The sequence below is a fragment of the Ixodes scapularis genome, unplaced genomic scaffold, assembly GCF_016920785.2.
Source record: "Ixodes scapularis isolate PalLabHiFi unplaced genomic scaffold, ASM1692078v2 PGA_scaffold5__190_contigs__length_132052651, whole genome shotgun sequence".
In the NCBI taxonomy this organism is placed as follows: domain Eukaryota; kingdom Metazoa; phylum Arthropoda; class Arachnida; order Ixodida; family Ixodidae; genus Ixodes; species Ixodes scapularis.
Genome location: NW_024609880.1, coordinates 118356261 through 118478156, shown reverse-complemented (window position 1 = coordinate 118478156; position 121896 = coordinate 118356261). Strand labels below are relative to the sequence as shown.

Sequence of the window (121896 nt, the reverse complement as noted above, 5' to 3'; positions counted from 1 at the left end):
ATTGAAGATCCCTGCGCTTGAATGGACCCCGAAGCGATAGGATCTACCTTTCGCTTTGGGGTTGAAGTGGTTTGTGCCACTCCAGATGAGGTTGAGGGGGACTCGGGGCGGGGGGACGCAGGTCGTCCGTTGACGTCTGCGCTCCCGTTGACGCCGTCGACCGCGCCGGTCCCCTGCGCGCGGCCTCGGCATAAGAGCCTTGAGAAATAAAAGAATGTTTTTTCCGTGCTTCTGAGTAAGAAATATTTTCTTTGTCCTTTAGTGAGAGAATTTCCTTCTCTCTCTTCCACAGGGGACAGCTGCGAGAATACGCTGGGTGTGTTCCTCGGCAGTTGACGCAAAGATGGGTATTGTTGCCATAGTTGTCGGAAGGGTGGTCAGTGCTTGCACATTTTGCACAGGTGGCTTTTCCTCTGCAGGTTAGTGACCCATGTCCAAAGCGCTGGCAGCGGAAGCAACGCCTTGGATTGGGGACGTAGGGGCGGACTTTGCAGTTGAGATACCCGGCTTTAACAGTGGAGGGTAGCGTTGTCGAGTTGAACGTTAGCACAATGTGCTTTGTGTCCCGTTCTTCACCGTCGCGACGGATAGTGATACGTCGCACAGCGACTACCTCTTGATCTTGAAGTCCCCCGAGTATCTCGTCGGTAGATATTCCAAGGAGATCATCTTCAGAGATGACACCCTGCGTGCTGTTCAGTGAGCGATGTGGAGTCACTGACACTTTGTAATCTCTTACGTGGTTGAGTGCAAGAAGTGCTTTGCTTTGCTCAGCATTTGTGACCTCCACAAGCAGGTCGCCAGATGGAAGTTTTTTGGCTTTAAAGGATTTTCCTATCACAGTTTCTAGGGTCTTTGCGACCAAGAAGGGGGAAAGCTTTGCAAGTGGTTGATCTTCGTTCTCCGAGTGCATCACTATAAATTTGGGAAAATTCATGACTGGCAAGGTAAGGCTTGTTGATGTTGTCTCTTCGGTCCGGACCCTTTTCGGGGCCCGATCAAGGAAAGATTTAGCTTTAGTACCCATATGAATGGGAAAAGGACTTCGGCACCTGCGGTGTGCCGCCCACCATCGAGCCCAACTTAGGGAGTAGTCAGCAGCCCATAACAAAATGGGCTTTGCTGGAACCGCTGATCTACTAGCACTTGCCCAGGTGCTATACCCAAGTGTGGTTAGGATAAGGGTATCTGCCACCACACAAGGTTGGCCCTTGCCGCCAAAGAAGGTGAAACAAAGGGAGAGGGAAGGGGAGAAAAGAGAAAGAGGGGATAGTAGAAGAAAAGGCGACTAGACTGAATCATCCTGGCCGGGCCTTACCAGGACTCCCGTCTACGAGAAGCGGGGGCCGAAGTGGTGTATTGCATCACCCGGGGGGCCCCGAAGGGTCCAAACCTACCCCGGGCTCGGCTCAACCACCAGGATGCCCTTTTCCCCGGACACGGGCTCGCCGCGCACAGCCAGACGTGGGTGGGTTTTAGCCACTTTTTACTCAGGGTCTGTGTGTCGCTAATGTGGCTGGGGTCCGTGGTGACGCTACTCACCAAGCACCTAGCACGTAAGGTGCAGGCGCCCCCTGCGGGGCTCGGGGTCCGTGGAGACGCTACTCTCCAAACACCTGCTTTCACAGGTGCCCCCTGCGGGGTGTAAACAAAGAAACATCATTATTTTATTCACTTGAACATACACAACCACATGAAAGAAAAGAAGAAAAATATTGCATTCTTTAATCTAATTATGTGTTTCTTTCAATCTTCAGGATTGCTTTGAATCGACAGGAAATATCGCCGCTTACCCGCAGCGACCTTAAAATCTAGTCAAAGATGTACGGTCGTGACACGTGACCTTGTGAAAGTTTGAGGCATAGATTCCTTTGTGCAAGATATTTGACAGCGACCTTTGTCTTCAAAATTATGTAATGAATGAAATGCGGCGTTTGAGACGCAATCTTTTAAATTTTGTAGAACACATTAAGCAGTCATTTCGGCGGGTCATTTTGACCCGCCAAATTTAGCGGGTTAAATGAATTGGTGTACAGGTGACGTAACGTCAATTTTCCGGCTAAATTTCGCGGGGAAACTGAATTAGTGTTTAGTCAACGTTACTGAAGTTTGCCCGCTATATTTAGAGGGAAATGCCCGGGCGAACGGACGGACAGTCAGAAAATTTGAGAATTGGGGAATTTGTTTAAAACCATTTCGTGCTATAAAATGATACTCCAATATCTTTAATCTCCAACGTTGGGCGACGACTCAAACAATCGTGTGAGTGGGAGTTCTGTCTATAGACACGTCAATCAGAAGACGCCATCATCCGCATTCCACTGCTGCACCTAAATTACGTCAAACCCAACAATGCTAAAATACGTCAAAAATTTTGATCCACGCAGAATCAGTTGACGTGTGTGTTTACGCACGGCACTCGTAAACAGCAGACGCGTTAGCATGTACCAGGCGCCGTGCCTTCGATCTCCAGCTGCCGTGCGCTAGTGAATATTGGACACGGCTGCACTGGGTTCAATACCCGCACGTGCCGGCGGATCGGCGTGCCGTCGCGTACCACTACAGCGTGAGGCATCTTAAAAACACGTCTATACTCTATTTCACCTTACGGTGCACCGATGAGCTCGCGCTTCTAGCCTTTGCTGCGGAGTATAGCACGGGCACCGCACTAGGTAGATTTTCATCTCCAACAGGGACACCTGCGGGGCCGGCTTGCGATACTGCGTTCCAGCTTAAATCCAGATGCAGCCGATGAGACAAAGGCGACCGTGTGGTCCTGAGCAGCGCTTGCACTGCACGAGCGCGAGTGCTTGGCAGAGACGCTGAAAGCCCGGAGCTCGCTCTTGTAGCATCCGCTGCGCTCACACTAAAGGAGACATTGAAATGAATAAAGAAAAAAAAAATTTTTCTTTAGAGGGCGAAGATAAAACACGTATAAATTTTTCTGTATTTTTTTTTTTCACCAAAAAGAAAAAAAGACGAAACCCTGCAATATTTACGTTAGAAGATATTTCGGTGCAGGACAGGGCACGACATGTGCGCACAGATCACTGGCCCCGCCCATTACTACTTGACAGAGTGTCGAACCGAAATTTTTATCGGTTCGGTTTCGGTTAGGGGTTCACGACTTTCGGTTCGGTTCCGGTTCAGGTTTTGGGAGCGAAAATGAGGTTCGAACCGGTTTAACTGGTTCGTACCGGTTCGAATCGCTAAATTGAGAATATATATTTTGCGTACTTTTGGCAATAGGCACGATTTCTAAAGTGAAACGGTAACTATATTGCTTTTTATTGTTCGTAGAATCCACTTTTAATTCCAAGGACCAAAATTAAATTGCGGTATTTAATATCAATGAAACGGTGAAATAAAATCTAGATTACCCGATATGGCTCAACATCTTTTTTTTATTTTCGTTGCCTCAGTCGTATATATTTTACCTGATCCGAAAAATTATCAGTTTAATAGGTCGCCTAAAATACCCATGATTGTTACACCTTTACGTCGCACTATTAAAAGTCGAATCCTGTTGTGCACTTGAACTTAGGAATTAATTACAGTGCACAAGGTCATGAAATGGGCACGTCCTCGCCTCTTATATTCTGAAATCTAGTTTGCAAAATACGTTTCACAATATATATGATGACGACGCGACTGAGCTAGAAGCTATAATATTTTCGAAGTGTTAGGAAAGCTATAGAACAAACCCTTTCAGTGTACTTTCTAGAGAAACACTGAGCGGCAATAACAACGCTTGCTTTTCTGGCCAATATTGGTTGCAATCAGCACCGTGATGTAGGCGAATACTTCTGCAGAAAAGAGTGACCTTCGTACTCAGATCGGATCTGACCTAAAATGGCGCGTATCGAAATGAACATTTTCGACATAGCTTGGCGTTTGAGGTTTGTTCTTGACAAGGTGCCGGGTCAGTTCAATTAGCAAATAAGCATCACCCTAGTTTTTTTGTTAAATCGAGCAATACTCGACATTGCAGCTACTTAACTGCTCACTCTCTGACGGCCGGCGTCCGCAATCGTCGAATTTTTGCCACGCGCCACTGTGTACTTTGTTTTCGTCCAGCCCACAGACACTAAAAGTTGTTTTCTATCACATAATAGAGGCCACATACTTCTTTATGTTTCGGAAGTTGAATATGCCTCAGGAACTCTCAGATCACTTATAGACCTGCCTATCGAGGATAAAAACGTCGGTAAAGATTCGGAGGTCCATTTACGTACGATCTAAATCTTTAGGATGATCGGTCCTTTATTTAGGTTGTCAAGTCTTCAGGCAGTATTAAAATATTTTTTTCTTGACATTAATAAATTTGACTGTACGAAGTACAGATCCTCCCGCATCGCTTATTGTCCTCCCGTGTTGCTTGAGACCGACACGGGAAGACGACACTCGAAAATACGCCATCTGTTGGGTGGGCGCAAATGTGTTTTTTTTTTTTTTTTCGCTGTTTGAAAGTGTTAAAACACCGGGTCGCCGGGTGTGCCAGGAAGGACTGTGCGCTCACTTTATAAACCTGAAAGAAAGTACACAAAATCGGCAGGAAAAGAGATAAGAAATGTTATTCTTCTAAAAAATGATCTGATACACGAAGCCTTACTGTAAAAAATATATATATATATATTTGAGATGCATGTTCTAAACGTAAGTACGTTTGACGGAACTCCGCCTGGTTGGGTCAAAAATTCAAGAAACACAGACCTTCACCAACCATGTCCTAAACATTTAGGAGCCCCCCCCCCCCCCCCCTCTCAGGGTCTACAAGATGTCGATTCATTACTAGCTCGCCCTCACTCCATACCTGCTTACGGCTCATTTTAATAGGTACAACTAAATAAGTCGACCGGCACTTAACCACCGGCGTATGTCAACGGACTAGCTAGGGCACTTGAAGAAGAGAAAGTGAGTGAAGCAGACGACACACCGTAGATGGAAAAGAAGCTGCTGCTCTCCACGTGAAAAGAGTTGACCCTGATAAAAAAAAACAAAAAAACGAATCGATTTTGCAATGTCGAGCTCCTAACTCTTTAGGACATGGCTGGTTATGGTCCGTATTTCTCTAATAGAGATGCGTGCATTGATGTTCCTAATTAGACATAAATAGCGCGAAGGAGAGACAATATATTTCTAATTTTTATTACTTTAGGACATCGGCTCGAAACTTCGCAGAATACTGTCTCGGGTGGCTAAAGTCATATTCAATTTTACGTGCGCTTGTTCTAGGGCGTCAATTTACAACTCTGTGCTTCATCAGTCATGCGCGCTCCAACAATTTACTGGGCTGCCGCATATCATCGCGAGACTGCTATATACACTGCACAACTGTACAATTTGGAAATCCCATTTGGCTCTACTTCGTTTCAGCTTAAAGGGGCGGTGCAGCGATATTCATTTGGAATGTTTTTCACTTTACACGAGCTTACTGGCACTAGTGGGAGACAAGGATACTCTCACAAAACGCCAATGGGCAAGAAACTCCTTTGTTGCGGTGTAATTACAAGGACCAAAGCAGGCGGTCTCATTCAATATCTCCTTCCCAAAAATTGATGACGTAGCTGGCCGGTCGCAGTACCACCCAGTGACATTACTTGAATGCAGCTCACAGATTGGACCCGGGCAATGCGTGGGCACTCGATTTGGGCTCGTGATAGTCGATAACTCGAGAACACTGAGAATGAAAACGGTCAAGAGTTCTTTTTTAGAAAGGGTCTTTGCTTGTTTCCACGGTTTACAAAAATCACAGTCCACACGTGCTTAACTACAGTCCAGCCAGCCCTCGCTCGCGAATAGACTGATCTCACCAGCCAGATTGATTACGCCGCCGCTGCCGCAATGCGTCGAGGGAACTTTTGTCTTTCTGCACGTCGACAACCTTGCTGGAGCTCTGCGCAAGCAGAGCATGAGACGGCACGTGCCTTTTCGTGCACCGCTGCCTGTCGCAAAGTTGTGCTTGCATAACACTAAAACACAGCAGGGAACGCACCCTCACACATTTTTATGGAAAGGTTTATACTAGCAGAACGCACGCAGACGAAATCCGTTGGCAGCAAAAGCACCGCCGCTATGCAAGCGTTTTTTTGTTTTGTTTTTTGCTATGTTTTGCTTTTACTGTCAGCGCGTATTTTCCAATTGAAGGTGCATTACAGAAAGATTATATTCATTTTAATAAACCATGGTTGTCGCGAGAAGTCTCGATTCTGGTCTCAATTGCCTTGATAAGGAGGTAGGGCCATCTACCAATACGAACGCCAAACACGCCCCGGAACACAATGTGGCCGTCTGCGTCGCCGCCCGCCGTTGACTTTGGCAAGTTTCTTGGCTTTTCAGTTTTACAAGAAAAAACGACATGGTGAAATAAACTTTAGATTACTATGTGCAGCCGTCGATTTTTACGCTCCGTTTTAAACTGAGCCTGGTGACTTGAGACACCCTACATATAGTCACTGACGGCTTAAGAAACACCGGGCGTCACTGATAACATTCACTCTTCTCGCTTTGTGATGCATCCTTGGGCTCTGTTTTCAGCAAATTCCGAGATCTAATTGGTTTCGAAGCAATAATAAAACTATTGGGTCCTGTCACGCGCTGCGTTGTTTAGGACGTCAGTGTCCACAGTTAACCACGTCGTATCTCCTTTCCTTGTTTCTGAAAATAATCATTTCACGACAGTGCGAGCTAGGCTGTGATAAAGAGTATATGATTGGCTTGACCTAAAGTACGTCCACGGCATAGTTAACTGCTTTTTCATTCTTAATATTCTCCGGTTAATTTTGAGTTTATTCGAAGGACGGTGTACGGCGAAGTGGAAGTTTGTCGTCTCTGTTGCTTAAAAGCTGTTTCAAGCGTTTGTGCCAGGTGCAACCACAAAAACCAAAGCGACGAGGGCATCGGAACAACAATTTATTTTCGAGCTCTTCGAGAATTTTAACTCCGTTGTGTATTACGAACACTTCCCTGCCATGTAAACGCAGCCCCTGTGAACAATGCTTTTCCCTTAAGAGAGTCTTGTCAAAAACGTCAGCTATGATCCGGTACAGCTGTATTGTAAAATAACAACAAAACAATAGAAACCTATTTTATCACTTGCGCAGTGTTCAGTCAGTCTCAGAAGAGAAGTGAATGCGCATAGAATACGTTGCAATGGGACTCCAGTACGCATTTTTGTTCGCATGTCTCGCCACGGCTGAGGTCGGGGCACTGTACGAGGAATGGACGCCGAGCTTTCACTGGACGGAGAAAATGACCATGAAAAACCCGGAAAACAACCCTACCTTCAACCACCCAGAACTTGGGTCTCTGCAAGATGCATGGCAGGTATGTGATTAAGATAAGAGGGTGTGGAGAGTGAAATTCGGTGTGTTTCTTTAAGGCTTTACAGATTTGTTTTAAAAATACACGAAAGCTATACTTATGCGGAGTGTGCAGGTGAGTTACACGGTCAGAGAGACATATTAAGAATAAATAAACATCAAGACTAAAGAGGTAATTAACTAAAATGTGTTAATGAACTTCTTAATGATTGAACGTAAAAAATATGAGTCCAATCAGAAATTTGCTGAGTGTCATTGAAAACTTCTGAATCAGTAAATACGCTTGGAGCGGGTAGGAAGCTCGATATCGAGCTAAAGTTACAATCATATCTTCTGCAGATTTTCTCCAGGTGACATGAGGCCATAAGAGGTGAAGCCGGGGGAGACTTCCGGCATAGAGGGACACGCCCCCAACGATGACCAAAGCCAAAAGACGCTATTGGACGAAAAGCACACCTGATTCGGCGTCAGCAGCGGCTTCGGTGTGGCTTTGGTCACCCTTAGGGGCGTTCCACCGACCACGTCCTCCACTTCCGGCTTCACACGGGATTTTCTCATTTGGTTGGCTTGTGTCCCTATGTCGCCTCTTCTTCTTCCTACCTTCATGCTTGCAATAGAAATACAGTGTTTTCTAGAAGACGGGGTAGTGTTGGGACCGGAGACGCTCGTGTGAGGCGCGTGGTGTAGATCGTGACAGGTGTCGACACCGGTGCATTGGTAGTAAGGTCAAGAGGGTGGTGGTTTGACACTTGCTCCTCGATAGCGTCTTTTATACTGACAAAGCCTGGCAGATCGCGACGATAAGCTGCCGTCAAAATGGAAAAGGTAGTGCGGCAGACAACAGATGAGAGGAGAGCCACGTGACTTGCGCCCCGCTGCGGCGAGAAGCCCAAACACACTTCTCCCGAGTGACAAAAAGAGTGTTTCGGGTCCTCCCCGCTACAAAAGCTGTGCGCTGACATTCGGGTTCCCCGAGAAACGGTTCTTCGATGCTCAATGCTACGAGATCCCCCCGCTCCAAATCGGCGACCGGGCACTTCATGGCTCCGTCGTCGAACCTCCAGGCTTTGTGTGTATTACCGACGAGATGCTTGGGTGGCGCCCTCCCTGGTTACCTCTCGTGACGTCGTTACCTACTGAACCACAAGTTTGATGGTGTTTGTATTTAGCATGGTGGAAGCTAGAAATCAATACGCTTTTAACAACACTCACAACACCTTCAAAATCGAACTTCTTCCATTACTCTTATTTCTGTCGACAAGAAATCCTTTGCTGACGTCGAAGACAGCACTCGGCCAATCGTGGAAGGCCGACCACTGCGACGCTTTCGATCGGTCTCGTCGCCAATAGGGAAGGCTATTCTACATGCTCACGCGCAGGTGCAGCGGCCTGTGCGGGCTTCAGCGACTTTCTGCTGTCGACTCCAGCGCTGCGTTCTTTGTCTATACGTGCAGCCTCACGAGCTGCCACTGCCTAGCCGCGCCGGTCCAAACACTACCCCGCATTCTAGTACACTGTAGTAAAATGACCTCATTAAGCGTTCCACGCGTGCGTGACCTCGCGATAACTGTAGTTCACAGGAGGCAGGCGCCAGTTGACGAGACAGCTCGTGCCGCCTCGTGCTCTGCTCGCGCAGACCCTAGGCGCGGTTGTTGCGCGTGCAGAAAGACACTAGGCGCATTCGATTTACTTGAACCTCTCGCACCTGTGCAGAAAAGTATAGCGCGGTGTACTTCCGGTATGTGTATTGGGATACGACCGGAAGCACACCACCCTACACTTTCCTGCGCCAGTGGAGGAGGAAAAGTGTCGAACCGGAAGCAAACCGAACCGAAAACGGGAACCGAACCGAACCGTTACTTTTAGCCGAACCGGAACTGAACCGAACCGAAATTTCCGCCGCCATCTTGGAACTAAACCGCAACCAAACCGGAATTGAACCGAAAAAATATAATAGTAATCGATACAAAACAGTTCACTGTAATTTTTTTTTGTATTCCAAAATGAATGTTTTTTTTTTTTTTTAATTGAAATTGGCAGCTGAATTTCTACAGTGTGATTCAAGGTGACGCCAGGCTCTTTAAATCGACCGGAAAATTTGGTTTCTTAACCTATCGCGCTTCGCGTCTGTGCAGCGTTGCCCACAGATGGCGCATCTTTTTTTTGTTAAGTTTGCAAAGAACGAACTTACCTGAGGAAAAAGTAAAGAAAGAAAAAGGCTTAGCTCCTATGAAAACGCAGCGACGCAACCGGTCTCCCAACAACACGGCGCCGTTTCGCACGGGAGACAAGAGATGGCGCAACGAACGCCGCCAACGAACAAGCATTCGCCGCTGAGAGCCGGCGTCTTTAGCAGACGAACTTTTTGACTCAAAAGCGGCGCGCGTTCCGCAGGCGGCGACAGTCGCAGAAACAAAAAAAGGCGCGGTAACAACAAGGAACTGCAGTTCCTTGTCTGCTAAATTCACCGGCTCTCGGCGTCGTATGCTCGTTCGTTGGCGGCAGCTGGCGTCGCGACTACTTGCGCCATCTCTCGTCTCCCGTGCGAAACGGTGCCGTGTTGTTTGAAGATCGGTGACGTCGCTGGATTTCCATAGGAGCTAAGCCTGTTTCTTTCTTTACTTTTTCCTCGGGTAAATTAGCTCTTTGAAAATTTCACAAAAAAAATGCACCATCTGTGGGCAACCCTGCACAAAGTCGTAGCGCGATAGGTTAAGAAACCGAATTTTGTGGTGGATTTAAAGAGCCTATCGTCTCCGTGAATAGCCCTGTACGTGGTGATCGGATTGTCATATACCGAATCGCAATGTATGAGAAATGTGGGTTTTTATGGCGCTCTTTTATCGTCACAATGATTAATCATGTGTCAGATGGTCATGTTACGGCATGGTGTCAAGACATGCGGTGTTTTACACTGCCAAACAGCGAACAAAAAAGTCCGTTGGCGCAGACTCAACAGATGACGTAATTTCGAGTATCTTCTTCTCATGTCGGTCTCAAGTGGTTATGTGAACTTCATGCAGTCGAATTTATTAATAATAATACAAATATGTTTACTGACTTAAGATTTGGCAACATAAATAAATGCCAATCGCCTTAAAGATATACATCATTAGTAAATGCACCCACAAATTGTCTGAAATATCTCCTGCGAGTATTTTCTGGCGTTTTTATCCTCGATAAGCACGTGTATAGGTGATTTGAGAGAGCCTTAAACAAATTTCTGAGTTTGTAGATGATTTAAATAACTACGTGTTTCCGACTCATAAATGTGTTTCTGAAACATACATGTGTTCCCGACTTATGTGTTCCTGACACAAACTATAATGAGTGCGCACGCAGACGTCAAGAAGAGACTAATTAAGTAGCTGCAATGTCGAGTAGAGTTGGGAATACTACTTTCGTTCTATTTAACTAGAAATCAAAAATTTTCAGTGGTGAAGCTTATTTGCTAATTGCATTGATCGGCATCTTGTCAACAACAAACATAAACGCCAGGATATGGGGAAAATTTTCGCTTGTGTGGGCGCTATTGAAGGGCATATTGGATCTGGGTGCGAAGGTGGGTATATATTAGAGTGAGGAACTTTGATCACTCTTTTCTGGACGATTTTTCGCCTGCCTCACGGTTCTGAAAGCAAACAATGTTGGTCACAAAAAAAAAACAAAAAAAAAACGTTGTGATTGCCACTGAATATCTTTAAAAACGTAGAATGAAATGGATTGTCCTAAAACTTTCGTGGCATTTTGAAAATAGTGTTGCTTCTAGCTTAGTTGCGCCGTCATCCTATATATTATCAAACGTATTTCCTACACTAGATTTCACGATATGTATGGCGAGGAGGTGCCAATTCTATGATTTTATGCACTGTAATTAATTTATGAGTTCAAGAGAACAACTAATATTCAACTTTTAATACTGGGACGCAAATTCGTACCAATCACGGGGATTTTAGGCGACCTACCAGACTGATGACCTTTCGATTTAAGTAAAATATATGCGACTGAGGTAAATAAATAGATGTTGAATCATATAAACACGACGTTTTTAATGGTAATTTAGCTTTTCTTTGACTGTTTTGTTGATACTAAATAACGTTTTTTTTTCTTATTTTTAATGCCTGATAAGTAAAGTGGATTGTACGAATAATAAAAAAAATGTATAGTTACTCGTTTCACAGTTTGAATAGTGCCTATTGCGAAACAGCGCAGAAAATATATTCACATTTAGTGGCTCAAACCGGTTTGAACCGGTTTGAACCGTTATTTTCGCTCCCTGGAACTGAACCAGAATTGAAAATAAAAGGACTATGCACTAAGTGCGCACGGTAAACCCTTTGCAGACTATCTAAACGAAATATCTTATTTGGACCCCAAAGTAACCGTTGTGGGATATACACCGAAAAGTACGGTAAATTATCACCCAATATCTTTAGAAACCATACTACTTTATTACAAAAAACGAAGAAAACAGAAATACTTAAACTATACTTAAATATTATTTAGGGAGCGCTAGAGGATCATCAACTGTCGTTTTCTAAAAGCATGGGATGACCGTACGCAAATTATTTTTTTTTAGTATACTTTTCAGTCCTAAAGAAATATCAAACCTACACATTCGAGTGCTAGAGGTGTTTATAATCCGCTGCGTCGTTTGCAGGTGTTACTTCTATGTGACCATATACTTGTTCTGAACGGTTACACAAATACGCGCTCGCCAGTAATATATTGGCACGTGCACATTTATGTTGTAGTCGTGTTGAAACCAATGTTAGTGATACAGGCGTTCGATTTGTTCTTTGTGTATGAGTGTTGATTGAAGGGTATACAGTCTAGACGAACACCGTTACTTTGCTGTGATTTAAAGTGCCTGATGCAATCCCTGATTTTTACTGTCGACAGGATACGAATTCTTAAATGTAAGTAATACCTGTGCCGCAGGGTTGGGCAGTATCGCGATACAAATGTATCGCGATAGCAATTCAGACATACATTTCGTATCTGTATTTCTGTATCGCGATACATTTTTCTTACCTGTATCTCTATTCCTGTATCGAAATACATTTGGAATGTTTCTTTGTATCGCGATACAATCAGGATGAAATGTATTTCGTTACATTTCTTGACAAATACTCCCCCCCCCAAAAAAAAAAAAAAAAAAAAAAAACAAGGCTGAACGCGTTTTTTTTTTTTTTTTTTTTACTTCTGAGGGCACCAGAGTCAAGGAGATGCTGGGGTATTGTTACTATGCTGACCAAGGTTTCTTTTTATTCTGCAAACTATTTTTCTATACGTCATCTTCTCTCTTCTGAGAAGTGTTGCGTAATCGGGGACTCGAACCCGGTGGCGTGCCAGGAGTGGAGTCAGAGCATCTTCTGCCGCAGGTCCTTAGGTGGGAATGCCCGCTGCTAACCGTCTCTCTCACCTTAGCGTACAGAGTACACCCAGCCGGCAAAGCTGAGTCACATTCCGGTGCAGCACGAGCCAGGTGGTGGTTGACTTGAAATAGTAGGAAGACTCACGCTGTGAAGTTCAACACATACTCGAATGAATCTGCGGCTGCGCCCGTAACATTGCACGGCTCAAGGGTACGTCATGAGCCGACGTGAACGTGACCCGCTGCTCTGGTGATCCGAAACCCAGAAGGAGGCCAGAAGTGGCCTTGCTGTGCCATCCCAGACTATGTACTTTCGCGACTAGACTCGAGACCGCTGTTTCTTGGAGAGCTCGCACCTGTGCCGGCAATATCAGCTCGCAATCCACGAGGTCTCTGTTTGGATAATGATAGGCAAAACTTGAGGACTGCAATCCGCGCGTCGGTGGCGGAGGGTCGGTAGTAAGGACCTTCAGAACAGGGATGCTACCGTATCGTTTTTTCAACTGTAAAACAGAAGATAAGACATGTATTCCAAGATGCTTCAGGTGGTCTACTATTCTCAAAAATTACAAATGACACTGCATGCATGATCTTCAGCTAGGTAGCCTAAAACGAAAGTACGCAGTGTCCTTTCATACAGCAGCGTGGTAGAGTTTCATGTTCAAGGCCACACCTACAGATAAAGAATTCTAGTTCATTCCACCGTGACATAATGTGATCAATGTTGACAGAATTCCCTCGTCAGACAGACAGGGTGTCATGGAAGGGACCGCGGTCAACAATTGTTGGAACTTTTTTTTTGGGCCCATTGAAGACTCCTTGTCCGAAACCACCACCTTCAAGGCAAAGTGCCAAGCCTAGAGGAAAGTAATTTCAGGATCGAAAACATCCACTTCAGACTTCAAGCTTCATCTCAGTTGGCGTCTCAAAAAAATTTGGAAAATGTATTGCAGTATCAGTATTTCTGTATTTGTATTTCTGCCCTCCCTAAAATGTATTCCTGTATTTGTATTTCCAAATACTTTTTGCCTCTTTTTAAGATGTATTTCCGATACGTACCGCGATATATTTTTACAGATGTATCTTAGTATCAGTATTTTAGCTGCTATTTCAATGTATCCCAGTATTTGTATTTCCAAATACATTTTTGAGCATTTCTGCCCAACCCTGCTGTGCCGCATGGTCAACTCGAATGCCATTTATAACGAATGACATTTTAACGATCGGCCAATCAGCGCGCGACACCCCGAGCGTGGAACGTTCCACGCGCGACAGATCGCGAGCCCATTCGTCGATCACGCGAATGGCATTCGTTGTAAATGCTACTCGAGTTGCCCGTGTGGCACTGGTATAAGTGGCCTATTTAGTTGGCCCTGCCGTGCGTCTTCTCCTAGTATTGAGGAAATAAATAAGAAATGTTTTGTTTTGATGATTGCAGGTCCTAGAAGAAACGTCAACTGATACGTATTTTCTGTTGTTTCGCGCGGCTGTTCCCGTTGAAAAGAAATGTGTCTTCGCAACAGCTAATATCACAGACAAAACCAACAAAACCGCCACTCACACAATAACGATTTACGATACGAAAAAAAGGAAATAGTAAGTACGTTACTACTCAGCTGAATAATAATCAATCAATCAATCAATCAATCAATGTTTTTATTGAAGTGCCCAGGAACAACCTTGCGGTCTTAGTACAGGTGCACTCAGGAAACATGGAAATCAACACTACACACAACAAAGAAACAGTAAACAATAAAACACTTAAAAAAGATCACATATGTCACATAAACTCGCTAGGCTATACCACCACGATAGCGAAAGGAAAGGAAAGCGAGAGTATAAAAATTGGTTCTGAGGAACTTAATCAGGTGCAAAAAAAAAAAAAAAATGGGAAGTCAAATTTAGGTGAGGAACTTCAGCGCTCTGATGAACTCCGGTGTGTTATTGTTAAATATATCAATAGAGTCTGTAAAAGAGGAATTGTAGGTGTGCCCAATTCTCGACACGGGGTCGTGAAGATTAGTTACGGGAGCATTGTAGAAGGATGCATTTTGCCTTGTAGTTCTTACGGGAATTTTCAAACGCACATTTGATATCAATGATGTGCAGTCAGTGATGCCATGAATAAGTTTGTACAGAAATAGGATGTCGGCATGTTCTCTCCTACGCCGCAGGGTGGGCAATGCCAAGCTATGTTGGACTGGGACTGCTGGATCATCGTTTGAGGTGGACGCATTGCGCGACGGGAAACGATGTCTGTAGATACATAAGAACTTATTCTGAACACGTTCGATTCTAGCCGAGGTTGTCGCGCAGATTCCATTCCATACAACAGAGGCATACTCGACGTGTGGTCGACATAAAGCACTGTACAGTGTGACAAATAATAATAATAATAATAATAATAATAATAATAATAATAATAATAATAATAATAATAATATTATTATTATTATTATTATTATTATTATTATTATTATTATTATTATTATTATTATTATTATTATTATTATTATTCTAAAATACTTCTGAAGCGATACTTTTAAGATACCTCGTGTCTTATGTAGACCTCTTCGGCGTGTTGAGCGGTTTGAAGTGCCTTTCGTAGAAACAAAGTACCGAAAAATAGTGCGAAATTTTTACGTTCCATTTATTTTCAACAATTTACCAGATGATATCTATGCTGTGGACTCTTTAAAAAATTGAAAAAATCACTTCAAGGTATTAGGGAGAAGTTGTGACTGCAAGTTTCTGTTTGCATATGTTGGAATGACCATCATCACCTACATTGTTCTGCATCTGTAGTTGAATGTGAACTTCTTGTTTCTGGGGACTCTTTCAAGCATGAATTGTAGGGTGCTGTCCCACAAGCCGCTTCTGGCTCTGACTGGCCCGTGTATCTGCCTCGTTAAATGCGTGTTCCAATAAAAATTTATTATTATTATTATTATTATTATTATTATTATTATTATTATTATTATTATTATTATTATTATTATTGATCGTTTATTCATAAATGCCGCTGTCTCCAAGTGTGTTATTGGGGCCGATCAAAACCAGCAGGGGTTTGTGGGACCGGACCCCGATTTAAAAATAAAACAAGTCGAAACTCGCACAGTCCCTCGTGCACAAAAAAACAAACAAAAAAGCTTTACAGAAGTCAAGTTTTGCACACAAAACGTTTACATAAAAAATTGATACAAGTCGGGCTTTGCGGGCTTACGTGCACAAAAAAAGACCCTGCAAAGAAAGACCACAAACGTCGGAAATTGATCTTTGAAGTTCGCTTTTTAGTTTCAAAACGAACAAGGCGTCTGGTATCGATGGCAGCAGTGCAAATGATCTGCGCCGAAATTATGATTCTATAAAACTTCTGCTCCTTCACATGTTAAATGGTTTCATTCTCTTCTGAATGATCGCGGATGCTTGAAGGGCGCACTAGTGAAGCCACTATTTCAAAGGGGAGAGCATAAAAAACTTCACAATTATCGACGGATTTCCATTTTGCCTTGTATTAAACAAATCTTAGAAAAACACATTTTCCAAAATATGGCAGCCTTTCTTGATCGCTTTAGCATTATGTCGCCCAATCAATATGGATTTGTCAATGGGTGTGGGAGCCAGCGACTTCGGAAAAATTTTGCAGACGAATTGCATCCAGTCTCCTTCTCTTTCTCAGTTTCTCGGCGCATACGTTTTAAAATTAATTTGCTCGTAAATTATATATTTACAGCGAGAATGCCACAATACAAGTGAGAGCTCTGAATCAAGCTGACTACCCGCTTGAAAACGTTATAAGGGCCAACTTCAAAGGTATGTAAAAACTTTAACCACGCTTTAAGGTTGAGGGGGGGGGGGGGGCGGTGGGGAGTATAGCCTGGTAGCATAAACCTTTGACCCTTCATTCAAATTTATTTAAATTTTCAGGACGAATTAAGCCCTATTGGGAATTATAAATTCCATAGTTTCAGCCTCTTACATCAATTATACAGCATCTTAGGCTTCTCAAGCTCCAGAAAAGAAGTGACTTCATTAGGAAACGTGTTAAAGAAAAATTGTAATTTCAATTCAAAGAATTATATTTAATCTGAAGTAAAGTGCACATAGTACTAGTTAAGGTAACTACAAATTGCAGAAAAAAAAGTTAATTTTAGAAAAAGAACACGATAAAATAAAAAATAAAAATTCACAAAATGTTTATTGTGAAAGAGCTTTTTCTCTTAGATTGAGTACTTTATGATGATAATGCAATTAAATGCAAAGGTGCAAGCGGTACCCGGACCAGGCGGATTTTTTCGGTCGCGCACCAGTCACCTAGCTGTGTTCGGAGATGTGTGTTTGTCCTTTGTCCCTCTTTTTCCCCTTCTCCAGGGATTTTTTTCGTCATCGAGTACTTTAATTTGTTCTTCAGAAAATGTTAGTTCAGAATACACCTAAATTAAGGTTTTACGCTATCAGAACATCAAATGATAACACATCCTGCTAAAAAGTGAAACTGAGAAAAATGCATTTGAAGTTTCAACAACAGGTTTCTCTAGTGTTTTGAGTGTGAGGCTTACAGAATTCACATGAAGCATGGGAGCACCTTCTTTTCTGAAACCTCGTTGTCCTTATAAACGAAGCAAGCCATCTTTGATAGCAGGCATTCGTCTACAAATAAACTGCCGAGAACAAAGAGGCAAATGATACTAAAGAGCCGCAAAGTAGCAATCTGAATGGAATTTGAAGATAATGTAAACAGGTCACTTTTAAAGATAACACACTATCACGTCACCGGGCAGGACCAATTGTAAGCCCTGTTTCGGATCTCCACCAGTAAAATTGCTCACACAATTTTTTTTTACATTTAGTCTGTTTGTATTTATGGGGTTGTCCTGGGCATTAATCATTTAAAACTTGAAAAACGGCGACAGGCTAAATCTAGAGAACGAGGTGCTTCCAAGGAGGGTTAGATGTTCGGGCTATGTTACACGAGAACGAAATAGCCCTAATTAAGAAAGTGCAAATTTCCTCCCTGATGCTTTGGAGGGCTGCCGACGTGCCGAAAAAAAAATATAGAGAGAGAGAGAGAAGCGAACAAAACAAGCAGATCTTCTGAAAAACAAAATGCTGTTTTTATTTTTAGTTTTTTTTTTTTTTACTTTGGTGACTTTTGAATTTGTGCTAGTTTTCTGTCTAATCTTTTTCTCAATAAAGAATATTTTCAAATCACACTTGAAATAAACAGAACGAGGACCTACATTCATATGGTGAGGCTATCGTTTAAATATCACTTTTTAACTATGGAAATTCGTGCACCTTAGCCCGATTCTTTATATATATGCATATATATATATAGAGAGAGAGAGAGACAGACAGATTCCTTTAATTTACCCAAGGTGAAACACGGTGTTGGGTAAATATTGGTTTATATCTAAAATGTTCGGTTGGATGACGGACCGGACTTTCCAAGATAAACCAGTATGAGTAAATAGTGAAACCTGCTTGCTTTGACTGGGCCATTATTACAAATATTGCCCCACCATCGTGCTCATGTTCGTCCATCGTCGGTTTGTGTAGGCCACATCTAACCATAATGCTACGTTCAGGCAATGTCTTAAGGCAATGTCTTAAGGCAATGTCTTAAGGCAATGTCTTAAGGCAATGTCTTAAGGCAATGTCTTAAACCAAACCGAGTCCTGATTAACTCCCGCGTCAGAGATGATCTCCCGAGGTTTTCAGGCGAACTCTAAAGGCCCGTTGACACTCTTGCGACCGAGTACGACCGAGAGAGACCAGACCGTTTTTTATGCCTCTTGCGATCTCTTAGGACCAGCTCCGCTGCAACGCATCCGGTCCTAAGAAGTCGTAAAAGGCTTAAAAACAGGTCTGGTCTCTCCCGGTCGTACTCGGTCGCAAGAGTGTGAACGGGTCTTAAGATACTGAAGGTCCCACTACCATGAGAAGAAAGCTAGGGCTTGGTGTTTAGGGGATACGTTCAGTGTGGGTCATACGGAAACAAATTTTACAACGTAATAAATTTAAAAACAAAACACGAAAACTCTCTTTCCTAATACAAGCGTGGAAAACTTTGACCTCAACATTGGTGGCAGTAGAGTTAAAACTTAACCGATTGACGATTTCTACTAAAAATAAGAGCGCTCCGAATATTAGGTAGGTTGTTTTAGCAAAGGTGGATTATACAAAAGCAATCAATGCGGGTTTGCAGTCGGTCTCCACGGGCAAGCACGGTTGTGGCTTTGAAGCGGCCAGATATGTATCCGGTTGCAGTGGCCTGGCCAGAAAGGTTTATCTGGGGGGTGCAGAGTTGGCTCGGATGTTGATGACTTGGGATGTGAGGGCAAGGGGAGGCGGAGGGGGTGTAATAATATCTGTGTATATTATAGGTCGGCTGAATGTTGAGGTGGGGGAGGGGAGGCTGAAGCCCCTTAAGTTCCTCCCCTGGCAACGTCACAGCCTGGTTGCACCTGCTAATATTAGCCCATTTTGGTGCCACTATCGTCGGAACTAGCTTCACTACAGAGCTGTAAAAGTTACTCATGACAGCTAATTAGGTTACAGTTGCAGTTACCTGAGTTTAAATGGAGTTGTCACACTTACATACTTACAATTGTAACTCGTTAAAGTTAGTTTAAAAAAAAATGAAACTAAGTTATACATCCCAGTTACTTCACTCTAATCTATTAATTTAGTTCTAAAAAAACTATCTGCTCTGAACTGACATTTTGAACCCTGGAGAGTGGAGAAACAAAGTGGGGAAGCCATTGATTGCACTCTGAGCTAAGTTTTCATTCTAAAATTGTAGAGCGGGGAGTTGTTAAGTTTGTGCTAATGAACTCAACAAAGTTTTCTAGTGCTCACCGTTTGGGCACCGGTTTGGTAAAGCAGCTTGTAGATTGTCCTTGGCGAAATACAGCAGGGCGTTCGTGTTTACGGTCATCCATCATTTCCTAAAAATTCAAACTTACGGAAAGGCGTCGGTGTAGAGAAAAGTTCCGTAAGATCCCCAGAGATGACCCACCTTTGAAAAATAATGCACGCTTATTTTTGGACGATTTGCTATTTTTATAAATCGCCGAAGGATAGCCTACTTAGTAATTGCAGGGTCTTGGCCTATCATGACCTCGGCTGAAATATGGTGTTACCTAGACATGGCGAGAGATAAGCGAACGTTGCTGACTGGGAAGGAGAGTTGTCTTTTGTTCCTCGCCCCTCATTGCGATTACAGGTTTCGTAGATCCCGAAATCTAAAAATAACATTTTTTTATCAACATTTTTTTGATCGCACACCCAAAGTTAGACCACCCATTATTTCACCCTATTTGCTTTTGACTTTAGGTGGGCTAACTCTCGGGATATTCCGTTCGTTTTTTTTTTGTTTTTTTTTGCTTGTCGCATTTTTGTGGTGTTTCCAATAATCTCAAAGCGCTAGTGAAAACGTTTGGTGCGACAGCTGTTTTTCAACTCGATTTTCGGATCGACCGGCTTACACCTCTTTCGTCACAGAAGGCTGATTCTAACAAAAGTCAAAAACCCTCTTCTGAATTGCGATCTGGGTGTAGTTGGGAAACGTTCTCTGAATTTCGGTTCTTGCTATGTGAGTCAGACAGCTAGATGTCTTAATGACAGGTTAACTGAATACAAACGAGCGCACAAAGACGAATCCGTACGTTCAGAATTAGAAAATCATCTCTCTTCATGTAGCAATTGTGTCGTTGTTCGGAAAGATAGTGAAGTGCCCCACTGGGAAAGGGATTGTTACAAATATTTAGTGAAAGTGTTGTTGATGATGGGCAGGCACGCTATTTGTTTTAGCAACATGTTTGTTTCTCTAAACATTTGCATGAAAGCGTTTCTTAATCTAAGGCCTTTTCTTTTTTTGTGGCTGTGTTAGAATTCGGTTAACCTCATTCCTTTTTGTTGTTTAGTGATCGTTCGGTGTTTGCCTTTTACTTGGTCCTCAGTTTTTTGTGTTGTTATGAGGATGTGATCTATCATTTCCTTTCTGCGGGATCTCGCTTGGGCGTTCAAATGCACTCTGGATACGAGTATCCTGCTTGGGTACGCGTGACATTATCGCTGTCATCCGTATGTTCTTTTCATCTGTTCGTTTTTTTTTCTTTTTGTTTTGGTTGCCTATTTAAGGTTTTGTTTCGTCAAATAAACGTCAGTTGTGTGTATAGATTCGTGTTGTCCTGTCCCTACGTTTCCCGCTTAACCTTAAACAGCTCGTCTGCACCCTTGGATTTAAATTTGTTCAAACCCGTTCGATATGGATCATGATACCCTGTCATTTTCTTATGCACTTGAGAACAGATGCAGCAAAAAAGCTTTAGCGGGTTGCATTCGCGATCATCGTACTCGTTGCATTTACTAAACTGCGGTTTTATATGTTAGCCTGTTTCAGACGATCGTCTAATGAATTTAATTACCGATAGTGTTAACCGTTTCTTCCAGTTCCAAACGTGCTGCTCACTCCAAAATGTTGATATCTTAGCATTTTCAATCAAGTCAAGCTGTATATTTATCACTCAAAATTAACAAATTCTAGTGTCATGTGAAGTCAACCCAGTAATTATTCAAATAATCTCACCGACAGGGCCCTCCGCAGATTTGAAGTGCTCGACGATAATGCTCAGAAGTGAAAATTCGGAAAGTAATTGTAACTAAACCAAGTTACAAGTAACACAAAAATTACTAAGTTCCATTTATAACGCATGTAAGCCAACGCTTTTAAGGCACATTAGACGTCCCCAAAAAATCTGTTTCTCAATGTATCGCACTGCGATTTACTCCAAAGGTGCAAGCATGCAGTGGAAGGCTACATTGAAAAAATCCAGGAACGAACTTACCTTGTTCAAAAGAAAATAAAATAAAATGAACGACGTTTACAAATCTCTATTGCGAACTTAGAGCGCGGCTCTTGTAGGGGAGCAGGAGAGGGTACGAAGCAGAGTGTATGCCCCCCATACCCTCCCCTCCCCCCCTCCTTCTCATCTCCCGTCCTCCTTTAATCCTTCTTCACTCCCCTCTTCCACTATGTACCCTCCCATCCTTCTCCTCCCACAGTTTTCCCGCTGGATTTAGCCGGAAAAATGACGCCACTTGACTTCAACACCAATTCAGGTCCCACGCTAAATTTAGCGGGGAAAATGACGACACATGACTTCGTGTCACATCAACCATAAACAAATTGAGTTTTTCTGCCAGATTTAGCAGGAAACCTGACGTCACGTGACCAGAATACCAATTCAATTTCTCGCTAAATTTAGCGGGGTGGTTAAACCGACGGCGACACCGACGGCTACGCCCAATGCGGGGAAACAGGCGCCTAAGAGCTGCGCTTAGTGCGAATGCATTAACTCTCCCATGGAGCGAGCCTACGTCCTCGGCTTCGAAGCCGTGCCAAACGGCATCTTAAATTTTTTCTCCAAGTGAAGCCAGCTCCCAGCTATGAAACCACTCGAAAAGCCTAGCCCGAACGACACCTAGTTTCCCCTAAACCAAAGGAGCGGAGTAAAGCTGGTGGGTTTTGGCTCTTTCTTTTCCTTTTAAACCACGTAACATCATTTGTTGATTTTTTTTTTTCGTTGTAAAATTTCATTACCTGCTTATACCTCTGTAGAAGGTCGCAGCGCGATACGTTGCGAAACTGATTTTTGTAGGCGGTCTATATTTTTTTTCAAAGCGTTTGTTTACATGATGTTGTTGCAAACGTTTTATTGTAACTTGAAAAAGTATTTAGTAAGAAAAAATTTAACTAACTACAGTAACTCCAAATAGATGTAATTAGTTTCTTTACTGCTTCGCTTCAATGTCAGGTCAGGATTACCGCGCAGCCAGGGAGGATTTCAGATGCCCAATCGTCTAAACTATATTAAAAGTGCGTTAATTTGCTTTTGTACCCCAAAATTAGGAACACTCCCAAACGCTACTCCAGTTCCCCCAGGAAGCTACACGTACGCTGAGTATGATAACTCTACCTGCTATTCCAGAAGTACTCCGTTCCCTGATAGGGGTAAGTTAAGGTTTAATGTTCGACAAGCGTTGACCATGTTTTTGTTAGTGGTGCATTCAATTTGAATTCCGAAAATGAATTTCTCACTCAGGTAATGCTGTAGATTATCGGCAGAGTGCACGAAACTATGGTAAATCTAAGAAGAATGTTCTAGATGAATTGTTCCCCTCTCCGGAAAGTGCTGACTATGCATGTATGTCGTATACAACGAGCCGCAATGTTATATCCTTAGGAGTCCCGCAGCCAAAGGAAGTAAGTTCATTAATACCTTAGCGAGACAAATGTCACATCGTCTTGTTTTTCGCTAATTTAAATGATCAGATTAGCAGATACTTTTTGCTTTATAACAGAAGAACAAACAGCGAAATTAAGGTTGCTTAATACGGGAATCTTGAATAAAACGATCTGTCAATGGAGACGTATTACGAAGGATTTACTTTGCGATGCTTTTTTAAGGTTTCGCGCTTAGAAGGCTTCCGACATGTGTAGGATAAACCCTACGTTCCGCGGTATGTTCATTGCACAGAGGTCGTGTCTAAACCCGTTGGTAATTTTCGATGCCTCGAAGGTTCTGATCCATGGGTATAGGTTAACCGAAACAGAGATACCATTTGTACCAACGTTTTGTTTCAACTAAAAACGAGTGCTCCCTACATTGCCCAGTATCACGCACAATTAACGATTGTTCAATTACGATTGCAGAAGGTGACTTCGCAGGACTGTAGTGAAATGTATTACACTGCAGGTGTCGTGTGCGATTTCAAATACATTCGGAATGCTAGTGCAACTTAATTTCACGGTAATTTCGTGATAAGTGGGAAACTTGCAAAATAATTGAGGATGAGAGGTGGGTCCTAGTACGAAACAACAAAACATAATAGATGTTTTATGCATCGCTTGAGCAACAAATACCTAAAAGTGAATAGCCCACTTCAGCGATAACATGAAGATTTAATTTATGAGGAGAACACCATCCGCCATCTTAGCATCCCGGCGATCAAAAAATATGCGTCTATTCTTGTGTCACCATAGCTTGGCAAACGGCGAAGGCTACTGCCCGAGTGAACCAATCAAAGCGTCGGAACAAGAAACGTAACAACACTTTATTTCACTAGTTATACGTCTTGAAAAAATCCCGCTTGGTCCAATTGTCGCATTACGGCCAAGAGTGCATTAGTGCCCAGAGGGGCGGAAAGGCCGGGAGTGTCTGTGAAGCCGAGTAGGGCGTAAGGGCCGCGAACTGCATTAAGGCCGATAGTCTTGAATGGACTGGTGCGGAAGCCTTTTCGGGGCTCGCGTTGTGGTTGACGAGTTTAATTGCCATCAAATAAGATAGATGGCGCCACACTGAGCAAGACGGATGCAACGCCATACCCAGTGTCACAACTCAGACTTCACTTTTAGGCTTAACGTATTTTCAATCTCGTCATACGCCGAGGTCTCTTCGCAGATTTCAATATTGGCGCTTCAAGTAGGATGCGGGAAACTAGATGTATTGGCATTTTTAAGAGTATCTCTCGGTGACTGCAAATACTGCGGTTTTGGGTTTGTTTCACCATTCACCGCCAGCACCAGTCGGCACGGCGACATTGCCTAGCCGAATTTTTTATTTATTGATTTGCTTTTCTGCTCATTATCATTTATTATTCCATTGAGCAGTAGCTCCTTTGTCTACATATTTGGATTATTACACGCACACACACACATGCACGCACGCACGCACACACGCACGCGCAAACGAATTTTCAAATGAATGGTATTAATTTAGGGCGCCTTTTTCGTATAACATTCCTATATTTTAAAAACCGACTTTATTAGCTATTATAATATAATATTATAATATTTGAGATAGAATTATAATTATAATTATAAATAATAATACAATAAATAAAAATATTAATATTAACATTATTAATAAAAGCTCAGTAAAAACGTTATTGGGTCTTTTTAATTTTTAGCACTTTGAATAAATTAATTATTTGTGCTTGTTCTACCTGGCGGCCGCGAAAACGATGAGTGAGGTTTATTTTAGAAATTTCATTTTCAATCTCTTTACAGCGAAACGCTGAAGGAAACACATGCATGCAGGCTAGGAAATATAACAAAAAAAAAACAAAAAAACACATGGACAATGCTAAAAAGAAAACCTGGCCTCCAAATCCTTTCTCACCTAGCTGTTTAGCAACAGCAGCCAGGACACTTAATCAAGGAAGGCGTTCATGTTGTCTGCGAACTCGTGCAGTAGTTTTGACATGGCTGCCACTCCCATTCCTGCTGCGGCGCGGATGCCGCTCCACTCTCGCGCCAGGTTCGTCTTTTGGCTGCAGATGGAGACGATTGCCACGTATCTTGACCTGCTCGTGTAAGGCACTTCTCCGTTGCGGAGACATGCCAAACACGTTTCCGTAAAAAATGAAGCAATAAATAAAAAAAACGCAGTATTTGCCGTCACCGAGAGGTCCAATGTGCGCTAAAAAATAAAATAAACATGTGGCGCCATCTTTCCAATATGGTGGCAAATACGGTCGTCAACCACAACGCAACCCCCAGGTGGCGGCCACACCAGCCCATTCAGAGACTATCGACCTTAATGTTGTCGGCAGTTATGCCCTATTAGGCCTCAAAGCCATTCCCGGCCCTTCCGGCCCTCTAGGCCGTAATGCACGCTCAGCCGTACTGCAACAATCGGCCGAAATGATAGTGACCCGTACGTGGTGCTGTCAAAGCCGTGAGCGGCGTAGAGGAGAAAGCCGCTTTTGTAAAAATTTTTTCATACGGGCGAATCTCCGAAGGGGAAAACAGCGACGTCTGGGCCCCACAAAAGTAGGGTTCGGATTAAAAGGGAAGTTCCTTCTTCCTCTCCTCTCCAACTGCTCGGGTTGCGTTCACGCCCGTCTGACTTTGTTAATGTCTGTCACGTGCTTCAACGTCGTCAATCTGGTTGGCTCGAAGGTGCCGCAGTTCTTGCTCTTTGCCGAGCCAAAGTGAAACGATGTATACTAAAGTGTGTTCCTGGGCTTAGCGGACGATAGTCATCCACGTTTCGCACCGCCAGCCTGTTTTGCAGTTGTACCTTTAGCTCACCTCCGCACTTTTCATGTCCATTAAGTCCTAAAATTATATAATTGAGTGGTCTTTAATGACCTACAGCAAGTTTCTAATTTCACTAACTAAAAGTTACCTAACAAGTTTTAGTTAATTGTCCGACTTATTGTGACGGTTATTCCACAAAAATATGACCCCCTGATTTTATTCCTCATGCGCACACAAAACAGTTGTGCAATTTTCACGTCTTTTGGCATCCGTTCAAATTAAAATGAAGCCCCGTCTGTATTTAGTTTACCACATTCTCAAATCAGTCTGAGAGCGTGGTAGAAGTGCAGCTTTCTAGTTACTCCAAATAAATATTCGATTAATCGCAACAAGGTTTCGTTAAGTCGGAATTAAAGTGCTGAAATTAACTTAGCAGTCTATTTGAGTGACGTTGGCTCCAATGGATGCCTACTATGGGCAGGTCGACGCCATATATTTTCACTTAACCAAAGCATTTGGTCTTGTGCTCCGTGACAAGCTAACGGAATATGAGGTGCGTTTGCCGGTATGTTCGTGGTTTCATCATATCTTTCCTGGCGCATCAACAACGCTCATGTTAACGGTGTGTTATGTAGATCATAGATATCATCTTGCGTTCCTCAAGGTTGTATTCTAGGACCCTTGCCGTTTAACATTTTTCCTATAATGTCTCTTTTAGTATTTCCTTCGATTCGTTGATTATATTAAGATGTTAGATGGACCAAGTCACAGGTTGATTGTGACAAATCTCCTATCTCATCGTGATGAGCAACAAAAAATTACGTCGAAACAATAAAATACCCTTTTTGTTTTTGTCACTGAAGAAATATGCTCTTAATTTCTTTCTATAAACAAGACAATCAACCATGGCGACGTGAATATTTCATACATGACTTAGGAGTTTATATTGATCCATCCTTTAGTTCTATCATCTGTCGAATTCGGTTAGTTCTTGATTGGGGCTTTTAGGTTTGTGTTCACGTAAACCCGTTATTTTAAAGAGATTTCATGCCACGTCAGGCTTTATAAATATATTGTTCATTCGAAACTAGAGTTTGGCTCTGTACTTTGGAACTGTCTGGGATCATCCAACCCTGCTAGCCCAGAACGTGTGAGAGAAAGTTGGCACAAATAGAGTACGATTCTTATCACGGCACTCGGTTCTTTTGTAGGTACGCGTCAAGGTTAATTCGGCTAAGCTTGCCAATACTGACGCCGGAATTTTCGAGAGTATGCATTTTTGTCTAAACTGCACATAACAGAATACATTGCCTTAGACTTGTTTCTTTGCTTTCACTCTATGGCTCTTCCGTGAATTGTCGTTTCCACAGCACTTTCTACGTGCAAGACATGTGTTAACTTCCCATATTTTATTAATTCAAAGTAATTTTATTACACTGGGTGCGGTGGTTGGCATTTTTGGGAGTGAGTTGGATTTGAAAAGTATCCTAATCATCTATATTTGCAAACATCAGTGCTCAGCTTTTCTGCGTGCTTCGTTATTTTGTGTTTCGTTTTTCTTATGAGGGTGTATGTGTGTGTGTGAATGTGTTCCAAAACTAAAAAGGACTCGGTTGTTTCAGGACGCAATAGAAAGAAATATCTAAAAAAAACCTAAAAAACATATTGCTTAAAAAATATCACAGGGATGGTTACGGAGCGCTGTGTCAGAATAGTCAGCTTAGCTCTGACTATAAAACAAAATTATTCATTGCCTAATCTTGCCACTCTCTTTCAAGAAAAATTGATGCCCATTCAATGAGATATTCGTATCTTATTTAACTTTTTTGGCGTGTGGTGAAATGGCTTGAGTCTGGCGGTTTAAACATATAACAAAAAAACACTATGCTTATCACAATTTTGTTTACCTTAGTAACGATTAGTGTTACGACATGATTAACGAAAGCAAAAAGAACGCGCAAAAAATAGAAACAAAAACAGACACTGCACGCGACAAGCGCTGGCCGACAACATACATTTTTATTTTATATTATTACTTCCACCTGCTGTCCCCGCTGCCACTGCTTTTTGTTTTGATTTGGAGTCCCTTGCTTTCGCAGGTTTGAGTACCTCCACAGTCTCCCAAAACTGTCTGTACCATTTTCGCAATTGATTGGTATTTTGTCGATTTTATAGGATGTGACTTGTGGCTGAGAAAAACCGAGTTGAAAAAAATAGTGGATGACCTGGAAGATGAAATTATAAGAAAAAAAGAGCAACTCTATAAGGAGGGTAAGGAAGAATGGGGAATCTATGAAAACTGCACTGCGACAGCTGCTCTAAAAAGAAGAGTAGAAATTTACGTAGCTGATGGCCTTCAAAGATGGTGGAACGATGTCGTATGGGAACGGATTTCCCTCGACTGCGTTCTCGCCTTCATGATAAACTGTGGAAAGCCATTCTATAAAGTTTCCGATCCGATAACCTGTAATACCACACTAACAGGGCAATACGTGTCAATTCATTAGAATTGACACGCGTGATTCTCAATTGCATGTCGGATGGTGAGGAAAAGCCGTGTGTACGCAACTTGACATTAAAAAAAAAATCTGTCACCGTGTAGTGTCTTGCATCCTTGGAAATAAAATGAGTTGGAAAAACCAATGATTTCATTTCGTTCTCAGTGTAAACAAAACAAAAACAGGGTCTTCGAGCTAACTTGCGCCAAGACTTAAAAAAAACATGGTGCGCGCGACGCGTTTTAAGCGAACGCAGTATTGTTCAATTGAGCAAGTCAGGTCACTTTTTTTAATAGGCCAAGCTCGCTAGTGAACATAAATGAAGTAGCCGAGTTTTTAAATATTATTTTGTGCGCATCCTTTCAACGAAATTGTTCTAGAGCCTGTGGAAAACCATCCGATCGTTTAGTTTTCCCTCCATTCGTGCCTAATGTTTTCAAGAGTTAAAGAATGCATGGGAATTTTTTTTTTTTATTATTATTCTAGACAACTAAGGGCGTTCACATTGCAGTTCGCCAGTCGCTAGTTAAGTACGCCATTTTAAATCTCGTGCGAGATCTTTAAGCTTTTTTAAGGCTAAAAAAATTAGACACACAACAGGACTATGAACAATACTGCATTGGTTGAACAAGCGCGCACCAGCTTTTTTTAAGTCTCGGCCCAAGTAGAACACCCCGCATACAGGGTTGCTTATCCGTCCATACCGCCGGACGCCTTCCTCCCGCGACCGGTAGAGGAAGCCAAAGAACCTTGTGGTGTCCCGGACTACGACCCTAAATCGGTTTGAGAACCGGGCTTGACTCTAGCTCCTTTGCTCACCGGCCTCCGTTACTGGCACAAAACCTTTTTTTCTGATAAAAAGAAGACGTTTACAACTCTCTGTAACAAAGAATTAGAGCCCAGCTCTTGAGCTGGAGGAGGGTATGCCCCTCCTTCTCCGGACCCTCTCCCCTCCTCCCCTCCTCTCCTTCACCACCTTCTCCCCTCATCCTCCCTCTCCCGTCCTCTATCCTGCTTCCTCTTCTTCCCCTTATCCTCCTCCCCCTCCTCCTTTCCTCCTTCCCCTCCCTTCTTCCTTGTGACGTCACTCGTGACCCTAGTGACCCTCGAGACGTCACTGGTGAAGGTCGTGACCTTCGCGTGACCTTCATTGTGGAGGTCGTGAGCTTTGTCTTGACATTCATGAGGGGATCCGGACATTTCGGTGTCGGACGTTTCGGCGTAGGGCGTTTCGGTGCGGTCTTTTCGGTGCACGGACTTTTCTGTCCACGAACTGTTGGGTGCACGTACTTTTCGGTGCACGGACTTTTCGGTGGGCGGACTTACGGTGCACGGCCTTTCCGGTGTAAGAAGGTTCGGTGTATAGACGTTTCGTGCACGGATTTTCCTGTGCATGGACATTTCGGTGTAAATATGTGCCTTAATTTATTTTTAGAATTACAATTGAATTTTTATATCTGAAACTGCATTTCACTTTTTTTTAACAGCTTGCAACCTCTCCAATGAGAACAACTCTCAATTCTAAAGCAACGTTCTCGGCTCATTGTTTTCTTTTCCTGGTTGTGGCCAGAGAACTCTAAGAACTACAAAGTAGCACTAGAACGTATATTGTTTTATTATTATTAAAAGTGCAAACCTGAAACCATGTCTGGCTTGAGAACAGGACAATGATCAAGCTTCTACAATAAAAAAGCGGAGTTGCTCACCAAACATACAATAAAAAAGCGGAGTTGCACACCAAACATTTGGCGCCAGCAGCTCGATGGTCCATATTGCTAATATGGTTCCCAAGAATTCTCTGAAACGCAACACCTGCCAAAGTCACACAAACTATTGTCGCTATATAAACCATATATAAAACTAATTTTGCATGTCCTTGTGTGTGACCTTGTCAACTCGCCGAAAGTCAATCCATCGAAGAATACTCGAAGGCCAATTTTTTAAATAAGCCATATGGTCATTGGACAATTTGCGGAGCGAGAAACTCGTCGGAAAGGCACACTTGCCCCAGGACAATTTGTTGGGCTCCTGGGGTAGAGTTCGACATGAAGTCGCTTTTTCATTATCGGCCTTGCTTATCATTTTCCCGTCAAGTTCTTTTTTTTTTTTTTCAACTTGTCTGGAGAGTCCGACGGAGTCGATACTGCATACATATCTGCAAACGAAATATTTAATATTCAGACTTATTTATATGAATGTTGGTTCCTTGGACGATTTGTAACCAAACCGATACTCTGCCAATATTAAAAAAAAAGTGAGGGCTAATTTAGTTTGGATTTTGTTTGCTGGCCATGAAGTGCACGAGTACGGTAACTTGAGCACTCAAACTCTTCTCTTCGCCGTAAAACATGAGGGATATAATGTGGAGCTGTATGTGCAATCTAGGTTACCTGGAGAATTTTCATCGCCCAAATTTAGAAGATGTTGCGGATCTCATGGCTGATTGCTGGGGCTTTCTTTCGTTCATCAAGGATCCAATAAAGCTTTGGTTGGGGTTAGTTGGTACATATCAAATAAACGGTGATGAGCGATAAATGAGCGACAAGAATTTTTATTAGTTGTATGTATTTAGGTGATTGGGATCGGGTTTGAGGATGATTCGTGTTTCAATACATCAGTTGGAAGTTGGCGCCTGTCCGTGTCGTAAGTGTGTCGTTTTTCGTCCTGTTTGCTCGCCCCTTTTAACCTTTTAGTCCATCAAGGGACTGCAAGAAGGATGAGTTTCAACGGCAGCCGAGTTAGAAGAATGGATATTACACCTTTCGGCAAGATATCTAGTGAAATAGTTGATTCTGTGCAGTAAAAGTTTGAAACATCAACATGTGCTTTTATTTCGTCGAAAGAGTTACAGAAATCTGTCCTTTAAAGCAAAACATGCTTGTCAGTGGGGCCACGCTCACATGTTTCATAGATCTCTCCGACATATATTACAACCTCGTCTATTCACGAAAACTTGTCAAAAGATACCTAAAAACCTACATTACGGACAACGCCCCTGAGGAATCGCCCGTCCTGCTTGCGGTCGTAGTCCCTTTAAAGCGTCTGCAAGCGCTCCGCAGCCTTGTCATATTTTTGGGTTGCTTGAACCGGGGGCCCACTTCCATTTGCACAGGCCGCTGCAGCTGCAGGGAGTCCTCCCTCTGCAGCACCTCCAGAAACCTCCATAGGGTTAGGTGGGCGCACCGCAGGTGGGCCTGAAATCCCCGGTGCCAAGCCTCTACTGAGTTCGTGGTCTTGGGGTCGCCCTGTACAGCGGTCTCGTGGCGGTTTCATAGTTCCACAAGAATTGGGCGTCTCGCCGTCCTCGAGCTGCCGGCCGGCCGATAAAAGCATCTCGAAGTACTCCAGTACCGGGAGCAACTACGTGCGGATGGTGGTCGCCAGTTCGGCGAACACGACCACCACGTCTTCCCGGTGGACAATTGATAGAGCTGGGACCATCCTAGCCTATAATTTAATCTGGGAATCAAACGCATACAAGTCCTGTAGTCCGTCCGAATGAACACTACACTCTTAGAAAAAAGGGTATGGATAGTCCTCCCTTAGGGGAGGAACGGTCTTGTAACCTATGTTCCTTTAGAAAGGGAGACTTTCGTCCCTAAAGCAGGGGAGCAATGTTCCTCCTTCGCTTGCATCTCAATATGGCGGCCCCGAATCGAGCAAATCGTGCCCAATAAGGCTTGACGACGAGGACGAGGACGAGGAGAATAAAAAAAAAAGCGTAACACGAGCTTTCCGGAAACTGTGTTTATTTCCGAAGCCAGATTCCCCCCACAGGTACAGAAACTTGCGTTTCGAAAGCAGTTACTCAGTCTTCTCGTCGACAGCACTGCGATTTTACACAGAGAGAACCGATACCCAGTTACTTCGCGCACTTTGCGTCTTACCTTTGGTGTTCCTCAAGTCACAATTCCTTCGTCAACCGCACATCACGGAAAAGTGCAAACTTTATCCGCAAAACCAAAAGCCGCCCTCGAAAGAACAAACTCGAAGCCGCTGTTTATCGCGTAGCGTGAAAGAAGGTTTAATCGCTAGCCACCAGATGGCGGGGTCAAGCAGAGTAATCGCAAGTAGCTAGGCTAGGTGGTGCTAGGTACCGCCCAAATGATGTTCTACAAAAAATAATTTGCTTTTCTCAGGCCACTACTACTCCGCTTGGGGATCCCCTCTACTATACGCACATCACGCTTATTACAAGCATCAGTTGAACATACATTGAGCACATGCACGGCACACACAATGTCAACACAACGGAACACCACACCAACCCGAACACTACACCCGTGCTCTGCGTTTCCGTCTTTTATACTGATCTTTTTGAACGTACGGAGCTTTTCGGTGACTCCCTAAGCAATAAAAAATATTCCCAGCATGTTGATTTTTTTCCCAGCAATGTCATACCTCTGAGAGTATTTTGAATGGCTCAGGTGATGAATCTCTTATTAAAAAGTAAACGCTTGATCATGCCGCAATTATTTGAAAGCCCATAAATCAAGCCGCTCCAATGCGGTTCGGGGCCATGAGTTTGTTTCCCCACACGACACGTCGTAGCCTGTATTTCTATTGGTTTGCTGTTCTCGCAATGCTGCAATTGCCATCTTGAATTAATTTCTGTAGAGCGGATATTCACTCAGCTGGAAGTGATGCTTCACGGGCTGCGAAATCGCTTTTCGATCAACTTGAATGCAGTCAAAGCCGAGACTTGCGGCAGGTGTTAAGTGTACGGAGCTACGCCGTGGCGAGCCCGAAAACTTCTAGCGCTCATCCCAGCGCGCCACTTGGAGAGCAGTTTCTCCAGGAACCGTAGTATATTTAAACAGCAAAATAAAGGGTAGCTTTTTTTTTCTCGATTTTATCTACAATTTCTTTTTAATGCCGAAATACCATACTGTAAATATACGTACTTTTCGTCACGATTTCATACTGTTCAGTCCTTGCCCCACAGCGCAATCGCTCTCGGGGACGAGACAATTCCGACAGTCACATTGGCCACTGTACGATAGGAGCTTCTACTGTTCACAACCCACAACACTGCCATCACGATGTTGCAGCTATGCTGCTGACACGCACAAACACAGAACCACGTTGAACGCCGGTTGCACTCGGCATCGGAAAACAGAACCGAACTCTGCAGGGAAGGCACCCAGGCGGCCGGCAGCAAAACCTGCCTGTCTTGGACGAAGTTCCTGCGGTTTCCATAACGTCGAAAACGTCGACACAGTTCCGCGTGGTTTCTCGACTGTAGTGACTGTAGTTCCGTGTCGCGCGAGTCCCGCAATCCGGAGACGGCCATCCCCAAGTGTACGTGGCGCTGCTGGCACTGCTCCGGAACTTTGCTGTTTCTAGCCGCTTCGTGTGCTCGTTTGAGAAAATTAGTGATAAAAACGTCATTGCAAGCGAAATGCTCTGCACGTTTAGACTAGAAGACGGAATTACAGGCGGCCTTCGCTACCGCTGAAGCTCAATCAACTCAACAACTATTTATTAAACAACGTGCGCGACCTGCTCGAAAAACGAAACCGAGAGCTTTCTCCCGTCTGAGTGGAGAAGAAGAAAAACGTTTCGTTCCTCCCCTTCTCTCGTGAACGCTTGGGGGCGCGTCAGTAGAAGGGAGGAAGACGCGCCGTTGCTACTTTTTTCCTCCATTTTTTATTAGAGTGTACGGTACACGCACTGCAATAGGTGAAAAAAGCACCCACGGACTTTACAGTTCGGAAACACCGTCCCGAACGCATTGATTGCCGCAAGTTCATATTCTGTAATTATTGTCGTGGGGTCGCGAACACCACCGCACTCGCCGTTGTGGGCGGTAAGTGCTCGGGTGTACGTAGTGCGATATTTTCGCGTAAGCTGCATCTACGCCGCGGGCAGGACAGATCTACCATCCTCACAGTGCACGCTGTACACCTGAAGAAATAACTCCGGCGCCACCTTAAAGGCCGGTTCTCACATGCAGCGAAGCGCTGATGTAGCGCTCCTCACGTGCCGTCAGCTACTTATCGTCTGCCATGAGCAACAGTTTTGACGGTGCGATACAAAGCTCGTGAACGCTTCCGTCAGCACGCGCTTAGCGCGAGGTAAGCGCTATGCTTGTAGCGCTCCGCTGCATGTGTGAACAGGCCTTTAAGGTGCATTCACCCGGCCGACAAATTCCGGGAACGATGTCCGCAGACCTGTGAAATATGCGCATCACGTGACTTCGACGTCACAACGGACAAGTCCGCGGACTTGTGCAAGTCCGAGGACATGCGAATTAATACTGAATGGTTGCCGTGAAACAAGGCGAGGACTGCGAGTCCGAGCTCGTACCTTTCTCGCTGCCTTCGCTGCACGAGCTATACTCTTCAGGATTGGTATTTCTCAGCGCACTTTTCAGTGCTTTATGCCCTTTGCAATGTACCAGCTGGCCCATCTAAGCATATTATCAAACAATTTTTTTTTCGCAGTCTTGGGGATCGAAAAAATATTGATGTCCACCAGCTCGCCTGCACCCGACTGGGCCCCATACAATAAACACTCAAATAAGTAACAAAAAAGTTAATAAGATCCTGTTCTTCGTAAAGTTATTGGTTTTACGCTTTTTTCAGTTTTCCCCTTAGAAAAAAAAGTATACTTCACAAGAAAAAAAAAAGGAACAGTTTCTTTCTTTTTGTCGTGTTTTCTGTGAAACCGCAACGAGTTCTCGTTCCAGTTATACCAATGCAACATGGAACGGTGGCGTTCCTTCGTTCCTCCTAAAAGTAACGGGTTCCAGGAATATCCTCCCCTGATACACCGTTCTGTAGAACGCTGCACTCAATTACTTCAGCTTCAGTGCTCCTGGGGCGTACTGAATACATGCAAAAGAGCATAGATACTGAGCTTACAATATTAAGCGCGCCCAGGCTGACGTCCTCTACCTGAACTATGTAGGAGTGGGATTGCGGTGCCGTCGCACAATGTACAGTGCCGTCGGGCGGGGGCCGCACTTCAGGGTCCTACAATCTCGAAGAGAAGAACAAACCTTTCAAGGCAGTTAGCTCATATATGCGTGTACTTCAATATCATCCAAATCTACCATTTTCGTTTTCGCCTCTTTCACTGGTGCCCTAAGCAATGTGTCGGCTAGCACCAAGTTCTTTTCAGCTAGATAGCGCAGGTCAAACTCGAACTTCATCAGGCGAATAAAAAATCGCTGCAACCGAAATGGCATGTTTCCAATGCTTTTCTTTGCTATTGAGAATAATGGTCGATGATAGGTTTTCAGTGTAAGTTTGCGACCATTAATAAAGTCATAGAACTTATCACAGGCGGACTTGAAGGAGAGCGTCTCTTTTTCAATTTGTGCATAATGCACTTCACAGTCGGTCACCACTCGTGGCTCATGTGCTGCTGGACGCCACTCTGTGTCATTCAGCTGTAGGAGTGCCGCTCGAAATCCATACTGTGATGCATATCCCTGTCACTTTTGTCTTTCACTCTTAGCCCTTCAAGTCACTCAAAAACCTCGGTCCTGATCTGTTGAACTGAGACTTCCAGTGAACATGAGATAGCAAATGGCAGTCTCAGTAATCGGTAACGTTCAAATGGCGTACCAAACGTGCACACTGGAGAGGCCTTCTTATCTAGTAGTATCTGTTGGTACCCGCTACTGGCATCCAGCCTTCAGAAGAACTTGACATTTGCCAGTTCTGCTTCAATGTGTTCACGGCGTGGCATTTGGTAGTGCTGCCGGGTGATGCATTCATTCACTTGCCTCTGATGTTAGATCAATGCAGGTTCTAAGAGCACCTACTTTCCTCTTGACTATCGTAATTGGGCTTGCCCAATCAGTAGGTACATCGACACGGGTAATGACTCCAGTCTCGTCCATTCTCTGGAGTGCTCGTTTGAGTGGTTCTTTCGGAGTTTGTGGCACTTTTCTCGTCGGCTGAACCACTGGCTCTCCTCCTTCTTTAAGGACAATCTTACACTCCCGTCCCACGCACCGTAGTCTTTTATACAGCTCAGGAAACATCTCTTCCACTTCTTGGGCCATAGTTTCTTTCACCGTATGCACTCGCTGGACTTGCCCCAGGAGTTCACTACTTCCACCTCCTAGAAACGTTTGGTGTGCACCTCGCTTCTGGAGTGATGTTTTTCTGAAACCTCACCAAGGCCTGTCAATCAGGCGTCAAACTTCACGTCTAAAAAGGCCCATTTTGCGAAATCTCGGTTTTCTCTAAACCGTGGCGCGATGAAAAGATGCATCGTGCAATTAAGCTTTTAGTCTCATGGAGCAGACGGTTCTTGTTCGCCCAGAAATATCTTCCTCGTCATTCGCCGAGCGCCTCTCTAGAATGCGGCAAGTGGCATTCCCAAGTGCTTTGAGGGAAAGTACACGCATTGGATTTTGTGGAGTGTATGACAGATATAGTGTTAATCTGGCTCGTCTAAAACGCGGGAGGGTGAGGTTTTCTCGCACCGCTGCAATACTGGCGGCATTCGCGCTAACCAATATAGTTACGTGGGGCGTCCTGCAAGCGCTTTGGGCTAGCGTTGAAAGCCGGGAGCTGCTCCCACGCTCTTTTAAAACGCCAAAAATGTATAGTGATTGAAAGTAAAAATAAAAACAATCATTACGAAAAAACAAGAATAAATTACGCCGAAATTGTTGCTGATTTTCGACAACATGACTTAGCATCTTGCTCGAGGGTTTCGACTTAGAGAAGGATGGGAATTCCAACCTCGCAACAGTCAGGACACGGCTGTGTTCAGAGAGCCAGTCTGTTCTTCCGGGCGTTGGCGGTTTCGGATGCAGCCACCAGAGCTTCTGTCGATCGCCGCCTACGGTTCGCATGCTCATGTCTTCCAAGAGCCAATCTTTCCTCCCGGGTGCAGGCAGTTTGGAGCAAACGGCGTCGTCGCTGCCCCTGGCTCTTACGTTGTCGCGTACGTAGTGTCTACCGGGGAAACGAAACTATGTGACGTCCCGGTGCCCTAGTAGGATGAGTGCATGCCAACAGTGGCGCCTAATTGGAAACCTGCGCGAAGACTCTTTCCATGGGCGTATCATCCCAGGGGGCGGGGGGCAACGCCCCCCCCCCCCCCCCCCGTTTTCAGAACGGGAAGGTCAAGGCATGTGTGTTGACAGCCCTCCCCTTTCTTAACCAGCCGCCGCGGGGCAGGGCAAACACTGGCCGGCGGCGCCCAACGGCTACAAAGGGCACCACCCCCGCACTCAAAGCCAAGTTGGTACGGCACTGACTCTTTCCTAATTACGTAAGAGGGAAAGGGGGCATAACAAGTGAAAGAACGGAGTGAAAGAGCACGACGGTAACCGCGCGTCAGCCTCAAGAGCCAGTCCAGTCCGGTCCAAACCACTCCGCCCAAGCCAAAGACGTCCCCATGCATAAGTTCAATATATGGTGACGCAATTAAGATACAGAGAGACCCAGGAAAAAGAAAAAGCGAGTGGTTCTTCGCATCGCGGATGTGCGGACCAGAGCAGGAGCGACACGTGCGAGCAGTTTCCTGCGTTCGGCAGACCGTTCCATGTCGCCCCAGAGACAAGATTATTTGCTGCAAGTGCCACCAGCTTAGCGGTCACCAGAGGAAGCCACACTCCCTTCCCCCCCCCCCCCCCCCCCCCCCCCGTTATATGCAAGACCGATAACCATTTCTTGTACACAGGATCGCCCATTTAATTGATATAGACAGCCGTAATAGACGCAAAATACAAGAACAGGAAATAAAAAAAAAGAAACTTCCATTATCGCCTGAGCATTTCTTCAACTACCATATTACTTTCTTACCCAAAAACAAGAAACAAACAACAAAAGTCTAGGCTAGGAGTAAGCGTAATCAAAGGAGCGCTAGACACTCATTAACTGTCATCGCCTAGAAACATGGGATGGCCAAACGCAAATTAAATTTTGGGTTATGCATTTTAGTACTACGGAAAAATCGTACCTTTTTTGTGCGTCCTGGAGATGTTTAAAATTCGCTGCGTCCGTGCAGAATATTTTTTATATCATATGTTTATGTTGTACGTCTACACAAGTACGCGTTTGTCAGTAATGCAATGACCCGTCCACATTTACGTCGTAATCTTGTTGAAACCAATGTAAGATATACAGGTCTTCAATTAGCTCCTTACTTCGTGCATGAGCGTTACTTGGCTGTAATATAAAGTGGAGCATTGCCTGATTTTTACTGTCGACAGAGTACGAATGCTTAAATCTGAGTGAGTTCCCTTTTTATTTGGCCCTACCATCCGCCTTCTCTTAACAATGGGAGAAATAATGACATGTTTTGTTTGATGTTTGCAGGTCCTGGAAGAAACATCGAAAGATATGTACTTCCTGATGTTTCGCACGCAAATTGTTTATTTTAAGAGATGTTTCCACGTAACACCAAATATCACAGACAAAACGAACAAAACCGCCTATTACAGAATCACAGTCCACAATCAAAACAAACATAGTAAATACTTTACTAATCTTATTAACACTACTAATAATAATAAAAATAATAACAATAATCAGGAATCAGCTTTATTTGGTGCCTAGAAACGACCCTTCGGTTTTAGGACTAGCACACCCAAACATAACCTCATGGGACACATCCCGCCTACCTCCCCGTCGTACATTCGTCACACGACTCACTTTGTGAAGAAAATTTCTGAAATTAAAATAGCCACAGACGCTTCTGTAGTGACAATGGATGTAACTGCTCTGTACACCGATATTCCTCATAAAGACGGTATAGAGGCGCTTGTAAGGGCATATGAAGCCCACTGGAGGGATGACTTCCAGGAGAGCCACATTCTGGCTGCCCTTTCGAGCCTGGTACTTGAGCTAGATAGTTTTGAATTTTTAGACATTAACTCCTGCCGTCCGATAGCATTAACAAGTTGCATAGGCAAAGCAATGGAGCGAATGCTGCTTACTCGTATCGAATGGGATCTAGAAAGTAGAGATCTATATCCTTCGTCCATGAATGGATTTCGACGCGGAAGAAGCAGAATTGACAGCGTTATTGACTTAGTAACTAGCATTGAACAAATGAAGGTACTAAATAAGAAAAGCAGCCGTATTTGTGGACATAAAATCGGGATTTGATTGTCTAGAACACAACGCTATTCTTTAAGATATGAAGGCCATTGGATATGGAGGACGTGTATACAAATGGATAGCCACTTACCTAAAAGAAAAAAGAAGTCTACATATCGACACACGACGGCAACACCGGTCTTCATCATATTAATGGGGGAGTACCACAGGAAGGTGTCCCTCAGCTCCATGCTTTTTAGCATTTCTCTCATAGGTCTCCTGAAAATTCTCCCAAAATCCGTTCACGTGTCAATATACGCGGATTATATCTGCTTCTGGACTTGCAGTAGATCTCTGTACATCAACAAGGCAAGACTGGAGAACGCCATTAAAATTACCGCACGATACCTACACCTCCGAGGTCTGCACATATCGCCGGACAAGTCAGCGGCAATAGCATTCACAAAAAAAAAACAAAAAAAAAAACACACGGACAAATGTTTAATTGAAATAGACGGAAAGGAAATTCTATATATCACAAAACATACTTTCCTGGGTGCCACTCTCGATAGGCAGCTGACCTGGAGCCCCCATGTAAAACGCCGTAAAAAGAAGCTCTCCTCTTTCATCAATATAATCAAATGGGTATGCTCTGTCTCCGCACTCCTTTTCCTTTATAATGCCTTATTTCTCGAACTTCTGCGCTACATCCTTCCTGGTATGCATAACATCTCATGTAGTCTTCTAAAAGAACTCGAGAATATTAAAGCACAAGCTCTTCGCACATGTTTAGGGCTGTGGAAAGGGACTTCACATTTGCGATCACTTGCGGAAGCACGAGCGATTTCACCAGCCGTTTTAAGAACGCAAGAAACGATAAGAGCTCATCTTCGTCACACATCTTGCACATATAGGCATCAGCTCACAAATATTGTAACAGAGGGATCATCATCTGGCTTTGCACAAGTTATCACACTCTTAGGGATTACATCCCCAGTTCTTTTGAAGCAGTGGTAATTACAAGCTATTCACCGTGGAGGTACCCTGACTTAGAAATCAGGAGTATTCCGGGAATCGCTTCGAAGAAAACAGTGACCAGCCCCGTGATTATGCAGACAGTATTGGAATAGATAAACCGAACTTATGCCTCAGACATGTCTTCACCGACGGACCTTCAATGTCCGCATCGTCAACCCTGGGAGCCTGCATTCCGTCTCTGGACGCATGCACACGAGCAAGGTTGAGTCACGTTCCCAGCAATTTTAGCAGCTGTTGCACACGTGGGAGTCGAGAGTTCTAGTTTTCGGGCGATGTTTTCGGACTCTAAATCTGCTGTACACACCCTCCCTGCGAATAAGCAATGTGGCCCAAACTTGAAACTCGCACAGGATATTCTGGAAGCAGCTCGCCAAGCTTCATGCAAAGGGCACCACTTTATGATACATTTTCACTTTGGTATTACCAGAAATGTTATCGTTGACAGAGCTGCTCGAAACGCTTATGTGAGCGCTATTACTGTGTCAATTATTTTATCTATGTCAAATGCAAATACTTGATAAGAGATATCGGCCAAGAAATAGCGTCTTCGCTTCGGAGAAATCCTGGATATCATTACCCCTATCTTTCAAATATCAATCCCAAACTTGAACTTCGGGAGCCGAGACGGTCCTACATCACTTGAGACTGAATGTGGCATACACCACAGCTACCTTCATAAAATCGGTAGAGCTGAGTGTCTGAATGTGCTTCGTGCGGAGTCACACATACATCGAACATGTATTGTGTGAATGCAAGGACTACAGCCGTGAAAGGGAGCTTATGAAGACAGACCGGAGGCTACAAAATGAATAAGACGTAAACATTCGTACTCTGCTTGGTCCATGGATTTCTGCTGCTGAGGGGTATAGAGCCACAAAAGCTCTGCTGAAATTTCTAACAGCTACTCGCTTACAGAAGAAAAAGTAGGGGAGTAGAAAAACAGCAATGGCGAATGAGAATTCCCATTGAAACATTTTTGTTAGTTTTTTCTTTTAATTAATTCCTCAATTAATACTTTGGTGTTGTGTGTTTTCTCCCTCTATCTTTTTCTGTTTACCTTTCTCTCTCCTATTTTTATGATTTTCGCTTCCGTTCACTTCACAATGTAGCAAACCAGCACCAGGCGCTGGTTGACATCACTGTTTTATAAACGCGTACCTTTCTCTCCAGTTTTAAATTCCACAGCAAATTTTTCCTTCAAACTAGAGTTAATGTAATTGGCACGAAAATAGCCCCGAACTTTGGAAATATATTTATGGGTGACCTAGAATCGACTTTTCTCGCATCCTGTCTGCTCCAACCGATGTTCTACAGAAGGTATATTGATGACGTATTTTTTATCTGGTCACACGCAGAAAATAAGCTTCTCAAGTTTATCGCAGATTTTAACTCCTCGCACCATTCCAGTCGCTTCACACAGTTACTCGAAAGCTGGCTTTCATTTCTTAGACGTTAGAATAATAATTAAGGACACAACTATGGTCACTCAACTGCATCGACAGCCCACGGACAGCCGGACATATTTGCACTTTGGCAGTTTTCATCCTCGACCTTGCCGAACCAGTATTCCGTACAGCCAGGCTCACGGGTTTAAGCGTGCATGTTTTAGTAACGATGATTTTGACTCCAACACTAATGAACTACGCGAGGTTCTAAAAGAACAAAAGTACCCAAAAAATATCCTAAATGACGCAATTAGCATGGCGCGGCACTCGATCGCGACCTCTTGTTAGGTGACAGCGGTGTCCAAGCGGAAACAAGCCGAAAGGCCGGCCTCGTGCTGACCTTCAGCTATAAGTCTCCGAATGTCACCTGCATATTAAGGAAACATTCGAATATTTTACATCAAAGTGAACGCTTCGCAAAAGTTATTAATACCGTCCCCCGTGTGGGACGATAGTAATAACTTTTGAATTCCTTAGTTCGGTCCAAGACAACTGCCACTGAGAGCACTGGGTGTCGGCCATGCGGAAAGTCGGGAAGTGGAGTCTGCCCACACTCCATGGAAAGTCCAACTTCACCTACAAAATTTATGGCAGCTTAAATTGCGACACCAGTATTTCAGTATACGTTTTACAATGTAGCACTTGCGGCGCGCAGTACACGGGCCAGAGAGGGAACCCTTTCCCCGATTGCGGTTTAATAATCACAGATCGCATGCAAAATCAAGGCCCACACTCCCCGTTTGAAACTATGAAAACATATTAGGGGGGGGGGGGGGGGGGCGATCCAGAACATTCATTCGATAAGCTTCAAGTTACATTTTTACAGTCTGGATTCAAAAGCAACCCAGAACGCGAACAAAAAGAATCGTACCTTATTCACAAATTTAACACTATCAAAACAGGGACAAATAAACATCCCGGCAATATGTCGTTCATTCACGCGGTAACCATACACGCTCCTTCTGTATTTGCGTGAGCGTAAACGATTTATTTTATATAGGGGTCATTCTAATATTTTAATGGAAAATGCATCAAATTACGTGTTTTCAACTTTTTTTTTTTTTTTTTGCCGTGGATTTGGCGTCTGCAGTTTTGTGGCTGCCTTTCCGTTTTCGTTCAGTCAAATTTTGCAATGTTGTACAATTTTCTTTTTCTGGCCAGGTTTACGCCGGGGGCTTATCCTTCGGGCTAGGCCCCAAATAATCGGCTTTTGTTGCGATAGCTCTGTCGAGTCTATCGTGCTGCTGGTGCAGGAGCGAGGTGTATTGAATTAGCATAATCTCTTGAACTCATGGGCCACGTGTGTAACCAAGGTGTGTCAATGTTTCGTCAAATGTAACCAGTCTTGAAAAAGGTCTGTCTCAGGCCGGAACGTCGACGAACTTTTCGAATAATATGGTTTAAAAACTACAACAACCGTCTGAAGGGTGTTTTATTGCCATATAAATATATGGACCGGTGGCCAGTCGAACTCTTCTGTAGTGGCCCGTAGGGGTCGATACCGACTCGTTCGAAAGGCGTCTCGGAACAAGGCAGGGGCATCAACTATTCATCTGATGCGTGTCGCGGAGGTCTGTGGTGTTGGCAAGGAACGCACGAGTGCACATACTTCTTGGTCGTCCGATACCTGCCGGGCCAGAAGTAACGGGACCGGAGGCGGGCGTACGTCTTGTAAGTGCCCAGGTGACCCACTGCGGGACAAAGTTGCATATTTTTCGGCAAAACTTAGTGTCTTGAACTGGGCTAGGGAGGCTACGAATTATCTTAGCGCTCCAAGGATTTTCTGTTTGGGCAGAGATGATATTTGTGTGTGTTACGGAACTGACGCTAGGCAAATCGTCGTCGATGTCGGCGGTGCGGGTACTCAGTGGCAGAGGGCAACAAGACATTCCATCGGCATCCTGGTGTTTCTTGACACTTTTGTGAACGATATTGACTCATAACTTGCAACAAACTTTAAAAAAAAAAAAAGAACGGAGCATTTTGCGACGGTGCAAACCACTATATGTCGTTACCAAGCGTTTCGGAACATACGTAATATTTTTGTTTTATGCGCCAAGTTATTTAGTTAATTAAGACTAATTTGCTTCTTTTTCGTTTAAGAGCCGATGTGTAAATTCGAGAATTGTAGAGCGAATTGAGAAACACCTAATTGAAATGTTTCCTACATAATACGTTTTGCGCGCTTCTTTTTATTAACCTAAAAAAATGCCTAGGAAATATAAAAAAAAAACACGTGACAGCGCGTTAGCGCGTGGCGATTGCAGAGAGCTCTGATGGGGTGAAGTCCGCTGCTGCGCTGTCCGATGCAGGGCTTTGCTGCAGTAGGTTCTCGCGCCCGTGCTCCACGAGTGGTAACTTTAGCGCACTACTACACTTCTCATGCGCTAAACGTCGTCCTGAAAATCACTAATTGAGTGGTTTTCGATGAGGTTCAGCAAGTCTCTAATTGAAACCATATGTCTATTTTCAATCACTAAAAAGTGAATTAGTCATGCTTCTGGTAATTAACAAACTAATAATAAGTATTGCGCCTTTTTTGACGTCCGCCACCACAAGTAATGCGGTGCCGAGGGAATTATCTTTTTACCTCGAATACTCTAATTTCGGGAACTTTTTTCAGCCTTCGCTTAAGCATTCTGTATATATGTATATACTCATTGTTTTTGCTTTTAAATGCGTTCCTTTAACGAAAATATTAAAACCTGCTGACAGGCTAGTTGGTTACACATAACGGAAATCAATACAGTGTAAGAAAGTGCTCTACAAGTCCTTCCAAGACAGGAACGAATGTTCTTTTCTCGTTCCTTCTCAATCTTGGAACGAGTTCCCGTTACAAGTTACAATGGTTCGAAAGGAATTCGATCCCGTTACATCAGTAAGATGGAACGTGCCGTTCAATTAATTGTGCAATTGCGTATTTACTAAAGTACTGAGCTAGATAATGCGTAAATAGAATAAAGCGAACAAGGGAAAATATATGCACGTCGAACTACGTATCGAATTGTCACAAGCAAAACTGTTCAGGCTTGTTGGTTAGGAAAGATCGCAACGTCAGGTCACATTTGTTCCAGTTATTTGTATTCGAATACCTTACCTACGCTGCCCAATACCTTGAAATCTGATATTGAAGTTGACGATAATAATTAAAAAAATGATTATAGTCAGTGACAAGTTAAGAGTGAAATAGGAGCGAGTCTCATCTCTGTCCACTTTACAAGAGCGAATGCTGGAGAGAAAGTAACCACCCCTCAAGCGTTCGCTCTGCTAACGTGGAAAAAGAAGGGAGGAGCTCCCACGTAACTCTTAACCTACCACCGACAACAAATCTCCAGTATAGGTACAAATAAATGTTCAAATATATATAAAAAAATATTCGTTCCTTCTGCAGTTTTTTCGAAATGTAATGAGTTCCCGTTCCACGGATGCAAGATGGAACGGCGGCGTCCCTCCCTTCCTCGTAAAAGGAATGCGCTCCAGGAGCGCCGTTTCGTCAACACTGGTGCAGAACAGAAGCGCTCGTGGGAGAAGACAGGACAATAAAGCTTTCCTCTCTGGGATGAATGAACTGCACATAGAAAGTCTTTTCCGATTCAAGCTCAACAAATATCAATATCTCATTAAATTCGCCATTTCGTTGAACACCAAATAATGTATTGTGTGCCGCGATCGTATCGAAAGCGAGCAGTAACAACGGGCGGACGAAACAGCTCAGAGGCGCGGAGCAGACGTAGTCGAAGCCTCACGTAGCCAATCGAGCCGAATGAGTGGCGAGCAGAAGATAAGAGCAGCGTCGGTTCGCAAGGCAATCTGGGAATGAGTTATTTTTTAGGCGTTGCTGCTGTGCATGATGTCATGCCGGGTCCTAGGGTATTGAACCTCCTGGCAAGCGCGGGATTCATTGCCTGACAAAATGAAAAGAGGCACACCCACCAAATTCGAAAAAAAAAAGGTGGGAGAGCAGTGACTTTTTTAAGTGTACACAAGTGAGTCTTTCTTCTAACAACACAAAACGAAAAGAAATTTCGATTCTTCCAAGAATTACGTAATCGGGGAAACTATATAAAGCGAACACGTCTGCCCATATTGCCACTGCGTCTGAGAGGTCGTCAACGATGCTGTCCCTGAAACATTTGGTGTTCTGTCTAAGCGTTTCTGCGACATGCGCCGACGTAGAGTTTGAAAGTTGGAAGAAACCGGCAGACAACAATCCTGACCTGAACAGAGAAAACTTTGGCGCGATGCAGGATGCCTGGAAGGTAGGATTTATTTTCACCGGGAATATAAGTTATTGTAACGATATTATAGCCTTCCGCCTGCTCATAAAGCGATTGCTGTTTCAGTCGAGATCCTCTTTTTATTAGTGAGGAGATGGCAGCCGGATTACTTTGTGAATACATGTACCCGAATAATACCCCTGCTGAAAACAAAACCCACTGCGTAGTGCAAGAATTGCTGATTGCCTTGAAATGTTTTAACCAGAACCGTTAGTTACAATTTGTTTTTAATTTTTATTTTTCACTAACGTCTTGCGTTATATTTGGGCGAAGTCTGAGCCTTCGAGGATGCGTAGATGTTTTTAACCTTTGTAAAGAAAGCAGTTTTATTTTATCGGCAGCGGCTTAATATACTCGTTTCCCAGGTGGCACACATTTAAAAGGATGATGCCATAAAATGTAATGCCTATAATCAAAATCAGCTAAATGAAGGTAAACAAACGCTGCTATTTTTGTTACTTAATATCAATATTGCCTGTTTGTTCCTTTCTTCGAACAGTTTTGTCTATCGATCAAATTTTTAAGCACGAATATTGTCTGTAAAGGGGCATTCACAGGGTATTTATGCTCGCCGAGGTTTTCAGTTGTACGTGACATATGAGAGCGCTACAACCCAGAACGAAATTCGCGGCTCGAAATTCAGTTTCTTTCCACCCGTAAACCGCCGATCGAGAACTAGCCGGTTTGAGTCGCGCTCACTCTCTTTTCCGTGGTCACGGGCCGTTTTCTAAGGTTTCGACGCGACCACCAAATTTAATCAAAGTCGAGGGTCATGGAAGGCACAGAGTCAATATCAAAAATAGAAAAAAACATGAAACCCATTTTTTGCTGCTTCTGAGAAGCTGCAAATATGTTAATTAAAAAAAAAGAAAAGGTAGCACAGACAACCGGAAGCCTTCTGTGCGTTCACTGCGTTATTCTCAACAGGCCGTCGTTTTGCGTATCGTGGGACTAGTGGATGGCAGCGGATGACGGGTGTTGGACCTCTACTTCAAAACTGTCGTTCGCGGTACTGGCGAATTCTGTCTTCCTTCGAAAGAGAAATCTTGAACTGATCAAAAAAACTGAAATTCATCCTGTACGACACGCCCGACCAGCAAGCCGATTGCACGAAGACGTCGCCGAGCCGTTGTAACTTCTCGTGGCTGAAAACATCCCTCGCTCAAACGTCAAGCACGATGTGCGTACTTGGAGTTGAATATGCACGCGTACGGCTTCCTTACGAGGTGCGAATGTGGCATATGCGTTGTGCTGCCGGACTTCAAGCCGGAATTGCGTGTACTGAAGGGAAAATGGGCATCAAAGTTTTGACATACAGTCTACCCGTTGCCTTACTACGCATGATTGAGTTCCTTCAGTAGCTCAGCGGAAAGATGTCTTCTTCACACGCGGCGGGCCCGGGTTCAATCCCTGGTGTGGTGTACCGGTTTTTCCCTTTTTTTTGTCAAGCATTTTCGGATGTTTACATTTCTTGTTTTACAATTATCACTGAAAAAAACAATTGTTGTGGACGACACGTTGCTGAACTAAATGGTATGGGATTCCATTTTTGACATTTGCGAACTCAATGTTGTAACTTTCCACAAAATGCAAGGAGCATATAAATCAGGTGCGTCCGCTTTCCGAGCTTCGCGTAACTGTTCTACTGGAATTGCAGCCAGCCATTGAATCTCGACCCGTTGATTTTTCGGAAAATTTTGCAGTCTGCCGCACAATGACACTTTCTAAAGCAGGACATGTGAGGCAACTCTTCACGCAACATCTTGGGAGTATTCTTCTCGGAGCGGATCACGCGAATTCACACGGCCCTCGGGCACTCACTACTGATTGCCAACGCTTAAATGTACATCTGAAGTGAAGAACAGCGAGCGGAACAAACAAATCTGCAAAGGAATCGCACGGGCAACGAACGCATTTCGTCTGCTACGTGCGGAAAAAAGATATCTCACGGTCGGGTGTATCCACGTGACTTCCGCCACTCACTCTATCCTCTCCACTTTGTGCGGTGCGGGAGCTTCGGTTTGGGTTTCGAGCAATTGCTTTTTTGGCTTTATTAATAATATACGTGACTCTGTAGCAAAATATTAATTGGGTAGTGTTCCGACAGCATTATGAATCGCCTGACAAAAAAAAAATAAAAAAATGGGGTGTGTCAGTGTCCTTTTAAAGCCTTTTAAGTGTTTGTTTTTTACGTCCAGTCTACATTTGTCATTTTTATTCTTCTGGAGAATCAATGACGTGTTTTCACACGGAGACTGCATGGATGAGAGTGGAGTCTGCATTTTTAATCTTCATCCCAATTTAATATGAATGCAAAAAAAAAATCGATAGTCCCCTTACGTTTAGTTTAGCTTTGAGTAGAAATGTCTTCACATTTTTTTATTTATCATGTAATTTGTGTCAAAATAATTACAAGAAACATTAATACATTTTCAGACAATCAAGTGGATGGAGAGTCAGAGCTATTATCTAGTTTATAGTAGCGGGTTGGGGACAAAAGAACATTACAAAGGTATTAGCTGTCTTCACGTGCAAACAAGTGACCTCAATGACACATTGAAGAGCGCCAACTACACATCAAAATGGTACGACGAAAAATCTAAAACAATGTAAGTATGTCCATTGCTTCACAATGTCCCTACCATAAACGTTTTAATTAAAATATCCAACCAGTCCATTGAAGGGGTTAGTGGCCTTTTCAAAAACCAATAAGTATCCAGGAGCTTCACTGAAGCAGGATCACGGGCTTGGATTACTTTATTTTTACGCCAATAATTTTGTATATATACTATTTCGAACTGTATATACTAAGGCTTAAAAATAGGATGCATACAGAAGTACCGATAGCCCTCTCATAAATAAGATAGGATCACTATTATAGCAGAATAGTTACATCGTCTGAGCACCGCATGTGCGCTGGCGCGCACCATATTTAAATGTGCCATTGAAAGTATACACGGCAAAAAATACATTTCAACAATATTGTGTAGGCTGCGAGAACAAGCAAACCTTTATTTTACGCGGAAAGATTAAAGAAACATGCAGCAGACATTGCTTATACAAAAAGATGAGGCTGCTCGCAACTCCAAAACAATATGGAAGCTTCGCAAATTGAGCCAACTAAGGCTGACAAGATATGATTTATCAAAATCTGCATCAGATACCATCTTCGGGAAATTTTCAAAAGCTCGCGTGGTCTCTCAAGAAGAAAGAATAAAAAGTATGCTGATGAAATTGAATCGTACAAAATCATTTATCAGTAAGTTTATTACATTGGCCTGTTTTCGATTATTTCCTCTTTATACGGACCATGCACAGAGATGAAAATGGTCATTGATATCTTCAAGCGTGGCTTTTGAGTCCCGCAAAAGTTGATACTGTACTTTGTAAAGCTTCTAAACAAGAAATCATGCATGCATGTAGACGTGGCGGGACAAACAGTGAGAAAAACTCTGGAGCCCCACAAGCGCGTGCCACGTTCCAGCAATTTTCTTACCCCGTTCTCGACGGTGGCATGTGTTTCCAGAACACCTCTGTTTATCTACAATTCCGTTCCGTGCACTCATAGAACAAATAGGTAACGTCGAAAAAACAAGGCGGTGTGGTGGAGTAGCACACTTGAAAGGGTAATTATGAGAGTCAACCCTCGAAGCACGACGCCGTCAGAGATCTTGTCTTTTGGGCGGCTATCTAGCGATTCTCTCATCCGCTGAGTACGGTTAATTTTATCTACATATTTTCGAGATGATCTTCGCATGCTCTTCAATAACACAATACGTACATGACACTGGTCACTCTATTGTAACACCATAGTAAGTATGTGTCTCGATTCTGTATCGGCGTATGCAACGTGGAAGTTCGTCTGTTTCTTGCATACCTCGTACGTTTGCTCACTCCCGAAACGCGCACAAGTGCTTTCGCTTCTCCTCGACCTAAGGCAATGTTGCCTTTTGATTGGCATGCTCCTCCATTGTTCCGATGTGCCAGCGACGGAATTTGGAACACAATTGCTCGCCGTATTACGTCGATATGTCTGACTTGGCACAAACGAAAGAAAACGCGTCCCCTTCCCCTCAAATATTGCGATTCCGCTGTTTAAACGCAAAAACAAAAACAACGACGCGTTATTTGCCGATCTGTAGCCGGGTGTGGCAGATATGGGAGTGACGGTGTCCCGTCATTGGGAGCACACATAAGTCAACTAAACCAGCCCCCATCCGCCGCTAAAATCTGCGTAAGCCCCTTGGTGAACAGGGTCTTGTGTCGATCGCACGCCACAATCTTCGGCGATACTATACCTTCAACATTGGGCAATGGCAGAGGGTGCGCTGGGTTCCCAACCCAATGGGAGACAAGGTGGTACTACAAGTGACGTCACTCAAAATACGGGTTCGAGAGTTGAGGAATACGGCGACCTTCAATCTTTTTATTTTTTTATAAAATAAAAATCAGTGCGCACAAGGTAAAAGCGTTTCGTGTTCTTCGAAACGCGTCTACGACTAATTCTCGCAGTTAACTGGCCAAATCCCGAATATCGTTGCGCCCCCTCTTTAAGGTACATAATCCGCACATACTGAAAGCTTGAATGTGACCATAATGATCAGGCAGCGGAACAAAAAGAATAATTTATTTCACTAAGGCAAGATTAAGATACCGAAAAACGACACCCACCCTTGTGTGCAAAAACCAAAAAGGGCCATTTACTGAAAAGTTAGAAAAGTCTTAAGTTGCCAGCTCCCACTGGCAGCTGGCAAGAATTTAGAAAAACGATCTCACAAATTAATCATCGATATGCGAACCAGTCTTATTTGTCCTTTCTCAAATATAACGCTTTCGCATACCTAGCACATCCATAGTAGCAAGCATATAAAAACTTTTTAGGGCTAAGCATTTTATGTTTGTAGCATAGTTTCGCAAATAGTTCATTCGCTCAGATTCTCGTGTCTGTGTCTAGTTTCTTTTGGATGGTATTGAAGAAGAAGAATTGGGGTTGTGTGGATATTTATACCGCGTGTAGCTGGTCAGCCATTTCAAAGTTGCGACGAGTCACTCTCTGTAGATCAGCAATTTAGCCACTGTTGTACAGGCGCTAGCCTGGGGTCTTTAACGTTCACCACGCAGTGGTGATACACGACCGCATGCCAGTACGATGCTCATCCAGACCGAAACTGGCACGGGTGGGGATAGAACCCAGGATACTGGGTTCTGCAGTGCGAGCTTTCGATCCACGTTCTCCAAGCTGGTGTGCGCTAGACCACTTTTGTTGTATTTATTACTTAGAAAATGTCGGTAGAAGCAATCAATACACCATCTAACATAGTTATCGCTTATTTACATTGAAGGTGCCTTGTGGTGGTCACAGGGAAATACGAAGAAAGAGGGCCATGGTAACATATTTCGAAGAGGGTCACATCTCTAAAAGTCGGGAAGTCATTTGTCAAGAAGTGTATGCCATTCTGGGCGTTTCTTAAGGTGGTCATACACATTACGTACATGCGACATAGTTTCTATGATATTGGACTTTGTGGACCGTGGAGGATCAGCATTTCTATGAATAATCCCTGTTTTCTGAAGGCTATGTAGACTCATCATTGTGAGCAGGTCATAAGGAAAAGTATCATGATGCTTTAAAGGCAAAAAAACGTATGATATATGCACAGATATTCAGATCTTTCTTCAATGTTTTCTGTAGGACATCCCAAAAGAAATTCGCGCACCGATCCCCCTTCGATGGTATTGTTTCGTTAAAAGACAGAGTTCTTTTGTTTTTTAATGAAGAACGATTTTGTGGTCAGGTTTAGTTCAATTTCCCTACGGAAAGATAAAAAAAAATTAAACTTGAGAATCCTTTCTTTTTCCCATGCCGGTATTGACACACAGAAGGAATGAAGTTTAAGCCTTTTGATAGGTTCAGTTCATATAATTCAAAAATAAGCAAAGTGTTAAATATATATATTTTTTTTAATGTCAAGCTAGGCGTTTGTAAGAGAACGAGAGAAGTCTACCGAATATTGGCGAAATAATTCTGGCTAATCTGAAGGTACGAAAGCAGCTAAATGATAACTTGACGTTTACTTCTGGTTACTATTTATATTTCCGATTTATGAATTTGAGATAGGCTAAATGAACAATGGCTAAAACTTATGTTACCAGGGCCTTAAAAAAAGCGGGAACGATAATGCCTAGTTAATATATACCAAGCCGGCGTACACTTCGCGCTTTACACTTTTGCACGCCTCCTCCATTCCTATATGCTCTCCACTTTCTACCTTGCCCGAACTTGGCCCCCTCGCAGCTTAGGAGAATGGTACGCTAAGAGGAATATCATTCCTGCAGAAAATCGAGGTTGTACGTCCGGCTTTAAGTGTAAACAAGGTGTCTACACATAGTTTTTTTCCCCCCATCTTGTGCTACAGGAAATCAAAAACACAATTTGTTCAAGCTGTAAAACAAAAGGATTATAGTATTGAAAATAATATGCAACTGGGTACGTACCTTACAATTTCTTGCAGTAATAGTTAACACTTACATCATCACCGCACGATTTCTGGCAAGCGTTGTGAGCGAACCAGTTGTCGCCGGGAGGCGCACCATGAATGCAGCAACTGGTAATGGATTTATTAAGCGCAGTTTAATTGTCAGGTTGTCAACGCGACATCTGTCGACTAACAATACTAGTCTAAAATTTTTAGGTGGTCTTCATTGTTTTATTTAACCCCTCACATATGTTTCATGCTAAACCTGCGTGCAAGTAACTTTTTTTATATATATTTGTGTACCGAGTGCGACTACGGTTTTGGTGAGGTTTACTAGTGTCATGTTTGTTTGAATAACCTCTGTGGACGTACAGGGGTTAATATTAGCTTAAATAGGCTCCACTAGGCTATTTTGTATCCAACATTTGGGAGCGCACATAAACCGGTGTAAACTTACCAGAAATACGAGGTCACTGCAGTTTGGTAATGTTAGGCAAGTGCCTCACATTACCAAAATGTTGACATTCAAACTACAATTCTGGTTTGCTCTGCAACATCTTGTACCTCATGTGTGCGAGTAAATTAAAATTATTGAACGTATTTTTACTATATATGTTCTTGTTTTCTTTTTCAAAATATGCGCACGAGTTCTATCCAACCCTTGAAAGAGTTACCCTTCTTTTCTTTTTTTTTTTTTAGATCGTATTTCCATATAATATGCAATTCTTATTCGAGGTTTTATAATACAGAATCGACAAAATAACACTGTCTAATGTACCTTTGACACTTATCTCGAATTAACCTGAAGCAACTAAATGTTCTCAGATTACCTAAACCATAGCCTGCTTTATACTCACAAAGCCAGGCAGTTCGACGGGGGAGCCATAGCGTGCCCGTTCGCAGATTCGAAGCGCGAGGATCTGGTAGCACACAGCATTTCTCGTGGAGTCTGGTATTCAGCGCACAGCTTTTGCAGCGGCGAGGACCCGAAACATGGTTTTCAACTCGAAGAGAAAAGAAGGGCAGCCCGAGGAACGCGAGAAGCACGAGCGGATATGCCATCGCTCGGGACAAATGTGTTTCGGCGTCTCGCCGCAGCGGGGCGCCCGTTAAACGACACTTTTGACTTTCGGCGGCCGCGTCGCGTGACAATCTACCAGGTTTTGTCAGTATAAAGGAGGCTACGCCTAAACCTACAGGCTTTTTTTTTTTTTTTTTGCAGTTTTTTTTAATCTTTTTAGGCGGTCGCAAGACTTACGTATTGTGCCCAGTTTCTCTCTCCTGCTTTAAGAGCCCCGATTCAAAGCCAAAGCCTAGTGCATGGGTAAAATTTGACAAACGCGGGCAAGCTGGCGCTCCTCCCTTAATTTCAGACGTATTATGCTTGACGTGCGTGCTTGTTCAGCGAGAGCATGTTTCGAAACCGCGATCTCGTGTTACCCTGTAAGTTGAAGAGTAAGCGGATTATAGACTACTGTTTATTGCTTGAATACTTCTTGTAATTATTTGAATTGTTACGTAGTTTTTGTGTAGGGTATGGGAAGCAGAAAGTATATATTATTAAAACCTACAGTTTTATAATAAGCTATTTCTAATAGCGTACAATATTAAAACTATAATATTTAACTAATTATAAGCTATTTCTAATAGCTTATAAGCGATTAGAAATACGTGGGAGAAAGAAGAAAAACGAGTGGCAGTTGCTTGCAATGGTATCAACTTCCAATGCCGGGGCATGAGGAAAATGACCAAACAAGAAGTTACGCCATTCAAGACGGACAGAAGGCTACATAGAAAACGTTTTCCTTTCTCTTTTATTCGGGAATTGAACGTGGAAGACTTCCGCCACCAACTTCCACTGACCAGAAAGCTCAATGGCGTCTTCACCTGGGTACATTCTGGGCATTCGACGGCCTTAGTCGAAAGGCTTTGTTATACTCCAGCGTTGGGCGGAGCGAAAGCGGCGTAGCGCAGGACTCAGTATCTGCGACTAATAACGATTTGAGTGCGCTGCACTTCGCCGCGCTTGCTAAACTCGACGTCAGATCATACCAGGGCCTTAAAGGATCACCGCAATACAGTATTTTCAAAATTTCACCACAGCTGGCCGTCGCCATTTTTTGGGCACGACGCGAGGGATTTAATCCGAGTCTTTCCCAACCGCTGATGCAGCACTCGTCTCTAAGATGAGCTCAGTGCACGTGCTCAAACAACGGCGTACTCAGAAAGTTGACCCAGCAGCTATTGGCGTGGGCACTTTTAAATGGGTTCTATTATCCGTGGCTACACACTTATTTTCTGTCTTCTTTACTTGTTTTGTATAATTTCTGACACCGTTTATTGTTGACTGCAATTATAGCTGTTTGCGGCATTTTTTCTAATTATTTTTCACTGTGTAATTTTCGGCGTTAACGCCACACGCCAATTCCTGACTCAAATCCGATCCATGCGTATAGTGTCGAGCTCACAACGTAGCACTTCATTAAAAAAAATTCTCTTCCATTTTTCTTTTCAAGGCCAGCCTAAGCGTAAAGCCACATCACCAAATGGAAGCTGCTACGATCTCAATTTCAACTTCCTCTGCGATAACAGAGGCTGCACCATATATCATCCGGAGTGTTGGGGAACACCCTACATTCAATATTCAGAAAACTACGTGCTATTCAGCAATTCCTTTTGTCATATACTGAGATCACTACAAAATCGACTGGACTCTGCATGTGGGTATAATGAAGTGATTTCTACTACAGTGGCAACTTATTTAGAACATTTTCTAGGCGCAAAATGAAAGACATTGAATTGAAATATATGCAAGATATTCAATATCTTGGTTTAAAACAGCCCGACCAAAAGCAAGGTAAAATTATAGACGAGACAGAAAACACCGCTGTCGTCTCTGTCGTTTCTTTTTTTTTTTTTTTTGTCCTTGTTTTGTCGGGCTACTTTAAACCAAGATGCTCGTCGACCAACTAGCCCAAACATACCTTTTAGCAAGATACTCAAAGTCGTTTCGATCTTAATACCAACTCAAACACTTTTACAGTCACGTGCCGTCCAGAAACTGACAACTAAGCGTTGAATGACTGCGAAAATCACCCAAAGGGCGAGACAAAATCATTCTAACAAAGGGCGATATGTGTAAAAAGTTTACTGCGACTTAACACAAACATAGACATAACAAGAAGATAGACACGTGGGTTGCACTGACGTCACATCGCATACCTTAGACCATCATGTAAGAGGAGGAGAGGTGAGCTGCTTTTGTAAGAATTTTGAGTGACGGGTTAATCTATAAGCGTCTCGGAGAAGATTACCAACGTCTCTGCAAATCCGGGAGGCAAAAAAGAGGATCCTGATAAGAGGGGAGCTCGCTCTTCCCCTCTTCTCTGGTGGTCATCGGCGCGCTCTTTGAATGACGTCACGTGCAACCCATGTATGCAAGAGGCCTCTTCAGAATAAACAGACACGAATGAGGCGAGAGTCCACTTCCATACAAGCTCAAGGCAATAATCCTTTCCAGCGCTTATCACCCAGACTAAAAAGGCCGAGTCAGTGGGATGTGGACGCTTGCGCACAGCCTGATGTTCCGCATGAGAAAGCAACTGCGCAGGCTCAGAACGTGTTCCCCAGAGCAGAAGCCAAGAATGGCAGCACGCATACGGTGACTGTTTGAAGGATCTATAGACGTTTGCAAGCACGGTCTCTGAGTGCCGCCATCTTGCTGCATGTGTGCGTATACTCTATGAAAGTCAAGCGTTTCTGAGGCGTACGCACGGATTCGAGACTGGCGGAAAAAAAAGTGTGTTTCATCCACGGTGGCCAGACCAGCCCTTGAAGCGCTGCTCCTTACAAACGTCTATAGGATGCGTCGATGTCAGCGTAGCAGGCAGAACTGCACACTACCGTGGTGCTGACCCCATGCGGAAACTTATATGACTCGTTTTATACTCATGCCAAAGTCGGGAACGGTCCTCGTGAGATCAATGGTTTGTGAACATACTCAAGAATTCCACCAGGTCAGGTGAAGCGCAAACAAGTGTCGGGAGCTGAAATTGCATAGATGCAAGGGCAACGCCCACTCAGCCACGAACCTGGCGAAGAATTGCAGTCCTAACGCGTGTGTAGCTACCATGTTCGCCCGATGCTAATTTTAAAAGATAATCTACTTATTTTTTTTTCCACTAAAGTATAAATAAAAAGACGAAAATCAAGACCGAAATCAGTGTTGCAATCGGCCGGAGAACACTGCAGTTTATTAAATATGCACATACGTCTCGAGGTACGAATTTCACTGTTCATAAAGGTTGGAGATCGGAATTTGGCGCCACCCGACGGCAGCTAATATTCGAAGCTTCAGTCAAAAAGTAGAACATGAAAAATAAAACAGCCGATTGAAATAATGCAGTGAAACACCCCTAATACAAGGGTACAAACAGTTTTGCTTGCAGAGACCGGCGGTCGAGTCGTGTGTCCTATCGCGCATTCTGATTCTAGTATATTATTACTACTTAGACAAAAGACCTCGGATGAAAAATTAGACTTTGTTTTTCCTGACGTTACATCTAACTTCTTATCTTCATTCTACTTGTAGAAAACCTATTCAAGTGTCGAAGTTAAAACCCCTTACTGCATGCTAGTGGGGGACAGACGGCAGCTATTTTGCTCAATCTTTGTCTTAATTCTCATAGACATGCCCATATTGAAAGTGCTCCTTAATAAACTTGTTCGGATCCTAAAAACCCGGAGACCGGTGATATGGTGCCGCATTACAGATCACAAAGGCTCACAGCGATAGCCACACTGGTGAACATAAACCTTAAAATCGCAGAAAAATCTATTGGAGTGCTTAGTGTAATACCTTTGAGAGCATATTAAAACCATTATACTCGGTCTTTGAAACTTGAATGTTATTTTACTTTTGTTTTTCTGCAATGTTAAAAAAAAATTCTCCCTCGTGTTTTTGTTGTTTTTTTGTTGTTTTTTTTCTTTATTCAACTTTTTCGTTTGGACAAGCTTATATTTATATCTTTGCGATGAAACCGCTTGTTTTTTGTTTGTTATATCATACGCGAACTGTTAGAAACTGAAATGCGTGTTTTTCCTTTTGCCTCAAAATATCGTTCTTTTTCTTTCCAGCTTGTGAATTCTGGTTGAGGGAAGATTTGTTAAAAAATGTGACGATTCCCCAAGTCACTACAAGAGCACGAAGCGAAGAAAGTGAGGAAAAAGAGAAGGAATTTGACAGTTCGAGTAAAACTACGTATACGTATAATTCCTTATTTAAGGAACTTCCGTCCAGCTGTCGATACGCATTTCTTCTCAACTGTGGATATCCGACATACCGAATATATGACAAGGAAGATTGCGACAAGAGAGATAAAACACAGAACGCCGCGTCGGGTGACGTAAACGCAAGTCATTAGCACAATAATTTCAGCAAATACACTTCCCGTCTCTGTATCGGACATCGTGCTCAAGCCATCTTTCGAGTGTCCATTGACGTTGTCTTTTGTTGCTCCGTAAATGGGAACCAGTCTAGTACCTAAGACAGTCATCTAAACACTGGGGGTGACTTCGGACAAGTGCAGAGAGCAGCAGGACTTTGTCCCATGTGATATCTCGAGAAGAAATCTTGCAGTCTGCAGTGTGGAAAAAAATGCTAGTGGTAAAAAGTCAACTTTAGCGAGGAGTACCTAAGATATACTTGGTGTGGGTATTATATGAATAAAAATGGCAATAAAATAAGCAATTCTTTCAATAAACATTTGTTATTCAAAATGGTTTCTTTGTAATAAAACCTAGGGGCCTGCGTTTCTGTAGTGCTTGGCTACACACTGCGTCGAATTGTGATAGCATTGCTTGTCTTCTTTGAAGGCAACATGCCGCTGATTAAAGGGACGATGCAACGATTTTTGTCATTTGCGCGAATACAGCTCAGAACGGATTTCTGACGTTAAACCCACGAAACACGCGTTTGTTTTACACTCCCCAACTCGCTGCCGGAACAATAGGCCAATTCGTCTGCAACCGACTGTACGCCGCTAATGTTGATCATAGCCACGCGCTAGGGTTGACAAGGCGCGGGACACACGCTGAGTTCCAGACACCGCTATGGTTCGGCTATTGTCGTCATTGAAGCGATTGGGCATGGGCCACTACCCAGATGCTTCTCGAGCTATCGATTATCACGAGCCCAAATCGAGTGCTCACGCAATGCTCGGGTCAAATCTGTGAGCTGCATTCAAATCTCGTCACTGGAGGGGGTACTGCAATCTCGCAGTTACGACACCAAGTTTCGCGAAGGAGAGATTCAATGAAAGCGTTCGCTTTTTTCCTTGAAATTAAATTGCAACAAAGAATGTTCTTGGCTAGTGGCGTTGCGTGCGAGTATCCCTGAGACCCACCAGCGCCACTAAGCTCCTGGAAAACATTACAACTGAATATTGTTGAACCGCCTCCCTAAGTTGCGACGAAACTCATGAAGGGTAACCGAGCGTCAAATGGTCGGCGATTTTCATCCCACATAAGTGGTCATACTCAGCAGATCCGCACTTCTGTTTACCCATATCCTCGTTAGACCACATGTTCCTCTTGCATGGCGTTGTGAAGACTCTGGTAAATCGAGGAGCGCCTTGTACCGCGGCCTGCCACGCACGCGATAGGGGGATAAAAGGTAACTTAATAAATATCGCTTCAAAATCTTCCCCTTGGCTCGTGCAATTAATAAAAATTTTTGCCCTCTTGTCCGTTCCTTGAACGTAAGGCTCACAATTCATAGTGTCCTAGGTTTGATCTCACTTGGAAGACACCCAGATTTTTTTTAGTTTATTTACTCCCTAATTAGCTTCTCGTGTGCAAGCGTATTGTGTTGCATATCAAAATGGTTACGATGAAGCAACCCAAATATAGCTATCGCATTAAGTACTAAGAAAGCCAGTACCTATTTAGAAAAACAACAACACGTTGTCTTTATGATTAGATGTAATTAAATGCAAAGGTGCAAGCGAGCTGAACAAGAATAACGAAAATAATCCCTGGAGAAGGGGAACAAGAGGGACAAAATACAAACACAAATATCCAAACACAGCTAGGTGACTGGTGCGCGACCAAAGAAATCCGCCTGGTCCCGGGTTCCATACGCGGACCAGGCGAATGTTCTCGGCCCATCACCAGTCACCTACCTGTGTTTGGAGATTTCTATTTCTCCCTTGTCCCTCTTGTTCCCATACTCCAGGGATTATTTTCGCCAAACGTGTCTTTATATTTTCTACTAGCTCCAGGGCCGGAAATAACTAAGTGCAAATTTTTTCTACGCGCAACAAACGCGAGTTTTTACCTGCTGTCTGGACAGTCACAAAATTTCCACCGTACTTGTTTTGACGCCCATTTTTTGTTCTTTTTTTGTGATCACTGATTGACCACGCGAAAGCCAGCTTTCGCTGGCTTTCATGTTTGAAAGAATATGCTCCCTGTTTTAGAAGTAAGTCCTTAGAATGCAAGAATGTGATTTTAGCGTAACCTGTGATTGTGTGAAGCTCTCTCAAGACGTCGACAGCATGCCCTGCCGCACCATGAACCCATGGCCAGTTACCACAATGGCTGTCGCAGCGGTGCACCATCTTGACAACTCCCTGATTGATTCGGGCGAGAGTTTCAAATATTTCTCCTCCAATACACCGTTCCCAAGATTCACATTTTTAAAATGACCCCTGGGAATCATACGGACATGCCCTTGCTTATAATTGTTCAACAACAGACTGGGACTCCGGATGAAAGGAAAAAACGTATGCGATTAATATGTAGCTTATCAATACGAACTTCAAATGGCACATTCAGACTTCTCCCGTACTCGAAAAGGTTGCCACGGGCAAGTCGCACAACCTGCCAGAAATCATCTCGTACAAAAAAGGGGTATATTTTAGCTTAAATTCGGCAGCCAAAATGTTTCTTTTTTTCTTTGTATCTGGCAAACTTAAGAATGACAGGCCTGTTTTTCTCTGGCTGATATCTGCCTAGGCGATGCGATCGTTCAAGATTTTACGTGTCTAACTGAATACCCAACTTCTGCGTGCAATACTACTCGACCTTTACTTTGAATTGACCTCAAGTCTCGGTTGAATTATCTGGGCACCCAAAAAAACGACAAGTTTGATCTCCTAAGCCTATTTTCATTGTACCCACACTGCCTCTAAATAGTTGCCAGCTCAGAGAAATATCTTGTAAATATCTGAACAACTTCAGGGTGATGTAGCTAATTAAAATGAACAATCCTGGTCAAGCACAACAGAATGAACATAATGCGTTTTGCTGCAGCAGCTGCAGCAAAAAACAAATTGACAACATTTCCACATTGCACAAGGTGAATGTATTGCTCACGTCACTCAACGCCCACCAAGGAAGCAAGAATAAATAACAATATATTTCAAAGACATCGTGCACATTTATGACGATGTATAGGAATTGTTAAATTGTAGCCGAGAGTGGCCGCATAGATCCTGGAGCAATGCACTTGCTTGCTTAGTAATTGTTAAGTTGCTTTCGGCAGGAAAAAGGAATTGAATATATAAAACATGGCGGCGCAAAGATTTTTGTCCTTTCAGCGTAAACCGCTTAGATACAAACATTCACGCTTTTAACCCACGCATCACGCGTTAGTTTAGACTTAGTTACTGAAAGCCACAGGCACAGAGTCTCAGAGCTCTGTTTTTTTTTTATCCTCTTCTTGTTCTTTTGTTTTTTCTAAAGTTGCCATAGGAACCAAAACTTCGAGACATGAGTACTGGAAGTTGCAAGTGCTGTCAGACGACTAGATACCGGTACTTCAAGACACAACTACGTGCGAAACGTGTAGATAACGTCCGCACGGTATGGCAGCACACCTGCAATCAGCAGTAACAGATAACTCCGAAGTAAATTTAACACACCAAATTGTGATTAAAAAAGGGACATATTTTTGTGAACAGATATACTCTAACCAAAAGAGAGTCAATGTGGAGTAGCAGGTGAGCTGGCGTTAGTGAATCATTTTGTGTAACAGCCAAGAATGAGGTGAGAAAAAAAAAAGGCCTTGTAAACAAAGAAAATGGCTCAAAGGGAACTTCTCAATCGAGGAGAAAGAAACAGGAGGGGTTATTGGTTACACTGGTAACCAAAAAGCGTCTCTGTGATCGGCATTGGTGATTGGGAAAACGCTCACTATGATGTCTTCAGTAACTTTAACGGCGTTGTTTTAAGAACCCGATGATTCCAAGCTTCTATCGTGGTTTTTACACAAACCATCGAGCTTAGTTTGCAACCGATAATAAGTAGCCATGAATACCACTCGTGACGTCACGGTAAAGAAAATCCTTCACGTTACGAACGAAAATCATTAGAGGGCGCAACCGAAACTGCTTTGCGCTAAGTGTCTGTCGAAGGAAAAAGAAAGCTTTCGTTTGAGTGTGGTTTTATTCATTTATAGTGTTTATGGACTAATACAATCAATCGATTGCATTACTTTGCCATTCGTGCCTCTTCTAAGTTTAGCAGTTCTCTTTTTGCTAACTTGGCAAACCTGAGAATAAAAATGTCTTCTTATTTGGAAGCGAAAGCTTGCCTGTCATGTTTGTGTGCGATATATAACAGTTTGTTGGTTTAATACGAGTCCCTCCTCTCGCACACCTCTTTTGTGCAGTGCAACATATGTACTAGAAAATATTTGCTGAATAGAATAAGCCCGGTTTTTGGAAAAGGATCTGGACACCCTTGACATCAGTATGTCTGACGAAGATGCGCCTTGACAAAACTGTTTATTTTTTCAAAGGAAACTGATTAAAGACCGAATAAACCTATCTACTTGCTTTCAAGTTTATTGTGCAGGGAAACTCGGGGAAGTTCCATTCAAGAGCCACCAGAGATTTCATCATCTGGCCCCCCTTAGAGCGGAGCGTCTTGTTCAAAGGATCGCATGAAGGTTATGCAGCTGAAGGCGTCAGCTGTCGCTCTGAATCGAGGTCGTATAGGCGTTGGCGAAGTTCGAAGCTCTCTGTGCAAAGAGCATCAGATTTCTCCCATGACTCAGTCAGGTCGTCTCTCCTCGCACCCGGATTACTGCCGTGAGCGGGAACCCAATACCAAGGTGTCGTTACATGCTAGCCTCCCTTTTTTTATTTTTGTTTCGTTTTCTTGGGGTTTTACCGTTGGGTGGTGTGTAAACTCGGAGCTTTGACCGTGCCGCTAAAGTGAGTTGTCACTGCAGAAACAAAAAGAATGAATAAATCGTGAATTTATTTTTGAAGAGCCACTGAAGTCAAGACTGGGGCCGGTCCGTCCAGGACCTAGCCTTGTGATGGAAGGTTGAGCCGTTTGGGGGGCATCTCGCGCCGGTCCCAAGATGTTGACTACAACAGGTGTTTCTTTACAGCACTCAGTCATCGGGTCGTCGTGACATCTTAATCGGAGAGGTTTCTTGTTGCCAGCCCAACTGCTGACATGTGCCACAGGCCGCAAGTTCTGGCTACAGAATGTCTACCAACGGGTAAAGCCTGGAATTGTCGCGGATTTCTAATGCATCCGGTGAAGTGAGGGAATTGTCAGAAGAATCGTCCAAACGTTTTCAAGTTATTTCAAGTAAGGGAAAATATGCGATGTGGGCGGCACAGTGGCATGCAACGAAGCAGGTGGGTGTGGCGTAATTACCCTCTTTACTGAGTAACAGTTGCCCGAATCATAACTGGGCAGCGCAAGCCGATACCCGATTCGCCCGATTAAACAAAAACAGTCCGAACAGGTGCTGCAACCCCATCCTCCGCATTTTCTTATTTTGTGATGATCAAGGAATTTAATAAAATTATTAAAGAAAAACCTTGGGAAAATCAGTGAATTTGAAGTATGTAACTTTATAGACGCCCTCTCTTATCATGCAGGCATATTTTGGCTAAAATCTAGGGTTACCTTAGCTCTCAAAGTTTTCAACAGCCTTCCGTCTTTCTACCCCGAGAAGTTCTTTACTCAGTATGCGTTGCGTGCCGCACCTTATGTTAGTTATAAAAGTCTCAAAAATCTTTTTCTTCGTCAATGCCGTATATAATACCCAGAGTCTGATTATCTGCACGTTTTCATGAGCCTCAAGTACTGAAATAGCATGGTTGCAGTTGAAGTATTCATTTCCCCCATAATTCGAAAAATTCAGGGACAAGTGGCGGGACCCAAACGTTTGTCGAGACGATGTTCGCGGGAGGTTCAATTCTAATTCGGTAGTTCTGTCAGCGAGATGATTTCCCACTCGGCCATTTATGGGGCGGTAAATGTCTTTGGGCGTTAAATCTGAAATTTTGAAACGGCCGGCAAGGCTCCGTATCAAAGCGCGACGCGTTAACGTAGCTGAGTCAGGCAGATGAACGGCACAATGCTCCGGCGCTTGTGGCTTCTACGAAATACCGCCCAGCCCATCCAACGTGGGCGTGCATCAGATCCGCGGGCGTCACGTCACCGTCAGTGTAGTTGCCTTTGCTTTCCTCAGTTAAAGGGTTCAATTGAACGTGGGCTTTGTTTCTCGTTCGTTTACCCGAGTGAAGGGTGTAGGTGCAGTTTGTTTTTCACTAATCTTCGAACACGATTTTGTCGAGGCGAGAACACTGAAGGGGTTACAGACCCTAACAGTCGACTTATCGGTGCATCTGGAAGGCTGCTCGCTGCCGTAGGTATTGGGCTTCGAGAGGTCTATTTTCTTGGCTTGAAGCGAAGCTCACCGACCGGGTGTCGTTGGGCGCAGATAAAATTTTAAATCCCGAACGTTCGGTCCTGCATAGTCAAATTTGGTGCACCGGTAGACCTCCGTGTTTTGAAAAAAGTAACAGTAATGATTTTAACGAGGCGAATGACTGTTTAATGGAAAACAATGTCCGAGATAAGAAATGGCGACTCTACCATTTCAAAACATTTTCCGTTCATATTTTTTTTTACAAAACTATTTTACCGCAGTTATTGCGAAACTTGCATTTGTCTCATCAACTGGAAGTCTTGGTTGCGTACGTTCTCTAACTCAGAACTCTAACGATTGCGCAAAGGTTTCTGCACCATAAACAATACAGCATGTATGAGCCTAAACTGTATACTCAAACCCCGACACACGGGCCAAATCCGGCCCGCGGACGTCTTCCGACTGGCCCGTAGCTGGCTGCAGTACTCCCAATGAAACTCTGCCTGCGGGCCGCGTAGAGCCGGCCCGCTGGTACCGGCACAAACATAAGCGCTCGTAAAGGAACTGCGCCCGAGGACGCATTAGCTGCGTAAACGAAATTACAAGAAAAACGAGATGAAACTTCCTACCATAAGGCCATGAGGGGGGAGGAAGAGGGAAGGGTATTGAGAAGAGGGAAAGCTCCTCTTCCCTCTCCTTCTCCTCCTCCTCCCCTCATTCTTCAATATCCTCCGAGGGGGGGGGGGGGTCACGTGACCCTGTGGTGAGGGGTCACGCGACCAAGGGGTTCACGCGACCTGGGGGGTCACGCGACCTGGGGGGTCACGTGACCTGGGTGGTCACGCGACCTGGGGGGGTCACGCGACCTGGGGGGGGTCACGCGATCTGGGGGGGTCACTCGACCTGGGGGGGTCACGCGACCTGGGGGTCACGCGACCTGGGGGGTCACGCGACCTGGGGGGGTCACGCGACCTGGGGGGGTCACGCGACCTGGGGGGGGTCACGCGACCTGGGGGGGTCACGCGACCTGGGGGGTCACGCGACCTGGGAGGGTCATGGGATCTGGGGGTCACGTGACCTCGGGGGGGGGGAGGGGTCACGTGACCTCGGAGGTCACGTGGTCTGGGGGTCACGTGACCTAGGTGGGTCACGTGACATCGGGGGTCACGTGACTTAGTTGGGTCACGTGACATCGGGGGGTCACGTGACCTTGGGGGTCGCGTAACCTTACGGTTACATTAAAACTTGGGTTTGGGCTAGTTGGTCCATTACTGAATAAAAGGTTAAAAAGCGCGAACAAACGAGGACAAAAAAGAAACACGGACGACAGGACAGGCGCTTCACTCTCAACTGGTTTTTATTAACACCATTGTCACCTATATATACACATTGCACAAACCACATCGGATTCAATCGCGACAATCAGAGCCAACCTTCCAGAAACACCATCTCACTCTGGAGCAAATACAAAGACGGAGCGCTGACGCAATTATTTTCTTTCTTTTTTATGTAGAATGCCTCTATAATCTCTCTTTCCGTGTTTTCCTTTGCCTTTCTTAAAAGCTTTGTGCCAGTCAGGTCAGGTTTACATCCACATCGCCTACAATGGTAAGCGAGATGGCCCCCGCGTTGTTGTGCACACACAAATTATGTTCACGTGCTCTATCATTGAAGCAGCGCCCACTCTGCCCAATGTAGACTCTGCCACAACTAAACGAAATCTCGTACACCACATTGGTGACGCACGCAGTATATTGCACCGCGTGTTTCTTGGAGCACGGTGCCTTCTTCTGCCTTGTCAACATCGGACAACTCCTGGCAAGTTTACACGGTGCAGAAAAAAACCACGTTAATGTCGTATCTACCAGCTACCTTTTTTAGATTATGAGATACGGTATGCATGTACGGAATGACTTGCACTCGTTTCCTTTCTTTACGTGCCTCGCTGCCTTTTTTACTTCTTTTTAGCTTTTGAAGAAGGCTCTCACAACAACTAGAGATTAGATTAGGGGGGTACCCCGCGTCTGTTAACCTTTTTGATTGTCGTTCAAAACTGATTTTCATCTGGTGGTTGCAACTTTTTTCCAGAGCCGCACTTAAAATTAAAAAATGGAAAAATTGGAAAATTGGAAAAAAGTTGCAACCACCAGATGAAAATCAGTCTTTTTGCCTGAAGAGGAAGCTTGTGCCAAGAGAAGTGCAAGGCCTGTTCGGAGTCGTGGAACCATCCTGGGGGCACACTAGACGGTTGTGCAAGATCCTGAAATCAGAATACTGGAGACAGATACGACTGTATTTGGACTGGCTCCGTATCATCGTACTGGGAGTACAGGAGGACTACCATGCCAAGCGCCGCTTTGAAGACTACAAAAGATTGGCGTCGCAAACAACGGAGTTCATCTGGCAATAGACGCGAATGCAGCTTCCGCCAAAAAAGAAGAGCGATGCCATTTGCATGGACAGCGTTACCGTCTTGGGGGGAGCGGCGCATCCAGAGAAGATGAAGGATGTCCTGAACAAAGGACCAAAGTACAGCTTCGAACCGACAACATCTCGACCAGAACTGCTGGCCATGGTACGAAGAGTAGCGAACAGCGCTGGGGAACAGAACAGGGAGCGTGCTATTGGTGATGGTGTGGACTGCCTGAAAGAATCCGCGAGTCGACACCCTAAGGCAAAACCACCTTTTAAGAAGGTTGTAGATTTTTTCAGGCTCAACAAACTCTCGCTTGTGGAGGCCGATAAGGAAGGGGGATTGGTTGTAATGTCGAAGGTCCAATTGCAGGAAAAAGCATTGAGAGCAATAGATAAGAACTTCAAAGAAGTTAAGTTTCGACAAAAGTCTCAATAATCTGCGGCTGTTGAGTTGCTAAAGGGTCTGAACCTAGACATGTTAGGGAAAGCTGTAGACAAAGCAGAAAGTGGAATTTTGGAAATTTTTTTCGCGGGAAAAACACACAAGGCTGAGTGTCCTTTCCGAGCCATTGTGTCAGAAAAGAACACTTGGCAGGTTCAGATCAGTCGGTTCTTACAGCGCCATTTGGACACTCTTGCGCTAAAAGACCCTTTTTTGGTGCAAAGCTCGCTAGAAATAGTCAATGAACTTAGAGAAGGTTTTCAGAATGCTGTCACTGCAATATCTGTAGATGTTGAGGACTTATATTATTCCGTTCCTCGCGATGGACTTCTCAAGGCCGTTCGGGATAAGATCAACGAGTCTGGAGAAATTAGATTTCAAAGTTCCGCGGGCGTTAGCAGCGATCATTTTTTGGAGCTGCTAGTCTTTTATCTTCAGTCGACTGCCGTCAGTTTTGACGAGAGATATTTTGTACAAAAGTCTGGTGTGTGCATTGGGTCGACAGTTGCCCCTGTTTTGTGTAACATTTTTTTTGGCGTCACTGGACCGGCAAATTTCAGATAGACTTGCAGATTTCCATGTTTTAAAGACGTACAGATACGTAGATGACTATTCTTTAATTTTAGATACAGATTCGGGTTTGGATAAAACGGTTGAGAAGATTGTCGGACTCTTTATGGAGGTGTCAGGCGGACTTAATTTTACCTGGGAATTGCCTGTGAATAACTGCATTCAGTTTTTAGACATTTTGATCCTTTTTTCTGAAGAACATGTCTGTTGGCAGTATTGTCCGCGCACTAAGAAAAGCCTTGTGTTGTTTGAAAGTGCTCACTCTAAACTGGTAAAGAGGGGTATAGCCTTGACATGTCTAAGTGCGGCTCTGGAAAAAAGTTGCAACCATTAGATAAAAATCAGTTTTCAACGACAATCAAAAATGTTAATAGACGCGGGGTACCCCCCTAATCTAATCTCTAGTTGTTGTGAGAGCCTTCTTCAAAAGCTAAAAAGAAGTAAAAAAGGCAGCGAGGCACGTAAAGAAAGGAAACGAGTGCAAGTCATTCCGTACATGCATACCGTATCTCATAATCTAAAAAAGGTAGCTGGTAGATACGACATTAACGTGGTTTTTTCTGCACCGTGTAAACTTGCCAGGATATGTCCGATGTTGACAATGCAGAAGAAGGCACCGTGCTCCAAGAAACACGCGGTGCAATATACTGCGTGCGTCACCAATGTGGTGTACGAGATTACGTTTAGTTGTGGCAGAGTCTACATTGGCAGACTTGGCGCTGCTTCAATGATAGAGCACGTGAACACAATTTGTGTGTGCACAACAACGCGGGGGGCCATCTCGCTGACCATTGTAGGCGATGGGGATGTAAACCTGATCTGACTGGCACAAAGTTTTTAAGAAAGGCAAAGGAAAAAACGGAAAGAGAGATTATAGAGGCATTCTACATAAAAAAGAAAGAAAATAATTGCGTCAGCGCTCCGTCTTTGTATTTGCTCCAGAGTGAGATGGTGTTTCTGGAAGGTTGGCTCTGATTGTCGCGATTGAATCCGATGTGGTTTGGGCAATGTGTATATATAGGTGACAATGGTGTTAATAAAAACCAGTTGAGAGTGACGCGCCTGTCCTGTCGTCCGTGTTTCTTTTTTGTCCTCGTTTGTTCGCGCTTTTTAACCTTTTATTCACTTGCGGTTACGCCGACGGCGACGCCGCTCAAGCCGGAAACGGGCCCCTAAGAGCTGCGCTCTAAAACGAGATAAAACTTCCTACGATAAGGCACGTCCTTTCGTCATAATATTAAGGGTGAATGGTACCCCGACATATGACTTCAAGATGTTCTCACATTACCTACTTCTCCGGTGTAACAACGGTTCAAACTTTCTAGGCATACTATGTTGTGCTTCTAGTCATACCAAGCAAAAAATGATGTAAAAATAGTGAGGCATCTTTAATTTATACAAATATAAAATTTATAGTTTTCTTACCTTATTTAAAGAACATTTAGATTATAGGTAGTGCTAATAAAGCAATGAAACTTCTCACACCTTCTATACAATATGGCATTTGACGTAACTAAAATAATAAAATTTAACTTTTTGTTCCTGCCTCGCGCAGATCCTCATCGAGATTTATCTCTTTTTTGTGGATCGCGCGGTGAAGGAGCATCTTGCTCGCTCGGGTAATGAATGTAAGATCTTCCGGTACGTTGACGACTATCTCGTTCTTTATCCTCTCTGAAACTCAGATGTTTCCATCCTTCAGGCATTCAAAACTAACGCCAGTGGCCTCACCTTCAAAAGGGAAAACCCTACTCAGGAGGGCCTTCAACTCCTTGATCTTTGACTGGCCCATTCGCCTCACGGTCTATGCTGGTTTTTTCAACAGCGGTCCCAGAAACCTGTCCTCCCCTTCTCTAGCCATCATTCAAAAACCGTTAAGTCCGGAATTGTTCAGTCTCTACTTTCCTCCTTTTGCAAAAAGTCTTACGATCAAAAGATCAGAGGGAGCCTGTCGCTGCAGCCCACCAGGCTCCGGAGGCCGGGCTACCCGATTGACCTTTTAGATAACATCAGCAAAAAACTCATCCTGCAGTCTAGGAGCCGCCCAAAGGAGGCCCCCTCTGGGATCCGGTCTGCCCGCCCTGCGTGCGTCTCTTACTCCCAAAACACGGCACACCAACTCTGCGCGCTTACACATCGATTCGCCGCCAGAGTTCTTTTCACATGCAAATTTTAATTGGGAGGCATGTGCAAGCAAGTCACAAGCCCAGAATCCCCCCCCACATGCACAAAAAAAAAAAGAGGAAAAACGCACGAAGTGCTTCCGGCCTTGCACAAGGGAGAAATTGTAGAGTATTCCTCTTGTGTGCGGAGCGGAGCCCAAAACTCCCCCTCGTGCACCCCCGAGTTCTCGAAAACCGAAATTCACGGCTGGCACAAATCTCGATTCGGCAAGGAAATCCTTGAGTCTCTACATATCAAATCCTCAGTCTCAAACCTGTCGACCCCATCCCTTTCTCTTTCCGATCGAGAGATTCGCTCCCTGCGAAGCGAGAGGGTTCCTCGAAAGACATAAAACCTCCTCCTTTTCTCAGCGCCTTTCTGCTGAGTCGCATGAGCCACCGCGTGCGCGCGAAGAAAACCGAGGAACAGATGGTGGCAGCGTATCAACGTCTTTATTCGGTTGTGTTCCGCAATATATAGTTTTCTGAGCGGGACGAGGATACTGATAGGGTGAGGGAAAGGGGGAGGAGGAACGACGGGGTACCGACTATCTCTGGTGTCGGCAAACGGAACAAACGAAGCCAGCATTTGCGGGAGTCACAATGCAGAAATAAAAAGCTAGTGACAATACAACACTTTCTCCCCTCCTCCCTTCCTTCCCCAAGAGGGAAACGTCGGTATCGGGGCTGCGTGTAACGGCGACGTGTCGATTGACACACAGCAGACAATCCCCCCCCCCCCCCCCTTCCACCGTGCACGCTTAGCTGCAGCCAGGGCCACAAGGCTCACGCTTCTCTCACCCGAAATCCTCCCTCTTTACCTCCCCGACGCCCGCCCTCGAGCTTCAGGAGGCGAAGTCGAGCCAGTAAAGGTTTTGTTGAAAATCGAGAGCCCTGCATTGTCTGTTTGTCTTAAATGTCCCTCTTTCCTTATCGTAAAATTAATTGTATATTTGTTGATATTTTGTAATTTTTCGGAATTTGAAAAAAAAAAAAACTCAGGAAGGTATAAAAACATTGTGAAAGAACGGTCGCTTAGTACACAAACTTAGGTTGGTGCCTAATTACTTAATAATTTTACACTAAGATACAAACACTAAAGGAGACCAATTTAAGTCCAAATAGGAGCTCCAAAAAGAGGGCACATTACGTACGGTATTATTTATTTTTTATTAATCTTGAAGCTCCGGTTTCAGCCACAGCACTTTTGTCCTTTGTTCTCATATAAGTAATAAATAAATTGCATGTGTTAAATTTTCAAAGCATTATTTTGTTGCGTTTATTTGAATTACAATATCTTCAGTTTATACAGAAGCGGCCTTATTGAGAGCCAGAAAAAGCAATGTGGGCAACGGTGCCCGCAACTTTCGAAATAGCCAAATGTTCAATCCACTTCATATGCTGAACTAATATAAGAAATAGAAAAGTAACTTGTGTTGTTAATAGGAAATTGTTTTTTTTTTTTTTTTTTTTAATGTTTAGTTTTATGATGCTTCATGGCGCTCGCCTCGTGGGCGACACACGCCGGCGTTCGTCAACGAGGCATCAACGGTGTGAGACGCCTCCGCAAGGTCCTTCAACGGTCTCCTGAAAACACGCTCAATTCAGTTGAAGTGGACGTTATCCTCACTTCTATGCATTCTCTTTACGTTAGGTATTCATACTGGTGTCTTTATTTTAAAGGGTTAGTGAACCAACCAATTTAGTGTCCATAATAAGTTGCGCGCGTTCCTTCCAAGAGCAGAAGCCGCCGGTGTGCGCGAGCACACGCAACAGAATTGACGTCATAGTCCCCCATTCGTGCTGAAGACGACAGTGACATGTATGGGCTTTTGGCCAAATGAGAATAGAAACCGGCTTTTCATCTCCACAAGTGAAAGCTACGTGCTCGTTAGACCAATTGATCGATTACTTTTTACACCAGGCCCTACTGTGGGGATGAAAAGCTTCTCATCATTCTCGTTTTCCTTGAAGCCCACACATTTCAGTTTCATCTTAAGCGTGAAGGAGAAACTCTGATGTCAATTTTGTTGCGTGTGCTCGCGCACAACTGCGGCTGCTGGCTAGTCAAATGATCGTGCGCCAATTATTATAGATACTGAAATTGCGACGGCGTAGGACCGGATGTTCTGCTATGGAAAGGGTCCTACGCCATCGCACGAGGCTTAAAAACTGGTCTTGTTTCATCCGGTCCTATTCCGCAGCAACTCTGTCAACGGGCCATCACTCTACTTCTGCCCAGGCAACTGTCGACGAACGCAGGCCGGCATTGTCTGCTTCCCGAGTCTGGAAACGAATACAGCGCGTCGGCCTTCTCTGTCGTATGTCGAGATAAAAAAAACTATTAAGACTGAATAGGTGTTTACCGGTGGAAAACGATAACAGTGACTGGCAACATAAGACAGTTGCCATCGGGTTCGTTTAAGTTTACAGGCACAAATTTGCCCCCCTTCAAACTTTAAGTTTTCTCAGTTGTTTATCGTCTGCCATTTTTCATCCGTGACAATATAAATTCGCTGTTCTGTACTGCGTTAGAAGTTGAACTGTAAAATTACACGATATCATGTTTTCACGAATATGACAACAGGGGTGTAAAATCTGTATTTCGTATAAGCGAATATGCCAAATCTAAGCTAAATAAAAATCATTTTATTCAAAATGAATCTACAAAAAGATGGCACTGCGTAATTAGGGTTTGTAAACAAAGAAACATCATTATTTGATTCACTTGAACATGCACAACAACATGAAAGGGAAGAAGAAAAATATTCCATTTTTTAATCTAATTATGTGTTTCAATCTTCAGGATTGCTTTGAATCGACAGGAAATATCGCCGCTTACCCGCAGCGACCTTAAAATCTAGTCAAAGATGTATGGTCGTGACACGTGACCTTGTGAAAGTTTGAGGCATAGATTCCTTTGTGCAAGATATTTGACAGCGACCTTTGTCTTCAAAATTATGTAATGAATGAAATGCGGCGTTCGAGAAGCAATCTTTTAAATTTTGTAGAACACATTAAACAGTCATTTCGGGGGGTCATTTTAACCCGCCAAATTTAGCGGGTCAAATTAATTGGTGTACAGGTGACGTAACGTCAATTTTCCCGCTAAATTTCGCGGGGAACTGAATTAGTGTTTAGTCAACGTTACTGAAGTTTGCCCGCTATATTTAGAGGGAAATGCCCGGGCGAACGCACGGACAGTCAGAAAATTTGAGAATTGCGGATTTCGTTAAAAACCATTTCGTGCTATAAAATGATACTCCAATATCTTTAATCTCCAACGTTGGGCGACGACTCAAACAATCGTGTGAGTGGGAGTTCTGTCTATAGACACGTCAATCAGAAGACGCCATCATCCGCATTCCACTGCGGCTCATAAATTACGTCAAACACAACAATGCTAAAATACGTCAAAAATTTTGATCCACGCAGAATCAGCTGACGTGTGTGTTTACGCACGGTACTCGTAAACAGCAGAAGCGTTAGCATGTACCAGGCGCCGTGCCTTCGATCTCCAGCTGCCGTGCGCTAGTGAATATTGGACACGGCTGCACTGGGTTCAATACCCGCACGTGTCGGCGTATCGGCGTGCCGTCGCGTACCACGACAGCGTGAGGCATCTTAAAAACATGTCTATACTCTATTTCACCTTACGGTGCACCGATGAGCTCGCGCTTCTAGCCTTTGCTGCGGAGTATATCACGGGTACCGCACTGGGTAGATTTTCATCTCCAGCGGGGACACCTGCGGGGCCGGCTTGCGATACTGCGTTTCAGCTTAAATCAAGATGCAGCCGATGAGACAAAGGCGAGCGTGTGGTCCTGAGCAGCGCTTGCACTGCACGAGCGCGAGTGCTTGGCAGAGACGCTGAAAGCCCGGAGCTCGCTCTTGTAGCATCCGCTGCGCTCACACTGAAGGAGACATTGAAATGAATAAAGAAAAAAAATTTTCTTTAGGGGGCATAGATAAAACAATTATACATTCTTCTGCATTAAAAAAAAAAAAAACAGCAAAAGACGATACCCTGCAATATTTACGTTGTTAGACGATATTTCGGTGCAGGACAGGACACGACACGTGCGCACAGATCACTGGCCCCGCCCATTACTACTTGACAGAGTGTCGAACCGAAATTTTTATCGGTTCGGTTTCGGTTAGGGGTTCACGGCTTTCGGTTCGGTTCCGGTTCAGTTTTTGGGAGCGAAAATGAGGTTCGAACCGGTTTAACTGGTTCGTACCGGTTCGAATCGCTAAATTGAGAATATATATTTTGCGTACTTTTGGCAATAGGCACAATTTCTAAAGTGAAACGGTAACTATATTGCTTTTTATTGTTCGTAGAATCCACTTTTAATTCCAAGGACCAAAAATAAATTGCGGTATTTAATATCAATGAAACGGTGAAATAAAATCTAGATTACCTGATATGGCTCAACATCTTCTTTTATTTTCGTTGCCTCAGTCGTATATATTTTATTTGATCCGAAAAATTATCAGTTTAATAGGTCGCCTAATATACCCATGATTGTTACACCTTCACGTCACACAATTAAAAGTCGAATCCTGTTGTGCACTTGAACTTAGGAATTAATTACAGTGCATAAGGTCATGAAATGGACACGTCCTCGCCACTTATATTCTGAAATCTAGTTTGCAAAATACGTTTCACAATATATATGATGACGACGCGACTGAGCTAGAAGCTATAATATTTTCGAAGTGTTAGGAAAGCTATAGAACAAACCCTTTCAGTGTACTTTCTACAGAAACACTGAGCGGCAATAACAACGCTTGCTTTTCTGGTCAATATTGGTTGCAATCAGCACCGTGATGTAGGCGAATACTTCTGCAGAAAAGAGTGACCTTCGTACTCAGATCGGATCTGACCTAAAATGGCGCGTATCGAAATGAACATTTTCGACATAGCTTGGCGTTTGAGGTTTGTTCTTGACAAGGTGTCGGGTCAGTTCAATTTGCAAATAAGCATGACAATTATTTTTTTGTTAAATCGAGCAATACTTGACATTGCAGCTACTTAACTGCTCACTCTTTGACGACCTGCGTCCGCAATCGTCGTATTTTTGCCACGCGCCACTGTGTACTTTGTTTTCGTCCAGCCCACAGACACTAAAAGTTGTTTTCTATCACATAATAGAGGCAACGTACTTCTTTATGTTTCGGAAGTTCAATATGCCTCAGGAACTCTCAGATCACTTATAGACGTGCCTATCGAGGATAAAAACGTCGGTAAAGATTCGGGGGTGCATTTACGTACGATCTAAATCTTTAGGGTGATCGGTCCCTTATTTAGGTTGTCAAGTATTCAGGCAGTATTAAAATATTTTTTCTTGACATTAATAAATTTGACTGTACGAAGTTCAGATCCTCCCGTATCGCGTATTGTTCTCCCGTGTCGCTTGAGACCGACACGGGAAGACGACACTCGAAAATACGCCATCTGTTGGGTGGGCGGAAACGTGTTTTTTTTCGCTGTTTGACAGTATTAAAACACCGGGTCGCCGGGTGTGCCAGGAAGGACTGTGTGCTCACTTTATAAACCTGAAAGAAAATACACAAAATCGGCAGGAAAAGAGATAAGAAATGGTATTCTTCTAAAAACTTATCCGATACACGAAGCCTTACTGTAAAAAAAAAAAATATATATATATATATATATATTTGAGATGCATGTTCTAAACGTAAGTACGTTTGACGGAACTCCGCCTGGTTGGGTCAAAAATTCAAGAAACACAGACCTTCACCAACCATGTCCTAAACATTTAGGAGCCCCCCAGCCCCCCCCCCCCCCCCCCCCCCCCCCCCATCTCATGGTCTACAAGATGTCGATTCATTACTAGCTCGCCCGCACTCCATCACTGCTTACATGTCATTTCAATAGGTCCAGCTCAAGAAGTCGACAGGCACTGAAACACCGGTGTATGTCAACGGACTAGGGCACTTGAAGAAGAGAAAATGAGTGAAGCAAACCACACACCGTAGATGGAAAAACAACCTGCTGCTCTCCACGTGAAAAGAGTTGACCCTGATGAAAAAAAAAACGAATCGATTTTGCAATGTCGAGCTCCTAACTCTTTAGGACATGGCTGGTTATGGTCCGTATTTCTCTAATAGAGATGCGTTCATTGATGTTCCTAATTAGACATAAATAGCGCGAAGGAGAGACAATATACTTCTAATTTTTATTACTTTAGGACATGGGCTTGCACGAGCTCGAAACTTTGCAGAATACTGTCTCGGGTGGCTAAAGTCATATTCAATTTTACGTGCGCTTGTTCTAGGGCCTCAATTTACAACTCTGTGCTTCATCAGTCATGCGCGCTCTAACAATTTATTGGGCTGCCGCATATCACCGCGAGACAGCTATATATACTGCACAACTGTAGAATTTGAAAATCCAATTTGTCTCTGCTTCATTTCAGCTTAAAGGCGCAGTGCAGCGATATTCAATTGGAATGTTTTTCACTTTACACGAGCTTACTGGCACTAGTGGGAGACAAGGATACACTCACGAAACGCCAATGGGCAAGAAACTCCTTTGTTGCGGTGTAATTACAAGGACCAAAGCAGGCGGTCTCATTCAATATCTCCTTCCCAAAAATTGATGACGTAGCTGGGCGGTCGCAGTACCACCCATTGACATTACTTGAATGCAGCTCACAGATTGGACCCGGGCAATGCGTGGGCCCTCGATTTGGGCTCGTGATAGTCGATACCTCGAGAACACTGAGAATGAAAACGGTCAGGAGCCCTTTTTAGAAAGGGTCTTTGCTAGTTTCCACGGTGTACAAAAATCACAGTCCACACGTGCTTAACTACAGCTCAGCCAGCCCTCGCTCGCGAATAGACTGATCTCACCAGCCAGACTGATTACGCCGCCGCTGCCGCAATGCGTGAGGGAAATTTTGTCTTTCTGCACGTCGACAACCTTGCTGGAGCTCTGCGCAAGTAGAGCATGAGACGGCACGTGCGTTTTCGTGCACTGCTGCCTGTCGCACAGTTGTGCGTGCATAACACTCAAACACAGCAGGGAACGCGCCCTCACACATTTTTATGGAAAGGTTTATATTAGCAGACCGCACGCAGACGAAATCCGTTGGCAGCAAAAGCGCCGTCGCCATGCAAGCGTTTTTTTTTTTTTTTTTGCTATGTTTTGCTTTTACTGGCAGCGCGTATTTTACAATTGAAGGTGCATTACAGAAAGATTATGTTCATTTTAATAAACCATGGTTGTCGCGAGAAGTCTCGATTCTGGTCTCAATTGACTTGATAAGGAGGTAGGGCCATCTACCAATACGAACGCCAAACACGCCCCGGAACACAATGTGGTCGTCTGCGTCGCCGCCCGCCGTTGGCTTTGGCAAGTTTCTTGGCTTTTCAGTTTTACAAGAAAAAACGACATGGTGAAATAAACTTTAGATTACTATGTGCAGGCGTCGATTTTTACGCTCCGTTTTAAACTGAGCCTGGTGACTTGAGGTACCCTACATATAGTCACTGACGGCTTAAGAAACACCGGGCGTCACTGATAACATTCACTCTTCTCGCTTTGTGATGCATTATTGGGCTCTGTTTTCAGCAAATTCCGAGATCTAATTGGTTTCGGAGCAATAATAAAACTGTTGGGTCCTGTCACGCGCTGCGTTGTTTAGGACGTCAGTGTCCACAGTTAACCATGTCGTATCTGCTTTCCTTGTTTCTGATAATAATCGCCCCACGATAGTGCAAGGTAGGCTGTGATAAAAAGTAGATAATTGGCTTGACCTGGGGTACGTCCACGGCATAGGTAACTGTTTTTTCTTAATTAATATCCTCCGGTTAATTTTGAGTTTATTCGAAGGACGGTGTACGGCAAAGTGGAACTTTGTCGTTTCTGTTGCTTCAAGGCTGTTTCAAGCGTTTGTGTCGTGTGCAACCACAAAAACCAAAGCGACGAGGACATCGGAACAACCATTTCATTCCGAGCTCTTCTGGAATTTTCACTTCGTTGCGTATTATTGCCACTTGTCTCCCATGTAAACGCAGCCTCTGTGAACAATGCTTTTCCCTTAAGAGAGTCTTGTCAAAAACGTCAGCTATGATTCGGTACAGCTGTATTGTAAAATAACAGCTAAAAATAGAAACCTATTTTATCACTTGCGCAGTGTTCAGTCAGTCTCAGAAGAGGAGTGAACGCGGATAGAATACGTTGCAATGGGCCTCCAGTACGCATTGTTGTTCGCATGTCTCACCACGGCTGAGGTCTGGGCACTGTACGAGGAATGGACACCGAGCTTTCACTGGACGGAGAAAATGACCATGAAAAACCCGGAAAACAACCCTACCTTCAACCACCCTGAACTTGGGTCTCTGCAAGATGCGTGGCAGGTATGTGATTAAGATAAGAGGGGGTGGGAGAATGAAATTCAGTGTGTTTCTTTAAGGCTTTACAGATCTGTTTTAAAAATACACGAAAGCTATACTTATGCGGACTGTGCAGGTGAGTTACACGGTCAGAGAGACATATTATGAATAAATAAACATCAAGACTAAAGAGGTAATTAACTAAAATGTGTTAATGAACTTTTTAATGATTGAAGGTAGAAATATGAGTCCAATCAGAAATTTGCTGAGTGTCATTGAAAACTTCTGAATCAGTAAATACGCTTGGAGCGCGTAGGAAGCTCGATATCGAGCTAAAGTTACAATCATATCATCTGCAGCTTTTCTCCAGGTGACATACGCCATAAGAGATGGCGCCGGGGTGACTTCCCGTATAGAGGGACACGCCCCCAACGATTACAAAAACCAAAAGACGCTATTGTACGAAAAGTACACCTGATTCGGCGTCAGCAGCGGCTTCGGTGTGGCTTTGGTCACCCTTAGGGCAGTTCCACCGACCACATCCTCCACTTCCGGCTTCACACGGGATTTTCTCATTTGGCTGGCTTGTGTCCCTATGTCGCCTCTTCTTCTTCCTACCTCCATGTTGGGACCGGAGCCGCTCGTGTGAGGCGCGTGGTGTAGATCGTGGCAGGTGTCGACACCGGTGCATCGGTAGTAAGGTCAAGAGGGTGGTGGTTGCGCGCTTGCTCCTCAATAGGCTCTTATATACTAGAGAGTTTTAGTAGATCGTTCCGATACCTCCGATAGCCCCGATAACGATACTATGTATGCGCAAGGGAGGCGGTGGCTGAGTATCGGGATATCGTTATCGGAGTCATGGGAACGATCTACTAAAACTCTCTACTGACAAAGCCTGGCAGATCGCCACGATAAGCGGCCGCCGAAATGTAAAGGGTAGAGCGGCAGACAACGAATGAGAGGAGAGCCACGTGACTTGCGCCCCGCTGCGGCGAGAAGCCCAAACACACTTCTCCCGAGTGAAAAAAAGAGTGTTTCTGTTATATTCATCACGTTCTTTATTGCTACGGAACGGACAGGACCGGTATGGCGCTCAGATCAGTTCCCAGTAGCTCGCTGCCTCGCGCATGCCCTTGCTCGAGAGCATGGCTCGCGCTGCCCGGTTTGTGTGGGCTTCAGCTTGGTTGCTAGGTCCGCAACACATCTTCCCCCTTAGATAGAGTGTCCATATCTTGAAGGTGGGCACCTAGCCCGAGAGCTGGTGCGCCGATCAACTTGGACGGGAACATCCGGTGCAGCTCCTTCTGGAGACTGTACTGGTAGAAACGGAGGCAGCTCTTCAGCAGCAACGGTTGGATTCTGTGCCGGTAGTCTTGCAGGCGGCTCCTCAGCAGCAACAGTCGGAGTGGCAGGACTGGCCTCAGCTGCTGCTGCTGTGAACCACGGTGCTGGCGGCATCGTTTCGCATAAGCCTCTTGCCAAGAGACTATGGGGCCCGGATGTTGGGGGCGTAACTCCAGATAGTCGTCTTCGAATGTGGTCGACGTGTCTGCGGATTTCTCCAAACGGCGTTTGGAGAAGCCAAGATCGAAGACCGAGCTGCTTGAGTAGTGTTCCTTCTAGCCACCTCGGTTTTCCGCGAAAATTGATAGCAAACACAGGTTGCCCTTCAACAAAGCGGCGTGAAGCGGTCGTCACCTCTCTTCCTTCCTCGCCTTCTCTTTTGTTGCATGTTTCTGGTTCTGGTGTAACTCGGCTTATGTTTGATGCCAGTTCACGGCCGAACATTAGCAACTCGGGTGTTTTCCCGGTGGAGGATGTGACAGTGGTGTGCTGCTTGTAGAGGAATCTTGCCAGTCTCACTAACAAGCTGCCGACTTTGTCTTTTTGAAGTGCTTGCTTCAATTCAAAGACCATCCGCTCCGCCTGGCCGTTGGTAGCCGGATGATATGGTGCGCTTGTCACAGGCTCCACACTGTTTCGTTGGTAGAGATCGAGTACTTCCCTTGACACAAACACGCTCCCATTGTCCGACACCACCTTCCGTGGCAATTCGAATGTCGCGAAGATAGCACGCAGTTCTCTAATAACAGCTGTGGACGTGGCTGAGATCATCGCTCTCACCTCCAGCCATTTTGTGTATGAGTCCACAACTACGAGGAACATGTGTCCTTCCATCGGGCCGGCAAGATCAAGGTGTATGGTGTGCCATGGTTGAGATGCATGTTCCCAGTTTGGCAGAGCGGCTCTCATCGGAATACGCCTGGATTCCTGGCAGATTCGGCATGCTTCGACTGCATGTTCAATGTCCCTATCGATAGCTGGCCACCATAAGTAGCTCCTGGCTGACGTCTTCATCGAAACGATGCCCTTGTGTCCAGCATGGAGCAAATCCATTGCTTCGGTACGTGCCTGTCTGGGAATGACCACCCTCGAGCCCCAAATAACGCATCCTCGTTGAGTGGACAGCTCTGTCACTTTCTTCTTGTAGGGAGCAAACTCTTCACCCCTGAGGCGGTCAAGCGTTCCTTGTTGCAACGCCTTGAAGATATGAGACAAGGTGGGGTCTTGAAGTGTCATTTTTGCGATTCTTTTCGCCGTGAGCGGCGAGACCGGCAGCGCCTCGATCATCAGCACGTCTCCGGGCGGGCAGGGTTCGTCCTCCCTATCGTGTAAGGGAAGGCGACTTAACGCGTCGGTGTTCTGGTGTCTCCTTCCCGGCCGATACACTAGCTCATAGTCGTAGGCAGCCAGCTTGACACACCATCGCATCATGCGTGGAGACAGCACTTGAGGTACTGGCTTCTGTGGTCCCAGGATGCCGAGGAGTGGTTGATGATCCGTGGCGATGATTATGTGTCGTCCGGCAATGTACTGATGAAAATGAATCGCCCCGTATATAATGGCGAGGCCCTCCTTATCCAGCTGCGAGTAGTTCCTCTCAGCGTCTCCCAAAGTCCTTGAAGCAAACGCTATTGGAGCTTCTCGCCCTGCGCTATCAACCTGTGCCAACACGGCACCAACACCGTACGGTGAGGCATTACAGGAGAGTAGAAGAGGTCTAGACTCATCTTGCAGCGGACCACCTTGGTCCATTATGATGAGTCTAGACCTCTTCTACTCTCCTGTGATGCCTCACCGTACGGTGTTGGTGCCGTTTTGGCACACGTTGATAGCGCAGGGCGAGAAGCTCCAATAGCGTTTGCTTCAAGGACTTTGGGAGACGCTGAGAGGAACTACTCGCAGCTGGATAAGGAGGGCCTCGCCATTATATACGGGGCGATCCATTTTCATCAGTACATTGCCGGACGACACATAATCATCGCCACGGATCATCAACCACTCCTCGGCATCCTGGGACCACAGAAGCCAGTACCTCAAGTACTGTCTCCACGCATGATGCGATGGTGTGTCAAGCTGGCTGCCTACGACTATGAGCTAGTGTATCGGCCGGGAAGGAGACACCAGAACGCCGACGCGTTAAGTCGCCTTCCCTTACATGATAGGGAGGACGAACCCTGCCCGCCCGGAGATGTGCTGATGATCGAGGCGCTGCCGGTCTCGCCGCTCATGGCGAAAAGAATCGCAAAAATGACACTTCAAGACCCCACCTTGTCTCATATCTTCAAGGCGTTGCAACAAGGAACGCTTGACCGCCTCAGGGGTGAAGAGTTTGCTCCCTACAAGAAGAAAGTGACAGAGCTGTCCACTCAACGAGGATGCGTTATTTGGGGCTCGAGGGTGGTCATTCCCACACAGGCACGTACCGAAGCAATGGATTTGCTCCATGCTGGACACAAGGGCATCGTTTCGATGAAGACGTCAGCCAGGAGCTACTTATGGTGGCCAGCTATCGATAGGGATATTGAACATGCAGTCGAAGCATGCTGAATCTTCCAGGAATCCAGGCGTATTCCGATGAGAGCCGCTCTGCCAAACTGGGAACATGCTTCTCAACCATGGCACACCATACACCTTGATTTTGCCGGCCCGATGGAAGGACACATGTTCCTCGTAGTTGTGGACTCACACAACATGGCTGGAGGTGAGAGCGATGACCTCAGCCACGTCCACAGCTGTTATTAGAGAACTGCGTGCTATCTTCGCGACATTCGGATTGCCACGGAAGGTGGTGTCGGACAATGGCAGCGTGTTTGTGTCAAGGGAGGTACTCGATTTCTACCAACGAAACAGTGTGGAGCCAGTGACAAGCGCACCATATCATCCGGCTACCAACGGCCAGGCGGAGCGGATGGTCTTTGAATTGAAGCAAGCACTTCAAAAAGACAAAGTCGGCAGCTTGTTAGTGAGACTGGCAAGATTCCTCTACAAGCAGCACACCACTGTCACATCCTCCACCAGGAAAACACCCGCGTTTCTAATGTTCGGCCGTGAACTGGCATCAAACATAAGCCGAGTTACACCAGAACCAGAAACATGCAACAAAAGAGAAGGCGAGGAAGGAAGAGAGGTGACGACCCCTTCACGCCGCTTTGTTGAAGGGCAACCTGTGTTTGCTATCAATTTTCACGGAAAACCGAGGTGGCTAGAAGGAACCCTACTCAAGCAGCTCGGTCTTCGATCTTGGCTTCTCCAAACGCCGTTTGGAGAAATCCGCAGACACGTCGACCACATTCGAAGACGCCTATCTGGAGTTACGCCTCCAACATCCGGGCCCCATAGTCTCTTGGCATGAGGCTTATGCGAAACGATGCCGCCAGCACCGTGGTTCACAGCAGCTCGCTGCCTCGCGCATTAGCCTTGCTCGAGAGCATGGCTCGCGCTGCCCGGTTTGTGTGGGCGACAGCTTGGTTGCTAGGTACGCAACACTTTCGGGTCCTCCCCGCTACAAAAGCTGTGCGCTGACATTCGGGTTCCCCGAGAAACGGTTCTTCGATGCTCTCTGCTACGAGGTCCCCCGGCTCCAAATCGGCGACCGGGAACTCCGTGGCTCCGTCGTCGAACCGCCAGGCTTTGTGAGTATTACCGGCGAGATGCTTGGGTGGCGCCCTCCTGTGGTTACCTCTCGTGACGCCATCACTTTCTGAACCACAAGTTTGATGGTGCTTGTATTTAGGATGGTGGAAGCTGGATATCAATGCGCTTTTAAACCAACACTGACATTACCGTCAAAATCGAAGTTCTTCCATTACTTCTATTTCTGTCGACGAGAAATCCTTTGCTGACGTCGAAGACAGCATTCGGCCAATCGTGGAAGGCCGACCACTGCGACGCTTTCGATCGGTCTCGTCGCCAATAGGGGAGGCTATTCTACATGCTCACGCGCACGTGCAGCGGCATGTGCGGGCTTCAGCGACTTTCTGCTGTCGACTCCAGCGCTGCGTTCGTTGTCTATACGTGCAGCCTCACGAACTGCCACCGCCTATACTATTACTCTGTTTCATACTTAGCGTGCAACGCTGTCAAAGCTACTGGCGCGAGCATGGGGCTTGATCTCGTTGATCATTTGCACGAGTTCTCGCGCAAACAGAACCATATAGATGAAGTCACGCGCTCGCGCCAGTAGCTTTGACAGCGTTGCACGCTAAGTATGAAACAGAGTATAGACGCGCCGGTGTAAACACTACCCCGCATTCTAGTACACTGCAATAAAACGACCTGATTAAGCGTTCCAAGCGTGCGTGACGTCGATATAAGTGTAGTTCATTGAAGGCGGGCACCGGTTCTCGAGACAGCTCGTGCGACTTCGTCCTCCGCTCGCGCAGACCCTCGGCGCGGTTGTTGCGTGTGCAGAAAGACACTAGGCGCGTTCGATTTACCTGAACCTCTCGCACCTGTGCAGAAAAGTATAGCGCGGTGTACTTCCGGTATGTGTATTGGGATACGACCGCAAGCACACCGCCCTACACTTTTCTACAGCAGTGTAGGAGGCAAAGTGTCGAACCGGAACCGAACCGAACCGAAAACCGGAACCCAACCGTTATTTTTTCCTAAACCGGAACTGAACCGAACCGAAATTTCCGCCGCCATCTTGGAACTAAACCGGAACCGAACCGGAACTGAACCGAAAAAATATAATGGTAACCGATTCAAAACTGTTCACGGTAATTTTTTTTTTGTATTAGAAAATGAATGTTTTAAAAATAGAAATCGGCAGCTGTATTTCTACAGGGTGATTCAAGAAGACGCCAGGCTCTTTAAATCGACCGCAAAATTCGGTTTCTTAACGTGTCGCGCTACGACTTTGTGCCGCGTTGCCCACAGAGGGTGTATTTTTTATTTTTATTTTTTTGTAAAGTTTGCAAAGAGTGAACTTACCTGAGGAAAAAATAAAGAAAGAAAAAGGCTTAGCTCCTATGGAAAAGCAGCGACGCCACCGGTCTTCAAACAACACGGCACCGTTTCGCACGGGAGAAAAGAGATGGCGCAACGAACGCCGCCAACGAACAAGCATACGGCGCCGAGAGCCGGCGTCTTTAGCAGACGAACTTTTCGACTCAAAAGCGGCGCGCGTTCCGCAGGCGGCGAAAGTCGCAGAAACAAAAACAGGCGCCGTAACAACAAGGCCACTGATCTCTATGTCTATTTGCTGGATCGCGTTTGACCAGCTCCTCCTATGGACCGAAATGCGGTCACTGGCGGCCATCTTTAGGTAGAGTTATATCATCTCTAGCCATCATAGTAATATGGCGGACAGCGCAATGGCGGCCGGGTGCCATAAAATAGCCGTGGATCTAGTGCACTGTACCGTGGGAGATATTTCGTGCTCTATTCAAGTTGTTCGACGACGCAGATTCTTGAAACCCGGCGTGAACGGTAGCCTCATCTTTGAGGACCCGGAGAAAGTTCTACGAAAGCGCGGCACCGGGGGAAAGCAGCGCGGCTCGCATCGAAAGCAGACTCCGTACCGGCGTCTGCTTTTGATGGTAATTTTGATGCGACTTTCGATGCGAGCTGTGCTGCTTTTCCCCCAGTGCTGCGATTTAGTGAAACTTTCACCGGGTCCTCAAAGATCGCGCTACCGTTCAAGCTGGGTTTCAAAAACATGTTTCGTCATACAATTTCAATCAAGCACGAAATATCATCAACCCTATCTTGACGGCAGCCTGCCACCACACCTGCCAAAAAGCTGTTTGCCATGGATGGATTACAGTGGCTGCAGGAGCTGTACCTTGGCTAGAGGTAATATGACTCTACCTAAAGATGGCCGCCAGTGACCGCATTCGCAGAGCGGGCAAACGCGATCCAGCAATTGTCATTGAGGTCAGTGAACAAGGCACTGCAGTTCCTTGTCTGCTAAATACACCGGCTCTCGGCGTCGTATGTTCGTTCGTTGGCGGCAGCTGGCGTCGCGGCTGCTTGCGCCGTCTCTCGTCTCCCGTGCGAAACGGTGCCGTGTTGTTTGAAGATCGGTGACGTCGCTGGATTTCCATAGGAGCTAAGCCTGTTTATTTCTTTACTTTTTCCTCGGGCAAATTAGCTCTTTGAAAATTTCACCAAAAAAAAACGTAGAATGAAATGGATTGTCCTAAAACTTTCGTGGCATTTTGAAAATAGTGTTGCTTCTAGCTTAGTTGCGCCGTCATCCTATATATTATGAAACATATTTCCTAAACCTAGATTTCACGATATGTATGGCGAGGAGGTGCCAATTCTATGATTTTATGCAAGTAATTAATTTCTGAGTTCAAGAGAACAACTAATATTCAACTTTTAATACTGTGACTCAAATTCGTACCCATCACGGGGATTTTAGGCGACCTACCAAACTGATGACCTTTCAATTTAAGTAAAATATATGCGACTGAGGTAAATAAATAGATGTTGAATCATATAAACACGACGTTCTTAATGGTAATTTAGCTTTTCTTTGACTGTTTCGTTGACATTAAATAACGGTTTTTTCTTATTTTTAGTGCCTGATAAGTAAAGTGGATTGTACGAATAATAAAAAAAAATGTATAGTTACTCGTTTCACGGTTTAAATAGTGCCTATTGCCGAAACAGCGCAGAAAATATATTCACATTTAGTGGCTCAAACCGGTTTCAACCGGTTTGAACCGTTATTTTCGCTCCCTGGAACTGAACCAGAATTGAAAATAAAAGGACTATGCACTAAGTGCGCACGGTAAACCCGTAGCAGACTATCTAAACGAAATGTCTTATTTGGACCCCAAAGTAACCGTTGTGGCATATAAACCGAAAAGTAAGGTAAATTATCACCCAATATCTTTAGAAACCATACCACTTTATTACAAAAAACGAAGAAAACAGAAATACCTAAACTATAATTAAATATAATTTAGGGAGCGCTAGAGGATCATCAACTGTCGTTTCCTAAAAGCATGGGATGACCGTACGCAAATTATTTTTTTGAGTATACTTTTCAGTTCTAAAGAAATATCAAACCTACACATGCGAGTGCTAGAGGTGTTTAAAATCCGCTGCGTCGTTTGCAGGTGTTACTTCTATGTAACCATATACTTGTTCTGAACGGTTACACAAATACGCGCTCGCCAGTAATATACTGGCACGTGCACATTTATGTTGTAGTGGTGCTGATACCAATGTTAACGATACAGGCGTTCGATTTGTTCTTTGTGTATGTGTGTTGATTGAAGGGTATACAGTCTAGTCGAGCACCGTTACTTTGCTGTGATTTAAATTTGGGCACTGCCTGATTTTTACTGTCGAAAAGGATACACATGCTTAAATCTGAGTAATACCCGTGCCACACGGGTAACTCGAAAGCCGTTTACAACGAATGACATATGAACGATCGGCCAATCAGCGCGCGACCTGCCGAGCGTGGGGCGTTGCACGCGCGACAGATCGCGAGCCCATTCGTCGATCACGCGAATGTCATTCGTTGTAAATGCTATTCGAGTTGCCCGTGTGGCACTGGTATAAGTGGCCTATTTAGCTGGCCCTACCATGCGTCTTCTCCTAGTATTGAGGAAATAAATAAGAAATGTTTTGTTTTGATGATTGCAGGTCCTAGAAGAAACGTCAACTGATACGTATTTTCTGTTGTTTCGCGCGGCTGTGCCCGTTGAAAAGAAATGTGTCTCCGCAACAGCTAATATCACAGACAAAACCAACAAAACCGCCACTCACACAATAATGATTTACGATACGAGACAAAGGAAATAGTAAGTACGTTACTACTCAGCTGAATAATAATAAAATAGTAATAGTAATAATAATAGTAATAGTAATCTTTAATAACTAATTCTTAGAGTCAGGATCAAGTTCCAGGTCTTGTCAAAGCCTCAAGGGCTTGTGGGACTAGACCCAGCAGTTGGAGCAAGCTTATTCAAAATGTTCACATTGTCACGTACACACACTCACACACGCACACGTACAAACACGAATCACACACCGATGACATCTTCTGCTCCAGGCGCAAGTTCACATTTCTGTCGGTCTTGAAAAAGTGCAGGAAAACACGTAGACTCATCAGAAAATAAACGCACACATACGCAAATACAGTAGCCCGAGAATACAATAAAGACCGTAGTCGTATCGGAAGCTGGAGCGAACTGCCAAAGCCCAACTTACTTCCTCAAAAAAAAAAAAAAAAAGGACGCGCGCGTTTTTTTGCAGTATTGCTTTTCTTAAGGAAAAAAGAAGCTTTTTATACTTTCCAAAAAGAAAAGAATGAAAGATATGCGCCAGTCACAGTTACTTTGAAAACTTACTGACACGATTACTTTCATAAAAAAAAAAGTTTTTCGTGTATTTTTATATTTTTTATCAAGAAAAAAAGAAAAAAAATCCTAGTGAGGTACAAAATATTTCTTACAACCACGTTTTTAATGATAGCTCAAAACGTGTAAACAAAAAAGCGAACTGAAAAGATTACCTTATAAAACTAAGGAAGAAAAAAAGAAGATGGATGGTCACTGTTTTCGCACATCCGAGAACATGCTTCTCAGACATTTTTTCAACATTTTGTTTGAGTTAATGGAAAGCAGAGATTCTGGAAGACCATTAAAAATTTTCGGGACATAAAATGTGCGCAGACTTTCACCATAGTGAGTTCTCACCCTAGGAGTGACGAAACGTGGAACAGATCGGAGTTCACGAGATGGAGTAGACGCGAGTTTGAAATCACTTTCCCAGAAATGCCGCCAAACGACAGTTTGAAGGAAAAGCGAGTAAAAAGACGGCAACTCAATTGAAATGAAGAGGTTAGCATTGGATGAAAAGCCGCTGTTGTATGCGACACTTTTTATTGTCGCATACAACAGCATACAACAGCATACAACAATTAATAACAAATTAATAATAATAATAATAATAATAATAATAATAATAATAATAATAATAATATTAATATTATTGATCGTTTATTCATAAATGCCGCTGTCTCTAAGTGTGTTATTGGGGCCGATCAAAACCAGCAGGGATTTGTGGGACCGGACCCCGATTTAAAAATAAAACAAGTCGAAACTCGCACAGTCTCTCGTGCACAAAAAAACAAACAAAAAAACTTTACAAAAGTCAAGCTTTGCACACAAAAAGTTTACATAAAAAATTTATACAGGTCGGGCTTTGCGGGCTTACGTGCACAAAAAAAGACCCTGCAAAGAAAGACCCCAAACGTCGGAAATTGATCTTTGAAGTTCGCTTTTTAGTTTCAAAACGAACAAGGCGTCTGGTATCGATGTCATCAGTGCAAATGATCTGCGCCGAAATTATGATTCTATAAAACTTCTGCTCCTTCACATGTTAAATGGTTTCATTCTCTTCTGAATGATCGCGGATGCTTTGAAGGGCGCACTAGTGAAGCCACTATTTCAAAGGGGAGAGCATAAGAAACTTGACAATTATCGACGGATTTCCATTTTGCCTTGTATTAAACAAATCTTAGAAAAACACATTTTCCAAACCATGACAGCCTTTCTTGATCGCTTTAGCAATATGTCGCCCGATCAATATGTATTTGTCAATGGGTGTGGGAGCCAGCCACTTCTGGAAAATTTTGTAGACGAATTGCATCCAGCCTTCGAGGTTCATCAGGTTGCTTGAGCGCTTCTTATTGATGAGGCAAAGGCATTTTATACAGTGAGTCACAAGATTTTACTGACAAAATTGCAAATCGTTGGATTCCCCGGCCCTTTCCTTTTTCTCCCTGGACATTTCAACTGGGAGGAAACAACTAGTTTCTTTAGGTAATAGTCGAAGCTCCCGAGTTACCTTAAAGGCTGGAGTTCTGCTTTTTATCACGTCTTCTATTTAACATTTTAGAAAACGATATGTTCAACTCAGTTTTAAGACGCAAATTGTTCCCATACCCGGATGACACATTGTTACTTTCGAAACATCCTAATTTTTCTGTAGAAATCACTTTCCTCCAAGAGGACACTTGCAAACTTCATGACTGGTTAAGATAAAATGTCTTAGGATAAATACATCTCAAACTCAGCTTGTCTGTTTTCGTAATTTCCTTAAAAGTTTAACGTCCGATCATCCTCTCTATTTGCATGCTTCGATTTGTATATCGTGCAATTGTTGTCCTATATCTTATGGGGATCATGTTAAATACTTAGAAAATCAATTCGACAACGTGATTTGTTGTGGAATTCCAATATGTCAAAACTTTGTAATCGATTAAGAAACGTACCTTGTTTACTGTACAATACCAGCTCTCTAATAGCTAATTCAACGAAAAATACAATAGCTCACGCTTTAGCATTCTGTGTTTTGGGCTACGGAATAACTATTTTTAGGCACAGGACCGGACGATGGGCAAACACAAGTTGACTCAATCGACAGAGCGTTGGAAGGAAGCAACTTCCGCAGTCAACTGCGTCAGACAAAGGCAGCTTTGGATCTACCCCCTAATCCTTCCAATCAGAACTCAGCGTTTTGAAGTCCCCGCACGCTTTCGTCTCCTTCTCTTTCTCAGTTTCTCGGCGCATATGTTTTAAAATTAATTTGCTCGTAAATTATATTATTTACAGCGAGAATGCCACAATACAAGTGAGAGCTCTGAATCAAGCTGACTACCCGCTTGAAAACGTTATAAGGGCCAACTTCAAAGGTATGTAAAAACTTTAACCACGCTTTAAGGGGGAGGGGGGGGGGGGGACGGTGGGGAGTATAGCCTGGTAGCATAAACCTTTGACCCTTCATTCCAGTTTATTCAAATTTTCAGGACGAATTAAGCCCTATTAGGAATTATAAATTCCATAGTTTCAGCCTCTTACACCAATTATACAGCATCTTAGGCTTCTCAAGCTCCAGAAAAGAAGTGACTTCATTAGGAAATGTGTTAAAGAAAAATTGTAATTTCAATCCAAAGAATTATATTTAATCTGAAGTAAAGTGTACATAGTACTAGTTAAGGTAACTACAAATTGTAGAAAAAAAGTTAACTTTAGAAAAAAAGAACAAGATAAAATAAAAAATAAAAATTCCCAAAATGTTTATTGTGAAAGAGCTTTTTCTCTTAGATTGATATCTTTATGATGATAATGCAGTTAAATGCAAAGGTGCAAGCGGTACCCGGACCAGGCGGATTTTTTCGGTCGCGCAACAGTCACATAGCTGTGTTGGGAGATTTGTGTTTGTCCTTTGTCCCTCTTTTTCCCCTTCTCCAGGGATTATTTTCGTCAGTGAGTACTTTAATTTGTTATTCAGAAAATTTTATTTCAGAATACACCTAAATTAAGGTTTTACGCTATCAGAACCTCAAATGATAACACATCCTGCTAAAAAGTGAAACTGAGAAAAATGCATTTGAAGTTTCAACGACAGGTTTCTCTAGTCTTTTGAGTGTGAGGCTTACAGAATTCACATGAAGCATGGGAGCACATTCTTTTCTGAAACCTCGTTGTCCTTATAAACGAAGCAAGCCATCTTTGATAGCAGGCATTCGTCTACAGATAAACTGCCGAGAACAAAGAGGCAAATGATACTAAAGAGCCGCAAAGTATCAATCTGAATGGAATTTGAAGATAATGTAAACAGGTCACTTTTAAAGATAACACACTATCACGTCACCGGGCAGGACCAATTGTAAGCCCTGTTTCGGATCTCCACCAGTAAAACTGCTCATACAATTTTTTTTTTACATTTAGTCTGTTTGTATTTATGGGGTTGTCCTGGGCATTAATCATTTAAAACTTGAAAAACGGCGACAGGCTAAATCAAGAGAACGAGGTGCTTCCAAGGAGGGTTAGATGTTCGGGCTATGTTACACGAGAACGAAATAGCCCTCATTAAGAAAGTGCAAATTTCCTCTCTGATGCTTTGGAGGGCTGCCGACGTGCCGAAAAAAAAAATATATGGAGAGAGAGAAGCGAACAAAACAAGCAGATCTTCTAAAAAACAAAATGCTGTTTTTATTTTTAGTTTTTTTTTTTTTTACTTTGGTGACTTTTGAATTTGTGCTAGTTTTCTGTCTAATCTTTTTCTCAATAAAGAATATTTTCAAATCACACTTGAAATAAACAGAACGAGGACCTACATTCGTATGGTGAGGCTATCTGTCGTTTAAATATCACTTTTTAACTATGGAAATTCGTGCACCTTAGCCCGATTCTTTATATATATGCATATATATATATAGAGAGAAACAGAGAGACAGACAGATTCCTTTAATTTACCCAAGGTGAAACACAGTGTTGAGTAAATATTGGTTTATATCTAAAATGTTGGGTTGGATGACGGACCGGACTTCCCAAAATAAACCAGTATGAGTAAATAGTGAAACCTTCCTGCTTTGACTGGGCCATTATTACAAATATTGCCCCACCATCGTGCTCATGTTCGTCCATCGTCGGTTTGTGTAGGCCACATTTAACCATAATGCTACGTTCAGGCAATGTCTTAAGGCAATGTCTTATGGCAATGTCTTAAACCAAACCGAGTCCTGATTAACTCCCGCGTCAGAGATGATCTCCCGAGGTTTTCAGGTGAACTCTAAAGGCCCTTTGACACTCTTGCGACCGAGTACGACCGAGAGAGACCAGACCGGTTTTTAAGCCTCTTGCGATCTCTTAGGACCAGCTCCGCTGCAACGCATCCGGTCCTAAGAAGTCGTAAAAGGCTTAAAAACGGGTCTGGTCTCTCCCGGTGGTACTCGGTCGCAAGAGTGTGAACGGGCCTTAAGATACTGAAGGTCCTTCTACCATGAGAAGAAAGCTAGGGCTTGGTGTTTCGGGGATACGTTCAGTGTGGGTGATACGGAAACAAATTTTACAACGTAATGAATTTAAAAAACAAACACGAAAACTCTCTTTCCTAATACAAGCATGGAAAACTTTGACCTCAACATTGGTGGCAGCAGAGTCAAAAACTTAACCGATTGAGGATTTCTACTAAAAATAAGAGCGCTCCGAATATTAGGTAGGTTGTTTTAGCAAAGGTGGATTATATAAAAGCAATCAATGCGGGTTTGCAGTCGGTCTCCACGGGCAGGCACGGTTGTGGCTTTGAAGCGGCCAGATATGTATCCGGTTGCAGTGGCCTGGCCAGAAAGGTTTATCTGGGGGGTGCAGAGATGGCTCGGATGTTGATGACTTGGGATGTGAGGGCAAGGGGAGGCGGAGGGGGTGTAATAATATCTGTGTATATTATAGGTCGGCTGAATGTTGAGGTGGGGGAGGGGAGGCTGAAGCTCTTAAGTTCCTCCCCTGGCAACGTCAGAGCCTGGTTGCACCTGCTAATATTAGCCCATTTTGGTGCCACTATCGTCAGAACTAGCTTCACTACAGAGCTGTAAAAGTTACTCATGACAGCTAATTAGGTTACAGTTGCAGTTACCTGAGATTAAATGGAGTTAAATCACAATTACACACTTACAATTGTAACTCGTTAAAGTTAGTTTTCAAAAAAATGAAACTAAGTTATACATCCCAGTTACTTCACTCTAATCTATTAATTTAGTTCTAAAAAAACTATCTGCTCTGAACTGACATTTTGAACCCTGGAGAGTGGGGAAACAAAGTGGGGAAGCCATTGATTGCACTCTGAGCTAAGTTTTCATTCTAAAATTGTAGAGCGGGGAGTTGTTAAGTTTGTGCTAATGAACTCAACAAAGTTTTCTAGTGCTCACCGTTTGGGCACCGGTTTGGTAAAGCAGCTTCGCAGATTGTTCTTCGCGAAATACAGCAGGGCGTTCGTCTTTACGGTCATCCATCATTTCCTAAAAATTCTAACTTACGGAAAGGCGTCGGAGTAGAGAAGTTCCGTAAGATCCCCAGAAATGACCCACCTTTGAAAAATAATGCACGCTTATTTTTGGACGATTTGCTATTTTTATAAATCGCCGAAGGATAGCCTACTTAGTAATTGCAGGGTCTTGGCCTATCATGACCTCGGCTGAAATATGGTGTTACCTAGACACGGCGAGAGATAAGCGAACATTGCTGACTGGGAAGGAGAGTTGTCTTGTGTTCCTCGCCCCTCATTGTGATTACAGGTTTCGTAGATCCCGAAATCTAAAAATAACATTTTTTTTTTTCAACATTTTTTTGATCGCACACCCAAAGTTAGACCACCCAATATTTCACCCTATTTGCTTTTGACTCTAGGTGGGCTAACTCTCGAAATGTTACGGTCGTTTTTTTTTTTGTTTTTTTTTTTTTTGCTTGCCGCATCTCCGTGGTGTTTCCAAGAACCTCAAAACGCTAGTAAAACGTTTGGTGCGACAGCTGTTTTTCAACTCGATTTTCGGATCGACCGGCTTACACCTCTTTCGTCACAGAAGGCTGCTTCTAACAAAAGTTAAAAACCCCCTTCTGAATTGCGATCTGGGTGTAGTTGGGAAACGTTCTGTGAATTTCGGTTCTTGCTATGTGAGTCAGACAGCTAGATGTCTTAATGACAGGTTAACTGAATACAAACGAGCGCAAAAAGACGAATCCGTAGGTTCAGAATAAGAAAATCTTCTCTCTTCATGTAGCAATTGTGTCGTTGTTCGGAAAGATAGTGAAGTCCCCACTGGGAAAGGGATTGTTACAAATATTGAGTGAAAGTGTTGTTGATGATGGGCAGGCACGCTATTTGTTTTAGCAACATGTTTGTTTCTCTAAACATTAGCATGAAAGCGTTTCTTAATCTAAGACATTTTCTTTTTTCTGGCTCTGTTAGAATTCGGTTAACATCATTCTTTTTGTTGTTTAGTGATCGTTCGGTGTTTGACTTTTACTTGGTCCTCAGTTGTTTGTGTTGTTATGAGGATGTGATCTATCATTTCCTTTCTGCGGGATCTCGTTTGGGCGTTCAAATGCACTATGGATACGAGTACCTTGCTTGGGTACGCGTGACATCATCGCTTTCATCCGTGTGTTCTTTTCATCTGTTCGTTTTTTTTCTTTTTGTTTTGGTTGTCTATTTAAGGTTGTGTTTTGTGAAATAAACGTCAGTTGTGTGTATAGATTCGTGTTGTCCTGTCCCTACGTTTCCCGCTTAACCTTAACCAGCTCGTCTGCACCCTTGGATTTAAATTTGTTCAAACCCGTTCGATATGGATCATGATAGCCTGTCATTTTCTTATGCACTTGAGAACAGATGCAGCAAAAAAGCTTTAGCGGGTTGCATTCGCGATCATCGTACTCGTTGCATTTACTAAACTGCGGTTATATATGTTAGCCTGTTTCAGACGATCGTCTCATGAATTTAATTACCGATAGTGTTAACCGTTTCTTCCATTTCCAAACGTGCTGCTCACTCCAAAATGTTGATATATTAGCATTTTCAATCAAGTCAAGCTGTATATTTATCACTCAAAATTAACAAATTCTAGTGTCATGCGAAATCAACCCAGTAATTATTTAAATAATCTCACCGACCGGGCCTTCCGCAGATTTGAAGTGCTCGACGATAATGTTCAGAAGTGAAAATTCGGGAAGTAATTGTAACTAAACCAAGTTACAAGTAACACAAAAATTATTAAGTTCCATTTATAAGGCATGTAAGCCAACGCTTTTAAGGCACATTAGACGTCCCTAAAAAAATCAGTTTCTCAATGTATCGCACTGCGATTTACTCCAAAGGTGCAAGCATGCAGTGGAAGGCTACATTGAAAAAATCCAGGAACGAACTTACCTTGTTCAAAAGAAAATAAAATAAAATGAACGACGTTTACAAATCTCTATTGCGAACTTAGAGCGCGGCTCTTCTAGGGGAGCAGGAGAGGGTACGAAGCAGAGTGTATGCCCCCCATACCCTCCCCTCCTCCTCTCCTCGTCCTCATCTCCCGTCCTCCTTTAATCCTTCTTCACTCCCCTCCTCCACTATGTACCCTCCCATCCTCCTCCTCCCACAGTTTTCCCGCTGGATTTAGCCGGAAAAATGACGCCACTTGACTTCAACACCAATTCAGGTCCCACGCTAAATTTAGCGCTGAAAATGACGCCACATGACTTCGTGTCACATAAACCATAAACAAATTGAGTTTTTCTGCCAGATTTAGCAGGAAACCTGACGTCACGTGACCAGAACACCAATTCAATTTCTCGCTAAATTTAGCGGAGTGGTTACACCGACGGCGAGACCGACGGCGGCGCCCTATGCGGGGAAACAGGCGCCTAAGAGCTGCGCTTAATGCGAAAGCATTTACTCTCCCATGGAGCGAGCCTACGTCCTCGGCTTCGAAGCCGCGCAAAACGGCATCTTAAATTTTTTCTCCAAGTGAAGCCAGCTCCCAGCTACGAAAGCACACGAAAAGCCTAGCCCTAACGGCACCTAGTTTCCCCTAACCCAAAGGAGCGGAGTAAAGCTGGTGGGTTTTGGCTCTTTCTTTTCCTTTTAAACTACGTAACATCATTTCTTGATTTTTTTTTTCGTTGTAAAATTTCATTACCTGCTTACACCTCTGTAGAAGGTCGCAGCGCGATACGTTGCGAAACTGATCTTTGCAGGCGGTCTATATTTGTTTTTAAAGCGTTTGTTTACATGATGTTGTTGCAAACGTTTTATTGTAACTTGAAAAAGTATTTAGTAAAAAAAATTTAACTAACTACAGTAACTCCAAATAGATGTAATTAGTTTCTTCACTGCTTCGCTTCACTGTCAGGTCAGGATTACCGCGCATCCTGGGAGGATTTCAGATGCCTAATCGTCTAAACTATATTAAAAGTGCGGTTATTTGCTTTTGTACCTTTAAATCAGGAAAACTCCCAAACGCTACTCCAGTTCCCCCAGGAAGCTACACGTACGCTGAGTACGATAACTCTACCTGCTATTCCAGAAGTACTCCCTTTCCTGATAAAGGTAAGTTCAGGTTTAATGTTCGACAAGCGTTGAAAAATGCTTTTGTTAGTGGTGCATTCAGTTTGAATTCCGAAAATGATTTTCTCACTCAGGTAATGCTGTAGATTATCGGCAGAGTGCACGAAACTATGGTAACTCTAAGAAGAATGTTCTAGATGAATTGTTCCCCTCTCCGGAAAGTGCTGACTATGCTGACATGTATGTCATATACAACGAGCCGCAATGTTATATCCTTAGGAGTCCCGCAGCCAAAGGAGGTAAGTTCATTAAAACTTTAGCGAGATAAATGTCACATTATCTTGTTTTTCGCTAATTTAAATGATCAGTTTAGCAGATACCGTTTGCTTCATTACAGAAGAACAAACAGCGATATTAAGGTTGCTTAAAAGGGGAATCTTGAATAAAACGAGCTGTCCATGGAGGCGTATTACGAAGGATTTACTTTGCAATGCTTTTATAAGGTTTCGGGCTTAGAAGGCTTCAGACATGTGTAGGATAAACCCTACATTCCACGGTATGTTCATTGCACAGAAGTCGTGTCTAAACCCGTTGGTAATTTTCGATGCCTCGAAGGCTCTGATCCATCGGTATAGGTTAACCGAAACAGAGATACTATTGGTACCAACGTTTTGTTTCAACTAAAAACGAGTGCTCCCCACATTGCCCAGTATCACGCACAATTAACGATTGTTCAATTACAATTGCAGAAGGTGACTTCGCAGGACTGTAGTGAAATGTCTTACACTGCAGGTGTCGTGTGTGATTTCAAATACGTCCGGAATGCTAGTGCAACTTAATTTCAGGGTAATTTTGTGATAAGTGGGAAACTTGCAAGATAATTGAGGATGAGAGGTGGGCCCTAGTACGAAACAACAAAACATAATAGATGTTTTATGCATCGCTTGTGCAACAAATACCTAAAAGTGAATAGCCCACTTCAGCGATAACATGAAGATTTAATTTATGAAGAGAACGCCATCGGCCATCTTAGCCTCCCGGCGATCGAAAAATATTCGTCTATTCTTGTCTCACCATAGCTTGGCAAACGGCGAAGGCTACTGCCTGAGTGAACCAATCAAATCGTCGGAACAAGAAACGTGACAACACTCTATTTCACTAGTTATACGTCGTGAAAAAATCCCGCTAGTTCCAATCGTCGCATTACGGCCCAGAGTGCATTATTGCCCAGAGCGGCGGAAAGGCCGGGAGTGTCTGTGAAGCCGAGTAGGGCGTAAGGGCCGCGAACTGCATTAAGGCCGATAGTCTTGAATGGACTGGTGCGGAAGCCTTTTCGGGGCTCGCGTTGTGGTTGACGACTTTAGTTGCCAGCAAATAAGATAGATGGCGCCACACTGAGCAAGACGGATGCAACGCCATACTCAGTGTCACAACTCAGACTTCACTTTTAGGCTTAACGTATTGTCAATCTCGTCATACGCCGAGGTCTCTTCGCAGATTTCAATATTGGCGCTCCGAGTAGGATGCGGGAACCTAGATGTATTGGCATTTTTAAGAGTGTATCTGTCGGTGACTGCAAATACCGCGGTTTTGGGTTTGTTTCACCATTCACCGCCAGCACCAGTCGGCACGGCGACATTGCCTAGCCGAATTTTTTATTTATTTATTTGCTCTTCTGCTCATTATCATTTCTTATTCCTTTGAGCAGTAGTTCCTTTGTCTACATATTTGGATTATTACACGCACACACACATGCACGCACGCACGCACGCACGCACACACGCACGCCCGCCCGCACGCACGCACGCACGCACGCACGCACGCACGCACGCGCAAACGAATTTTCAAATGAATGCTATTAATTTAGGGCGCCTTTTTCGTATAACATCCCTATATTTTAAAAATCGACTTTATTAGCTATTATATTATAATATTAGAGATATAATTATAATTATAAATAATAATGCAATAAATAAAGATATTAATAATAATATTATTAATAGAAGTTCAGTAAAAACGTTATTGGGTCTTTTTAATTTTAGCACTTTAAATAAATTAATTATGTGTCTATGTTCTACCTGGCGGCCGCGAAAACGATGAGTGAGGTTTATTTTAGAAATTTCATTTCCAATCTCTTTACAGCGAAACGCTGAAGGAAACACATGCATGCAGGCTAGGAAATATGACAACAAAAAAAAAACACATGGACAATGCTAAAAAGAAAACCTGGCCTCCAAATCCTTTCTCGCCTAGCTGTTTAGCCCCAGCAGCCAGGACACTTCATCAAGGACGGCGTTGATGTTATCTGCGAACTGGTGCTGTAGGTTTGACATGGCTGCCACTCCCATTCCTGCTGCGACGCTGATGCAGCTCCACTCTCGCGCCAGGTTCGTCTTTTGGGTGCAGATAGAGTCGATTGCCACGTATCTTGGCCTGCTCGTGTAAGGCACTTCTCCGTTGCGGAGACAAGCCAAACACGTTTCCGTAAGAAATGAAGCAATAAATAAACAAACGCAGTATTTGCCGTCACCGAGAGGTCCAATGTGCGCTGAAAAATAAAATAAACATGTGGCGCCATTTTTCCAATATGGTGGCAAATACGGTCGTCAACCACAACGCATTCCCTCAGGAGGCGGCCACACCAGCCCATTGAGAGACTATTGACCTTAATGTTGTCGGCAGTTATGGCCCATTCGGGCTCAAAACCATTCCCGGCCCTTCCGGCCCTCTAGGCCGTAAAGCACGCTCAGCCGTACTGCAACAATCGGCCGAAATGATAGTGACCCGTGCGTGGTGCTGTCAAAGCCGTGAGCGGCGTAGAGGAGAAAGCCGCTTTTGTAAAAATTTTGACATACGGGCGAATCTCCGAAGGGGAAAACAGCGACGTCTGGGCCCCACAAAAGTAGGGTTCGGATTAAAAGGGAAGTTCCTTCTTCCTCTCCTCTCCAACTGCTCGGGTTGCGTTCTCGCCCTTCTGACTTTACTGACGTCTGTCACGTGCTTCAACGTCGTCACTCTGGTTGGCTCGAAGGTGCCGCAGTCCTCGCTCTTTGCCAAGCCAAGGTGAAACGATGTATGCTGAAGTTTGTTCTTGGGCTTAGCGGACGATAGTCATCCACGTTTCGCACCGCCAGCCTCTTTTGCAGTTGTACCTTTAGCGCACCTCCGCACTTTTCATGTCCATTAAGTCCTGAAATTATATAATTTAGTGGTCTTTAATAACCTACAGCAAGTTTATAATTGGAACCATACGTCTATTTTCACTTACTAAAAGTTACCTAACAAGTTTTATTTGATTGTCCGACTCATTGTGACGGTTATCCCACAATAATATGACCCCCTGATTTTATTCCTCATTCGCACACACAACAGTTGTGTAATTTTCACGTCTTTTGGTATCTGTTCAAATTTTAAAATGAAACACCATGTGTATTTAGTTTACCACATTCTCCAAACAGTCTCAGAGCGTGTTAGAAGTGCAGCTTTCTAGTTACTTCAAATAAATATTCGATTAATCGCAACAAGGTTTCGTTGAGTCGAAAAGTCTTGAAATTAACTAAGCAGTCTATTTGAGTGACGTTGGCTCCATTGGTTGCCTACTATGGGCAGGTCGACGCCATTTATTTTGACTTAACCGAAGCAGTTGGTCTTGTGCTCCATGACAAGCTAACGGACAATGAGGTGCGTTTGCCGGTATGTTCGTGGTTTCATCATATCTTTCCTGGCGCATCAACAACGCTCATGTTAACGGTGTGTTATGTAGATCATAGATATCATCTTGCGTTCCTCAGTGTTCTATTCTAAGACCCTTGCCGTTTAACATTTTTCCTATAATGTCTCTTTTAGTATTTCCTTCGATTTGTTGATTATATTAAGATGTTAGACGGACCAAGTCACAGGTTGATTGTGAGCTGCTGCAAGACAAATCTGCTATCTCATCGTGATGAGCAACAAAAAAATACGTCGAAACATTAAAAGACACTTTTTGTTTTTGTCACGGAAGAAATATGCTCTTAATTTCTTTCTATAAACAAGACGATCAACCATGGCGACGTGAATATTTCATACATTACTTAGGAGTTTATATCGATCCATCCCTTAGTTCTATCATCTGTCGAATTCGGTTAGTTCTTGATTGTGGCTTTTAGGTTTGTTTTCGCTTAAACCCGTTATTTTAAAAAGATTTCATGCCACGTCAGGCTTTATAAATATATTGTTCATTCGAAACTAGAGTTTGGCTCTGTACTTTGGAACTGTCTGGGATCATCCAGCCCTGCTAGCCCAGAACGTGTGAGAGAAAGTTGGCACATATTGAGTACGATTCTTATCACGGCACCCGGTTCTTTTGTAGCTACGCGTCAAGGTTACTTCGGCTAAACTTGCCAATACTGACGCCGAAATTTTCGAGACTATACATTTTTGTCTAAACTGCACATAACAAAATACATTGCCTTAGACTTGTTTCTTTGCTATCACTATATGGCTCTTCCGTAAATTGTCATTTCCACAGCACTTTCTACGTACAAGACATGTGTTAACTTCCAATATTTTATTCATTCAAAGTAATTTTAATGCACTGAGTGCGGTGGTTGGCATTTTTGAGAGTGAGTTGGATTTGAAAAGTATCCTAATCATCTACATTTGCAAACATCAGTGCTCAGCCTTTCTGTGTGCTTCGTTATTGTGTGTTTTGTTTTTCTTATGAAGGTGTATATGTGTGTGTGAATGTGTTCCAAAATTAAAAAGGACTCGGTTGTTTCAGGACACAATAGAAAAAAAAATCTAAAAAAACCTAAAAAACATATTGCTTAAAAAATATCACAGGGATGGTTACGGAGCGCTGTGTCAGAATAGTCAGCTTAGCTCTGACTATAAAACAAAATTATTCATTGCCTAATCTTGCCACTCTCTTTCAAGAAAAAGTGATACCCATTCAATGAGATATTCGTATCTTATTTAATTTTTTTGGCGTGTGGTGAAATGGCTCGAGTCTGGAGGTTTAAACATATAACAAAAAACACTATGCTTATCTCAATTTTGTTTACCTTAGTAACGATTAGTGTTACGACATGATTAACGAAAGCAAAAAAGAACGCGCAAAAAATAGAAACAAAAACAGACATGCAGAAGAGTACTGCACGCGAGAAGCGATGGCCGACAACAAGCATTTTTATTTTATATTATTACTTCCACCTGCTGTCCGCGCTGCCACTGCTTTTTGTTTTCATTTGGAGTCCCTTGCTTTCTCACGTTTGAGTACCTCCACAGTCTCCCAAAACTGTCTGTACCATTTTCGGAATTGATTGGTATTTTGTCGATTTTATAGGATGTGACTTGTGGCTGAGAAAAACCGAGTTGAAACAAATAGCGGAAGACCTGGAAGATGAAATTATAAGAAAAATAGAGCAACTCTATAAGGAGGGTAAGGAAGAATGGGGAATCTATGAAAACTGCACTGCGACAGCTGCTCTAAAGAAAAGAGTAGAAATTTACGTAGATTATGACTTTCAAAGATGGTGGAACGATGTCGTATGGGAACGGATTTCCCTCGACTGCGTTCTCGCCTTCATGATAAATTGTGGAAAGCCATTCTATAGCGTTTCCGATCCGAGAACCTGTTATACCACACTTACAGGGCAATACGTGTCAATTCATTAGAATTGACACGCGTGATTCTTAATTGCATGTCGGATGGTGAGGAAAAGCCGTGTGTACGCAAACTTGACATAAAAAAAAATCTGTCACTGTGTAGTGTCTTGCATCCTTGGAAATAAAATGAGTTGGAAAAACCAATAATTTCATTTCGATCTCAGTGTAAACAAAACAAAAACGTACAGGGTCTTCGAGCTAACTTGCGCCAAGACTTTAAAAAAAACATGGTGCGCGCGACCGTTTTAAGCGAGCGCAGTATTGTTCAATTGAGCAAGTCAGGTCACTTTTTTTAATAGGCCAAGCTTGCTAGTGAACATAAATGAAGTAGCCGAGTTTTTAAATATTATTTTGTGCGCATCCTTTCAACGAAATTGTTCTAGGGCCTGTGGAAAACCATTCGTGCCTAATGTTTTTAAGAGTTAAAGAATGCATGGGAATTTTTTTTTAAATTATTATTCTAGACAACTAAGGGCGTTCACACTGCAGTTCGCCAGTCACTAGTTAAGTACGACATTTTAAATCTCGTGCGAGATCTTTAAGCTTTTTTAAGGCTAAAAAAATTAAACACACAACAGGGCTATGAAGAATACTGCATTGGTTCAACAAGCGCGCACCAGATTTTTTTTAAGTCTTGGCCCAAGTAAAGGCACCCCTATACAGGGTTGCTTATCCGTCCATACCGCCGGACGCCTTCCTCCCGCGACGCGTAGAGGAAGCCAAAGAACCTCGTGGTGTCCCGGACTACAACCCTAAATCGGTTTGAGAACCGGGCTTGAATCTAGCTCCTTTGCTCACCGGCCTCCGCTACTGGCACAAAACCTTTTTTTCTGATAAAAAGAAGGCGTTTACAACTCTGTAACAAAGAATTAGAGCCCAGCTCTTGAGCTAGAGGAGGGTATGCCCCTCCTTCTCCGTACCCTCTCCTCCTCCCCTCCTCTCCTTCACCACCTCCTCCCCTCATCCTCCCTCTCCCGTCCTCTGTCCTGCTTCTTCCTCTTATCCTCCTCCCCCTCCTCCTTCTCCTCCTTCCCCTCCCTTTCTCCCCTCCCTCCTCCCTTGTGACGTCACTCGTGACCCTAGTGACCCTCGAGACGTCACTCGTGAAGGTCGTGACCTTCACGTGACCTTCATTGTGGAGGTCGTGAGCTTTGTCTTGACCTTCATGAAGGGATCCAAACATTTCGGTGTCGGACGTTTCGGTGTAGGGCGTTTCGGTGCGGTCTTTTCGGTGCACGGACTTTTCTGTCCACGAACTGTTGGGTGCACGTACTTTTCGGTGCACGGACTTTTCGGTGAGCGGACTTACGGTGCACGGCCTTTCCGGTGTAAGACGGTTCGGTGTATAGACGTTACGTGCACGGATTTTTCTGTGCATGGTCATTTCGGTGTAAATATGTGCCTTGATTTATTTTTAGAATTACAATTGAATTTTTATATCTGAAACTGCATCTTACTTTTTTTTAACAGCTTGCAACCTCTCCAATGAGAACAACTCTCAATTCTAAAGCAACGTTCTCGGCTCAGTGTTTTCTTTTCCTGGTTGTGGCCAGAGAACTCTAAGAACTACAAAGTAGCACTAAAACGTATATTGTTTTATTATTATTAAAAGTGCAAACCTGAAACCATGTCTGGTTTGAGAACAAGACAATGATCAAGCTTCTACAATAAAAAAGCGGAGTTGCTCACCAAACATTTGGCGCCAGTAGCTCGATGATCAATATTGCTAATATGGTTCCCTAGAATTCTCTAAAACGCAACACCTGCCAAAGTCACACAAACCATTGTCGCTATATAAACCATATATAAAACTAATTTTGCTTATCCTTGTGGGTGAGCTGGTCAACTCGCCGAAAGTCAATTCATCGAAGAATACTCGAAGGCCAATTTTTTAAATAAGCCATATGGTCATTGGACAATTTGTGGAGCAAGAAACTCGTTGGAAAGGCCAACTTGCCTCAGGACAATTTGTTGGGCTCCTGGGGTATAGGTGGACATGAAATCGCTCTTTCATTATCGGCCTTGCTTATCGTTTTCCCGTCAAGTCCTTTCTTTTTTTTTTCAACTTGTCTGGAGAGTCAGACGGAGTCGATACTGCATACAAATCTGCAAACAAAATATTTAAAATTCAGATTTATTTATATGCTTATTGGTTCCTTGGACGACTTGTAACCAAATCGATACTCTGCCAGTATTTAAAAAAAAAAGAAGTGAGGGCTAATTTAGTTTATATTTTGTTTGCTGGCCATGAAGTGCACGAGTACGGTAGCTTGAGCACTCAAACTCTTCGCTTCGCCGTAAAGCATGAGGGATATAATGTGGAGCTGTATGCGCAATCTAGGTTACGTGGAGAATTTTCATCGCCCAAATTTAGAAGATGTTGCGGATCTCATGGCTAATTGCTAGGGCTTTCTTTCGTCCATCAAGGATCCAATAAAGCTTTGGTTGGGGTTAGTTGGTTCATATCGAATAAAAGGTGATGAGCGATAAATGAGCGATAAGAATTTTTTTAACTTGTATGTATTTAGGTGATTGGGATCGGGTTTGAGGATGATTCGTGTTTCAATAAATCAGTTGGAAGTCGGCGCCTGTCCGTGTCGTAAGTGTGTCTTTTTCCGTCCTGTTTGCTCGCCCCTTTTAACCTTTTAGTCCATCAAGGGACTGCAAGAAGGATGAGTTTCAACGGCAGCCGAGTTAGAAAAATGGATATTACACCTTTTGGCAAGATATCTAGTTAAATAAGTTGATTATGTGCAGTAAAAGTTTTAAACATCAACATGTGCTTTTATTTCGTCGAACAAGTTACAGAAATCTGTATTTTAAAGCAAAACATGTTTGTCAGTGGGGCCACGCTCACATGTTTCATAGATCTCTCCGACATATAATACAGCCTCGTCCATTCACGAAAACTTTTCAAAAAATACCTAAAGACCTACATAACGGACAACGCCCCTGAGGAAACGCCCGTCCTGCTTGCGGTCGTAGTCCCTTTAAAGCGTCTGCAAGCGCTCCGTAGCCTTGTCATAATGTTGGGTTGCTTGAACCGGCGGCCCATTTCCAGTTGCCCAAGCTGCAGGTAGTCGTCCCTCTGCAGCACCTCCAGAAACCTCCATAGAGTTAGGTGGGGGCACTGCAGGTGGGCCTGAAATCCCCGGTGCCAAGCCTCTACTGAATTCGTGGTCTTGGGGTCGCCCTGTACAGCGGTCTCGTGGTGGTTTCATAGTTCCACTGAGAACCGGGCGTCTCGCCTTCCTCGAGCTGCCGGCCGGCCGATAAAAACATCTCGAAGTACTCCAGTATCGGGAGCAGCTACGTGCGGATGGTGGTCGCCGGGTCGGTGAACACGACCACCACGTCTTCCCGGTGGACAATTGATCGAGCTGGGACCATCCTAGCCTCTATGTTAATCTGGGAATCAAACGCACACAAGTCCTGTAGTCCGTCCGAATGAATCCTACACTCTTAGAAAAAAGGGTATGGATAGTCCTCCCTTAGGGGAGGAGCGGTCTTGTAATCTATGTTCCTTTAGAAAGGGAGACTTTCGTCCCTGAAGCAGGAAAGCAAGGTTCCTCCTTCGCTTGCATCTCAATATGGTGGCCCCGAATCCAGCAAATCGCGTCCAATAAGGCTTGACGAGGACGCTACGTCACTTGTACGGGATGAGAGGAGCAACAAAAAAAGCGTAACACGAGCTTTCCGCAAACTGTGTTTATTTCCGAAGCCAGATTCCCCCCACAGGTACAGAAACTTGCGTTTCGAAAGCAGTTACTCAATCTTTTCGTCGACAGTACTGCGATTTTACACGGAGACAACCGATACCCAGTTACTTCGCGCGCTTTGCGTCTTACCTTTGGTGTTCCTCAAGTCACAATTCCTTCGTCAACCGCACATCACGGAGAAGGGCAAACTTAATCCGCAAAACCAAAAGCCGCCCTCGAAAGAACAAACTCGAAGCCGCTGTTTAGCGCGTAGCGTGAAAGAAGGTTTAATCGCTAGCCACCAGATGGCGGGGTCAAGGAGAGCAATCGCAAGTAGCTAGGCTAGGTGGCGCTAGGTACCGCCCAATTGATGTTCTACAAAAAATAATTTGCTTTTCTCAGGCCACTACTACTCCGCTTGGGGATCCTCTACTATACACACATCACGCTTATGACAAGCATCAGTTGAACATACATTGAGCACATGCACGGCACACACAATGTCAACACAACGGAACACCACACCAACCCGAACACTACACCCGTGCTCTGCGTTTCCGTCTTTTTTACTGATCGTTTTGAACGTACGGAGCTTTTCGGTGACTCCCTAAACAATAAAAAATATTCCCAGCATGTTGATTTTTTCCCAGCAATGTCATACCTCTGAGAGTATTTTGAATGGCTCAGGGGATGAATCTCTTATTAAAAAGTAAACGCTTGATCATGCCGTAATTATTTGAAAGCCCATAAATCAAGTCGCTCCAATGCGGTTCGAGGCCATGAGTTTGTTTCCCCACACGGCACGTCGTAGCCTGTATTTCTATTGGTTTGCTGCTCGCGCAAAGCTGCAATTGCCATCTTGAATTAATTTCTCTAGAGCGGATATTCCCTCAGCTGGAAGTGATGCTTCACGGGCTGAGAAATCGCTTTTCGATCAACTTGAATGCAGTCAGAGCCGCGACTTGCGGCAGGTGTTAAGTGTACGGAGCTACGCCGTGGCGAGCCCGAAAACTTCTTGCGCTCATCCCAGCGCGCCACTTGGAGAGCAGTTTCTCCAGGTACCGTAGTATATTTAAACAGCAAAATAAAGGGTAGCTTTTTTTTCTCGATTTTATCTACTATTGCTTTTTTATGCCGAAATACCATACTGCAAATATACGTACTTTCCGTCACGATTTCGTACTGTTCAGTCCTTGCCCCACAGCGCAATCGCTCTCGGGGACGAGACAATGCCGACAGTCACATTGGCCACTGTACGATAGGAGCTTCTACTGTTCAGACCAGCGGTCCAACATGACTATCCGCACGTTGATCGATTGCACGTAATCCCTCAAGTGGTATTAAACTTTTTAATGTAAAGCAGAATGTCATCCTGCGACACCTCGCCCCCTCCGATCACGGCCCGACCAGCGGCATCAATGCCCAACAGTTTACGATCTCATCGTCTTGGTACACCACTGATAAGCGAACAGACGGTCACATCGGCGTTAATTCCAGTCTTTTGTTCACAACCCACAACACTGCCATCACGATGTTGCAGCTATGCTGCTGACACGCACAAACACAGAACCACGTTGAACGCCGGTTGCCCTCGGCATCGGAAAACAGAACCGAACTCTGCACAGAAGGCACCCAGGCGGCCGGCAGCAAAACCTGCCTGTCTTGGACGCAGTTCCTGCGGTTTCCATAACGTCGAAAACGTCGACACAGCTCTGCGTGGTTTCGCTGCTGTAGTGGCTGTAGTTCCGTGCCGCGGGAGTCCCGCAGTCCGGAGACGGCCATCCCCCAGTGTACGTGGCGCTGCTGGCACTGCTAAGGAACTTCGCTGTTTCTAGCGGCTTCGTGTGCTCGTTTGAGGGCCGGTTGCACCAACGCCGCTTAGCGCAAAGCGGAGCTTAGCCGGGAACTTAAGCTAAGTTTTGGTTTCGCTCGGTTGCACCAAACTCGCTTATCGCTAAACCCAGCACTAAACTAGGCTTAACTTAAGCGCTCAACATTGTGCGCTTAGTTTTTGGTTGTTTCTTAATCCTGGATTAAAAACATGGCGGCTGGTTTGTGGCGGTCGACGCGGTGAACGAAATTGGTTGTACAAAGTGTTTTAGGCTACAACAGCGTGAGAGTTTCGACAGAATGACCTTCGATTGTGACAAGGATGCAAAATATCGTCGCGTGAAGTGTTTATCGACCCCTGTTTTCAAGTTGGCTCTCCACTTCAGTGCGTGTTAGCCCTAACCGAGATACGTACGGAGCTGTGGGGCTCACGTCTGTCTTCGCGTTGGTTATTCTGTCCACGACCAACTCTATTGATTCTGTCAACGAGCTTATTCGTATGTACTTTCTGATTTTCGGATAACTGTAACGTATTGTTATTTACCAATTTGTTTATTTCTGCTTGCAACGCATATCCTTCAATCCGATCAGCGCGTTGAATAGTGGCAGTACATGATCTCGGCGATCAGCTGATTCTCGACACCTCTGCCGTTTACATCAGATTGCGGCGCTTTTAAATAATGAAATAGCAAAAATTAAATTTTTGTCCTTTTCTGAGTTTCGAGAAAATCTTCAGTGAATGTTTCTTGTCTCGCGAGTAGAATCTTGGCTTCAGTAAACTGTATCGTTTCATAACCGTAACTTTTCTGGTGATCGCGCTTTTTAGGAATATTTTGGCGACGACAAGCCGTAACGACTACAACACGAGATTCGTTCAGCGCTGTATTGGTGCAGGCTGGGGCCGGTGATGCGAAGAGACGACCGTTCTCATCGGCATGATGTGATGTACTAGTGGGAGTTTTTGTACTTCGAAGTCTGCCGCCGTCTATTTGTATGAACTACAGATCTGCCTATATCACTCGCGAATGAGCTTCTGGTTTTCTATCAGCAGAAAATTAAAGAAAGAAAAAACGGTTCTGGGTGACCTTTGCGTGTTCGAAAATTGACAGTTTGTACGATCATCAAGGGATCTATCTACCAGTAGTATCGCTTTGGTGTATTGGTAGTTATACCTTCTTTCCCCTTCACTAAAACAAAATATACGTCGTTCCATTACCAAAGGGTTTGACACAATCAAACCATTTAAAGGTGTCATTTCTGTGGTGACTGCACACGCCTTTCTATGCAGTCACCAACGATAGAACATGCCGATCTCAGTTGCGGTAGGCGCACTGTGCAGAAAAAGTTGGTCCACCAGCTGTTGATCGGAAGCGTTCTGGTACAGTATCCAAATCACTGAATAGGAGTATTGTTTTTAACAAATGGGCTTTTAAGCAGATGTTGAAAGAGATCAGGTTTGGTCTTTTCTTATGAGATGAAGGCTTCGTTTGCTTACACGACATCATGACACTAGTTGCAGCACCAGAGACGATTGCCTTAGGGAGGAAAGACAGGGCTCATGTTTGCATCTTAATGTTGGTGGTTAAGACCCCCCCTTGAAAACAGTTGCATGCTGTGACTATCACATGCATTAAAGTTTTCTTCAACATCTCTTCAACGATGTGCTCCCATTTCGTTTGCTTAAAATGCTGTGTGCAGTGGCACAGGCAGGGGGGTAGTTTGAAAGGTCAAACCTGCCCCCCCCCCCCCCCAAACTCCCTCTCTGAAATCATCACTTTTTCTTTTTTTGTTAGTAAAGCAAGACAAATATTGAAGGACTACCACCCGAAGGTTTGGGACGGCTGTGCCTGTATCCGTCAGTTGTACAGTATATTGACTACTATACGCAAATATGAAAGAAAGCCCCCCCCCCCCCCCCCCCAAATATAATTCCTGCTACACCAGTGGCTGTGTGTATGCATACATAGACATATCCACCTTATGGAAGGGCAGTAGGATGTAGAGAAATGGCTGTTTTCCTGATTTCAAGTTCAGCCTGACAACTGGACACTGCACTTTCTGGCATTGTGGCAACAGCAATTCTTCATAACATGGTGCTTGAACTGATCGAAGCAGTACTTCCTGTGGATCTGAAGCTGTAAGGCATTGGTGTGTTTTCCTAGCTATGCCAACCGAACAGTCGCCTTGCAGGCTCTGATAAGAGCAACACTAAGACCATTCTCATCAACTGTGTGTTTACAACAAGCCTAAGTGCTCCTAGGCATGGCTTCAAAATGCTGAATGGGTATCAGGAGCAACACCATCCTTTGACAAGTTTTCTGTTCAACAAGTGGATGCTCTGTATTGTGGAGAATCATGTTTACCTTTAGTTTTTATTAATTTCACAACTAGCTTTTTTATAAGTAATACATTTTACTGCGCTCATGTATAATGGGGCAGCTTCTGCAGTCGTATTCTCCTACAATTCATTTGTGCGAGTGGTCTGGTACATCATTCGCACTGTTGTCACTGTCCCTAATCTCATTTTGTAATTGATAGACCAGAAGTCCAAGTTGGGCTAGTCTCATATTTGCAATAAGGAAGTGGTGGACTTAACACTTTGCCACCCTAGGCAGTCTAAAAGTGCCGCCTCCCCCTACACTCGCATAGACATACATGCGCACAGATTGTTTCACCCCAGTTCTAGGGTATTCTTGATGGTGGTTACCAACAGCCCCTCTGTAACAACTTGTATGAGGTTGAAGTTACTATGGTCTACAATGCCGTCTAACGATGAGATGCACAAAAGTTTGAACTTGGTTGTAGTAAAGTAATTTTTGATGCATTTCAAGCACAATGAAAATTGTTTGTTGGTGCGGTACCCCACAGACAAGCAGAGCAGCACAAAACATATCAGTCTGGATGAAGTCGACAATTCTCTTTATGAAGGCGTCTACTCCTATCAATATCTTCTAGTAATCATTGGTCAGTGTCTCCTCCATTCTGTGGGTTTTTGTCCTGGATCCGTGTTCCTTTGATTACATGGAGTTTCGTATATCTGAATCACATACTTGCCTAGAGCCACTTTTCAAAACTTGGCACCCACCGCTTCTACCTAAACTGCTGCCATGAACAACTACTTACTTTGCATATTGATAAGTTTTTCACTGGAGATAGGAACTTTAAAGAAAAACAGGAAGCAACTGGGATGGAGCACTAGATTGTCAACGTTGTAAGTGCTTGCTACAGTTTTTCTTGGTGTTTCACCTATTGCTGGTGTTTTGCTTGTCTCTAGGCTATCAGTTGTTTGTCTCGGTCTCTTCCTGTAGCTGTTAATAATTCCCTAACCATATAGTAAAAATAATGTTAGAAATACCATAGGTGTTTTTTTTTGTATTTTCAACAGAGTCGTCAGCAACTGTTAGGAGAATCCATGAGTTTATTGGAACTAGGAAATATGTGAAATCAGTGAAAGTGAAAATTGGGTTCATACTGAGCTTAGTAGCACATAAGACATATTGTTATCAATAGGTGATGGCATGAGTGCCAAACTGCATATACAAAGTTCAATGTGGCACAAGCCAAACCTATAGTCACAGTATTTTACTCATACCTACTAGCCTCTAGTAAAAGTGACGAGTGTGGGGAACATGCTAATGTAGGATATCATCTTGCAGGGATGGGCAAAATACATGCAAATATCTATCGAAATACAAGTACAAAATACTTCGTCAAAAATGTATTTAATTACAAATATAATTACATTTCCAAAAAAACATTTAAATACTAGATACAAATACAACCAAATGTATTTGGTCTCCTCCAAATACTTTTCCAAGTACATTCCTCAAAATTTGCGTCAGCGACTTCAGGGCACCTGCAACGGGTTTCTGGGTATCTCATTTTAATTTTGCATAGCACACTAGGGAGTTAGTGTGCGAGGCTTTAGTAAAGTAATAAAAATATAATCACAAAAATATGTAATCAGCTTGGACGTAATAGGTGAAAAAGTAAAGAGCTTCAAGCAGCTTTTTTTGTCGATTACATTTTGGTATAGACCAAGAAAGAACCTATAGACGACCAAGACGCGCAGCACTAGCTAGAGAATTTTTTATTGTTGCAACTCGCATCAGTTACGAAAATCTGGAAGACCCACCAATTTAGAATGTTCCAGGCAAAAAATATGAAGGGAAATCAGGCTGGAAAGCATTACAAGTTGTCACAGGCATTTATTTAGCCAGTCTGCCTGCGAACGTCGATTTCGTAACTATTCTTGCCCTGGACTAGCACCCTATTCACAAAGTCACTAAACGCTAGTGCTTGATTGAGAGGCACTGCCTTCGGTGCAGAGAGTAGTTTTCTTAGTGCTCTGGACAGTGACAATAAATTTGAGGTATGTATTTTCGCCCACAAAATTGTATTTAATTACAATTGTAATTGAAATACCCACGTTTTAGTATTTAAATACACACCTCAAATACATTACCCAATTTGTAATTAAATACAAATGCAAATTACACAAAGTATTTGAAATACGTATTTGAAATACTTGTATTTAAAATACTGCCCATCCCTGCCATCTTGAATGGTACAATAATGAATTCCGCATTCATATGTGTACCTAGAACCTCACCGTATCAGAATCATATTCACCCTGTGGTCAGTGTACTGTGCCACAGCATATATGCCATGGCCCTCTCGGTACACATGTTACCACATGCCGTTCAGTATCGTAGAAGCTAACAATCGTTAGGTAATCAGGTCCTTCAATATATTCCATTTCATTATTAAAATTAAATACAATTTTCACCAATGGAATGTGCTTTGTTGCAATGCACAAGTGTTGCGTGGTGAAGTAGGCATGAAGAAAACACCCTACACTGGCCCACAACGTTTTTTGGCAATGCAGTGGAGGGTACAGGCACGCGTTCCCCCTCCCATTTTGAGCGCTGAATAAAGCTGTGCGCGGGCTCTCCTCCTCATCACTGCATTGCCAAGAAAAGTTGTCGCCGAGTATAGAGTGTTTTCATGATACCTACTTCACCACACAACACTTCTGCATTGCAACAAAGCATGCCCCAGAGATAAAAATTCGACTTACTATTTATAATGAAATGGAATATACTGAAGGACGTGATTACCTAATCTAAGGAGCCGACCTAGTGCTTGTGAGAGGTGGCCCGCTCCGGGCCACCTCAAACTATCTTCCTCATATTCCTGTAATAAAGTTTTTCAGACAGACAGACAGAGTACTGTATTTTAGTATTTTGGCTGCAGTTCGCGTTTCCATAGATATTTCTGCTTAAATTACTCTTGGCTAATAGCTCGGCACTAGTCCAGGAGTCATGCCTTGCTTATTCAAACTTTTGATCGTCAAATTGCTTACGGAAGTGATTTGCATAATTAGCAAAAGCACAAAATGTTCATAAAGGCTGATTTGGGCATCTTAATTATATATTTGGGAAAATAATTTACTAGGTAAGGGGTCGGCAACCTGTGGCCCACGGGCTAGCGGAACGGTAATCATTCATCTAGTACACAGTAGATCGGAAGGTCACGTTTGAAAGTTGCATGTGAAAACCCCAAGTTAGCAGTCGTGCTGCATATGGAAGGTTTGCCCTCTACAGTGGTGACAGAAACCATCTAATTTCATAGCTGAGTGACTCAACACTCTCTGAAGATTAAACATCCCATTTGATTTTGACGTTTATGATCATAATAAAGTCAAAGTAGATAAGTTTGAATCTATAGAAATATATAAATTGCATATGTAGTGGATATGACCATACAAGGATGCCTTGGTATAAATTCTATATGTATTCAGTTACCAAAATTGGCTCATGAAATAAAGAAATTGAGAAATATGTATGGTCACAGCCAGAATATAGGCGCTAAAAAAGATTCATGCTATACGACAGTGATTAAAAAATTATTAGCACTTCTGTTATCTTGAACCTAGAGTTGGTCACTCTGTCTTGTCAGCCCTTTTCGTACAAGGTTGCTGTCTCTACGGTCACTGCTGTGCAGGCAGTTGTGACTGTGTGGTAGTTGTGGCAGTAGTGCAAGAAAGAATGGCTGCCCCGTCTGTAATTTGAACACGGCTCTCCTGAGTCGAAATAAATATCTATGTGTCTATCTACAAGTGGAGGAGTCATTGTTTCCGTGGTCTGAAGGGGTGTCTGGTGCCAACATCTATCAAAAACTTTGTGCACACTATATCATGGAAATGTTTTGTTGAAAAGAAGTGTGTTTGAATGGGTAAAGAAGTTATATGAAGGATCCACAAGTGTCAGCCATAACGGAGCTTATGCCCGTGCATGTCGACGACTGATGACGACAGTGAGCGTGCTTGTGAGCTCATTCTGCCGGATAGACGAGTGGCAGTAAAAGATGATAAATGATTTGCGAATCAGCCAAGGCTTTTCACATGTCATAATTCATGGCAGGCTTGGGTTTTGAAACATTTTTATCAAAATAAAATCTACAGGCATGAATCATTCTTAATCACCCTTGTATTTAAGATTTTTCCTCTTTTTTTCTCCAGTTTATTATTGACAGATTTACTGCTCCCACCAGAGAGCATGGATGCTAGATTGTGCTTTGCCATTTCTGAATGGTGTTCTCTTTTAATGAGTCAGGTTTTTGTATTAGGCCAGTGATTTTCGGAACCTGTAACCTCTTCCCTATAGATAGTTGCAACTGACACAGTGAGAAAAGATCAGTATAGTCGTGTTAAGTGCCTCTAGAGGCTGGACATGCTTGAACCATTCTTGTAGCCTCATTTTTCAAGGTGCTGAGACACATCCGCAGGGCATTGGGGGACCTCCAGAGGGCACTGAAATGCTGAGGACTATCACGTGATCGTCGTCGTCCCCAAATCATAGTCAATCATTGGTCTCTGACAATGCTGTTGCGACAAAGATTTCTATCTGGTGACCCAACGTCCCTCCAGACAGCACTGAAGTGATAAAAACTACCACGGGATGGTCGTTATCCTCAGGTTGCCCAGGCAGCACCGAGTTCTGGACCAAAACTTGGCTTGCGTCTGGCAGTTTAGGGCATTAAAAAGCCCGAAGAAGCCAAAGTAGTGCCAAACCTGACCTCCCTTGGCAACAGTCTGGGTATCTTGGCCCTAATTCGCCAAACAAGTGCCAAACTTAGGCTTGGCTGCCGGGTAGTTCGGTTATTATCTGGCATCTTCGGGCATAAATCGCCTAACAAATGCCAGATTTAGGCTTACTGCCCTTTAGTTCGGCAGATCTTTGGCATTTTTGGGCCAAAATCGCCAAACTAATGCCAAAGTTAGGCTTCACTTTTTGATAGTTCGGCTATCACCTGGCACATTCGGGCCAAAATCGCCACAGATGTGCCAGAGTTAGGCTTACTACCTTGTAGTTCGGCAGCGCTTTGGCATTTTTGGGCCAAAATCGCCAAACTAATGCCAAAGTTAGGCTTCACTTTTTGACAGTTCGGCTGTCACCAGGCACATTCGGGCCAAAATCGCCACAGATGTGCCAGAGTTAGGCTTACTACCTTGTAGTTCGGCGGAGCTTTGGCATTTTCGGGCCAAAATCGCCAAACTAATGTCAAAGTTAGGCTTCACTTTTTGACAGTTCGGCTGTCACCTAGCACATTCGGGCCAAAATCGCCACAAATGTGCCAGAGTTAGGCTTACTACCTCATAGTTCGGTTGAGATCTGGCATCTTTGGGCCCAAGTCGCCAAGCGAGTGCCCAAGTTAGGCTTCGCTTCCCGATAGTTTGGCCGTGATCTGGCAGCGACGGGCCAAAGGTGCCAAACAAGTGCCAGAACTAGGCTTACTGCCTTGGAGTTCGGCTGATGAGGTATTTGATGTACGCGGGTGGTCTTCATCTTAATTAAATAGAAATCAAGTTTTATTCGGCTGGCAACTTTATCTTATTTTGGTTGTCTCTTGATTTCTGCAGTCCAAAGGTTGGCTGAATGTTTTGACGCGGCTGGAGCAGGCTTTGCAAACGCAAATTGTGCCAGATGTTTTACTCGCGCGTAGGTACACAAGCCAATATCGGGACGCGCCGTGAGACTGGTTCGACATTATGGCGCGTTCACACCGGCGACGCGATCTAGTCGCGCCATAACTTTCATCGCAAAAGCGACCATCGCGGGCAAAAAGTGACGGGTTTTGAGCAGTCGCTTGCTGACCCGACGTTTTGCGATGCACTCTAGTCGCGGAGAGGCCGAGCCAACCAACGGCGTTCGGAGCGAGAGTTTTTGAGACGCGACTCGCCAACGAAGGCATTGGACTCGCTCATCGCGCACGCCAAATTGACCAACTAATTACTTTTTTTTTCTTTTTTTTTTTTGCGATGCGATTTAGTTGGATCGCGCGACTGCTATCCCCGGTGTGAATCCGCCTTTACAGAAAGTGCTGCCGTTGAGCTAACACTGCGCAAGACGGATGTGCGCACGTCTCAACAAGATATACCATTATTAAGGGGTGTCCAAACAGGACACTACAAAACGCATGACTCCTACAAATCGTGAAAATTGAAGCGGACGCGCCCGCTTCAAGCCCGCTTCAATTTTCACGATTTATCGGAGTCGTGTCCTGTTTGGACACCCCTTTAGGCGGCGCATTGCAAAAGCGAGCGTGGCTCTGTGCGTGTCTTGCATCGTGATTGAGCACTGTCAAATCCTAGCGATAACAAAGTGCGGAAACGACCGTGACTCTATGGCGCGGTTCCCGCATCACACATGGGGATGAAAATGAAATCCCGGAAATTGTACTATTTTAGCGTGTTGATACTTTTTAAACATTAAAAAGTGGAGACACAAAAGGGACGATAAAGACAGGACAATCTTTGAACTTTAAAGGCCGCTGTACAAACGGGACGTTCTGCAGAGAAGAACCTTCTCTTTCGAAGCCGGGGGACGGGGAGGGAAAGGTCAAGCGTTGGATGAAAAGAGGTTTAGAGAATGGGATTAGCCTCGGGGCGAGCCATCCTCTCGAGAGGGAGTGGGGACGGAACAAAGCTGCCGTGGGGTTCCGGCTAAAAGGTGGAAGAAAGTTAAGCTTGTCAAACGGCGACCTCGGATCCGAGGACGGGCACGCCAGAGAATTTGAAAATAGCTGCTTGATTAGCCGGACGACCCAGTGCGGTCTACTGGTTCTAGAAGGTGACTCGGAAGAAGAAAACTTGTTTTGGTCGAAAACTCTAAAAGCATTCTGGACGTGAACTCTTGCCACAAATAAAAATAACACATGCATGAAAAACTGCAAAGGCACCTAAGCTTTCGCCTATGATGTGGGACTGCATGAGCATTACAGGCAGAGTTATATTGGCGCAACTTGCAATAAAGAAAGAAAAAAAAAGTTATGTTGGCGCAACGGATAGCGCGCTAGTTTCACGATCAAGAGGGCCTACCTTCGAAACCGGGCAGGGGATGGTTTTTTTTCTCGTGTTATTTTTTTTTTCGTTTTTTTTTTGTTTGGTCACGTGACAAGAAAAATCACATGAACAGAATTTTTTTTGGCCAAGTCACCAGAGATTTTTTTTTCTAATTTCTCCTTTTCTTCAGTCTTTCTTTCTTTCTTTCTTTTTCCTTTTTTTCGGTTTACGCTTCCTATCGCAAAACTCTTTGCACCTATTTCGCGTTACATTGGCGTTAGCCAAATCGTTTTATTTATGGCAGGGAATTCTGCCGTACGTATCTTATGTTACTATTACCAACCCTGGATTTCGTCCGGCAACCAGTTTGGGAATGACGACGCCAAATTTGTGTTATAATTTCTTCGAGGTCTAAGGCCTCGTTATCCGTCGGTCTCTAAGATTGGCTCTTCAAGTATCGTTTGGGAAAGAGTGGACGACAGGCATTTTTAAGGAGCACGTGTGTCGACCAGAGTGAACATTGCTGAAGCGCCTCTAGTGTGATTTTGGCCGTAAATAACTGGAGGCCCCGGGCAAACCAACCCAATGGAGAAAAGTATCTACCTTTCTGGTTTCATAGAGATCTATGAAAGTCAGAAGGGGACGAATCCCAGCCGAGTCCAACTACCGGCTTGCAAACGCAATCGTGTTGATAATAGCGCAAAGGAGTTTGTATGACTCTCTCTGGCGGTGCGCAGAGGGTAAAGGCACGGAGGTAATATATGCTTTTGCCCAGTCACCTCGCGAACGGTTGGGTATTGGCGGCAGAGATCCATTTCGCGTTGTTTTATAACGGGATTATATCTTGATTTCTTTGTTCCTAGTTTCACAGACGGAACGAAATCGCTTTTCTCGTGTGGTGTCACGGCGGGAAGACAGAAATCAATCAGAGTACCGAAATTCGACGCTTGTGCTCGTTCTATAGCGCTTCTAAAAACCGCGCGATCACGGCTGTGTATTGTCAACAATGCATAGACTGCAGTTACTTGTACTCGTATTGCATCGTGAGGGAACGACTATGACTGGGTAAACAGAAATAGGGAGAATGGGTGCGTGTGATTTGTTGAAGTTCGAATCAACAAATCGAGCTTCAACGAATGCGGTAGTATTGCATTGACTCAACCAGCTATATGAGTTTTCAGATCCTTCCAAGTATGCGATTCGTGTTCTGCCAGTGGTACCTCAGTTAGATTAAAAAGCAAAAGCCACGTTCAAAAAAAAAAAAAAAAATTACGGTGACTCGAGTTGCTCCCGCGCCGAATCATGTTTCACGTAAGCGTAATTTTGGGTTCGATGCATGGCGAGGGGTCTTCAATTATAAAAAATATTTTGATTACGATTATTTGCGGCGCTAAAAACTTGAAAGCCAAGCAGTGAAGACGATGGTGTTCTTATAAATATTATATACATTTTATTTTATACTGTTTGAATACGCTGCCGTCGTTATGTCCTTGAATTATTGGCTAGCTTGTGGCGGACAGGGAAGTCTTGCAGGACCATTATGATAGGACCTACACTAAACCTGCCGCGCTTCGAAAAATGTTAGTCCAATGCATACAAGCTGGTATGCATTGGACTAACATTTTTCGGGCGGGCGGGCGAAGCGTTACGCATCCGGCAAAGCGCATTAAATCGCTGCCCGCGACGTTTTTTATTTTTTATTTTTTTTTATTTATTTATTTATTTATTTATTTATTTTTTGTGCAGGGAGATAATCTTTAGTCAAGCAGCACGTCCCCTCTACGGCGGGTTATGCCGGATTAACGGAGGCGTCTCCTAATCCATTCTCCGCGTTGGCCCCTCGGGGGAGGGCGGTGAAGGGAGGAAAGGAGGGCAGGAGAGGAGGAAACGCAAAAAAAAAGTGGAAAGAGCGAACTTTATTTTCGGCTTCAACCTCGAAACCCGCCCGCTCCGTGGGAGTACCGGAAAGAGAAATCTTGGCGGAAGGAGAGGAAGCGAAGGAAGTGTACGCGATCCCCCTGTCCTGCGGGACCAGGTACATCGGGCAAACGGGGCGATGCCTCAACGACCGACTCCGAGAACATCAAATGGACGCCGAAAGAGCTGCTTCGGAGTCCAAGCACCCGATCGTCATTCACGGGAGAAAATGTCCCGGTTGCGCTCCTAATTTATGTAATAACAAAAACGGCTTGACATAACAAAAATAACAATTTAATTAAACGTTGCGCCTCCAATGCGGGAGGCATCTTCAGTAGAGCACAGAGCGAGTGAGAGTCGCACAAAAAAGTTCGGCTATTTAGGCATAAAGTTTGTGTACACGTCCGGCAGGGGGCCACGGTTCTTGTTTACCAGCGATGAATCACTTCCGCGTTTGTCGTTCTGGATGAACCAAGATTCCAGCAGCTTCCTCGGTTCCCACCTTTTATCCCCCTCCAAGGTCGATTGGTCATGTCAAATTGGTGTCCTGATGTCCATGCGGGTCGACGAGTTCGGACTTGAAGCCGAACGCTGACAGACTAGGCAAGGCGACAAGGTCACCGGCAGAAGCGGCCTTTCCTTTTATGCGTTGTTGATGCCCCTTCGACCTCGCCTTTTGCAAATCCTCCCCACCTGGTTTTGCGTCTTCGTGTGGCTGTCAGCGAGCTCGACAGCCGCTTTAAGCAAATCAAAAGGATGAAGCGAAACGCGTGACTCAGCGTGACCTCTCTACATAGGACGCCTAGGACAAAAGCGTTTGGACGAAAATTTGTCACGTGACTTTCTCTGTCACGCTGACGGGATCTCTGGGGCTGTCGTTTTCGCCGTTTGCCTAGTTATAGAAATAAGCAGGCCACGTAGGTCCGGTTTTCGAACTGGGCTCTTCAGTGTTCTGTTGCTTTCGTGCGTTGCAGACGCGGCCGTGTTTTTTCGTCGTAAACGGTCGGAATACGTCCATGCCAATTTTTCGGTAACAGTCATTTTTTGCACCGGAGTTCGTGGAATACTTGTGATGTGTTTGTTGGACACGCTTCGACAAAAACTGCTCTTCGCCGACGACGAGACGTCAGTTGAATGTGCGCAACCTTCTTCCTCGAATGTGTTTGTGGGGTGCCTGAGTTGGATTATGCATCTATCAAGGATTACATGATATCGCTCATTTATTAGTAAGTGCACTGCAAGCATGATTCTGATAGTCGTCCTGCTTTCCTTTCATTCTCCGCGGTTTTATGTGTGATGAGTTTTGCTTGGCATGAGGACAGTGTTAATTGTATTTTATAATTTGCTTTTCGTTTTACAGAGAAGTGTGACCTTGTAAATATGTTGAGAATACACTGTGTGTAATGATAGTTGTTTAATAAACTTCTGGGAGCGATCGAAAAAATTTGTTTGTTCGTATAAGTGATTGGATATGCAACAAATGACATGCAACGTACACATACTTGCACGACGTTCGGGCAATACGAAGCAGACGCATCGTAGAGTTTTCGCACAATATTACGTGAACGCTAGGCCGGGGCGAAACAGCTGTACGGCAATACCTGCCGGGTATCAAACGGTGGTGCAAAACTGGACAGTTGAGCGATATTGGAACCGACTTTCGGCCGGCACTGGCACGATACTGCAAAGTATTGCCGTGCTGCTTGGGAACGGAGGTGATGACATCTTACTATCGTGCTTCCAACGCTTATTTATTTTATTTCTCTTCTGGGACGCGTAAAAGAGCACTTCTGTGACACACCAGAGATATTCGAAACTTGGGCTGGCCTCTCGGCTTTCTTTGCCACTTTTGGCACTTACTTGGCACTTCAGTGGGTAGCCAGGAAAGAGCCAAACTTCGGCATGCCCCGAATCGACAAATTAAGATTTACTGCGGCAGTTATGGCTCAAGTCTGGCACTTACCTTGGCACAACTGTGGCGGACCAGAGAAAAGCCAAACTCGGCGAGGCTGAAATATCGAAATTAGGCGTTGCTTTGGTAGTTATGGCTCAAGTGTGGCACACTTCGGCACTCCTGTGGCGTATCAGAGAAACGCCAAATTTTGGCGTGTCTGAAATACCCAAATTAGGCGTTGCTCTGGCAGTTATGGCTGAATTATTGCATCAACTTTGGCGCTCCTCTGGCGGACCAGAGAAACGCCAAACCTTAGCACGTCCCAAATACCGAAATGAGGCGTTGCTCTGGCAGCTATGGCTGAAGTATGGCACCAACTTTGGCGCTCCTCTGGCGGACCAGACAAACGCCCAACCTTGGCACGTCCCAAATACCGAAATTAGGCGTTGCTCTGGCAGTTATGGCTGAAGTATGGGACCAACTTTGGCGCTCCTCTGGCGGACCAGAGAAACGCCAAACCTTGGCATGCCCCGAATTCACAGTTTAGGTATTACTATGGCAGTTATGGCTCAAATCTGGCACCAACTTTAGCGCTCCTCTGGCGGACCAGAGCAACGCCACACTTTGGCATGTCCAAAATACCCAAATTGGGCATCGCTCTGGCAGTTATAGCTCTAGTATTGCACTACTTCGGCAATCCTGTGGCGGACCCGAGAAAAGCCAAACTTTGGCACGTCCCAAATACCGAAATTAGGCGTTGCTCTGGCAGTTATGGCTGAAGTATGGCACCAACTTTGGCGCTCCTCTGGCGGACCAGAGAAACGCCAAACCTTGGCACGTCCCAAATACCGAAATTAGGCGCTGCTCTGGCAGTTATGGCTGAAGTATGGCACCAACTTTGGCGCTCCTCTGGCAGACCAGAGAAATGCCAAACCTTGGCACGCCCCGAATTCCCAGATTAGGATTTACTATGGCAGTTATGGCTCAAGTATGGCTCCAACTTTGGCACTCCTCTGGCGTACCGGAGAAGAGCCAAACTTTGGCATGCCATAGGATCGCCCAACTAAGGCTATAGTTAGGCACCGTACTTTGGCACTGATGAATGCCATGGTGCAAAAACCTAACTGCGCCAAAGTTGGGCCCTTATGTTTGCCAGACCTTTGCCCAAGTTGGGCATTCCTCTGGCGTGCTACCTGGGTGTAGTCAATCATTGGTCTTAGATGGTACTTTTACAACAAAGTTTTCTATCTGGTGACCCAACTTGCCTCCAGATGGCACTGGATGCT

At 44.1% G+C, this 121896-nt stretch overlaps 2 protein-coding genes and 1 pseudogene across 2 annotated transcripts; all 3 read left to right on the top strand.

Annotated features, from left to right (window-relative positions):
• Nucleotides 1–7131: 7131 nt before the first annotated feature.
• LOC115315240 lies at nucleotides 7132–28245 on the top strand (annotated as a pseudogene).
• Nucleotides 28246–45858: 17613 nt separating this feature from the next.
• LOC120836068 lies at nucleotides 45859–57919 on the top strand. The gene is made up of 5 exons (XM_040214790.1): nucleotides 45859–46002; nucleotides 48457–48629; nucleotides 52437–52507; nucleotides 55013–55216; nucleotides 57633–57919. The coding sequence occupies exons 1-5, from the start codon at nucleotides 45859–45861 to the stop codon at nucleotides 57917–57919; spliced, it is 879 nt and encodes a 292-aa protein (XP_040070724.1).
• A 19581-nt stretch (nucleotides 57920–77500) lies between these two features.
• On the top strand, nucleotides 77501–101922 carry LOC120843400 (the record flags this gene model as incomplete). The annotated part of the gene is made up of 6 exons (XM_040214775.1): nucleotides 77501–78153; nucleotides 87085–87242; nucleotides 90060–90139; nucleotides 96217–96318; nucleotides 96411–96575; nucleotides 101603–101922. Coding segments are annotated over exons 1-6 (999 nt in total), but the record flags the coding sequence as incomplete, so codon positions are not given.
• Nucleotides 101923–121896: the final 19974 nt, after the last annotated feature.

Excerpts from the sequence above, each read along its gene's own strand:
- LOC120836068 (XM_040214790.1), top strand. The coding sequence starts at position 45,859 with ATGCTGTCCCTGAAACATTTGGTGTTCTGTCTAAGCGTTTCTGCGACA. Across the intron at positions 46,003-48,456 it reads CGATGCAGGATGCCTGGAAG|ACAATCAAGTGGATGGAGAG; the intron begins GTAGGATTTATT and ends ATACATTTTCAG. Across the intron at positions 48,630-52,436 it reads GACGAAAAATCTAAAACAAT|GAAATCAAAAACACAATTTG; the intron begins GTAAGTATGTCC and ends CTTGTGCTACAG.